Source organism: Pezoporus flaviventris, unplaced genomic scaffold (assembly GCF_033815535.1).
Source record: "Pezoporus flaviventris isolate CSIRO_AGI_PZ_B2104156 unplaced genomic scaffold, CSIRO_AGI_Pfla_v1 ptg000143l, whole genome shotgun sequence".
Classification (NCBI taxonomy): domain Eukaryota; kingdom Metazoa; phylum Chordata; class Aves; order Psittaciformes; family Psittacidae; genus Pezoporus; species Pezoporus flaviventris.
This window is the reverse complement of record NW_026892691.1, coordinates 1314-145492: the sequence shown is the minus strand read 5'-3', so window position 1 is coordinate 145492 and position 144179 is coordinate 1314. Positions and strand designations below refer to the sequence as shown.

Sequence of the window (144179 nt, the reverse complement as noted above, 5' to 3'; positions counted from 1 at the left end):
TCTGTGCTTCTAAATAAATGTAACTTGAAACATGGCAAAGCATTTTGAGATCATAGGATCCCATATCCTATCCATGTGTAATATTGTAAAGAGCCAAACATTATAATTTCCTTGAAAGTGCTAGCAGTGGTGAACAATAATTTGCATAAACAAATAGAAGAAACTGGCTTGAATATCAGAATAGAAATGCAAATTTTGATCCAGAAATCCATTTCTTCTTTGTTTGTATTCATATGAAACATATCAAAAGTAGAAAGGTGCCCAATACCAGTTGCAAATAGAAAAAAGTTGATAGCAAATTTAGTCTTAATGTGTAGCAGTGAGCTGTGAGACATTGAGGTTACGCTATTCTGTCAGTGTTTAGAAATGCCATCTGGAGTTGGAACCTGCATTCACATTGACTTTTCAGAGGACTTGCACTCAAAAGATGTTGTTAATAGGTTTTATTATTATGCCATCTCCCTGTGTTCCTTGCCTAACTGAGGAGACCCACATTTCTCCAGCCGACCTCATCTGGCATTGGGCTGATGTGATAGTGGTACATTAGAAACACAGAACTCAAACTTGAGTGAATAAGAAAACCCCCAAGGATATGAAATGTTGCAGGAGGTAGTGGTGTTAGTAGCAAAGTATCCCCATCTTCAACACTGTTACTGTTCCTCCAAGCATATGCTGTAGTGCTTGTGGTACTAAGGTTGGGGATGAAAATTTCATGTCCATGCAGTATGATGAAGGAAGCTATTGGGATGGTCCTACCTTCCTGGAAGCCACTAAATAATATGTGTAGCATTACATAGGTGTTAATGAGGTAATTACCTACCTCCAGTTATTTGCTTTAATCTCTTCATTTCACAAATAAAGATTTAGAAAATGAATAAAACCATGGAAATCATTTGCAAGTGAGAAGACAGTTGTTGAAGATGTAAATGGAGTTATAAAGTTTTCCTGTAGCTTTTGATTTCCAGGAAGGACAAAAAAAATTAGTTCATTGAAATTTCCCCTACTTCTGTGTACTAAAACTCTGTGGGAATTTTGATTTCTACATGGCTTCATTTGATGTTTTGTGTGATAGATATATCTGAATATTAAGATCATGTGTTGAAAGACAAGTGAAGCATACTACTGCTGTACTACCAGCAAGGGACCCTCGTTATTGTTTAATCAGGTTTCAATATGTTGTATGTGAGTTACTTTAACTTGGCTCTTCATAACTATGTTAATTTAAACGTTAAAGAAATGGCCTCCCTTTCAAATAGTGCAGTCTGCAGATAACTGGGGGATTTCAGTTTCTTCTCTTCAAAAAACCATTAGTGGCAAAACAACCTTGCTATGTTGTCATAAGCATATCCCATTATCAGCTATATGTTTAGATATTTAAAACTGGTAATAGCTTGCAATATGATCATTATGGCTAATGCTCACGAACAGTATCCATCTGATCTTTCACTGCCTTTTTCATAAGCTCTAACAACCACTCAACCAACTATCAGCCCCTGTAGTAGAAGTACATGAATTACATTAAAATTTACATTTCCTAGTATTTTTGTTTCAAGGTGCTTGCTCTCCAAACTATCCTACATTCATTAGAACTGGAGTGTACTTCAAACAGCCTGTAAGCAGCTCTTATTCCCAAGGAGTCTGAATGGCTGAGTAATCTAACTGGACAGTTAAGGATTTTCTGTCTAAATTGACTGATGTTAATTTTAACAATCTTGGACTTTTTTCCCTTATTGTTTCAGAGAGTCATTAGCAGAGTTCAGCTTTGGTTTTTTCCCCTCCATTAAGAATAACTCTACCTGCTGACCCTCTGGGCAAGGAGCTGCCTTGCTTGAAAAAAGATATGATTATGGTAATATAAATGTAGAGGGATGATTTCACATAAGAACATTTGCTTTTAATGGTGTATCTTCAGGACTGTATTAGCTGTGTCCCAGGTGATGAAAACTATTCTTCAAATTCCCAAAGTTAAAAAAAAAGAAAAAAGAAAAGGAAAAATAAACAAATTCTATGCTACAGTTTATATGCAAGATGAATTGGGAAGCTTTTATAAACTGGTCGCTGCTGTGAAACTCAAGATTCAGAACCAACATATTAAGGACATGAAGTACATTCATTTGTAGCCACTCTAAGTTTACATTCATCTGCCTAAGAAAGGTAGTTTAATTTTCTTCAGTTTAAGTAAGGTACACAAGTACTTCTGGTATTAGTTAATTCTAAGATTAATATTCCTTGGGATATTTTTAGGATGAAATTAACTTCTTCAGATTCCAGATTATTTTTTTTTTAAACATAAGCCTATGCTTGCAATGGAAAGAGAGATTATACAAAAATAGCATATCCCTAACAGTATGTGCATTCAGGGTAATTCTCTGATTCTGAATCATATTTGGACTGTTCATTTAATAATGACTTTATAATATTTTTCTTTATGTACACGTTACTATTGGATTAATTCATTTAGCCAGTCAACCTTCAAACACAGAAATACCTGATTTTGAAAGACCAAATCAGTTTGTAGATTGGCTCATGCATCAAAATTGCTAGTTGGATTTAGATTGCAGAATCTTCTATATTATTTATTCACGTTTTCAGAAAGTACCCAACAGGACTCTAGGCCCTGAGTGTGTAAACTTATAAAATGGCTTAACTTGATTTAAGACATGAAGAGAAAAATAAAGTAGAAATTGTCATATCACGCATAATAAATTTTGCTTCAAGTAGAAACCTAAATGTACTGTGGAGGGACCTGACCTGCACATAAATATTGCCAGCTTTCATGCTACAATATATTATCATTTATGTCATGAGGATCTAAGAGTTTGTGCTTAACAGTATATATCCTCATGATGTTATTTTTTGACATTCATTTTACATTCCTCTTAGGTTGGTTCCAAGCCTGAAATTATGTTTTTATGAAGATATCCTCAGTATTTACACAGAAGTCATGAACAAGAGCTGTACGTGATCCAGGTTTAGAATTGTGAGCTTTGGTAGAACTAAGGATCACAAGTATTAGGAGCAAAAAGTTTTCTCCACAGTTTTTTAACTTTGACATTCAGTAAGTGCAAATGAGGGTAATGTGCCACACAGTCTTCTTCAACCTTGTGTCTTTTTTAAACACAGGGTTGAAATTACACTTTTTTTCCATATCAATTTGTTCTACTACAAATGGAACTAATTTGATTGTGATTTGTAATTTACTTTGTAGAAGGAGGTTGCCCTACTTAATCCCATATAGTAAAAACTCATTAGCTAAGAATGAGCTTTTAGCTAAGGATGAGTTAGCTAAGAATCCCCTTTATTCTGTTATTGAGAAGGAGCATGTTCTTGATGTCTCTCACACCTGTAAGTGCATTTTCTAACTTCTCATTTCTAAATAATTAGGTCTTTATTGTGGGGTAAATTCTCTAAGCTTCATTGGAAGGAAAATCATTGTCTTTTTATCCTCCCTGGGAGGAATTCATTCCACTTGTTTACTGGTGTGTGTGGCAGACTGAATAAAATGGTTCCTAATTAGCATATATGAAATAATCATTGGTCTATCTGGAGTCATAATTAATGCATTAGGAAGAATTTACTGAGTGTCAAGGAGAAAGACATTAGCATAAACGAGCTGATTTTAGATGGGCTGCAATTGAGACACTACTTTCTGGTAAGAATGTTTACCAAAATTAAGCAATAATAACATATCAATTTACTAAGAGCCATTAATGTGCATGATCTGAACTATTAACTTCTGCAGTGGTGCTCCAGCCCTGCTTCAGCACCTTGCTAACAGAGAGATTTTGCTGGCATCCTAATAAAGAAAGTCACAGCAGCACCAAATAGTGTGGGTATGAGAAGTAAAGAAGAATGTGGGCTGCACAGAGGCTCCTAGACCTTGAGAGAAGCAGCTGCTGCAGAATCTTATCATCATCCTACCTCATAACTCCCAGGCTTTATTGATTAAAGCATGTTCCTCCTGAGAGTGTAACCTGTAGAGGATAGTGAAACAAAGATTATCTTTACACAGGTTAAAGTGTTTAAATAACTTTAATTTCTGTATTGATACTCTGTGAGTGGGGAAGTGACAAACTGTGATACAAATTTTTGTCCTTAGTCACCAGGCATCTGATAATCTGAAAGTAGATTTTAATCTTCAGAGAACTCTCTACATTGAATAATGAATGCTCTATGCAGGGAAGAAGTGAGATTCAGGAGACTTAAAAATAGCCTTACGCTTGTAGGACTTAAGTTTATAGGACTTTTCTCTAATATCTTTTAATATAGTCATCATTATACTTACTACTGAAAGAATGTGACTTCAGCTAGAGCCTGGCAGCGGGTCTGTAAACCACTGGGTTTGGTCTAACTTCAGACATGAGGAACTGACTAAAAACTGTTAACATATGTGACTCCAAGAGTCACTTTAGTAAAACTAGTGGCAAGTTAGTAGAAGGAGACTCCAGTACTGCACTTCCTTCAAGAAATGGCAATCCATTGCAGCATTATAAATTTACAGTAATCCACAAAATTTGTGTCAAATACTTTAAGAACTACCATAACCACTGTCTTTAGTTTACGTGGGGAAAGCAACAGCCAGGTTGTTATCTCCTTCGTTGTCTCCAGCTTCTGAAGCTTTTCCCTGTGTATTCCAGTAAGACAAATCACCGATCTGTACTTTAACTGTGCAGCAGTTTTTTGCTTCATATCCTGTGCTGTTGACTTTTAAGTGAAACACCCCACGTCTGCAGTATTTCAGCAAGGCTACTAATGATAACAAACCCACATAAGGCAACCTAACTATATATATAGTTAGCATAGTCTTTTTACAGCTAGATTAGAAGAGATAAGTGTTTTGTCAGTTATAATAATATTTATACCTCATTGCATGGTATGTGAGATGACTGCTAATGTGGGAAAATGCCTCTGTTGGTTGGTGAGGTCTTTGTTGTTACAGTCAGAACAACCAGGGTATTGATTCCTTGTGTTACTGACTTCGGAAAGTGAATTGAGAAGTGGTATCATTAAAGGGGACTCCAGAAAGGAAGAAGGCAGTCTTAGTAATGCACCACGGGTCAGATGAATGCAGCCATTCAGATAGTTGAACAGATCGGTATAACGTGTAAGAAAAAGCAGAAGGCAGGGAAAAAGTCAGAGTTACAGGACTGGTAAAGAAAACCTCTTTAGGTTTTCTTGTTGCTATCTTTATTGCCTTCGTAGGCATAATGTATTGGGCAATAACAATCTTCCCTGACCTTTTTTTCTAATCAAGTTGTAAGTCCTTATACTGAGGAGAAGTGATTGTGATATCCCATTTTGTTTGCGCCCCTTCCGGAGAAGATCCCTTACCTACCAGCATGTCACCAGCTCCACTTCCAGAATTACATGCAAAACAATGTTACAAGTGCTGTTGAAACCCACCATCTACAGTGCTGGCATTTTGTCCTGGTGATAAATGTTGTAGCAAAATAAGACTGTTTCCTCCAGAAAGGTCAAAGCCAAGGAAATCGATTAACATAGCACCTGCTTAAGGAGGAAAGTTGGTGTGTTGTAATAAAGAATTGCCTTCATTTTTCTTTTTTCCTTCCGTATATGAGTTTATGCTTCCACAAAGTAAACTAAGAAGGAAGAAAGGAAAGAAAACCTTAGGCTTCATCCTACCTGTCTCTGTAACTTTTAAGTCACAGAAACATCATGGGCTATATTCCTCCATATCAGTTGGTCTTAGTCCTGTTCTGCAACGGGGCCAGCATGCCTGTTCGTTTCCAGCGTCTACATAACTGCTTCCTTAAAATATATTTAAGAGATTAATATATACAGAAGGATTAGAGAGAAACTTAATTACTGAAAGAAGGGAAATGGCCCTTAGAAAAGGATTTATTTGTTCTTCCTCTCCTGTGTCTTATTCTCATTTTGACCAAACCGCTCTCCTCTGCCACTGTTCTCACTTGGGAAGGATGTGCTTGTATTATGATAGGGAGGGACCTCTTCTACCTCACTTTGCCACTGAAAATTCAGGAATTCATCCTCTGGTTTTGCACACCTTGAATTACGTAATTTGGTGAGTAACTGCCAAGTGATGGATTTTTAGGTAAGTTTTATTCCCCATAGGTGTACACAACCTGGCTCCAGGTACTTTATATGAGAATCAAGAAGCATCATTGTAAGTTTCTGTTTCTCACTGACTTTCTTTTTAATTGCAGTTTTCAGACACTGATATTACTGGGCATTTTCTTAATATTATTCCTTCCTTTGATGTGTTCTGAGGTATTATTCCAAGAATATTTGGCTTTGCTGCCAGCAGCAAGGAGAGAGGGGTGGAGAATTATCCTCAGAATATAGAAGACTTTTACAATAACACAAATTAAGCATTTTATTCAGAGTAGTGAAGATGTCACGCCTCACTTGTGGGAGACCGTTAGGGATTCTCTGTATCAGATTTTGCTGTCCCAAGGGGAGCTTTAATAGAGCTTGTCATTGCTGCTGTTCTGCATTCAGAATGATACCCTTGTCTCCTCTGCACTGCTTCTCTGAGGACTGGAATGAGAGCCCCCTCCTCCTAGTGACAAGAACATCTCTTTGGTAATTCTGCTCACTCCTCATCTCAGCTACCTCCTCAACCCTGTTGATCAGAAGCAGATGTCATGGAAAAAGCAGCAAACTTTTTAGTTTAGGAGAGAACCAGGGCATGATTGTGTTTGGTCTGTGCATGAAAGTGAGAGTGAATGAAGGATTCTTGGTGGTGTGAGCAAGAAAGCAGCCATACAGGCAGTCTTAAACCTTTGTCTATCAGGTACAAAGCAACTAAATACCTTTTCAAACAGGGTCTGAATTTACCACTGGCATTAAGTCAACTCCAAGGAGCTGCACCGTCTTGCAGCTTGCGGCCCTGGTGACAGTATCTTTCTTAAAGGTAGTATTTGTGCTAATCTGACTTCAAACCCCACCATTCTCATTTGATTTCACTTTTGCTGTGTAATTGCAATATAAGAATGAAAATGCTTTTTATAATGTAATTCATAAAGCAGCTTACGGCCTTGCGTAATTAAAATGACTAAATGGAAACAGCTCACTGCACTTTGAAATGCATACTAAGCCAAACAGAAATTTATCAGCGTAGCTTCTGTGAGACTGAGGAAACTTTGGGAATGTTTAATAATGGTGCAACCAAAATTACTCCAGGAGGCACATCAAATCAGCAGTAATTAGTACGAGAGCTGTATCACTGTATCATCATAAATGGCATATTAGATTTGGCAAAAAGCCTTCCGATTTAAAAGTAAACTGTATTGGTTCTGCATTAAGTTCCCTAGCTCACAACTGCTTTTAATTGGATGCATGTGACCCTGCACTTCCAGGCTTGTTTGTAAAAGCAATTCAACACTGATTGGGCTCAGACATGATTTTGAACTGAGGCCTATCCATATATGCAAGTGAGGGGAGAAAACCTGTATGATTGACCACAGCTTCATCCAGTCCATCAAATTCTCCTCTCTCCTGCCCAGCTAGAAAGGCAGAGCAGACACAAAAGCTCTGTGGCTGTGACTAATAAATTAGGATCCATGTAGAATTCTGTGAACTGAAACTTCACTGCATACTTATCCTGAGTCAGTCACTCTTGCCTTGAAGTGTCAGCCTTTGGAGCACATATTCAGTTATTACATAATTAAATGTGTAATTAATCACTTAATTATTTTTCCTGCTCTCAGTAAGAAATTGGAGAAGCCGGGGATTGGCTTAGTCAAATTACAGTGTACCCAGAAATCAAGACTGCTGTTTCTCAGCCTGGTTTTCCCGAGAGGTTATATGCCCTCTGCTCCTTCCTCTTCCCAACAGGACACCACATGGCATCTCCTGTAGCTCTAAAAGGTCACTCTGAGGTTCAATAGCACCAGGGAATACAGTTATCCATGGTCTGCCACAACCTCAGGGCTCTCCATGAGGTTAGCCAGCCTGCAGAGAGGCTGTCAGCAACATGTTCCCATCTGTGGGTCGCCACTCCAGTTTTTACAGGCATTAGTCTTCTGAGACATGAAGATTCAGAGCAGCTGTACTATTAAATCCTGAACAGTGGGATTCTGAACGTACAGATTGAAAAAAAAAAATAAATCTCATTTTCATGGAAATGGGAGGGTTTGTTCTTGGAAAACAAATAAATACTGGCATGGTAATATTCAGCCTCAGCTCACCCTGCCAGGAGCAGATTCTCCTGGAAGGCATGCTAAGGCACATGAAAATCAACAAGGTGCTTGGTGACAGCCAGCATGGCTTCACTAAGGGGAAATCCTGCCTGACCAATTTGGTGGCCTTCTATGATGGGGCTACAGAACTGATGGACAGGGGTAGAGCAGTTGATGTCATCAACCTGGACTTGTGCAAAGCGTTCGACACTGTCCCACATGACATCCTTGTCTCTAAATTGGAGAGACATCAATTTGATGGATGGACCACTCGGTGGATAAAGAACTGGCTGGATGGCCGCACACAAAGACTTGCGGTCAGTGGCTCAATGTCCGGCTGGAGACCAGTAACGAGTGGTGTCCCTCAGGGATCCATGCTGGGACCGGTCTTGTTCAACATCTTGGTCGCTGACATGGACAGTGGGATTGAGTGTGCCCTTAGCAAGTTTGCCGATGACACCAAGCTGTGCGGTTCGGTTGATACCCTGGAGGGAAGGAATGCCATCCAGAGGGACCTTGACACGCTTGTGAGGTGGGCTGATGCCAACCTCATGAAGTTTAACCATGCCAAGAGCAAGGTCCTACACCTGGGTTGGAGCAATCCCAGGCACAGCTACAGGTTGGGCAGAGAAGAGATTCAGAGCAGCCCTGTGGAGAAGGACTTGGGGGTGTTGGTTGATGAGAAAATGAACATGAGCCGGCTTCAGTGTGCACTTACAGCCCAGAAAGCCAACCGTATCCTTGGCTGCATCAATAGGAGTGTGACCAGCAGTTCGAAGGAGGTGATCCTGCCCCTCTACTCTGCTCTTGTGAGACCTCACCTGCAGTATTGTGTGCAGTTCTGGTGTCCTCAACATAAAAAGGACATGGAACTGTTGGAACAAGTCCAGAGAAGGACCATGAGGATGATCAGGGGACTGGAGCACCTCCTGTATGAAGACAGGCTGAGAAAGTTGGGGCTGTTCAGCCTGGAGAAGAGAAGGCTGCATGGAGACCTCATAGCAGCCTTCCAGTATCTGAAGGGGGCCTACAGGGATGCTGGGGAGGGACTCTTCATTAGAGACTGTAGTGACAGGACAAGGGGTAACAGGTTAAAACTTAAACAGGGGAAGTTTAGATTGGATATAAGGAGGAAATTCTTTCCTGTGAGGGTGGTGAGGTACTGGAATGGGTTGCCCAGGGAGGTTGTGAATGCTTCATCCCTGGCAGTGTTCAAGACCAGATTGGATGAGGCCTTGGGTGATATGATTTAGCATAAGGTGTCCTGCCCATGGCAGGGGGGTTGGAACTAGATGATCTTAAGGTCCTTTCCAACCCTAAGTATTCTATGATTCTATGATTCTAAATGGTGTATTCTTCACTCCCCCAGGGTGCTGTCACAATTCATGAAAATTCTTTTTCTGTCCCCCTCCCAGCTAATGGACTCTAATTCTCATGCGTATGAACTTCCAGCATAACTGGGGTGGATACTGCAAGAAGCCTACACTGCTTTCAGGGAATGCTGTGTATGTGTCACCTCCCCACATCATTCATTTGTAGGCATTGAGAGTGTAGTAATTCTGCTTATAAGTGGCATGTTGATGTGTTGATTGCTCTGAAGTTGAGGTCAGGGCTGTTTCTCATATCTTTTTGCAGTACTCATCACCACCTCAGTGGCTACAGACTAACAAAGCTGAGGCCCTATCTAAGACTCCAAAAAGCCAATGCCTAGAGAATTGTTGATACCACTTGCTGTTCCAACCATCTTTCTCTGTCACAAATTACAGCAGTACTCACAGTCTTTCAGACCTCAATATGAGGGCTGTATGAATTTGAGCTTTTGTATGGATTATTCTGTTCCAAACAGTGATTCCAGACTATGTTTTAATTGCACGTTCTTTGGGAAATGGTACATTTGTATCCCTGACTGAGCGCTCCAGGAGTTCTCGTAAATGTGATGGAGAAGATACCGATCCTAAAAACAGTGCAGTGAGGCACACACAAGAGGGATTATCCCATCTCCCTTGTAACCTGTCACTGGTTTGCCAATGATGTGATGCATCATCTGTGTTCATTTCCCAGTTAGCATTAGCCACTTTTGAGCAGCGTGGGTTCTGTGCAGGCCTTGGGTGTGCAGGACTTTGTAATTGCTGCAATGCTCCATTGCCTTCTGCTGAAGTCTTTCTGTGCAGAGATCTCTCTGCTGGCATTGGCAGAAGAACCTGGCCTAGCTCCATTACTACCATATGGCTAACGGATGATACACAGATTGCCTCTTAGTCCATGCTGCAATAGGATGCTGGACTCCTCTGTCAGTCCTCCACACTGAAAATCTGCTTAAAAACATGATCTCAGAAGTGCTCTGAAGTCCAAACTGTTGTTTGAGAGCCAGTAACCCTCTACACCAGAGCCCCTCTAGTACCAGACTCTCTGTGGATAGCAGTGGGGTCCATGCCCCTGGCAGACAAGGCAGGCACTTGCCTCTGCCATCAGAGCAGGTCAAGTGAAGGCTGTTTTCCAGACACCCATCTGGATGGGCATCGGGCAGATCACGGAGCATGCTGTGCCTGTGAACAGACCTTGAGCTTGTGCTGGATGCAGCCATTGATTTCCAAGGTGATGGATTAACCCTGCACTTCCTTGTTAGTGATCAGAACAAAAGAGCTGAGGTCTGCGGCTGAGAAATCTGACAGGAAACCTAAGCAGCACATTACATTTTAGCAGAAACTTCATGCTGTGGCTTTCATTGGAATTTTATTGGATTTTGAATTGCTAAGAAAGGAAGAATGACAGGATGGCAAGTGAAATCAGGCGCTGGAGCTGGATTACAGTTCTCACAAAGAAATTTTATTGCTGGATACTCAAACAGGGCTGATCAGAAGTACCAGAAGATCACTGCCATTCACAGACTGTTGAGAGCGTTTAGGGATTAGGATTCTTCCTGAGCTATCCTTTCCCAGTAAATTGCACAGAACTTACTTTACTGCTCCAGAAGGCTAAAGAATGGAGGCATCTCTGCCAGGACATGAAGCTGAATTTTGCAGGGCCTCAGGGCTATGCCAGTGAAGCCATAACAGCATTCTTCACTACTGTCACCTCTCATGAATAACTCTGTGTCTGGTAGTTTTAGGGGGACAAAGCTATTTCAGTGTAACACATAGGATTTCCAAGGGGGCTCTTTGAAAACAGTATCTCCCATCTCAATGTTGCCAATTTAAGATTTCCAGATGTAATAGGCAATATTAAAAATGTTTACTGTTTTCACCTATTATGATTACACATTCCCATTTCCAGAATCCTCTATATACACAAATGGAAAATTATTGCATCCTCAATTTAAAAAGCTTAAAATAAAAATACAACAGTCTTGGATCACTTTGTAAACCAAATTATATAATTTGAATACATGAGCAAACACCTTTACAATACAGAAAAATCCCTTTGAAAGAACAAAATGCCATGATGTTGCTATGACTGGCCTGTAAAATGTAAATTCTACAATTCTGGCAGTCCTGTACTCGGAGTGCTACTCCAGTATTATCTCACAACACCTGAAATGAACTCAGGAGTCTATAAAACTATTTAGCATGCAGTGTTTGCCTTGAGTATGAAGACGGGAGGTGGTGGTTAACACTGGACAAGTCTGGTATTTGTTATGGTTGTGTACCAGTTATTCCCACTCAATTAATGACAGTCAGGTGGTGCTTAGCAGGTCTGAAAATTAGTTTTCATGTGCAATTTTTTTTCCAATTAGAACGAACATATTTCTGGGGTTCCTGGGAAAGCAGGATTTTAAAATGAGACGCAGCAAAGAACCAGTACCTTCTTGTGACTCCAGAAACCAGTAAACTTCTGTACCTCGTTCTAGGACTCAATAACTGAGTTATTTTGCAATCTTTATGTAATGGTCAGAAAACTTTCACCTTTACTTATGAATAACAGACAAATTATTGAAGAGGTCTTGAGGTGCTTGAATAAATCACACTGTTTTGTAGCTTTTGGGAACCAAGAGCGGAAAAGAGTTTTGCGACTGTCCTCTTCTCTCAAACAGGCTCTGCACTTTCCCACCTCCCCCCTTGTCCCCAGCGCCACGAGGTTCAGGAAGAGGAAGGCTTGTGGCTTTGTAAATACCCCTGGCATCATCCTAAAGTTAGTGTTATTGGATATCTTACTGTGTACAAGAAGTATCACCCCACATCTACCTTCATAGCCTTGATCTACCACAATGCAAATGTTCTCCTTACATTTCACACAATATCAGGAGCAAGGACAGAGTAAAAAGTCTGAGTCTTACTTTCTTTCTGTCTTCCCTCTCAAAGAACCAGAGAGCATTCAGATATAAAATATTACTTCTCTACAGTTATGATACCCATGCCCAAACTCTGCAAATGAGCTTTGCAAAGCCAAATCACAGTGCTGTTGGCCCAGCTTTAGTTAGTACCGCATGTCTCTGTAAAGAAAAAATTGCACTTCTTGTTCATCCTCCTACAGAACTCCTGATGAACATTTCAAATGGCAGTGGTGTCATTATCTTTGATTAGTGACTGTGCTAACTTTAAAATTAAAAAAGTAAAGTAGATCTTGATTACCAAGCACTAATGTGGTGCTTTCATGCACAGCTATAATTCTACTCATGAATATACATTAATCTTATGCATCAGTTGTTATCTTTATCTACAATCAAAAGACACCAGCCAAGGCAGCTTCATTCTGGTTTATGAAATGTAAAGGAAGCACAGCAATGACCACAGTGCAGGATATTTCTAGATGATAAAAATTCCTTAAATGTATTTTGAGCTTTGCTGTTTGAAATAAACCTGCTATTTTATTTTCACAATCAAAGTGTTTCAGAACAAACTCTTGCAGAGAAGGTAGCAACCAGAATAACACTGAGAGGGAGAGGAGAGTGCAAGTGAGTGTGGAAACAGAGGCTAGAAACAGCAGGGCTAGGAAATGATGTACGATGGGGGAACCAAGTAGCGCATTCCTGTATATGCTTAGTAGCAAAAACAATCTCATAGAGTAACGTGGGAAGGGAGAAGAAAGTGACCTGTAGATGAAAAAGTATGGAAATAAAGTGCTTGGGTTAGAATTTATATCATGTAATGCTGATATAGCTATTATTGTCAGTATCTGAACTAATTGTCTGAATTTCTTTACCAGTCAGAGGAAAGAAAAAGCTGTTTATAGCACATGGTTCATTTGTTCATGGTGTGAATATATAAATGCAAACAAATAAGTTGTGCTCCAGAAATGCTCATTGCTTTCCAATGGCTCTCATGTGAGTTTACTTGATTAGCAAATATGTAGATGGCTACAAGTGGGGACATCTAAGATGAAATGAGTCTCATCAGGGTCCTCCCCAGCTCCAACACTGTTATTATGGTTGTTCTAAAGTTAAAAACGAGCCCTGAAAAGCTGCAGTTGAGATCAACGAGTTTCAAATAAAACCTGAATGACAGCAGGTTCTAGAGAGCTGCTTCTCTGCTGCTGTTTGTCAGTCTTTTACTTAGCACCCTGCAGGCTGAATCACTGGGCTTGACACCGCACGTGCTGCTCCTGCTGATTTCCAGATCAGATCTAATTGCTTCATCCACCATGGTGGGGGCTCCCGAGGGACACGAGTGCTGCAGGGCTCAGAAACCCAGAAGAGCTTGTTGCCATAGTAGCCTCCCATGGAGCATTTGCTCCTTTGGTTGCTTCTCTAATACCTCTCAATCTCGTGCTGTTTCAAATTTAGTCTTCAGTCTGTACTAGGCTGTACCACATGTGATTAAAGCTGTCAGATCTTCCTGATCAATTTTTTAAATATCAGTTTTCTTATGCAGTGTGCTGGGGCTCTCTAAATGTTTCTAATTGGAAAGGTGCTTTTTGGTTTTTTTTTTCACTTTGCCCTTCAGACAGCCATAGAAGGTAAGAAGAAGAGCTTGGTGAAAACCAGTCTGGGAAGAGTATAGTCAGCAGATGAACGGGTCTATTCTGAGTCTGCATTTTCCATTCTCATTACTCTGACTGATCTTTGGTAAAGTCAGGCAGGCTGCAGGCTGTGTTTCCAACCCACATTTTCTCAATAGCTGTACAGCAGACTCTGAGACAGCAATTGGTTGTAGCACTGCACAACTTCAACATGTCAGTGAATGTCAGGACCTGTGCAACTGCTCCTCTGGGCTTTCTAGAACACATCTCCAAGTTTCTTATACACATTCTGTTTTCCTGCGAAACTGAATCTGACAAAATGCTCCCTCTGGAGTGACAGTGCTCATAGTGCCCATTGTCAAAGTAGGGACAAAGACACAGGGGATCTCTCCTTCAAAGAGCAATGCAGAAAGATGCTTGCATTTCACATTAGGTTGCTTCACTGCACAATTCAGTCCCATCAAGTTGGTGTATACATGAAATGATCATTTCCATCACTGAAGGAGTAAAGACAGCTGCCTAATCTTTCCATACAGGTGTTCCTTGTACCTATCACATTGAAGTGCAAAACGCCATGCTACTGCTTCCCCAAAATGGACTCTGAGTAATTCTTACTGAAACTAGAGGGAGGGGAAAATACAGTTTCAAAGCAAGTTATGCTCCCCGTTCTGTGACAATGTAGGTAAAAAGGTATTCACAAGAAGAGCAGCATGATTTCCTCTACTGGGGTGATTTGCCACTGTGATTTTAAGCAGACTCGGTGTTTTGTAAGGAGAAATAAAATTGCTTTGTACTTGTCTTTAAAAAGGATTAGACCAGGAGAATTATCAGGTGGAACTGGGAAGCACAGTGGCGCAAGGTTGCTGGCTGCATATGTTTAATCTGTCGGGATAAGCCCAGAAAGCACTTGGTTCTGTTTTTTCTTTTGGTAATTTCACACCTATGTGATAACTCTGAATGCAATAGTGTTGCATCCCAACCAGAAGGAAGTGCAGCAGGAGGGCCAGGAGACCTCCTTGGATGGATAAGGAGCTCCTGAGGAAAATTCAAATGAAAAAAGAGGCTTATAATAAGTGGAAGCAAGGACAGGTGGCATGGGAAGAGTACAGGGATGTTGTCTGGGAAGCTAGGGACCAGGTTAGGAAAGCTAAGGCCCAGTTAGAATTAAACTTAGCTAGAGAAATTAAAGATAACAGGAAGGGATTCTACAGGTACATAGCAAATAAAAAACAGACTAGGGACAATGTAGGCCCCCTCAGGAAGCTCTCAGGAGAACTGGCTACACGGGATTTGAAGAAGGCTGAGGTTCTGAAGGACTTCTTTGCCTCAGTCTTCACTGGCAAAGGCTCTGACCAAACCACCCAAGTCTTGGAAGGCAGATGCAGGGACTGTGAGAATGAAGACCTTGCGCCCACTGGAGGAGAGGAGCTGGTTCGAGACCATCTTAAGAACCTGAACATGCACAAGTCCATGGGTCCTGATGCAATCCATCCGTGGGTCCTGAAGGAGCTGGCAAATGAAGTTGCTAAGCCACTGGCCATCATATTTGAGAAATCATGGCAGTCAGGTGAAGTTCCCGATGACTGGAAAAAGGGAAATATAACCCCCATTTTCAAGAAAGGGAAAATGGATGACCGGGGAATTACAGACCAGTCAGTCTCACCTCTGTGCCTGGCAAAATCTTGGAGCAGGTTCTCCTGGAAGGCATGCTAAGGCACATGAAAATCAACAAGGTGCTTGGTGCATGGCTTCACTAAGGGGAAATCCTGCCTGACCAATTTGGTGGTCTTCTATGATGGGGCTACAGAACTGATGGACAGGGGTAGAGCAGCTGACGTCATCTACCTGGACTTGTGCAAAGCATTTGACACTGTCCCACTCAACATCCTTGTCTCTAAATTGGAGAGACATCAATTTGATGGATGGACCACTCGGTGGATAAAGAACTGGCTGGATGGCCACACACAGAGACTTGTGGTCAGTGGCTCAATGTCCGGCTGGAGACCAGTAACGAGTGGTGTCCCTCAGGGATCGGTGTTGGGACCGGTCTTGTTCAACATCTTTGTTGGTGACATGGACAGTGGGATTGAGTGTGCCCTCAGCAAGTCTGCCGATGACACCAAGCTGTGTGGTTCAGTTGATAGGCTGGAGGGAAGGAATGCCATCCAGAGGGACCTTGACACACTTGTGAGGTGGGCTGATGCCAACCTCATGAAGTTTAACCATGCCAAGTGCAAGGTCCTACGCCTGGGTCAGAGCAATCCCAGGCACAGCTACAGGTTGGGCAGAGAAGAGATTCAGAGCAGCCCTGTGGAGAAGGACTTGGGGGTGTTGGTTGATGAGAAGATGAACATGAGCCGGCTTCCGTGTGTGCTCACAGCCCAGAAAGCCAACCGTATCCTGGGCTGCATCAAAAGGAGCATGAGCAGCGTTCGAGACCAGGTTGGACGAGGCCTTGGGTAATATGATTTAGCATAAGGTGTCCCTGCCCACTGTAGGGGGGTTGGAACTAGATGATCTTAAGGTCCTTTCCAACCCTAAGTATTCTATGATTCTATAAGTCCTACTTTAAATGTATATGAGATGAGTTTCAGGTCTTATTCACAACTCTGATTTCAAAGCTCAGGCCTGTCACTACTAAAAGAATTAAAAAATGTACAAGAATGATTAATTCCCAGAAATAGAAAACCCACAATGAAAACCCAAACCAGCACATCTGTAGGATCAGCCTTACTCAGCACCCCAGGTTATCTCTGAACTTGGCAAAATTGCCTTTTTTTCCGGGTGACATCCAGGACAGAGCTTCTCAAGGTCAGTGAACATCCAGCTACTCTCTTTTTAAAACATTTTGGGAGATGGGAGGGAGCAAAGGAAAGTGACTGCCTTTGTGACATTCTCAGTTTGTTAAATTACATTTGCCATTGTATCTGGCCCCCTTTATAGACTTCTTTATTCTTCCCAGGCTTCCAATTTAAAGCAAGTGAGTGAAAGCAGCAAAATGCTGGTTTTACAGCAATGACAAGAGAGCTGAGTTCAGCCAGTTTTTCATTTAAAGTCATCCTACAACCCCCCAGCCAGATTTATATTGGGCCTGAATGCAGTCTGAATGAGAGTTTTGTCCTTTCTGAGATTATCATGTTATAGCTTCTAGGATTACCATGGGATGGAAAGTTTTCCCCAAATTTATTGCATTATATATGTAAAAAGTATAAGGTACAGATGGTTTGTTGGGGCTACCGTTTCTGGGAATGTTATTTTAAACTACTCCTAATTTTATTTTCCTGATTTAATATTCATGTAGACAACATACAGAATTTTTCTTCTTCCTTCTCTTTAACTATATTTGATATGTAATTGTTGGTATTTTCTACATGGTGGCAAGATGCCTGCAATGATGGGGTAATGACAGTAGATCAGTTGGATTTAATATAATGCTTTACAGTCAATGGCTTTGAAATGAGGAACACGGTGAAATTAAAGAAGATTAAGCACAATAAGACTTACTTTTTTTCCCAACTGCCATAATAAAGCCTTATACGCACATTGCAGGTACTGACATAGAGCTCTTCAAAGCCTGACCCTTCGGCTTCACTTCTGTATGTATAGAGGACTTTTGGATCCAAGAAAATGATGCATTTGCTGCACTATGCAGAAGAGAGTTTGCTATCCCATGGGGCTCTACAGAAAAACCTGAAACAGAACAGAATTAATGTGTCTTCTAGTATATGGGATGGCAAGTTTTCTCGCATAACAGTAAGAAGTGCAAACAAAGGGATGAAAATGAAAAAGCTAAGGTTACAGGTTCATAAATTGGTGTTTTAAAGTGTATCAGTCAATCATATATTCAGTGTTAGTTCAAGAGTATAGATAGGAATGCAGTTGTAACATTGAAGAAAGCCTGGTTATTCATAAGCCAGAGGCAAAACTCGGCATAATTGCACTTGTAAAACATATGTGCTGTTATTTGACGTTCATTTAGAGCAACTCTTCTTGAATAAGCAAGTAGAATATTTACACATTCAAGTCTCTGTGTCTAATTGTGTTTGTGTGTGTAGTTACATACTGCAATTACTGTTCATTGACACTATGCATGCATTTTTTACAATCTGACTTCATAAATTTATAAGCCTAATTTTATTGTCTCCCACAGATGTGTCTGAGGCTTGTGTGTGTATATATAGAGATAAATGACTTCTAACTAAAGGTGGCAGAGTCAGACCTTCCACTTTTATGTACAAGTTTCTCTTCAAGAAAGGTTCATTTTGTAAATTAATAAACCAAGAATTAAGTCAGGTTAAGGGCTGACCATTACACAGCAGAGACATAAAGAATATTCACATGAAGAATGAGAAAGAGACCAAGCCTTAAAGTTTCATCTGGGTTTTGGTAACAGCTGGGACTTTTCCTTGGCTAGTTGCAATTCCTTAAGCTCTGAGCTTCAGACACCCTGAGTCTCACCACAAAAACATACATGCTCAATCCTTTCATGTGAGGGTAAAAAAATATAAGCCATTTCCCCTTTAAAATTTAGGGTGGGTTTTTTGACTTATCTATAACAGAGTTGTATGTAGTACATAACTCATCTTCATGCTAAAAATTTACCTGTTTCCCCCAAATGAATAGGGTTGGATTTTGATTTAAGAGTCACTTTAGCGTTACAGTTTGGTGACTGTACAGGACAATATTTGGAGTAAAGCAGAACACTCTTTAAACCAGCATTAGTCAAGGTAAGTTAAATTGTTGAAAATATACTTTAATCCCAGTACTTTAAAAAGTAGTCACATCTGTAAATTAAAGGTGAAGGAGGAGACAAGTGATTTGAAATGTGAAATACTGCAAAGTCACCAGCAACCAGACCAAGTCATGGAATTCTTAACTAAAAATGAGCTATTAACACTTAGGAAGTGCGACCTCTGTACAGGGCAGAAAAATAAATGAAAAGTCTTTATGCCAAGTTGTAGCAGATGAAAATGATGTAACCAAAAGTCTTCAAGTTTCCTTCTCTACTTCTTTTCCTAAAGTATGTATGGCTATAGTAACCTATGTAAGTACCGAAGGAATGTGTCTGTGAATTCTTTTGAAAGTTATCAGCCCTCAAGTAACATCACACAGATCTGTGTGAGCAAAAATCTGAATTTCTGTTCACATTGGTTTTAAGGTTAGGGAAAGAAAATTTCAAGGAGGGGAGGAAGTTAAGTTCTTGTCACCTACTGACTTCCCCTTTTGTGACTGAAAATCTTGAATTCAGGCTTGGAAATCTCTATTCACTCATATTATGCTTCTGGAAAGACATAAATCTTCATGAGCATGCCACTGGGGCTGTTTGGATCACAATGTGAAAATTCCTTGATGTCTTTTCAGAATCAAGTTGCAAAGAATAATCAAAAAGATAATCAGGAGAGCTAGTTAGGGAAAGAGTTTCTGTGATGTGCTTCATCAGAACTAAGGTGAAACCAGACAGCATTATAAAATTACTGAAAAAACATCATCAAGTAACCTTTTTGATCCCTTTATGTCAGGATATGTGCAATCCAGACTTCTACAGCCACCTATATTCATCTTCCTAAGGCATCTGTTACCATAATACTGCAGTATACATTATAGTATTTATGAAAACACGATATGTGAGACATTTCAGGAATGCATCTCATTGGACAGGACTCCAAGTCACTCTACACAATCACGTTAAATGAGTCTAGAAATACCAAGAAAGCCTCTGCTGGTGTGTGGGGAACCACCTTATCAGCATTCAGCAACACACAGATTCCCATTCTGAGAGAAACCCCTATTGACTCCTTTTGACATATGCATGCACAGAAAGCTGCAGTACAACAGAAATCACTCTCTGTGTTTGTGGCCACTGGATTTTCTTATAACTGTGGAATGCACAAAGCTCAACTGATATTTTTAACTGGCTAAATCCAAAATACAGATTCTCCAAAGCCTTCCCACTGGCTACGCCTGCAGAGGCCTACTTGTCCACCAACTAGGGTACCTCCGTAGCTGTCCACTGAGCCAACACATAAGTCTCTTCCTTGATGAGCAGCATGGTGTTTCATCTCCAGCAGGATTTAGAAATGAAATTTTCCCTTCCCCATAACACCTGTAAAACTGATCTAATGAATACTCTTAGAACAGAAAGTCAGATATTTCATACTGAACACCAGGGAAAGGAAGAGGAAACATGCTGTGTATTTCCTTTCTCTTTTACTTACAACCTGGTGTTTATAGCTTCCACGCAGAGGATGAGAAACTGAGCTTCAAATCCTCCTATTATTTGTTTAAAGCAGGACTTTGTTCCTAGAAACATGCACTGGCAGAGCCTGAGACAAAGTTCTGCTATATAAGCCTTCTTTCAGCCCTTTCCTTCTTAGGAGATGAAACTTAAGCCCATCTCCTTAGAATTCCCTGCCAAGAGTTTAGATAATTGAGAGTGCCAGCTCCTCTGGATTAATACAGTTTTAGCACTGGTATTGGGAGGATTATGGCATGGACAATAGCAGGCACTTAGGGTTAGGTGTGCTGAAGCTGCGCCCACCTCTTTTACATGGGCTTAGTCACTGAGATTGCTTTAGCCCCCCATTGGTAAAAATTCAGTTGGTGTCTCAAAGATTTTAACTTATGCAACAGTTTTTAGTGGAAACTACAGAAAAATGTTTCCTATATGAACTAGAGAATGAAAGGGAGGGAATGAATGCAAAATTAGACTGCTCAGGACACAGTGGTGAACGCACCTATTCATGCACAATTTTTCTATCTGGACGATTGTGACAATTAAAATGTCTCCAGCATGTGATCTCTTCTAAAAAGGAGCTGTCACAGTTACCCAAGACCTGGTTCTCCCCTGTTTAGGATGGGGAACGCAGTCAGCTCCTACATGGCCCACTTCTGCTTAACTCTGGGTTTTGAACATCTTCAGAGAATAGCAATACCATAAAGATATATCTAGATTGTGTGCTTCTTGACTTTCTCAGTTGGAAAGAAAATTAAGCCTTTAAAGGCAATCTATAATGAAGCCTAAGATAGCAATCAAAAGTGTGTAATATATACATATATATTAAGTAAAATATATTAGCTCATTACTTAGTGGATCCAATAAACCAAACGTATTCCTTGTATAAAAGTCAACTGTACCCAAAAATTGTGCTACAGATGTTTCATGCTACTGTGGTACTCACGGTACTCAATTCATGTTTTATGGTCCTCAATAGGAGAGAATATTTGGCTTCTATGCATGGTTGGGAAAGTGAATCAAGTCCTACCTGGCTGTCATGTTAACTTTTTGCTCAGGACTCAAATCAGATGTTTGAATGAGCCTCTATTTTAGCAAGGTTATTTGTCTGTTACAAATGCTTCCTTCTTCCTCTTTCTTTATAATAGGTCTCAGAAGTTCCATAAGCAGAAGACAAAATTGTTTCCACAGACTCCATGAACACCTGTCCTGGTGGACATCAGATAGTATATCCAACAACAGATAAGGTTTAATTTTATTCATCCAAGAAATTTTTGTGCTGTTTTTAGTAGGAAAATATCAGTTGTCACCCAGATAATGTGTTTCTAATGGTCACAAAAATATGTTCATAACTTCCTTTCCATCCACATCTATTTACATTCAAGATACTATAATATGCCTTAAATAAGTCATACCCCTTTTAACTTTAGAGCTCATGGTAAGCTTTGTACAGTTTCTTTTGTGTAAGTAGATTTTATTGGTTTAAAAACTTAGGAGGAGAGATGTTTCCTGCTTTGTTTAGGGCAAGACAGCTTGTTCAATGTTGAAGAAATGGTCTACAATCTGGATATAACTGTCCAGTTGTGGTCTGAACAGCAAAAAGAAATATCACTCTCTTTCTGCACCTAAATGTCTGCAGCAGCTCTGTGTGTACACCCAGTTGCTCTGCAAATTAAGCCCTGGCAATGGAACAGACTCTCAATAATTTAGCCATGGAAATTTAGCCCTTCCACTTATCCCTGTCTAATTTAGGGTTTATAGTACTTGTCTAGTTCACATAACTAACAAAATCCCTGGTTCATTAGTTAATCCATCCTGCGAGCTCTATCACAGAAGCCTGTGATAATGTTTATTATTATTGTAAATATATTTGTATTCTGCTGCAGGGGACTGAAGTGTCCTTATATATTTTGGTCATCTTCTCTGATAAACTCAAGAGAACTATGGAATTTGTTCCTGGAGCTTGTTTGCTCTGAGACTCAGCAGTTAGGACTATGCAGAGATGTCTCTAATTTCACGGGATGAGTGAAACGCCCTGTAGGGTAATGTGGGATGGTTTGATTTACAGTCCAAAAGAAGAAACTCATAACTCCGCTGCTGTTTTCAAACAGGTCTAAACAGCATTGAGTCTCATTTCCCGAGTTCCCAAGCAAAAATGTTGTCAGGCTCCAACTGGAGAAAATCCCAGTGTCAAGCCCATTTCCTTCGTGATTGCAAGAGTAAAATTGAGATGAAAACTAGGTCAAGTACTGTAATTGATCAGTTGGCTTATTACAAAAACACAATTACTATAAAAAGGGAAATTATTGTATAAGAGGGGATAGCGATAGGACAGATCAGAAAAAGGACAGACGTGAAGCAAGAATTTGGGGTGCAGAGAGAGAGCGCTAGTCACCACCGTGGATCCAGTGGTATCCTAGGGATCCATCATCATCGTCAAAGGTGGTGGGAGCCCTCCAGGGTCCATACTCAGTATTGGAGCAGAGTGCCCCCCAAGAGCCCATAGTAGTCATCAGAGGTGGGTGGGTGTCCTTGTGGAGGGTGTCCACGTGGAGGTGTCCTCCTGGAGTTGTCTCCTTGAAGGTGTGCCTTTTCTCCCTTTTATAATGAGCTAGGGGGAGTACCTCTCCTCTTGGTGGTCTTGCAGCTGGCTCTTCAACTGCACATGTCTGCAGCAATTCTTGGGATAATGGACAGCAATTCCTCATACCAATCCTCAAGATAATGTATGGAAGAGTCTTATCTCACCTCTTTCCACCCATCTCTCAGGCAATGGACATTGGAGTCTTAACTCCTCCCACGCATCTCTAAGACAATGGATTGGTGGAATCCCATCTCAGCTTGTCGTACCAAACTTTGAAACAATGGACAGTGGAGTCCACTATCCACTAGTTTCAAATCAGTCACTCACAGATGTAAAGAGAGCTATAGAAAAGGTTACATGAATTAAAATGCAGTCTTTTTTATTTTTCCCATAAAAATGTTGTCACAGTGAAAACTCTGCCACAGAATGTTGCTCCGGTTCCCGTCACCAAATGGAACAACTATTCTGTTGATGCCTATTATACTTGTTAATTATTGTACTCTAGAAATGGGCTGAAGTCAAACAGAGAAAGGGCCCTTCCAATCCTTTCTTTCTATAACCTAGAAATATCTCTGCACTGCAGTCAAACTAAAATCTAGTGATGGAAAATAATAGTTTTTTGGTTACCAGCATCCCTGTCTGAATTCAAAGTAAAATCCTAAAGATGAGACACTTTGTCTCCTACTACCGATCAGCTCATTGTCTCAAAGGAAATCTTTGTGTGAAGGAATAAAGACAGAGATAATAGCAGACTTCATTGCTCTGGTCTTACTATGCCAAGAAAATGAGGTTGTCAAGAATGTTTAAAGAGGAGAATTTCTTTTGCTGCAGTATTGTTGGGGGAAATTGCACCATCAGCAACTGATTAACTGTTGAATATTGACAGTTCAGTAAGTGTGACTACTGTATGACCCATAGATACCATTTTGCAAAGCTGCCTTTGCAAGCAAAGTGAGATAGAGGTTAATACATTGGCAGTGAAACAAAGAAAAAGATACAAACAGGAAAATCCTCTTGGGCTTCTTCATGGCAACTCATTTTGAGTTTTTACAAGGGCCTGAAAGAGGAGCTGCTTTAGAGAAGAAAGTGTTTCAATGCGCATAGATGTTGATTCTGCCATACAACAGCTTCCTTAGTACAAAAGGGCTGAGATCTACTTGCACTGGTGCTTTGATGTTAATTCTTCTAAAAACCATAACCCCAGAAAGAGAATGAGCATTATTTTGAGCACGGTGAGATATTAGTTCTCCTTTTTTATTTTTTTCTTTTATAATATTGGAAAAGGCCAGGAGAATATTTCACAGTATCCCCTTTGAGGCATTTTGTATTACAGTTGTTTTCCTCAATAGTGGATTTTATGATCCAGACTCTTAAAAACTTAGCCATGGAAATTCAGCCCTTCCACTTGTCCCTCTCTAATTTAGGGTTTATAGTACTTGTCTAGTTCACATAAGTGACAAAATGACTAATTCATTCATTAATCCATCCTGTGATCTCTAGGGCAGACAAGGAGAGAGATTCAGGAACAGTGGGGAGAATGTGAAAAGATAATGGTGCTCTCAGACATCATTTATATACTTCATACTCTATCTAGTGCTCATCACAAACATCACATAATCTAAAAACTACTGTGGTCTACTCAAAGAATTTGTAGTATCAGAAAAGGAAAATTTTCCCAGTTTAGGTCTGTATTCCTCACCGGAAAGCAGATGTATGGCTTGCCCTAGGCAGGAAATGTGCCCTGACTGAAACTGTGCATATTTGCTTGCCTTTAAAATTGTAAGGTGGAGCAGATGGTGACAACTTAGTTGAATGTGAACAGTCCATTGAAATAGCCTAAATTGTCAAGCTATTCTCCTACAGAAAGCTGTCTGTGCACCATTCGAACAAATTGAAAGTAGCCTTCATGTTATTGAATCAGCTGGAATTGCCTCATGTTGTGAGATATGCTGGGTCTACAGAGTTTTACAGAGTGTAAGCTCTTTCATTTTGGGAGCTGTGAATGCTCCAAAACTGGGGGAAAAGTTAACAAAAACTCCATATCCACTCTACTCTCTGACTCATTTTGCTGTAGAAAAACTTCTGGGCAGATATCTAATGAGATTAACAGGATTAACAAAAATGGCATGTCTTCAGTTTTAAGCCCAAGGACAGACTGCTCTTATCAATAGGCTCCAGATCTGCAAGACAAGGCAGTAGCCCACATCAAAACAAGCTCCATCAAAAATACTGTTTTCTACTTTGTTACTGTGATGTATTGACAATCAGCAGTTTAAAAGCAGGAGGCAGAATGTCTTTGTGTGGGCATGGTGCGCAGAATAAGAACAGGCTGCTTCATTTTGGTGGGACAAATCACACTTTCAGTCTCCATTCACCATTTCAGAGGTGTGGAAGGCACTGCCAGCTGCTCACAAAGGCCCTGCTTTATGAGCACACATCTGTAAAAAGGACGCAGGCTCCCCTTGTGAAAAGCAAGAAGAACATTGCATTGCAAGGACCAGTGTGCATGATAAAGACCTAAATTACATTGAGCAGAGAGCGATCTGAGATAAAATCTAAAGATCTTAAGGGGAGGCTGTGGCTTAAATCCTATCCAGGAAAGTAAGGGGTGCTTTGAGATATAAGGAGTTACTGGGGGGTAGTTTGCTGCCATGTACTAAAGCAGCTGGTTTTGTGATAAACCTTGTGGAAGCAGTGTTCTCACAGGAGAATGGATAATTAGTACATAAACTCTGAATAATCCTGAAAGATACAGCAAGGCCATGAGAGGCCCGAGGAAGCTTAAGCAAGCAAGATAAAAAGAAGCTGGAATTCACTGAGGTAATGAGAACTGTGGACTGTTGGCAAGCTTTCGAGGTCAAGTTCCCACACCTGTGCTTAACCAATTACATCTTAGTCACTAAGGGTCTTCAAGACATGTATCCAATCATAATATGCCAAATCACTGTAAGTTCATGTAAGAAATAGTATATAAGGAGTTAAGGCTTTGTAATAAATTTGGCAATCGCTTGATCACATTGATCGTCTCTGCGTTGTCCGTGACTCCCGCGTCAACAAGTGGCGCCCGAACAGGGACCCTCCGATCCGTAACTCGACAAAGATGAGTTTGAAGGTCCGACGAAAAGGAGGGGGCGGAGAGCCGGCCGAAATTCAGCTCTGCCCCGGCGCTGGGAAGTCAGATGTCTGCAAAGCTTCGGGAATCTCGCCCTGATCAGGTGAGTGGCCGGGGAGGAGATGGGGCACTTGCTGTCCAAAGAGGAACAGGCGGTGGTGAAGCTCCTCCAACACATTCCCTCTAAGAGAGGACTGCAGTATGATAGTGCTGCCTTACAGAGGCTGTTAAAGTGGTCCCGTGATCGCAAGGTTAGTAAAGGGACCAAAGGTGCACAGAAACACTCTACACAAAGGAGATTGGTGTTCGAGACTTTGAAAGAGATGAAATTGGAAAGGGCGGCGGTAGCGTCTGTATTTGCCGCCACAGCTCCAGAAGGGGCTGTCTCCCCTAACCCACATCATAGTGCTGCGGCTATGACTTTTGCACCTCCTGTGGTACCTGGAACGGCCCCGAAAAAATCAACGCCCCGAGCCGATGAAAGCAAGGGCCAGGTCGCAGATGGCCACATACCGAACGAGAGACACCTGACAAGAAAGACATAGCTGCGAACAACGGAGACCCTGAGTTCGACCCAGTATCAGACTCCGAGTCCCCTGAATCTTAGCCAGATTTATATCCTCTGCTTCCAGAAAGTGAAGGAAGCAATCTTTTTTACATTAAAGTAAAAAAAAAACACAAAAAAAAACCCACAACCCCCCCACCCCTGAACCTCCAGGGAAGCGAGATCAGCACAGGATACAGACTTATTGAGTTATTTTCCGGTGGTGGGAAGGTCTCCCTTATGATCTTATCAGGGGTATTGGGCATACTGTGACGGACCGTGGACTTGGGACCCCATATTACAACTCATTTAACACAGTCTCTCTGTGATACTCATGTACTAGAAGTTGGTAAATATAAGTACGTCCAGGTTTCTATCAACCTTTGGAGACCTTTATAGATATTGCTGGCCACTTCTTCCAACATAGGCGGGCCACCTGTGTCGGAATGCGTGTGCATTTTGGTCAGTATAAAAGCCCAAGCCTCATGCGATGTGGGGGAGGCAGAGCCTCTGCAGGGACGCCTGCTAAGGTTGAGCCTGCCACCTCGCACTGCAGTGATGCTTCTCGGAGCTGGTTTGCTGTTAGTCTCCACAGGGACCTTGTGCCACGGTCTGTAAGTGGGACTGTAGTGGGAGTAATGATTATCTGGATTTTGTGCTTCAAATATTGTAGTTGTGTGGAGTGTGCTTGTGGGATCCCATACGTGTGTGTGTGTGTGTGTGTGTGTGTGTGTGCGCGCGTGTGTGTTGAGGGCAGACGGTGTTCTGTGTATTTTTTGTTGTTGGGTTCATGTAAAAGTTTTTAACCGGTAGCAGTTTAACATTTCGGGCAAGAAAGGGTTAATGCAAAAGTGCGGTTGCCGGCAGGTATTTATGGTTGCTGCTGAAGCAGGCAGGCAGCTGTAGCTGCTGCCGAGCAGGCAGGCTTTTATAGCTGCTGCCGAGCAGGCCGGCAGCTGTAGCTGTGCAAAGCAGGGTGAGCGACTCTGGGGGGAAAAAAACAAATAATAAAGAAATGCTGACCTCCGATTCAGCTCCCGGTGCTCCACTGGCGGAACGGCCAGGATGGAAGCCAGAGCCGAGGAGTGAAGGGGAAAAAAAAACAAACAAAAACAAAAACAACAAAACAAACAAACAAACCAAAAAAAAAACCAAAACCCAACCTCTCAATCTATTGAGGCAGTTTGTGGAGACACCACAGTCAAAGGTTAAAGAGCACCTGCAACACAGTGGGTGCATGGTAGGAGCCTTGCTTAGTATGGTTAAGGTAACCTGGGGGGGAATCCAAGACTCGGAGGAAGACAGATCGGTTGAAGTAAGAACCGCTAACTGAAAAAGCGAGAGGGGTAGTGCAACCACAAGCTTTATGAGCCGTCACATCAGCAGCATCAGGGTGGCAGGAAAAAAAAAAAAAGAGGCAATGATTCAGCAAACTCCGTCACTGTTAACAATGTGCAGTTTAACCTGTCTGCTGCTCAGGAACTGATAACCTGGAGGAGGGGCTATATTTGTGTCCTCCTGCCTACAGGTCCATGGCGACTGCCTGCCAAGTTTGTCAAGCCTTGCCATGAGCTGGACAGACGAATGGAAAAACCTGATGCCTCAGCTACAGGAGCTGACCGTGAATACCCCAAGCAGAATGAGATAGAGGAAGAGAAAAACTAATGATTGCAAAACATCTCTTGGGGGCAACTGAAAAGTAACATCCTGAATATGTGTGCTTGTAAAGTAGCTATTATTAGGGGCTGTGATTTTGTGTATAAAACCACCTGTATTTACTAGCCAGTTGCTAATGAGGAACTACACCTTGTATTGTATAGATTTGTCACTTGTAAAAGAGACGTTAGAGTATGGAAATTTGCAGCAGCTGCTAGAAAATGCTAAGGCAAAAGCTAGAAAGATTTTAATACAATGGTAGTGTTATAAAGCAGGTGATGGAACAAATTAAGAGGGTGGGAGAATTCCCCTGGTAAGAAATTTCTCTGGCTAGTCCCTCGCTGCCATCAGCATCTTGAACATGCTGCTGCACCCTGTAATAGTTACTCTGCTAATGTAAATGTGTGTGCCTTGCTGTAGTAGCCACTTGTTACTGGATGAAGCAGGTGAAACTCTGCATTGACAACAAGGTGCAAGGACTGAGGCTGACAAAATGCCTGCTACCACAATCAAGGGCAAGACTGGGTTGGCCTCTGTGTTTGCCACCAAGAAGAACCTTTAGCTCCGCTGTTGGCTGCAACCCGGCAGGTGTGGAGTGGTGGGGACACATGCCATGCCAGACCTTGATGGGAAGGATGGCCTCCCCTGTTATCAGAGAGCCATACAGCAGAAAAAAGGGGCAGGCCCAGCAGGCTGTAGTTGGCATATGTTGGAGATATGATCTAGCCCAAATCCCCTGCTCAAGTAGGGTCACCCAAAACATATATAAAACAAAAAGGGGGAGATGTGGAGATAGTGTTCTCACAGGAGAATGGATAATTGGTACATAAACTCTGAATAATCCTGAAAGATACAGCAAGGCCATGAGAAGCCCGAGGAAGCTTAAGCAAGCAAGATAAGAAGAAGCTGGAATTCACTGAGGTAATGAGAACTGTGGACTGTTGGCAAGCTTTCGAGGTCAAGTTCTCACACCTGTGCTTAACCTATTATATGTTAGTCACTAAGGGTCTTCAAGACATGTATCCAATCATAATATGCCAAATCACTGTAAGTTCATGTAAGAAATAGTATATAAGGAGTTAAGGCTTTGTAATAAATTTGGCAATCGCTTGATCACATTGATCGTCTCTGCGTTGTCCGTGACTCCCTTGTCAACAAAACCTCTGTGTGCATGCTCTGTTTCTGTGATAAATTTTGTGAATGCAAGCTACTTTATTTCTTTTTCATGCTGTTCTGCCTTTCTCCGATCAGGGATAGGAACACTAATTTTTCTGTTATCCCACAAGTAGCTGTTTCTGTGCCTATACCACTTCACTGTCTTGTATTCCTCTCCTGCATGCAGTTATGTGTATAAATGGCTCCCATCCATACTCAAAAATGAGAGAGAAGCAAGTGATGGCACAAAACTCATCTGATACGTTGACATTCCTTAACTGCCCAGTCAGAAGCAGAGATTTGAACCCAGTGCTCCAAACAAATGTCTCAACCACGACATTTCACACAGTTTTGAGAAGAGGTCCTTTTGAATAGCAACTTTAGAAGTTATTCTATTATTTAACCAAGTAGCCACTGGCAGCTTATTGCAACGTCCAGAGCCAGTGAAGTAACTTCTGTTTTCACCTGCAAATTGCACGTGAACAGAGGGAAAATCTCAAATATTTATTTCATCCCTCTGTAGGAGTTGTGCATGTTTCTTACATGTGATACTGATAATGTATAAGATGAAAAGGGGATGAGTTGGAGATAGAAACCTGTTTTTTCAGTCTTAATCCATCTATATGTTAGAGCTTTTTCTTTCCCGTATTTGTATGGGGCTGCTAAGTACCTGCAAAAATACGCTCAGGTTTCAAAATTAAAACTTGTCCTAAATTACTGCTCAAAAAGAGTGAACAAGTATGTTGGCATATCAGCTATTTTCTAGTCTCAGATAATTAATCCTTCATTCTGAATGGCTGTCAAAGGTCTAACATTACTATTCTTTAAAGCATGTATAACATATTCTTAAAGAACTGTAAGGACATATAAATTTTGCATGCTGCATTCGTTCAGCCTTAAATTGCAGTTAGCAGTGGTCAACAGCTGAAGTATGTAACACCTTGCACATTTTTTAAAGAATATAGGGCATCTAATATTGTTCTCGACACTTTTTACTCTGAGTTTAAATGGAAGGAGGAGCAACCCCCAGATAAGCAGTCGTTTGTTAGTACTGTGTGCTTAGAAGAGGATGAAATTCATTCCACTATTGGCTTTCATAGCTGGTCTACCCCTGCCATGAAGACTGTTAGCAACCTTGTCTGAGCCTAAATTAGTATAAAAGATAACACTCCTATATTTTGCATATATATGTGTGTGTAAATAAGATTATCTTCAGGCTTTTTCTTTTCTCTTGCATACGAAAATGACTGTGTTGCTCACCTGATAAGGTAAAATGCTCTTCTATTATTCACATGCAGTGTTTTCAGTAAGTATATCTCCCAAGAATAAACATACTTCTGTGGCCATTGGATTCAGTAAACATAGGGAAAACATCAGTTTGCTAGCCTGGAGCACATTCTAAGGCTGCAAAAGAAGCTTAACTTATTGTCATAATTGCATTTTCTTGACTTAAAAAAAAATACCGTGAATGTAACACAAGGGCTTGTTATGAGGACTTTCTTCTTTCAGGAGAAAAAGAAGCCCTACTGACTGCTAGGATTTGCTCTAAATGCTTGTTTGTCATATGAAGGGCTCTTCTGTTTCAGCCATAGGTTCCTCTTCCTCTGAAAACTCACCAAGTTGTGTTTTTTAAAGACATGCAGTATGTGCTTTCAGGCTACTTCTTTTTTGTTTGGCGCTATTACACACACAGCTCTGTGTGCAACAGTAGGGGAAGAATGTTAACGTGAATGAGAACAGGAATAGAAATGCAATAAAAATGGAAATTAAATAAAGCCAAGATTAGATCTATTTAATAAATGCAAAGCCTGGGTCCCTTCAATCCTGGGAGCCAGAGTAAGGACGGAGAAAGGCAAGTCCTTCAATTATTCATGGATACACAGCAGCAGTAAGCAATTATTGCCTTTGGTTATAAGGATTCAGTTGGCATTGAGCACTTAAACCAGATGTCTTTTTCAAAAAGAATCTGTATAACTATGACAAGATATTAGCACCTACTCCCAATTATCTTCTTATTGGATCCAAGCTGTCATCCAGGAGAACATTCGTATTATAGTTGTGATCAAAATAAAATACAGTGAGTTATAATTGTGTTTATGACGAACAGCGGTCCCTATACACATCCACCCCCTCCTTGCTATGGTTTAATCATAATAGCATTGCAACAGCCTTCAACAAGGTATCATTTTAGGAGAAAACTCCATTTGTCCCTCCTTTCCGTGGAGGTCTGATTCAATCTTTTCTCTCATAAACTGGATAATTTGAAACGGGCCAATGATTCAGACTTTTCAGAAGAACATACAAGTGTCTTTAAATTGCCACAAAGAGCATTCCGTAAATACATGAAGGGAGAGAAAAATAAACCCCCCTCTCTCCTTACTGAGAGTGATAACAAAAGAAATTAGGTTCAGTTCATCATTTAAATTCTCCAGTATATTTTCCTTTCCAATGTGTTCGCAGGAGATTTGCATTTCTTCCTATCTTAGAGCAGCTTATCTGTCTCTCTAAGGTTTTGTTTTCACCCTCTGTTTTCTTTATAGCCAATTTTAGTGTGCTTTGACACTCCTTTTCAAATAAAAGTGTAAACCATTGAATTAATGAGTTAGATTAAGTGTTCAGCTTACTATCTGCTCCTGTATGTTGTGAGTTAAAACTTTATTGGGAATGCAGAATTAAATAGAGGTATCGGTGAAGTTTATACAGAACCATCCTTCCTTCTTCCAGAAGCTGCTCTGTAAAGTCCAGTGGGTAAAGCCTGCCATGGGACATGAGAAAGGTGCTCCGAAAGGCAGGTTCATTTGAGACTGCAGAAATGACAGATGTGCATCTTCCTGTACCTTAACTGCACAGACTTTGTAGACAAATGTGCAGATGCAAACTTTCTAGACCAATGTGATCTGGGGCCACACACAGCATAGAAAAGCAACCTTGTTTGTGAGACTTGCAGGGTGCAGCTTCAGCAAATAAAATCTTTCATGGCTACAGTGACAGTCACTGGTCCATCTAGGTAAGGAAGGCCCCTCAGCAGAAGTCATGAAGGAGCTTATGTTGTGTTGCATATGTTTTACTGCCTCTAGAGACAAATTTTACTCAATTTGGCTTTCTTTACTTCGCTATTTCCAAGTCAGGCCTCTTCCAGAGGACAGAAAAGGACATTTTAATGTATTCTGACCAGGGCCATGAGTATCCCAGAGTAGTTGCACTCTTTTCTCTTCCTTCAGTGCTACTGAAATAGTACAGGTAGAATGTTGAGCTTATAGTAAAGTTATTGCTTTGTAGAAGAATACACCTCTCTCAGACCAAAGGATTGCATATTTTCAGGCACATAAGTATTACCTCTGTTATCCAAAATCACAAGGTTATAGACAAGTGCTAAAGATTGCACTTATAAAACTGCTGAAAAATCAATCTCAGCTCATTAGATAGCCTATTTGCTATAAGTGATTTTCTTTTACTCTTGCTTAGGACCACAAGGAATACAGTATCTGGCAGCCGCAGCAGCCAAGCACCTTTAGAGAAGCTGATGGTTTGTGTCATGCTGAGTGAAATGGAAAATTGCTACTGCTGAACTAGAGGTCTGTAATTCTGTCTAAAGCTTCAAGCCAAGAATACTGAGTTTTTAGATTGACTAATGAAATGTATGACAGTCACAAATAGCTTGTACTGTCAGTTAAATGACACGGAAAATTGGCCAGGTATGTCAGAGGGATGTTATTCCTGGTTCCCGTGTAATCTGTGTGGATTTTTCATGGAATTTTAATTAATACCCCTGATAAACACAGGGCATGGCAAAAGTCATTTGAAACTGTTATTTTTGTTAGCAACTCTATTGCAAGGGAGGTATGTTCAATATATTCTGCCTAAACTGCTTCAGACAAACGCCATTTGGGCTTTGGGAATAGACAGTGGCCTCATTAAAGTTAGTGAAAGGACAGGTTTGGTTCTCCTGGAGACTTCAGTCCAAAACAGCAGACCTTTAAACTACAAGAATTCTGAACCTACTGAATTAACAGGCTTACTCCTGGAATTTGGTTAACAATCTCTTATAAAAAAAAACAACAAACCAACAAACAAACAAACCAACACAAAGCATCTTAAACAACAAATCAAGAGCAGTTAAATAAACAATACAGATCAAAACTTATTCCAGGTATCAAAATCTACACATGTAATTGAGAGCACTGTGGCGCGGTGCTACGGTAACACACACTTGAGGATCCCAAAGCATTGGTGACACTGACACCTCATTGACTCACAGCAACTGTGAGACGCAAAGGTTAGAATATGGCTCCCTGAGAGAAAGGTGCAGGGAACATCTGGAGTCCCACTGCTCAGGGAATGTAAATCTACTCTACTAACAAATTCAAACCAGGGAATGCAATAGTATCATACCTGCCTCAGGAAGTCTGTACGCCCAGATAACGACTGCTCAAACAACCACAGCCCATAGCCCATAGTCTTTCTGCCTTGAGCCTTAATTGTTACCGTGGAGAGATTCAGCACAAAGATTTCTTCCTTCTGTGCAGAATTCCCAAGTACATCCTCTCTGCAACTTGTTTTTGCCTCTCTGCTCTAGCACAGCAAAGGTAAAAGCACTTTTTTTTTCTGTTTCTTTTTTTTCTTTTGGAGCAGACCCTTTCAAGCTGTAACTGAGCATCCAAGAAAGCAACACTTTGCATTTGAACTGTAAATCTGCAGGGGAAAAAACAGGCAACAATTTAAATTCTCCTCTTCTCTAGCAAAGAATACTGCTTTTGTCTTAGTGAACATCCTTTATCATTCAGATATGCTGCTGCAGCACTCAGCTATGCCAAACATCTATTCAAAGGGAATTCCTTTTCATTTTCCTTTTATTCCATACCTCCTACAATGTTCCAAGACAGCAGTCATGATCTAACTGATTATTCAGCTGGCTAGTCTCAGCATTGTCTTAATTGTTCATCCAACCTTGCTGCAATCCTTGCAACTACCACGATTTATTTCCAAACTCCATTTTCAGCTACTGGGTGGAAGTAAAAAGCTTTAACCTTGGGATAGAAACAGAGAAGGAAAAATCTTATATTAAAGATTTAAGGGTTATTTAAAAGAATGGAGAGAAGAGGGAGGAGCAAATGATGTAGTTATTAGTAACCATCTTCAATCCGTTTTAATACTGAATGAACAAATACTGTAAGATGCTGATACATATGAATATTGTCAAGCTAAAGGTTTGAAATCTTTTATCAGAGGTCCTCCCTAACTTTGTAGGAAAGAGTATTTCTGTTATATATATATTTTAAACACTCATGGGCATTGCTGATGGTTTTAAATGTGTCTTTTATAAAATGATCATTTATTTAAAAGAGTATAGTGCTCCTGACAACTTTTTAGTTGTGAATTAAGAGCATGTATTGATGAAAAATCCTTTTGTAAGCACACCTGCACCAGCTCATAGAAAATGCAATTTGGAGCAAAGGAAAAATCTAAGCAAAGACTGGACAATCTGCAGAAAAGTGGGACCAGAGGGAACAGCTGATTAAAAGAAGATTCCTGCTGTAACTGTGTCTTATGAGGAGGTTGGGTGTGATGTTTGTCATCATTCACAATGTGCCAACACTACTGCATTCTTCTAAGCATTGTCCTCCATGTTCTTCCAATTTATAGATTGCTTCTGTGAGGGGCACAAGGCAGGCAAAAGCAGGGTGGTCGGTTTTTTTCCTTCTCTGATACACCTGGCAACAGCTTCATCAGAACAGGATCTGTGGAAGTTTACCTGATTGATTCTGCTGCAGTTGGAGCCTCTGGTATCTTCTCTGGCATGCACGTACATACAGCTCCTAGCAGGACTCATGTAGTTAGTGTACCTTTCCCGAGTGAGCGTAAGGTGGTAGGTACAGGACAGAGCTACAGCTCTAGGCCACTTCATTCTTACTGGTGAAGGGTACCCAGAAACAGAGGCGCCTGGACCATCTATCTACCAAGTGAAGCAGCACCTTAGGAAGCAAAGAACAGGGAATCTCTGAACCTGTTTTCTCTCATAGCAGAAGATGATTTTTAGGAATGATTTTTAGATGATTAAGGAATGCCTATAGAGAGAAAGAAGTCACCTTTGCATCCCACTTAGATCATAGGCTGGATTAAGCTGAGCCAGGCATCAGGGCTATGGCCAATGACTTTATTGTCACATGAGACTACAGCCAAGCCCCCTTACAAATAATGCTTACCCAGTTTTGAAATCAGTGTGAACTGTCTGCAAAATGGCTGCAGAATGCAGAGCAATATTTTGCTTATTTGATTCTGTTTCTGTTACCCAGTTTCTTTTAAGGATTTAGCTGGCTGAAAGATTGAGATGCAATCAGCAAAACAGTCGTGATGACAGAACAAATGAAACCCACAGGTCTCAGTAACAAGCTTAGAGATCTTGTCCCAGAGGTGGTGACAGAGCGAATTAAACCCACAGGTCCCAGTAACAAGCTTAGAGATCTTGTGCCAGAGGTGAGCTCTTACTTTCTTACGAATTTGTCCAGGAAAAAATATATATATATATATATATATATATATATATTTAGTGTTGTCTCCATTTCTTCTGAGTTTTGGGCAACTGATTTGAGACATGGTTTCAACTGAGGATTGCAGAGAAATACCATGGCCTATATCCAGATCAGCTGGTCCATTGAGCTGCACCTATAAAATGGTCGGATTTTGGCTGCAAAATCTGCACGTCGTTCACTTACCCACTTGTTGCCAGCTTGAATTGCTCTGCACTGGTGCACAGAGCAGTGCCTGGAGGTGCATGAAGCATTGGTGATGTTCAGGCACAGGTCTCGGGCACACACCGCTGTGCCTGTGCTGCTGCTGTCCATATTCTGACAGATGAAGAAACAGAACAGTGACAATAATACTTTGTGCCCCCCAGCACTGCAGGAAACCATTAATCCAGAGACCATTTGCTCTTCATTAAAGGAAGATTGCCCTTGCAGTGGTGCAGTCTCATTTCATCATCTCCTTTTCCAACTTGTTCCTGACTTTCTGAACAACTGCATAGAAAATGATGACTTGAAAGAGGGTGGCATCTCTGCATAACATTTTGTCATTTCCTCTAATTTTCTGTCTCTGTTTTTCTAATCACTGTCAAGGCTGTCTTCAAGTCTCAATTGCTCTATTTTTTATCTAGGCCTCCACAAGCTATTACTATGGTAGTCTTTCTGTTCATTTTCCCATTATTTCTTAGATAAAACTTTCCAATTATTTTGTCTTTAGTTGAAAGACTTCACTGTTTCGAATTCACCCTGGGCAACTTCATTATTTTCTTTTCCAGCTCTCTCCTGTGTCAAATATGGGACCACTTTTCACCATGTCTCTCCAGTGCAGTTTTCTAACACAGTGATACGCTGTTTGATTTACATTTATTTCAATTGCTCATGGATTCCAATTAATTTGTGAAATTCATTTGTATTTTAAATGTGATGAACTGGAAATGTGGTGACCTTTTAAATGAGCAGAGGACATGGATAAGGCATCATTGTCACCCTGCCAACTTTGACCCCACGTTGCGTGCTGACAGAGCTATGTACTGTGAAAAGGCCTTGACAGAAATGCCTGATTTTTATTGATAAATGGGGCTAGTTAGAGGCAATTCTAATGAACTTGACACCACTGAATCAAAGAGCTGACCTTGATATCAGAATATTGTACTTCATTACAGAGAGAATACTGAAAATAAACACCTATTTTATAGGTGCTTATTTCTCCTATTATTCTCTAATCCTTTACGTTTCCAATGCATAAGTTATTATTAGAAGTATACCTGAATCAAAATAACAGCTTCAGATATTTTGGAAATACTTAGGTCTGGAGCTGAAAACAATATTTGCGTGTAATAATTGCCTCACTGGTTGATACAAACTAAATTTCAGGCTTAATTTTCTTGAAATTTCATTCATTCTTTTAACTTGGAGCCAAAACTGTTGCTTCTCAGATTCCTCTTGCAGTTTTCACTGTGAGGTGAGTGCTGCAGTGGGATGAACGATGCTGATTCACATTCCTTGGCCTGTGTGATGCCTGGTAATCAAATTCACATTCTTTCTGCAGGAGCCAGTTCTGGCAGGTATCAGGGGAGAGCAAAGCAGCATTTCTGGAGAAGGGAAAATGGGAGAGACCCAGCCTGTGTTTCCTGGGGTCCTGAAGCCTTCCTATGAGAGGCAGAGGTACCTCAGTCCTGGAGGATGTGGCTCCTGTGGGTAGACACAGCTCCCACCTGCCCATATGTAGACATGGGTTCTGAACTACCAGGAGCTTAAGGACTTGGAAGTCTGTAAGAACTGAATATTTAAAACATTGGGGATTTTATGTAGAAATTCAGAGATTTCCTAAAAATGCTGCTAAAGCCTAATGCAAGGGCTGGACATTTTTCAATATATATGCTTGCTCTTTCCACCTTTAGAAGGATCTATCACTTCTCCTACAAATTCCAGACTACAAATACTATGCTAAAATAGGATGAAGGTGCTGCAGGTGACTGGCCTCTTTTCAGTTTGCTTGAGAGATCCTTTTTAGAACAAATGATGTTCAGAAGGGGCCTCATCCCATGGCAAAAGGAAACACAATTAAGGGAAAAGAACTGCATTTTGGTCCTTGTGACCCTGTAGTGTTGGCAAATGCCCACAGCAGAAGTGTGGCTTCAGCTTTCCTTGATGGCCCCAGCAGGGCTGACAAGGCCTATTCCTCTCTGTCAGAAACTTCATAGCCTGCTTTGAAAGTCCAAAAACTTTCTCTGCTGCCACTAAAGCCACATTTTAAGCTGTGAGAGGCTTGGATCTCTCCAGAAAACACAAATAGGTGTATGTCCTACCATGGTGCATGCTGTCTGGGACTTGTACCAGGCACACTGCTGCTACCCAGTATGTGTCTGGTTTCAGGTCATTAAAAGACATCAACCAATCTGTTACTTAGATTCCAATGGGTATGAATCAGAACACAGCCTCACCTGCTTCACATGCTGCTGTTCCCTCTGCAGTAGCTCTCTGTGAGATGGTACATGTCAGGAGTCTGCCAAATTTCAGTGGTGTTAAACTTCATGAGCTCATCAGATGACTCTGTTTCAAGGACATAAGAGACAGGTTGGTTTTCTTTCCCCGCCTCGTTACCTTACTCCTAGCCATTCTGTGCATCTTACAGGGTCTTTTGTAGCTTAATGCAATAAATGCTTTGCTAGCATGTTTCGTGGTAACACACATGCACAGGTTTTGTGCTTCCTACCACCCGCCACTGTTCATTTACACCAGGAAACAACTTTGCTTCACAAATATATAAGAGAAAGTCATTGCTCAACGTCACTGTCTCCTGAGTAGTTATATTAAGAAACGTCTAATAGTGACCTGGAAAACAGGGAATTTGTTTTAAGTAAGTATTATTATCCTTCTGATGCAAGTGGCTAATGGAAGAATGGTGCTAGAGTCAGACATCCTGGATGAATTGTGTTCAGTCACATGTGCTGTTTCAAATGTGTTTTTTTTTAAATGACCAGCAGGAGATAAAAAGCTCACACTAGAATAATCTCTCACTGAGAAACTTGGAATAATTCAGGAGAGAGCTGAAGACTCTGTAGTTTCTGATATTTGGGGCATTTGTATTTGAATAATGCCAATTAAAAGTGGCCTTAGAAACAGCTGAAACAGGAAGAATTTCTGAGACCTGTGTTTCTAATCAGAGCTTGCTCAGAGCTCGCAGTCCCACAGCACCAAGAACTAACATGTTAAAAATGGCATGCACCTCTTTGATGACTTTTATTGAGTATTTTTTCTGTCTTGCATTGAATTTTTAGCTGTTCTGTAAGTGTGAACAGAATCAAGCAATGCTGCACAAGAAGCCCAAGAAGAAGGGTGCTACAAGGAGAGGTGATGGACTGGATGAAATTGGAGTCCTTCAGGGACCAAGACTCTGTAAAAGCTTTACAGACTCTGCACGATGTGACAAGGTCGAGCAGATGGAAGGTGCTTCCAGTGCTTCCTAACAAGCCTCTTCTCCTCTCTGCTGAAATAAAGAAGGGCTGATGCCTGTTCTCTGTTTGTGACACTACCCTTGTGTTAAACTGTTTTGTGTTGGGAGAAGGAGAGGGGAAGATCCATGGCATCGCCCTTCTTTCTCCTCCTGTGCTCTCTAAAGGTCTTGCCTGAAAGCTGCCCTTGGGGAGACGGTGAAACTCAGGTAGATCATTGAGTTGTTTCATTCCAGGGCAATTCCTTTCCACTGACACCGGAGCCAGAGAGCAGCTGAGGTTCCACTTCAGCAGGAATTGACCTCAGGTCTCCCCAGGGAACACAACAAAGATCTTAGTGACCTCAAGTAATTGCAGTGAGACATGTCAGGATGCCAGGGGACCCTAGGGCCTAGCTCCTGAGCCCTGGGGGAGCCCCCCAGCTGTCATTTTGGGAACAAAGATGACCTCAGTGGAGGTCCTGATGCACTTTTGGTCCCCAACGGACCCTGGGGGCTCGCCCGGACAGCTCAGGGTCCCTCTGAGCAGCAAGGACAGGAAGGGCTGGCCCTGACCTGCCCTGTAGAGGAGTTTGGTGTCTGGGTGACTGGAAAGGATCTCAAGGAGCAAATATGGAGAAACAAATCACACACATGGAGGTTGAGGGCTAGGGCACAAAGTCAGCACTTACTTAGAGCCCAGGCACATACTGGGCCCTCACTGGTCATATAGGGTTACTTGAGGTCAATTTTACCCCAAAAATCTCAGCTGAGGGGTTACTTGAAGTCACCAATTAGCATTTGGAGTTACTAAAGGTCAACTTTACCCTATTTGTGTACACAAATTGTCTGAGGTCACCAATTATCATTTGTGGTTACTTGAGGTCACACATTAGTATATGAGGTTATTAAAGGTCAGCTCCTCCCCCTTCCCCATTTCTCCTCATTTCACCCAAATTCTCTCCTAAGCCCTGTGGTCTCCTGCACTCCAGCACCATCAGCCTGTGTTGGGGTCACCCATCCCTTTGGGCTCCTTTGCCAACGCCTTTAGGCTGGTGAGTCCTGCACAGGGGCTCTGAGGTCACCACTTGGACCATGGCCCTGCCCCATGCTGCTCCACCATCTCCTGCGTGTGTTGTCCCAGCACAGCCCCTCTCATGATCCCTTTGGGCCTCAGTTGTGCTTTGAGGCATGCTGGGGGTGATGGAGCTGCAGCTGGGATTACATCCCACAGCTGGGTTCACACCCTGCATTTTTTTATTTCAACATTTCATCCATTGTTATTCATGTCAATATTCACAAGCATGTTCATTTTGCTTCTAGCTGCTGCCATCCATGACTGGTGTAAGGCCTTCCCTTCACCCAACGCTATTTAACAATCCGTGTGTATTTCCAATTGCATTGGGAGGTGAAAGCAAATGCCTGACCTTTCCTTAAAATGCTGGGAGTGAGGGCAGGAAGAGCAGATGGGACTTAATTAGCACTAATGACCTTAGGAAGGATGATTTTCTCCAACCATCAAACTCCTGAGCCATGCTCTGTTTAACCAACTCAGACTTTCTAGACTTCATGGTCTGCTGTACAAATAAGAACACAAATACTCATGCAGGTGTCATAGATGTTTTTGTTCTAAACAGGGGAGATCACGGTGGATATTTGTAATTTGTGTAATAGTACGTACATAGACTCTGAAAAATTCAATTTAAAATGCACTTTCAACAGTGTAGGAACCTACGCAAAGCCAACAGAACATCAGGAGTGTTACAGACTATGGATAATTCCTCTGACTACAACACTCTCTGTTATGTAACTGAATTGTGTTGAAGTGGCAGCTGCCATCACAGCTCACAGACACACACTGCAGTGCCATATCTTCTCTGTAGCACAGAATCCAAACCATATTTTCACTCATAGAGAGAAAACCAAACCCTGCTGTGCCAAGATCTCCTTGTCTTCAGGTGGATTCAGCAGGTACAGTCTGCAGGCGACTCTGCTCTGGTGAAGCCGTGTGGCAGTGCTGAGATGCAGAACAAGCAGAACTCCTCTTCTACTGCCTCAAGGCAGTGATGGCTGCAGCACTGAGGATAAAGGTCTGTCTGGAAGGATAAAAATCACTCCATCAGTTCAGAAACATTTTTGTCAGGAGCCTAAAACCCAGAAGCTGGGGAGCAAAAATACTTTATTTGCTTTAAATCAGCCCAAACGTCCTGAGCCTGGCCTGGGTTGTTAAAGCAATGAGTAAGCTGTCAATACTGAGTCAGCTCAGTCCTGCAACCCAGACACCAGGTCTGATTCTTCCCACTTCCATTAGCCGCAGCATGTTCATTAGTGTCACTGTGACACAGCTGGGCCTTCACCCTACAAACAAAAAGCGGTTCCCATGAGGAACTGCTGCTGAAGTGAGCTTAGTTCTGCACTAATTTGTTGTAGGTGGTAAATAACCAGTGAAGTAATGCAGTGATTTACATCCCACTTCAAACCACAGCAATCCCAACACCTCTGGTCATAGCGGTCAGATCAGAGTGTGCACAGATTTGCTGGACCTGGGTTTGGGATCTGTTGGCATCCACAGTCGCTGGGACAACTTGACTATTTAGATGATGATTTTCTACTTGCCCCCGCCACCCCCTTAGATGAAACCTTTCTGCACAAAGGCAATGCCTGACACCCCAATTAGAATGCAACAAATAACTCCTACCTGCTGCTTGCCCCACTATTTCACCCACAGCTTCCTCCTTACTGCACTCTTTTTCTCTCTGCAATTCCAGCTTCTCCACCTCCCTTCCACTCTGGGCTGGTGCATGTGCTGTGGTGGGACCAGGACAGTGCACTAAGCCTGCACTGGAGCACACCAGCTCTGCAACTTCCTAAAACATGAAGAAAACAGCCCCCCAAAGGAGGGAGCCATCCCCTGGTGCTGGGCTAATGAAGGGCCCAGCTGGTGTCATCAAAATGCTTAATTAGAGCAGGAAAAGTGCAACCATGTGCCTAAGGGAACAGAGCTACTTTAGAGAAATAAAAGGAGGAGATGAATAGGTGAGACAGTTTTCATTACCAGATATGACTTCACCTACAGGCCTTCCTCTTGCCTCCCAGCAATGACACTGCCTTTCTTTCACTGCAATTCATGCATTTCAAAGGGCCAACAGCATAAAGGGAATCTAAAAATAGGTTAAAGCCTGAAACCAAAGAGCAGCTCTTTCATTAGCAACAAGAGAAGCAGAAGGAGAAAGATTTGTAGGACAGAGCTCCTCAAGTGTGTCAAATGACTTGTAGTATTTGTATTTTATGCCACCTTACAGAAATTCTTGTAGTACTTGGACACATTTCAGATGTGCAGTAACTGATGTAGCTGGGACCTGCCATGTGCATGCTCTTTTCTTCTTTGCTGAGGAAGATCACTATGAATCGATGTCTTGGGTCACATATCAGCACTCCACAGTAACATACATCCAACAGGATCACCACACACTGGAGCAGGAGGCTGGCAGAAGCTCAGGTGTGGCAGGAGATCACCTGCAGAGGAAAGATCCCAGTGAGAGAGGCAGAGATGCTGGGGGCTGCATCCTTGCTGTGCTCCAACACAGCAGCTGGACACACGCCCTGAGCTCAGGTTGATAAAGTGTTAAACACAGGTGGATTCTCTGCATCCTACGTCTGCACTTCTCTAGAGAAGAAATTCTTTCCATGCAGATCAGTGCTCACCCTTCATCCAAAGACTGCAACCCATCTAAACACTGATCCCTACCTTGTACAGACCAAGTTCTTCAGTTATCTTGGAATGACGGGCTGAAAACAGAATGCAAATGGTGAGCAGAAGAAAGTGGATTCAATGTTCTCAGTCCAGCCAGGATTCACTGTGTTAGCTGGGAAGACAGCAAGTGGAAACCCATCTTGTGTGTGCAAGTATACAGATATTTGAGCAGTTTAGTGCAGGTATTGGATTCAGTCAGACTGAGTTTAGGGATGACAGCCCCCAGGCTCATGGATATTCCATCATTAGACAGCAGAGATGGACACATGGGCCAGGAATGAGACAAAAAAAAAATATCAAGCAGAGTTTTAGGCCACTGACAACTGTGTGGAGTAAGAAGGGATTAAACAAGTCAATGCGAAGTCCTGAAGGTTACAGTGCAAGGGAAGGAAGAGACACACTGACATTCAGGCTACAAGCAAGACCTGGAAACAAGAAGTTCAGCCCCAATTCTATTAGACACCAAATTTCTCAAGAATGGCTCATTCCTCAGCTTTGGCACAACACTGCGTGGCCTGTAGAGCCAGCACTGAGACCTTCATACTGAACTACAAATATTGCTAATAAGCAAAACCCAGAGACAAATAAAATTGAAATAATAAAAATAATAAAATCAATAAAATAAAACAAAACAAAATTAAACAAAATAAAATAATTTATTTCAATGGAGCCAGGATTCTGTTTTTAAAATTCACATACTCCTTTCCTGGAGTATGTTCAAGACCAGGTTGGATGGGGCTTGAAGCAACGTGGTCTAGTGGAAGGTGTCCCTGCCCATGGCAGGGGGTTGGAACTTTAAGGTCCTTTTCAATCCAAACCAGCCTGGGATTCTATGATTCTATGAACTGGATGGATGTTGTACAGGTGAAGACTGCATGGATACTAGATGAGGATGAACAGCAATTTTGAAGGTACAAAATGACCGCAAATTCAAGCTTGGCTGCCAAAATCACACCTGAAGAGATGCTGCTACCTGGGAAAAGCAAAGCCAAGGGCAGCTTCCTGCACTGCCTCTCTTTTGCTGTTTGCCTTAGCTTTAGCCATGGAAGGTACCCAGTGCTTTAAAGACCTTGGCAGACAGGGGTAGAACCGATCCGAATAAAGCAGTTAAGAAGTCCACATCTGAGCTACTTGGATTAGACTGTCCTTAAAGTTAATGGACATCATACAATTCATCAGGCACTAAAACAGAGAGCTAAAACAAGGCAGGTGAATCTTGCCTAAAAATACCTGATCACCTCCATAGACTGAGGGAAGCCCAGAGTGCCCAGTTCAGTGGCGCATGGATGTACATTGAGCAGTTAGAAGTGAATCCCACACAGGTTCTAGTCACTCTCAGCAGCAGGAATAATCCCTTCTTTCCCAGTGCTGCCTGGAGAAACACTGGCGCTTTGCTGCCTTTCTCTGCTGCCTTCCCCCACCAGACGCTTGAGTGCAAACCTCAGGAACATGCCAGTTAAGGCTGGATCCACAGCACACCTCCTTTCTCTGTCAAAGTCTGTTTGAGGCACGTGCCACTCCTCAAATCAGAGGCACTGAACACCGAGGCTCTCAGCTGTAGCTCTGTACCCACCACACTGCACGAGAGCCAAATGCCATATGTCAGATGAGTGGGATCAGTCCCTGCCTGGCCATGGCACACAGTGCTGCTGCTGCACCTGCAGCCTCTTCCTGCCCTCAGTCACAAGTCAGCCCCGTGACAGCCCCGGGACTAAAGGCTTCAGCATGACCTGGTGAAGCAGGGGAGAGGAGCGGCAGCCAGAGAGAAGGTGCCTTGTGGTTATCTTAAGGGAGATGGGAAGAAGCCTGAGGGGGGCGGTGTGCCGGGCCAGGAGGGTTTAAAGACAAAACTGCCTGGCTGTGGTCTTCAGGGATTATTACTGGCAGGAAAGTCACCTCTGGGGCTGAGAATCACACAGTGCTCTTGGGAAGAAAAGCTCTTATAGCGGATTAGAAAAGACTTTCCCTCACAGGCCTGATGAAGTCAGTGGGAAGACTTGCACGTATTCAAAAGCTTCACTTATTCACATTATCAGCATCACCTCCAGAGAGGCGATGGCAGGGAACACAGCTGCCAGGAAAGGATGGGAAAATGGTTTAGGCAGCTCAGCCCAACCCAGAAAACAAACCTGACTGCTGCATCAATTGCAAACATAAGGGGTGTGAGGGAGGGGAGCGTGTGTGGGGTGTGGGTTTATCAAATCTTTCCACATCTCTCTAATATCACAGCCTACTTTTCACAATCAGTGATCCTATGAGTACACTGGTACCTAAGATCCATCTTCACCACAGAAGACCGTGACTTCCCAGATGAGGGGACAGTGAGTGCGACTGGAAAAGCCCTCTGCTCACGCTCTGGGTTAACCAACCCAAATCCTTTTCCTCAGGGATGTGGAAATCCATGCTGTGCGTTGATTTGTATCTTGAGTTACTCTGAGCAGTTACATTTCTTTCTCAACACTCCTAGAAAGCTGGCTCTGAGGAACACATGGCTACTGGCTGTTTGCTTCCTTCCTGCCAATGTTTCCCTGTTCCCAGCCTCCAGACCATTCCTATTACCCGAGATATCCCTCTGGAGAGCATCTCCCAGCACAGTGCTGAACTCACTGCAGTAAATCCTGATGCTGGCCAGCAGTCCTCTGCTAGCATGCAGGAACGAAGGCTCAATGCTCACCATTTATACTTCCAAGGTAACCGTGAGCATATGGTCACAGATATTTCCACTTCTAAGTATGAAGATACTTATTATTATAAGATTATACTATTATAAGATATTTCCACTTCTTTGTATTAAGTGCTTAGACTCAATACAATGAAATTAGTCAAACCTACTTTGGAGTTACCAATAACTTCCTGTTACAAAAATGGATGCCTTTTTGGTGACTCTCCCAATGAATGCCATGGAGATTCCTGCTAATTAGCCCTACAATACCATCATTAAACTTTAAGCTGATAAAATGTGCAACTGAACGTGCTAATAATAGCACCAGCCAGTTTCTTACACTGAACATCTCCATAAAGATACTCTTTATAACACCTTTGGCACAACTGGGGCCTTGCATAATTAAATTTGATTTCACTTTCTTACCACTCTCGGCATAACTGGAGATTCCTAATTAGTTACACTTATTCTTTCAGAAATGTGTTCTGTTTAGTATAAACTTGTATTCCTCCGGCCAAATGTCACATGTATTTATTATTATTATCTCCTACTGATAGCTTTTTAACTGAGACATTTTGACCGAGATAAATAACTCCATGCCTCCCAGCCACAGCTCTTTGTGTGGCATCTGCTTTGGGTGGCAAAATAATTTATGAAGTGAAAAAAACAGCAGTTTATGGAGATAAGATGATTTTCCATTTTATTATTTTAAGTAGAGATAAAAATGCAGAGATAGTATCTACTAAATCTAATATTTCCACACCCTACCCCACCAAAAGCAGTAATAAAGTAAACTGAAGAGAACTTCTGTTCTCATTAATGAAGCTTCCTCACCTAATGGTGTTTCCCTTCTGACGGAAGGCAGCAGACATGTGGGCTGCAATTTCCCTTCCATGGCTACAACCTGGCTGGCTGCCCATGAGCACTCTTCATGCCTCTCAGTGACAGCTTCGAGTACTGCAAGGGCAGTCACATCCATGCCCAAGAAGCCCACCCCTGGTATCAGTAAAAGATGTACTTTGGCCTGTGTCGGTGCAATGCTCGGCAAAGTTCTCCCAGACACAACCCACACCCATATGTGACCTGTGCTCCTGAAGCTGTGTGTTGCCAATTACAAGAGCAAGCAGCAAAATCCCTTCTGTTCTTTGCACAGTTGTGCCCCAAGCTGGAAAAGCCCAGATGTGGTCTCCCACAGAGCTCACTCCTGCAAGAGGCAGAGGCTGAATTACCAGATGAAGTGGAAACAGGCAACGAGTGACAAATCCAAGAGCAAAACATCAGAACTTAGTTACTTCTCAAGTAATTAATGAACATCAGGAGCTCACAGGTTGCCAAGCAAGTTAAATAAACCTTTTTCCCTTTTGAAATCTGGGCAGCTACAGCAAGTGGGATTGACTTAATGTTTGTCTTCCCTCCAATGCACTATAGGTACCAATCTGGTGAAATACAGAAGGGAAATGGCAAGACAAACCTATATTAAAATGAAACCAACATTAAAGGAAGGAGCTGGAACTTATCAGGGAGCAGTGCACAACTTATGGCAGCCATTTTGTTGTAGAGATGCTTACCATTACTTCAGTGCTTTATATTCACAGACGTAGGACACAGTATGCCTTTGGAGGAGATTCTATCACCCACAAGGCTTCAAAAAGATCCACCAGCAAGTTAAAAGTAATTGAATTTAGAAAAGCCCTTCCCCAGCACTTTTACGTCAATGATAGAATCACAGCAATTGACAATTATGTGAAAATTACCAATTCAGTAGGTTTTTGTAGGCTGTCTCAGACTCAATTTCCTCCGTCAAGAGATACACTTGACAAAATTGATTTGAACAATACAGAACGTTGAAATATTGAAATTTACTATCTACCATGACACTTCTGGGTGCATCCATTTGAAAGACAAGCTCCTGACTGTATGAAAATTATTCTGGTACCAAAATGTACCGGTTTATGGAATAGAGCAAAAATCCAGCCCACAGTTTTTAGTATCCAACGTCAATGATGCTGGATCAAACAAGAGGTTTCATGTTTGGCATATAAAACTCTATTCTAGGTCACTGAAAGTAACCCTTCATTGAAAGGCAGAAATAAGCTTTACAGTTTCATTAAAATATTACTTCTCCTTTTGTGTATTAAGGATGATTTCTTACCCTGTTCTCTTTCTCCGTTTGCATTTGGTGCAGATATCTCATTAGTGATGTAAAGAAGCAACTCAAAATTTAATGATTCATTTTTATGTAAACCTTTCTTGTCTAAATAATTGATGGGAAAGATGAGCACAGGCATTTGGAGTCAGTGGCTGTTATTCCTTCTGCCTTTTCCCATCTCTGTAGCAGTGTTCTTTGTCAAGCTCAAGCCCCTTAGCGAACACACCCTTCGGGGGAGATGTCTTGAATTCCTCAGCCTTGTATCACTCCAGATGGGGAATTATCTGGATACAAACCTCCGCTCTGTCCTCCAAAACCTATACATTCATCCTGCCTGTACCTGATTTTTCATGAAGTCTTTAATCTTCTGCATTATGAGAAGCCTGGAAGGCAGCAGGCAGCTGATCCTGTGGGTGGCCTGTTTGTCCAAATGCCTATCTAAAAATGCTCAAATTGAGTAAACTAGGCAAAAGGCCAGGCAGCAAAATGCTATTGCCCCACAGCATCATCTGTGCTGACAGTCACGATCCAGTTGTGCTCTGCTTCTCTGCAAGGATCTTCCTCTGCTGGGTTCATGGACATTGTTTCTGGAGAGCCCAAATTACTCCCATAGTGTTGAAACTACTCCCTTTTCATCTAAACTCTTCCAGCCCTGCTGTTCATTACTCAGTAATTCATATTCATGAATATGTGCTGCAGGGCTGTAAATAAAATCTCTGATGGTCCCTTAAACCTCAAGCAAGAAACTATCTGGATCTTCCAGGGCATCTCCTAGGAAAGAAACATAGTCTCTTCCACAGTCTTGATAGAGCTTGCATGATGTGATTTTCACAGCATTTAACACATTTAATAAACTCATAGAATGACCTGCTTTCATAATGTTTAAGTTCAAAATTTCATTAGAACCTGAAGAAAATACTCTGGACTAGAAAATAGATTATTCTGAGGAAGATAAGTTAGCGGCTTCCTCCTACTCTGCCTTGTTAACATTTTAATAGATAAGTATTTGCTTTAAAAGTTAAATAGAATAGTAAGCTGTTACAGGGAATAAATGTTATAAAGATAGAAATCTCTACTGCCATTTACTTGATAAGTTAAAGAAAGTAACCATCTTCTCATGCTTGCGGGTATTTTCCCTTCAGAAGTCATTTTTTTTAATCTGATTTAAATCCAATTAAGTCTGAACATCTAAAATGAAGAACAAGTCTTTGAATTTACGTACAACTGATTTAAGTAATCACTGTCTCATTGCAGAGCTACTAAGCAAACAAACTATGAAAAATAAATGTGAAATTGGATCCAACTCACAGCCTTGATTTTGTTTTGAAAATAAATAAATAATCATTCTGCACAAAGCACGGCCTCTGTCTGCCACCAGCCAGTCAAAGCTGCAGCTACTGATTTAGAAACTAGTGGTTAAAAAAGATTCTATAGTTCAAAACAAAAGACACTGCAGTTTTTACCTTCACATTTACACAGAAAGCACTTGTGCGCCTTGACAAAGCCTCCTCCAGACAGACTGGGGACGCTGCAAACACTGGGAGCACCCCTGATTCAGCAGCTCTACCCTGATTTTGGCAGGATGCAGGGTTAGCACTTGGCTTCTTCAACTTCATGGAATCAGAGAATCATGAATGGTTTGGGCTAGAAGGGACCTTAAAGCTCATCCAGTTCCAACCCCCTGCCATGGGCAGGGACACCTTCCACTAGACCAGGTTGCTCCAAGCCCCATCCAACCTGGCCTTGAACACTGCCGGGGATGGGGCAGCCACAGCTTCTCTGGGCAACCTGTGCCAGTGCCTCACCACCCTCACAGGGGAGAACTTCTGCCTAAGATCTCATCTCAGTCTCCCCTCTGTCAGGTTAAAGCCATTCCCCCTTGTCCTGTCCCTACAGGCCCTTGTCCAAAGCTTTCTTGTAGCCCCTTTCGGTATTTCTCATACCACCTCTAACGGTATCTAATGGGTCTTCCTGGCTGGCTGCTCTCAGCAGGATGCCAGGCTGGGGGGGAGTGTCCCACCATCTTTTGTCCTCTTCTTACCTCCAATGAAGGAGTGTCTGGGTGTCAGAGCCTGGCTTTGACCTGATGGCATCCACATGCCCCACGGGGTCCCAACCCACAGGCTGCTATCACCTGGTATACCTCTGGTCACTGCGTTGCTCCTGAGTGGCTGCCAGTGCTGCAGAGGGGTCATGAGGGAGGAGAGGCTGAAGGACAGGTAGGAAGCAGCACCCTTTCATCTGTCTGTTGCTCTGTGAGCTTCTGTTCTCCCTCATTTGCCAGTGCTGACACTGAATGCTGATCAGATCGTGCTTTACCACCCTCAGGCCACCATTAGTCCAGGTACCTCACACTTTACTCTGACTTCCTCATATATCGAGCAACTCAGGTAATCCAGGGACATTTCAGAAGCATCTCTGAGATCTGGAAAGCTCAGTTACTGTCACATCTTATCTGTACGTTGAAGAAACAGTGCTTTACTGTCACCACAACTGTAGCATGCTGCATGTTACAGGATATCATACTTGTATAACTACAGGATAATGGAATAACTTCAAAACTCCCTGTGATAAAATACCTTCCATTAAAGCTGCTGCCTGCTGCATATGTGGAAATCCCTATCTCAACAGTGGGATGACACTTGAATGCTGCCAGGCACCATGTGGCTCAACGCCTGATAGAGCAGCTTCTCACTGTAGGTGACAAGTCCCATGGCTGCAGGCAGAGCACCTCCCAAACTGGTTAGTACAAATCAGTGTGGGCATCCAGCTTCCGCCAAGCAATCCCACTGACATCTTCCCTTCCCCTCTCACACTCATGCTCCTATATACTGAAACCAGGCTTCCGGAGACTGCGCCTGGAAAAGCACTGTGCAGCAGCAACTCATTCCTGACATACCAGTCCCTCTCTATCAGAGTTCATATCCACTGTCAATGCTGCTTGCAACAGTTTGGAAACCTGCAGCTCTTCAGCCTGGCCAGTAAGAGCAAAGATGGCAAGCCCCGGATTACAGCTCTGAACTCACTGCCTCACCCCTTTCCATGAAATCAAGTTTTTCCTCCTCCTCTTTTGAACAATGGAACAGATTACAATGCTCTTGAGAGGACAAGGAATGGGAAATCTCACAGATGTGCCCCGGCGATATATTTTAGGTTTGCAGACAGGGAAAGGCACTTACTCAGATTATTTCTTAAACCCAGCACAATTCTTTACACCCATCTCAGTGCTGGATCAAAGGGAGCTGTCAGCTCGTGCTGTCATAAGCTAGGGATTTTTTTCAGAGGTTTGAGTGAAAAGGTTACTCAGCTAGAAGTCACCTTAATTTCTTTTTTTTTTTAAATGATACTTGTTTTGACAATCCAAAACTTACCAGAGGTTAGAAAAAAACCCTCAAACAACTTCAGTAATTTTTAAGACACTTGAAGATTCTCCCATTCAAGTAACATCTCAATGTTCCAATTTCTCATCTTGCTCACAATCCCTACCTAATAACCCTTGGCACCTGTCCTGGTTTGGGCTGGGACAGCATTAATTTTCTTCCTAGTAGTACAGTGCTGTGGTTTGGCCTTAGTCTGATAATAATGCTGATAACACACTGATGTTTTGGTGCTTAGTTGCTGGCTGTGGTTAAACCATGACAACACTGAAGAGGATTAAGCAGGAGAATGATTTTTACACATCATGTCATACTTGCCAAGGATTACCTGGATGCCATCAAAGGTCCAAGCATTTGGGTAGGAATCACAGGTATTTCTCTTCCTCCATAACCAGCACTGAAGAGCCCACAGGCAACAGCAGAAAAGCAAACAAAGCCCAGGTTAGCTGCCAGTGCTTCTCAGGGCTGTTTTTCAGTCCTGGACCTCCCCACCACAGCAATCAGCAGCCATGTAAAGTTGGTTTCCTACATTGCCACAGTGCTCTGTAAGATGCTCTGGTATTGTCATCTTACCTGGTATCTTTAGGTATATTATAGTCCAGTCAGCCCAGGTGCCATAGGGAACACATTTCTGTTCTTTCCTTTAATGTTCATACACAGCAGATCTTTTTCTGGGTAATCTTTTCCCCTAAACATTGACAACCAGGAAAACTGAAAGAAAAACATTTAGAGATTTAAACCATTTCTTCTCTGTTCTGTAAAAAAGGTGAGTTAGTTAAAATGTAATAAAGAGTGATGGATTTGGACGATAGCAAAATTACCTATGATGTATTTTAAAGCACTTTTGATGTATTTATTAAAAGTCAAGATGCACTTCAAAAGAAATCCCAGTGCACTTCCAAAAAAATTACATGGCTCAAAGAAGATGCACTTAAGAAATCGAGGTCTTTGGGTCTGGGAACTACAGACCAGTCAGTCTTACCTCTGTGCCTGGCAAAATCTTGGAGCAGATTCTCCTGGAAGGCATGCTAAAACACATGAAAAACAACAAGGTGCTTGGTAACAGCCAGCATGGCTTCACTAAGGGGAAATCCTGCCTGACCAATTTGGTGGTCTTCTATGATGGGGCTACAGAACTGATGGACAGGGGTAGAGCCATTGATGTCATCTACCTGGACTTGTGTAGAGCATTCGACACTGTCCCACACGACATCCTTGCCTCTAAATTGGAGAGACATCAATTTGATGGATGGACCACTCGGTGGATAAAGAACTGGCTGGATGGCTGCACACAAAGAGTTGTGGTCAATGGCTCAAGGTCCAGCTGGAGACCAGCAACGAGTGGCATCCCTCAGGGATGAGTGCTGGGACCAGTCTTGTTCAACATCTTTGTTGTTGACATGGACAGTGGGATTGAGTGCGCCCTCAGCAAGTTTGCCGATGACACCAAGCTGTGTGGTTCAGTTGATAGGCTGGAGGGAAGGAATGCCATCCAGAGGGACCTTGACACACTTGTGAGGTGGGCTGATGCCAACCTCATGAAGTTTAACCATGCCAAGTGCAAGGTCCTACACCTGGGTCAGAGCAATCCCAGGCACAGCTACAGGTTGGGCAGAAAAGAGATTCAGAGCAGCCCTGTGGAGAAGGACTTGAGGGTGTTGGTTGATGAGAAAATTAACATGAGCTGGCTTCAGTGTGTGCTTGCAGCCCAGAAAGCCAACCGTATCCTCGGCTGCATCAATAGGAGCGTGACCAGCAGGTCGAAGGAGGTGATCCTGCCCCTCTACTCTGCTCTTGTGAGACCTTATCTGCAGTATTGTGTGCAGTTCTGGTGTCCTCAACATAAAATGGACATGGAACTGTTGGAACAAGTCCAGAGAAGGGCCATGAGGATGATCAGGGGACTGGAGCACCTCCCATATGAAGACAGGCTGAGGAAGTTGGTGCTGTTCAGCCTGGAGAAGAGAAGGCTGCGTGGAGACCTCATAGCAGCCTTCCAGTATCTGAAGGGGGGTTATAACTGTGCTGGGGAGGGACTCTTCATTAGGGACTGTAGTGATAGGACAAGGGGTAACAGGTTCAAACTTAAACAGGGGAAGTTTTGATTGGATATAAGGAAGAAATTCTTCCCCGTTAGGGTGTTGAGGCACTGGAATGGGTTGCCCAGGGAGGTTGTGAATGCTCCATCCCTGGTTGTTTTCAAGGTCAGGTTGGACAGAGCCTTGGGCGAGATGGTTTAGTGTGAGGTGTCCCTGCCCATGGCAGGGGGGTTGGAACTAGATGATCGTAAGGTCCTTTCCAACCCTAACTATTCTGTGATTCTATGATTCTAAATGAATCAACACTTGTTTTAAAAGTTGCATTGGGGTTTATCAGTGTGGTACCAGTAGCAGGGAAGGTTTTTCTGCAGCACTCTGATTAGCACAACCAACTAACACTATAAACACTAGCACACCAAATTCACAACAATAGAGAGAGATGGATTTATGCACAAAGCATTTTTCAAGTATTTATTATGGAATAGTTTTCCCCTTCCTTGCCTATACTGCACTCACTGTAGGAAAGGCAACAACAGGAAAATAGGATGGACGTTGCTGATGGTGATGGACATTGCTGATGGTAATGCACCTTACTAATGAGGTGGCATTCATTATCTTCCACTGCAGAAATGGATTTAGGTATGCCACCGTTTCAAATACAGCAGAAGCAGTCAATTGAGTTCTATTTCCCACTTATAAGCCCATAGGCAAAATCAAGGAAGGCAAGGCAGAGGGAGAAGGTGGCAGAGGAGTGAGGCAGGGAAGAGGAAGCCACAATTTAGAATTTCTTGAGACTGCATTTGATTCAGAAAAACAAGGTATGTTAATTCATACACACACAAACAGGCTCCTATAAGTCAAGGCTCAGCCAGTCTCCCAGGAGACAGTTTAATGGTCACTACCTACCTTGACTAGATGAAATCCCTTAATCCCCAATCCTCCTGAACTTTAATCCATTGCTATCAAATCTGCCATAATATCTTTTATTACTTGCTTTGCTGTGTTATTACCTTATCAGTAAGTATATTATATACTAGTAACTTGTATGTGCTCACTTTGGCATACAGCAGATGGGTTATTCTGCCTTCCTGAGCTAGCTGTAAATAAAAACACCCTAGTTGAAAGCCAGAGAAGAATTCATAGAGCAAGATCAAAAGACCCTGCTCCTCATCTTACATTACAATTGTGAAAAGACAGATCCTTCCTTATTGGAATACCTTTTATTTTTCTCTTCTCCTCACCATTTCCTCAGTGCTACATCACCCCTCTGGTGCCTGCAGTAGGCAGAACAAGCTGTTCACCTATCAGACCTGGATCTGCACCTGGGCATTCCTTATGGGGGCTTCACAGGCTGGGAAGGAGGGAAGAGGTGGGGAGAGACACCCACAGAGCCAGTGCTCTGGCCACCGACCCATCACCATCTACCAGACTGTGCTGCTCCCTGGACCATACCACAGACCCAGGAACATACACTGAGATAACCCCATGCAACAAGTCAACTCACAGATTGGACAAGCACCAGCCAGTCTGAAAGTCTGACCTGTGGAAAAGGCAGTGATCAAAAACTCAATTAAACTGACAGTGAAAACCTTATTGATGTTCCCACGTTCCCAGGCTGGTGTGTAACTCATGGCAGGGGATGACACTGACTTGCAAGAAGTCTGTTTTCTTAGAAGAACAGCAGCTTGAGTGAAAACAACCTTGTCAGGAAATAATGGTCTCCATTCCCCCAGCCTGCACTAAGCAGCTATTAAAAGCTACCAGAATACAAGAGCCAAAACATTTACTGCATGTTTATTTAAACATACTACACAGTCACCTTGAATTATAATACCACTCCTGCTTCTAGCTGCAATTTTAACCTTCTAGCATTTTTTTTCCTTCAGGCCAAGAGAATAAATTAGGCAGGGAAACAACATTGAAGCGAGTACTTCACTACGTGCTCAGTGTGTGCTAAAATTCCTGTGACCTCTTGAGTTGTGCTAAAATAGAACATATTTAGTATTACACTAAATTAACTGGATGTATTGAAAGTCAATGGTAAAGCAACAGGGCTCTGACTATGTCTGGGACTGGGAAAACTGTGAACTTCTGATTTGGAGTTTTTGACAGTGGCAGAAGTTAGAAATACCAGCAAGTGCTCTGCAGCACTTCACTGATGCTCCCTCTGTGCAATTTGTTTACTGCTTCAAGATATTAGACAGACAGATTTTACTTTCCCTGCTAGTAGCCAATATGCAAGAAAGCAAGTCATATAAAAATAGCTATTTACTCTGTAACAAGCAGTACAGTACATTATCACTCGGCACTGATGTTGTTAGAGGATTGCAAGTCAATAATCAGTTCTGATTCAGTAAGTTTGTAAACCATCTGCTTCTATCACTGCAGAGCATGCTCTGCTGCAGCAAAGCCTTCTCTGCCATGCTAACCAACAATTCCCGTTAGGAAATCTAAGACTATGTTCTGTCAAAAGCTTTCTCATTGCCTCACCACTTAAATAAGCGACATGGCTCGGTTGTACAGAAATTCTGCAGAAAGGGCTAAATTGTAACCACCCTCAGTAGAAAATACCTACCACTCGTCACTGATCATCTCAGGACCTCCATACTTGTTTTAAGGTGCTGTTTGGTTTAGTATCTAAGGTCTGAGAACAACTTGGGCAGAACTGTGCACTGGCTGTAAAACCTCAGGCAACCCATAGAGTATCTAAGAGATGTTCTACCAGGGATGGATTTGGAGATGTGGGATGGGGAGGGCAGGACTGCACACAGAACTTAACTGGGACATTTACACAACTTCAAGCCTCCAGTAATCACTTTTAAGCTGCCAATAGTTATTGGTTTCCTCAGCGAGTCGACTGCCCATTCAAAAAAAATGAGCAATGCAGAAACTCAGGATCCCAGCCCTGCTCTATTTTATTCACAGCCCTTTGCTTCCACAGCACATCTTGACTTTACAGCTCCAGCAGGCAGCTGGGAAATTACACTCTGCTCTACCTGCCCGTCCCCCTGCACCAGCACCAGCCCAGCTCTCACCATACTTATCCCAGGCAATGAAACCTCTGATTCCGTTCATTTCACCACCAAAAGAGCTTTTGCCCCTTATCTCCTGTAACTAATCCTGCACACACATCTCCATTATAGCACACCAGCACCCTGCTCCAGACCCTGCTCCCACTGCGCACAGTGCAGCCGTCAAGAGCAGAGAATTCTGATGCCAGCACAACCTCCTGCACTGGGAAGCCACAACTCCACACCCACCTCCTGCTCCTGGGGCTTCTCTCCATGGCCTGGTCAGCAGCTGATCACCACAGCCCAGCTCACAGGAGCTGTTGGGATTTGGTTCTAAACACAACCACAGCACAGAAGGCTGAAGTGTTTCAAACTGTGCGTACTCACGTTCTAAAGACAAAGAAAAAATATCTAATGATCTTTTAGTGTATTGACTCCTTTGCTCTCCTTTTTTGGGTTGCCTTGGCTTAGGAGTCTTTCCTATAAATCACTTTCACAGTTGGTGTCACCAGCTTCATGAATTCATTTGTCTTTGCTCAAAGCATCATTGCCTGTGTTTATTTCACCAGGCTCTTCAACACACACGTTTCTCCTGCACACTCCTCTGGTAACTTAAACTGCCCAGTGACATCAGATTTCCATCACTAAGGAACATCAGTTTTATTTGACTTCAGCTCCACTTTTCTCTTATGCAGAAAGCCAAAAGAATGTCTGTAGCCTACGATATTCAGTGACGTCCTATTACATATTTGATAATGGCTTTCCAGTCTGTGAACTGTTACCTCTTCTTTGCATCTGGTGCTAGCCTGAGCTTAATAAACCAGTTATTTTTTGCTATAGGTAGTACTTTCATATCATAAAAAAATACAGAAAGCTCATTCTGGAGTTACTGCTTACTTTGACATAATGCTTTGTTTTCCTTTTGGTTCTCTCTCTCCCATTGCAAGTTTGACATGATTTCTTCTGCTTCAATTACTGAACATCACCCCATATAGAGAGAACATTCCATTAACCAGGATCATTTTTTACTACACTAACTCTGCAGTTCTTTTGTCCATCTCTGAACTCCCTGATCAGCTTCATTCAAGCTCCTTACCCTGTTCTTACTTTAAGCTATCACAAATCATTTATCTTTTTAAAATAAAGATCTGATAATCACACAGGCCAATCGCACATCACAGTTTTACATTTACGGCTTTGCTGATCCCTTTATTACACTTTGATTACACTTGTTGAAAGATACCTTTGAGGATGGGATGGATTTTCTGACTTGAAAATGTTTCTGCATTGCACTTTCATGATATGCTGTGGTGCACAGTTATACCACACGACTTATTTGGCATGGTGATAGATGGCTAGTTTCTCTGCCTTATAGCAAGCACTATGAATTTGGCTCTGCTACTTTACTATGGCATTCCCTAATGGAAACTAGAATTGCTAAATGTATACACTTGTATTTGGCTTGACAAAGGAAAGAGCCTAAAGATTTTCTTTAGGCTCTTTCCTATTTTCTGGGGCTATGTGGGGAGGGTCTGCCCTCACTTGTTTTGTTTCTGTTTACACTTAGGAACAAGATCTTTTTGGTATAAATTCAGAGCAAAACTATTAAAAGAAAAGCAGGTCAGCACAAACACCACGTTTCACTCCTTTCCAAACACAGACCTGTCTCCAGCATCAGCTGCCTCCCAAAAGCTCTCATTCCCATAAAGGGAATTAGATATCTCCAGCTCATTATTCTCAATGAAGTCTCATTCAGTCTTGGCACACAGAGCTTGGCCTGGACCAGGCATATCCACCTTTTAGACCAGCAACTGCACTGTGGCCCCTCCTGAAGTTGCCCCAGTGCTGCCTTCCTTGGAGGGCAGCTGGGCTCATGGTCCCAGCTCAGCCTGAAGCCTACACTACAGACACATAGGAAAAGCACACATCATAGATCAGCTGCTTCTTCTGCCTAAACCCTCTCTACAGAGATTTTAGCTACATGGGCATGTGCCTTTCTAGTGGCTTCTGTGGCACAGGGCAAGTGTAGTTGTACCGGCAGCAAAAACACAAGTTTAGCACTGAAAAAACAGGATCACTGAAAAATGTCCATTTTCAGAACCACACGTTTTCCTAAAGCTTAACTCTTAATTTTAGCACAGCTGGGGTGTAATTTTTGAACATGTGGGACTGACATTTCTCATTGCCACCCTTGTAGTAGATCAGCTCACCTGAAATAGATGGCATACATTTACTTTCACTTGAAATAGTTTTACTCACACTAGAAAAGCTTGCTCTGTAAATAATATCTCAAACATTCACAAGTGATACAGGATGAGGTGGCTACCCAGAGGTGAAAAGGTCACCAGGGATAAGGTCTTTTTTCCCCAATTGTAGAGAATGTAGATGTGCACATTGTAATCCCTTATAGCTTACAAAAATGCTTTAATTCAGGAAGAGAAGTAGCTTTGAACTTTCACACTGAGCAACACTTAGACAATGAAAACCTTCAGCTTAATTCCTCTGAACTTTGCAGGCATATAGAACTGCAGCCAGCATTTGGGATTCACACCATCCTGCACGTCCCTCAATACTTCCTGGTGATGCCTTAAGCTTTGCTAAGGATTGATGCAAGACTGCTACTGATTATAGTCTCACTGTTCTTCCCCTCTTATGGGTCTGTCAACTTGCCTGCAGACATAACTGTGTTTCTGGTTTACCAAATTCATTTCCAGACACTGCTGAGGCAGCTCTGAGAACTCCAGGCAGAAAGGATATGGCATGGCCCATGCTCAGGGACAGTCTGGAGTCATTCTGTCCAGTGGCAGAGATACAGCTTCCATGTTCCCTAACAGAGTAAATACTTCAGTGAGAGGTCACTTAAAAGCAGGAGCTGACTCCTGCAACCCTCCACCACAGCCACCACCGGGGCACATCCCATCATGGCCACCCTCAGCACATCACCCACAGTACCTACCTCCTCCCACCACTGCTGTGGCTCTTGTGCAGGAGAAAGAAGCCAAAGCAGCAGTTGAACAGTATCTTATCTCAGCTCTCCAAAGCCTTGTTGTGCTGTGCCAGAAGGAAAAGTGTGAAATATGGCCAAAGTGCATTGCCTAGGACCACACAAGAGATACTTGCTTCTGATTTTGGGAAAGTCCTGAGGGCAATCCCATGGGAGTTTCTAACAAATACCAGGTTTGTACAAAAATCTGCTCAACAGGATGACTTCATGCAGCAGTTATAGCTCATTCTCAAAGCTGTCCTCTACCCTGCAAATCACAGAATAAATGTGTTTGAGCAAGGAGTGAACTCATCAGCTAGTGATTTAATACAAATGTGAGTAAATGGACAAACCTGTGGTCAGGCTGAAAAATCACCTCTACAGCTACACATGTACTTTTAAAATACATATTCAGTTTTCCTTAACCCTTATTTTAACATGTAAGAGTTTACCCTTGGAGTCAGTGTTTACCTGCACACACCTCAGTGATTCTCTGAGCCTAACTCCAGAGACATTGAGCCAAGAAATGCCTAGTTAGAGTGTAAAGGCACAACAGTGGCAAAGCCCATACATTCTAGCACCCGCATGGGAACTGTGCTTAGTGTTCAGGTAGGAAAACAAATCTGCATATTTAATACTGAAGTGTGCAAAATGGGATCTGTCAAAACTACGATAAAGCAGCACGACACAAAATCAAATACATTTGTAATTCTTGTGACAGGAAAAGTCAATTTAGAATTAATCAAACAGCAATCAATCAACTGCGTTATCACAAAACAGGATTTTTCAACCCTGGTTTAATTTCAGGATAAGCTCCTGGTTTCTGCTTTGCGTTTGAACGATGGTGTGAACTGCTGCAGAACCCCTAAGCCTCTCTTCACTGAAATGCCTGGCGGATCTACATGTATAGAGACGTATATAACCACAAGGCATTTAACAACAAAGAGCTTTGGGATAGGTAAATATTTTCTGGTGTACAGATGACATGACTAGTCTTTTGAAAGCAACCACAAAACAGAGAATGGCAACCAAAAGCCATTGCAAAACCAAAACTCAGAGAGCTTGTGTATCTATTGCTGTATTACAACTTGTAAAACCACTGGCTGTAGCCCGAGTCCATCCAAACACAATCAAGCTGTCTCGGAAACTTCAGGCCTTTCCCAAGGTGGCTTCCCCGCACCACAGCAGACGCACAGACAAAAACAAAGATGGAATTGCTCCTGATCCTGTTGTAGCTACTTCAGTCTCAAAGAGAACTTGATGAGGCTTGCTTCCAAACACGCTCAATCCCAAACAAACACTTAAATAAAACAATCTCAGGTACAAATTTAGGAAATAAAAACAATTCCAGTGTGAGGCACTGCTGAAGAAATTATGTGGCCCCAACCAGAACCCACTTGTCAGAAGTTAGTGCATCCCTCACCCTGCTCAGCTGAAGCGGCAGGAAAGAAAGCAAAGAATTTAAAGGACACAGGCATGAGCTGAGGACCTTTCTTTTGTTTTTGACCGGCCACCATGATTTTTGACTTCATGTGCACATACTGTGAATTTCCCGGTGATGGCTGCATTAAACCCCCTGAATTTGACTCTTTTTATCAGCATTTGACTATACACCCTCCTCAGGTATACCTGACCGTGCATAAGCAGGGCTGTTGGCTGGCATCAAGTAACAAGAAATACCCCCGTTAACACCTGCAACTAGTTATGTGCAGATTACAAGCAATACCAGCACTTTACTAACAACTCTGAGGTCGATGACCATCTGAAACACAATTATTGATGATTTTCTACCAGAACTGACTATGAAGCATGAATATGAATTTATACCCCATAAATGCTCCTGACACCAGTTTAAATTTAGGTGAGCGCCAAAGATCTACCTTGAGAAAAACAGCAGCTTGTTGGCAGGTAGGTATTTCTGATGGCAAAATATGCTCCTCAAACAATTCTGTCTTCTCACAGCACTCACTTCAAATTTGACAACAAACTGTATCATGGGGCCCTTTGAAAATCACTTCATTAATGATGACTATGTAAGTACTACGAGGTGTGAGACATTCCCATACTGCTCGTAGGAGTTACCTTTTAATTCTATTACAATCTACTCCACCATAGTGTAATCACTCCTGACACTTCACCTTTTGCTTTGTAAAACATTATTGTCTGCCACAGGAAAACACCCCAAACAAACCCACAGATGATATTTTGTTTGTCATGGGGATCTGATTGAAAAGATGTTATTAATTAACTGTTGTGCACAGTTACACTTGGAAACTCATGACAGCTCTTGGGATTACTGGCAGACAGTTGTTACTTAGGTCTCTGAGACAACACAGAGACATAAATCTCCCACATGTTCCTGTGAATTAAGTAGATATTATTCAGCATTTGTGAGGAATAGTTTGGATTTTCTTTGGCCCTGAATAGAGACTAGTGTGGCTCAGTGTGGTCCAGGAGTCCCTATAAAGGAACAGTTGCACTTATTTGTCTCAGGAGGTGGATTTGCAACCACACAGGGGGAAGAACTGAGAAGCGGCTTCCCCCACAAGACCCAGTACAATGCTCTGGTTTACTGCCTAGGCTGAGCTTTTCGCCAAAAGGAAGAGGCAAAGACATTTTCCTAGAGGTGGAATTCTCATTTTCTGTTTCTCACTTATACATTTTTTTTGTCATCAGAAGTGTTAGATGCAGGGAAAATATTCCTTTATAGGTTAAAGAAGTAGAAACAGGTACAAAATTCCAACTGCTTACAGTGAAAGTTTTGACCAAGTCCCTTAACTAAGAGCAAGCTTCCTTTCACACAGTGATACTGGTAGTTCCCCCTCACATTACTATTATTGTTGTTCTCTTCTGAGCAGAGAGAAGGTCTGTGTCACAAACTGGAAATCTTTCAGAAATTATTATAATAAACTGGATTATTATCTTTTTTCCCCAGCATTTTACCTGCAGTGCCCATAGGTTTATATGGAATAGGGAATTTCTTCAAGAAAGAGGTCTTCAAAGTTCTTACCTTGATCACAGAGGAACACATTTTTCCTCAATGCGCTCTTTAAGCTGGGCTGTGGCTCCTGAGTACTCTGGAGGTAAATGTGATGTGATTAGTGATCAAACTGCTTCCTAAGGAAAAGTTGTTCACAGTCAGGGAAACTGCTTAAAATGCAACAGAAACAAACAGGTCTGTGTCAATATTTGCACTTTGTGTAAACAATTCAAGCTGTATCACTCCAGAGATAATGACACATAATGCTCTATAAAATGTTCTGAAAGGGGTTTAGTGAATTAATCTGCATTTGAGTTCGGAAAGAAAATTGGTCTGTGTGGTGGAAAAATGTGAACTTCTGTGCTCCTGCTGAGCATGATCCTAACAACAGCTGGAGCTTCCAGAAAGTGTCCTGGGAAAGGGCTTTGCTGCTACAAAGTACATGGGATAAGAACAATTTTCAGCCCCTGAACTGTCTTTCATCCCATTTACAGAGCTTCAGGAATTGGTGTGACACACTGGAATATATCATTTTGTCTGAGTAAGTATAAATGAAGCATTTCTTGCAACTCTGGTGCTACATCTCTGGCGAACACTCTTTCTCCTTTTAGCAACACCCGGAGTTCAAGCCTGGAAAGGACAGGGATTAGTGTCTGAAAACTCAGCTAATAACACTGAGGGAAAGCAATCTGTACACAGGAGTTTATTTAGATGCCCACAAGTTTTATATCATTCCCCTTTATATCTCAGCCCACTGAATCTCTCATCCAACTGAATTACCATTGGGTTTTACAATGTGATATACAAAATGAGCTGACATTATGATTTACAAACATCCTTTGAGTATCATATAAAACACAACTCTTTCCCTTATTATACAATCATTAGGGCAATGCAAATATAGTCAATACATGAGTAACTGAAATTGATGGGGCATTTTAAGAAAATAAATTTACCTTCACCACACAAACCTGTTGGATAAAACAAATCCTGTTTAAAGAATGGGAATGAAGTTGTCCAAATGATTGAAAGGAGTGTTTATATTCTTTTGTCACTGTCCCCTGATAAGAAACATAATAATACTTCATTCAAAAGATGACTAATGTCACTGTATAGTCACACTTCATTCTTGTTAATCAGTTTCACATTTTCCACATGGAAAACTCACAAATGTACTTCCCAAACTGTAGCCACTATACTCATTTCTGTACTTTTCCATATACTCAGTGTGTTTAATTAAATAAATAAAAAGCAAAAAACACTACATGAAAGAGCAGAACAAAACACAAGAGCACATTAAAAAGGTGACATTTAAGCTGCAGATGCCATCATCGGAGAAATATATTCTTGTTCTAACGCCACAAACTTTCTAGCCTCATGGCAAAAATAGGCATTAGCTGAAGAGAATCTAAACTAATCTCAATACAGGGCTAAGAGTTTTAATTTGTATTGCTGTCTAAACTTCGGTACTCCCCAGCACTGCAGGTAAATTTAAAACTAAGTATTTCTGAATGTCAACATGTAACCAGAGAAAACCTGTTTCTGAGCTGTGAATAGGGTAATAAAAGTTATCGAGTGTTAAGGTCTCCTGTCCTGCATGCTGCTGGTGCAGGTGTTTCTGCACTTTTTCATTAGGGCAGCAGTACCTGAGAATGGCAGACATCATTATTACAGTGAACACAAGAGAGGAAAAACAATGAACTCATCAATGATGTTACGACTCAAAGCAAATTTTAACCTACTCAATTTGAATTAGATGACCTTAAGGGTCTCTGCCTGTTTTATCACTGCATAATCTGCAACTCCTCACCCTCTTCTAGCACTTGCAGTTTCTCTTGCAAAAGAGAACACTGACAATGACTGGTGATTCTTTCCTGAACATGTGTTGAATTGGCAGTGGAATCTGGTTTTAGTTCCATTTCTTGTAGGAGTCTTGCTGCTGCTCTGCACATTTGGGAGAAGAAAGTGCCTTTTTTGCCATGAAGTTCATGGCATTGAATTTTATAATTTTTTAAGACAGACTTATTTTGATTACTTCCATTCTGTCCAATCAAATATACCTTTGACTGCTTTAAAAGGTTGGACAGCTGTGAAATATAAGGACTATGCAATCTGACTGTACATACATACATATTTTCATAAATACATCTAACAGGGACCTTGTAACTAAGTATATGATATCATGGGACAAAATCACAACAGGCTGTCTTATTCGTAAAATCTAGATGCAAAGTAAGAAGAGTTGAATTCTAGCATGTTGTCAATATACAAATTAAACCAAAAATACAGCAGTAGTTTAACCATGAAATAATTTAAACATATTTGCAAATTTCTTGACAGAAGAAGTGTGTCATTTACAACACTGAAAACTCTGTAACAACCACTGACTTGTATGCGCTGTACTGTAATCCACCCAGACAAGGGTGGTGAGGATGAGCATAGTGGTGGGTCCCAAAGGCAACTCCCAAACATCTTCCTCATGTGGAGACTTTGGTAACTGTCTGTTGTACAAAACACCAACGCACACAACTTCATTTCGGGTGGTCATCTTCCTCGGTCCCCCTCTTGGCAAAGTCCCATCTGACTATGTCAGTTATTGCTGAGACACTCTAAATCCACAGAGCAGCAGATGTTCCCATTCTGCAAAGACGAACAAGCAGCTGTCAACCACCTTACAGAACAAGTCACAGAGAGCAAAGGGTTGGTGGCACACAGGGATAGATACATCTTGGACACATCCACCACTGAAGCCAATATCCCAAGGTTTTCCTCATTGGTTCCAACAGGGGTGGCTTTTGGAGGAGGCTGACTTTTCTAAATAGCACTGAACTGGTCTGAACTACACATGAACTAGAAACCTGGGTGTGAAAGACTCACTGGTCTCCATAATAAAATACAGCACCACAAAGGCAAGAGATGATTGGATTTTTCTCCCATGTAAGAATGTTAATGGAGAGAGAGAGTTTTCACACAATCCATGGGAAGCTCTCTGCTTGTCTGAAATAAGCAGATCGTTCAGTTCTTCATTTATGGCAGATATGTACAGAGGGAAAAACACCATACAGCTTTGGAGTTTAATCCACTGTTAAATATCTTTCTGCAACATCTAGTAATTTACAAAACTATCTTGTATAATAAGAAAAACACTCCATCAAGCAGCAAGACCCAAATGGGCAAATGTTTTTCTTTTTTCTTTTCTTTTTCTTAAATCCAACAGAAACCAATAGGAAGAACACAGATGAATTGCAGAAAAGCTGCCTTCAATTAATTTAAAGCCCTGAAGAAACAGCTTGATTTCCCACAGGGATCACAAGAACATTTTAGATAACCCAAACCAAAATTTTAATCATTCTGATATTAGCACAGTAGGGTCATCACTGCAGGGAGCAAGGGAGGCAACCTGCACTTCTGCACTAGTCATGGGATTAAATACACCTGCATGAGATCAGGGAGCAGAAACTATGACATCCCCTTCCCACTGCTGCTGGGGGAGAGCCTCCATCTCTGAGCTGCAACGTGATTCTACTTGTGTCCTTCCTGGGGAAACATTAGTTAGTGCTTTTGCCTCTGCTCACCCACTCTGTAATACACATTGTCATAAACATCCACATTAGGTAGGTATTAAAATATTCACCTAGCTTGACACTGGGAATGCCTAAAGGGCTCTCCAACAGAATGTCTGGAAGCTGCACTAGGATATTACACATCAGCGCTCAGTGTTTCCAACAAGCACAGAACTGTTTTGTTTCCACCCTGCACAACACTAAAGGTGTGGAGTTTTCAGTAGGCTTCTGCCCTCGTTTCTCATTTACTTCCCTGAGAGCTGAACGGGAACTTCCAACGGCAGAAAGTGACCCTGATTTGACACAGCAACATACATTTCCATTCCCTTTCTACTTTGCCCATCATACCTTGCATTTGCAGGTCGTACAAGGAGATCCCACCATTGTCCATACAGCACCACTAAGCCTTGTGATCCCATAGTCATCCAGACAGGTTTTCCTGATGTCGTAGGTGATGTTGTCAGCCAGACAGGGGTCACTGACGCAGTGGGGACAGCACTCTCCTTCTGAGATGGCTGTGTATTCGCAGTTGAGCTTTGGGCACAGGAGAGGCCAACAATCCACCTCTCCTTCCTGTAAAAATCGAAGCAAAGCTCATTCAGGTTGTTGCCATTTGTTAGCAACCACAAATTTTTGCATTCCATTTAACAGAAAAGTTTTATTTTCCTGAAACTGGAATAAACTTAATGTATCAGCTCTCAGTTTGGTAGATCAGAGAAATGCCTGTTTGAATACTGAGCTGGAGTTTCCGAAGTGTAGTGACCATCATTTGAGTGGTCTAAACTAAACATCACCACCATCTTCAATGTAGCAGGAAAAACTGAGTTCTTTGGAGTTTTTAAAGGCAGCATTAAATACTGGGTTCCAATATTGCCTGTAAACTATAATTTTTGCAGTGATTGCCTTGTGGACTCATGCACTCTCTCTAACCCTGGCCACATGAGCATCTCTGCAGGATCACAGCAACTGTTTAAACACAAAAGTGGCACTGTAGATAGATGGAGGTTGGTACATTTGAGAAGCACTAAACATCCATCTAACTAGCAACAGCTGAAATTGATTTTACTGTCAACTCCTAAAGGAATAGTTAAAGCCATACCAGTTCTGTTCCACTGAGTATGTTATTATTTAGCTTTGTAAAAAAACAATCAACCCAAACTGTTTAGTAGGTAGAAACCTGGAGAAGAGACAGTCATCAGGTCACTTGTGTGGAGAATTGCTCTGTCTAAAATTAACCTGCAAAGGCCTGTAATAACTTGCATTATGCTTCAGATGCATTCAGTGCATCAGCAAGTGCTTCATAAAGCACGTCAGCTACTGGTAAGATCACATACAGAACCTTACATGTAGGTAAGGGCATTTAGGGCATTGTTGTCTTTTAGTTCTGTATGTTAACCCAATCATAAAATGAAGCAAAGAACTGCTAGCCACAAACTCAGTATCCCATGTCAATTGAGTATTTGCCATTGCTGCTGGCTGCAAATGTTTCTTCGCTGTTCTGCAAACATAAATAAAAATCTTAGGTGAATACAACGCTTACTGCTGTACATCACAGATAATTATCTCTTCACAGTAACTTAGCTTTGAAAGTAATTTGTTTCCTGATGCTCAGACACCTCTTGATTAATATCATATATAAAGATTATGTTATATAGACAGATATAAATGGAAAACTTGATAATTTTAATGAAGTTCACTGCTGCACTAATTAGTATATCTGTGCAAAACTTCAAGCTTTACGGAAATAATCTCCAGCGCCTAATGAGAAAATAGATGTTCTTTATTTTGCATGTTTGTCTAGGAATTCCAGTTTTCTTTACCCTTCTACATTTGGTTAATTTTTGCTAATTCATCACATGGTACTGGTTGGCACTCCATTCTTCCAACATTTGCTGATACAAAAAAGAACTGCACTGTGCATTTTGCTGTCACCAGCTGATGCAATTCAAACTGAAACTCCTCCAGCCAAATCCATCACGTGTGGAAAAAAAATATTTTAAAAGCCATTTGAAGATCAGACACCCTTATAGAAGCTCTCAAAAGCAGACTAATGCTTTAATACAGTGTCAGGGTGTCCAACCTTTTGTCAAGCTTGTATTTTGGTCATTAGAGCTACTTATTCAGCAGTAGAAGGAAAACTGATTGTTCAGCTTTCATTTCTCTCGAAGTGCATCATCATCATTCCCAGTCTTAAAAGCAGGTGAAGAGGACCCCTGAACCTGCTTCCAGGTTCGCTTCACTAAACATCATAACCTCTGTTACTGTTGCCCCCTTTGGAAATGCTTCGCTCGTACCAGGCATCGGCACTGCTGGCAGCTGTAGGTCCAGTTGTCCCCACTGCGGTAGAGCTTGTGCCCCGTCTGGTCGAGGCACTGGCTGGTGACGCGGGTGTCACACTCTGGGCAGCAGAAGAGATCAGCGCTGGGGTTCCTGCAGTCACAGGCTGTCCGCCGGCAGAAAATCCTCCCGTCCTGCAAGGACACATTGCCCTGAGGTCAGCCACACACTGCAGACAGCAAGCTGGGTACAGTACATGTATGTGCATCAAAGGGCCAAGCAGCAAACTGGGTAAGGTACAGATATGTGCATCGAGAGACACTAAGTTCTTAATGTATTTGATGTTGCCACCACTAATGGTGGATCCTGCCAATTATGAGTAATACCTCAGATACCAGTATTGTTCCAGTGTCTACTGGATCCACCCCTGTCTGAGAATACTGTGTTCCTGTCTCCAGCTAATGAATTTAAAAGAAAACAGTATCTCAGAAGAAATACAGTGAAACGATTTACATCTATGAACTCTTAAAATAGTTGCCACTCTTAATACATATAGTATTTGTTTAGCAGCATTTTGACTGAAAGTATCAGTGTGAAGAAAATAACTTAATTACTCAAGTCCTGAAAGTGGTCCCTTTACCTTCACAGGAGCACAGTATAGCAAAATCACAGTAGCATTAATCATAGAATTATAGAATAGTTAGGGTTGGTGTCCTGGGTTCAGCAGCAGCAGTCATGTTTTTTCCTTTGTGGTAGCTGGTGCAGTGCTGTGTTTTGACTTCCAGCCTGAGAACAGTGTTGGTGAAGCCGATGTTTTCAGTTGTTGCTAAGTGATGTTTACCCTGACCAAGGACTTTGTGAGGCTCATGCTCTGCCAGGGAGGAAGCAGAGATGGGGCGCCTGACCCGGGCTAGCCAGGGAGGTATTCCATACCACAGCATGTCATGCCCGGGGTGGGGGGTGACTGGGAGTTACCCGGAAGGACACGGGCTTCCGGGTGGGACTCGTTTCTTGGCCAGTGGTATCGTATTCTCTTCCCTTGTTATTTTCCCTTATCATTGTTGTAGTTGATAGTAACAGTGGTGATTTGTGTTGTACGTTGGTTGCTGGACTGTTCTTGTCTCAACCCGTAGGAGTTGCACTCTCTCGATCCTCCTTCCCGTTCCTTCGGGAGCGGGGAAGGGGAGAGCCCCGGTGGGGGGGGGGGACACGGACCTCGATTGTTGTCAGCTCAGCCCCACTCACTGGGAGTGAGTGAACAAGTTACCTGACTGGGTTTAAACCACGACAGTTGGAAAGGACCTTAAGATCATCTAGTTCCAACCCCCCTGCCCTTCATTGCTCTGAATTTACCACTGGTTCTGCTCTAAATCTGGATCTACACTATACCAGCTTAAAGCTAAATAGTCTTATCATCCATACAATTCAGTTCATGTATTAAAAAAGGCCTGTATTCCACAGGCTCTCCAAAATACGATTTTGCTAAATATTTGCTTACGGTATTGGATGGCCCATTTGGTTAAAGACCATTAAATGGAACTGTTTGAGAAAAACAGAAGAATTGTCCTGGGTTCAGCAGTAGCAGTCATGTTTTTTCCTTTGTGTTAACTGGTGCAGTGCTGTGTTTTGACTTCTAGTTTGAGAACAGTGTTGGTGAAGCCGATGTTGTCGGTTGTTGCTAAGTGATGTTTACCCTGACCAAGGACTCTGTGAGGCTCATGCTCTGCCAGGGAGGAGGGGAGGCTGTGAGGAAGCAGAGACGGGGCGCCTGACCCGGGCTAGCCGGGGAGGTATTCCATACCACAGCACGTCATGCCCGGGGTGGGGGGTAACTGGGAGTTACCCGGAAGGACATGGGCTTCCGGGTGGAACTCGTTTTCTTGGCCGGTGGTATCGTATTCTCTTCCCTTGTTATTTTCCCTTATCACTGTTTTAGCTGATAGTAGCGGTGGTGATTTGTTGCTGGACTGTTCTTGTCTCAACCCGTAGGAGTTGCACTCTCTCGATCCTCCTCCCCGTTCCTCCGGGAGCGGGGAAGGGGAGAGCCCCGGTGCGGGTGGGGGAGACGGACACGGACCTTGATTGTTGTCAGCTCGGCACCACTCACTGGAAGTGAGCGAACGAGTTACCTGACTGGGTTTAAACCACGACAGCACATAAAGAGAAAATGATATATTTTCTTTGCATCACAGAAAAACAAATTGATTCTAATTCTAGTTATGAAAATTGGATGGACTATTGTGTTTGAAATTACACCTCTTACTGTAAGTGAGCCAACAGACTAAAGTGCCACACATAGGCTGGGAACTGAAATCACACTTCGTTAGGAGATTACTGAACAGTTGTGACATGAGCTTCTTTTGCATTCAGTGCTTGGTACTGGATTAGTCCTTACTCAAGCAAAGCATCCCCTGCAGCCAATTGGAAGGGAGAGCTGTAAAAGAAATGAAGCTATATTCTGCTCTGGATCCCAACTGTACAATTCCTAAAGCAACTTCACAACATTGCAGTTTTTCCACATTCTCATCCAAACCTTGTCCTGAATCTGAACTAAGAAGGAAAAAAGTTTTCCATTCCACGAAATAAAGAGGTATCTATTAAAGGGGAATTTACTTCCCCTGTTCCTTTCAAAAAGTGATTACTAAAAAGAGTGACAGCAGCCCAGGATGTCTTTTCCACAGGCAGATAAAATAATCATAACCACAGCATGCAGCAGGTGTGACTGTTTTGGTTATGGTTTCATGTAGGAATCTGCATTTGGCTCTTGGATTTCAGGAAAGTCAGTCTTCGTCACAATGCAACATATATAAAACCAGCAACAGGGAATCACAACACCCATGTCAGTCAGTGCCACTGCTGCATTTACTCATAGTTTTGAATTGATTAGAATATTAATTTCTGTTGTAAGAATAAATAAAGTTATTTTTATAATTTCTTGCTTCTTATAGCAGGGAAAGCTGAAGAGAACACAGAATTATGGAAATGTAGAAAACATGCGGGGTTAACATGGATCTGAACTGTTTTGCCAACCACAGAGCATAGGACTAGGTTGCCCTATAGTCTTTTTTCTGTTCTGTATCAAATTAAGATATCTAAGGATTCTGTACTTGTGGCTAGTTAGCTACTTTAGCAAAGGAATAAACCAGCTTTAATTTCTTGCTCAGCAGCATGAGTGAACCATAAGGAAAACCAGAAGTGGCCTGTTTCACCAAACACAGGTCCAGATGCAATGCTGTGAATAAACCTTCCCACAAAAGCCAAGGAAAGAATCACCCTCCCCTTTCAGCAAGTGGCCAAAGAAGAGAGCCCAAAGCTTTCCCTGATAGAGAGTGATGACTAAACCTCCATTCCTGAAGGTGGGAAAGCGCAAGCATCTTCACCCTGTCCTGAGGGTGGGCATCAAACAGAAGCTCAGCACGCAGCCTTGCTGCCAGGATAACCAGCTCCAGGCGTGTGGGGCTGTGCCAGGCATCTAGGCAACCCTGTGCCCTCAACAATGGCAGTCCCTCTTGTCTCCACAATGGAGTGCTGATTAACAACAGCTAACAACAACCTGTGTGCTTTGCTCCAATTCTGTTTCCAAGCTTTCAGAGTTTTCAAATTCCCCTTTCAGCTGGTGACAGCATTGGTAGTTCTGTGCTTCTCTGAGCTCCTGTGCCCTTACCTCCTGGGAGCAGCTAACCTTTTATGTTGCCTTTACTCTCTGTATTTCAGAACACTGACAAAGCCCAGTGATTTTGCCAGAAACCTTTTGGTAATCATAATACACTGCTACTCTCTTTATTCTTTAAGCATCTGTGTTTTATCTACAACCCCATTAGTTCCATGCCTTTAAAAAACATTTTTATCTCTATACCACACTGACACAAAGACTCTTAAGCTATGTCTCATCTTTGCAGCTCCATAGTAGCATTGAGAAATATAGAGAAAATTGAGAAATATATAGAAAGCAACTTTCTTTTGGTGGGTAATAACATGAAGCATCTTACTAGCACCTCTCTTTCCCCACCTTCCTCACTGAATCAGTTCTACATGTGTCATAAGCATCAGCGGCATGATCACAAAATTATTCTTACCAAAGGAAAAACTGACACACAGGCAATTGCTGTAAAATGTGACTAGAATTTCTATGGAGCCTCAAGGCCAGTCCAGACAGAAATCAGACCCTGTAGAAACCAAATCCCCAAACTCTTCTTGCCCTTGGGAATATACATCTCCTTGGCACATCTTCCCATTCCCAGCTGTCTGCTTTTCCCCAGGCTCAATTTTTATGAATCTTAAATTTGACTGTGTATTGAATCTACAGGAGTTCAGGCAGATGCCTGTAGAAGAGACATCAAATATATTTAAGGTACAATATTAATTCATAGTTTTTAGAACTTATGGTTTTGTAATATTCATAATCACTCAGATGAACAAGGATGGTTTGAAGAGACTGGGTCTGATATAAACTGAAATAATCTCCTGTTCAGCAATGAAACTGCTTCATTATAAAATTTACCACATTCCATGGTATACTACTCCACAAATAACTTTAATGAACTTCACAGTTAAGTAAGGTATTTAATTATCTTTGCACCAGAGTCCAAGTTAAAACATTTTCAAGATGGGATCTATACGTTTCAGCCAATGCCCAAAATATATCTATCTGACTTCTCCAAAAATAACCATACCAAAAGAAGAGACAAAAGAAAACACATCATGTTAAATCTAAAATGTTGGTTTGTCTCCTAGATAAAACAAGTGAGTAGAATCATTTAAAATTTTGAGTCAGAAGTATAATGAATGATCAGGGCTGGAGGACATGCTGAGAGAGCCTGGAGCAGAGAAGGCTCCAGGGACACCTTAGAGCAGCTTCCAGTGCCTAAAGGGGTCAACAAGAAAGCTGGAGGGGGCTTTGGACAACGGCCAGCAGGGACAGGATAAGGCTTTAACTTGACAGAGGGGAGACTGAGATGAGATCTTAGGCAGAAGTTCTTCCCTGTGAGGGTGCTGAGGCACTGGCACAGGTTGCCCAGAGAAGCTGTGGCTGCCCCATCCCTGGCAGTGCTCAAGGACAGGTTGGATGGGGCTTGGAGCAACCTGGTCTAGTGGAAGGTGTCCCTGCCCATGACAGGGGCTTGGAACTGGATGAGCTTTAAGGCCCCTTCCAGCCCAAAGGGATGGAAGTCTGGGAGACAATGATTCTATGACTTCAGCTTCTGAAGGGAGGAATTTTAGGATCTGGAGGCTACTTGAAGTAAAAAATATAATAACTAACAAGAACATGTTCCCTTTGGAGCCCAGTGTACTTTCAGGTTCTATCCACCCTAAAGTCTTAACTTTCCCTTCTGACATACTATTGCAATACAGAAATGATAAAGCCTTCAGTTTCTCGCACCTTCAAAACAACTCGTCTCCCTTGTTCCCCTCAAACTCTCTAACGCTTCTGTGGCTCATCAGCATGTAGACATAGTGACTGATAAGCCAGTTCTCATGCTCTGTGTTCAGCTTCTCACAGTGGCCAAAATCTCATTTTATTTACACTTATGAACAGGCCAGTAGAGCTCTGCTGTGGCTAAGGACAGCTTTACCAGTGCTATGAATGTGCTAGATCAAAGTGGTCATAAATGACCAACTACTTCTCAGATCGGTACATTCCTAAAATCCTTCTAATTTCAATGAGACCATTGCTCTTTTAACTAGTGAGAATGAGGAAAGCAGAGACAAATGTTCTTTTAACTTTGTTATTCAGAAAAAGCCTGGTAATTTCCAGTGGGAAAAACAAGAAACCTGATCTCAGCGTTAACTCTAAGGTAGATCTACACATACTATGCCTGACTTCTCCAAAAATGCAGAGAGCTGCACTGATGAAGTGGGAGAGCCAAGCTGGGATGAAGAGGAGGAAGCTGCCTTCACCCTTCTTCCCTTCAGAAAATTAAGTGCCTGCTGCTAGGTCCTCTAAGCTTTGGCTCATACTCAGGCCCTGCTTCTCACCCAGTTAATTCACATGCACTCCAAGTAAAGGAAAACACCACCAACAGGAAGATGGCTTGTCCTGAGAGATGCATGCTCATGTGAAAGAGAAACTGAAAACAGTTTCCAACATCTCCAGTAAGCATGCTGATCACCTGCACGTCATGCTAAAGGGTAATGCAAGAGCCTCATCAAGACATGGCCCACTGAGTGCCATGGTAGAAGCTCAGCAGGGTTAGCCATTATTCAGATGGGTCTGTGGTTGTGCAAAATAAAAGATGACTTCCCAGGAGAATTGCACCAGTGCCACAGCAGAGCTCACCATTTCCCTCAGTGCCTTGGCTTTAGGCTAGTGTTTTGCCAACACCATTAGCGCTGCACTATTGGGTTTCTGACAGGAGCACAGAGAATTAAAGGCTTCCTGAACCCTAGACCATCTGGATCTCACCTTGCAGGAGCAAACGGAGCATCTGTCCTCCCGCAGCGTCCACACTTGCCCATTCCGCTTGAAGCCGCCTTCATGGGGACAGTCTCCAGTGCAGGATGGTCCGGTCGGACAAAGGCAATCAAAGCCTCCTGCCAGGTTCACACAGGCCGAGTCGTTCCAGCATGTGTGGGTCTTTAAGGCACACTCATCGATATCTGCAAAACAGCACATTTACAGTGCTTTGGGCATGTTTTTCAAAGGGCAGATTTCATTTCCATATTAAGTAATTACAGCTCATCTGCCTTGCTGCTGGAAGACGGTGCCTTCCTTCTCATTCCTTCCATATTTACTTGCTCGACATTAAACACTGGGTTTGTTTGGGTGGTTTTTAAGTTTATTTGTCAGTGTTTGTTTTGATTCCACCAAGAATTCTTAACCTGTCTCCAGCAGCTTAACTTTAAATGCTGAGTCTGACGTACCCAGTGGAACCGCGTATCAAAGATGAATTTGAACCTTCAGACAAGGGTGTACAATGATTTCCCAGTGACTAGAAACTAAAGAACAATCAGAGTGACTTTCTGTCAACTAGAACTCTCTCTGTTCTGGATTTCACATCAAAATACAAGTGCACTATTCTATTCTTCATAAATTCCTAGCATGATTAACATTTCCCATACTAAAAGCAGTCAATTGCATCCTTTTCTCCTTGCTGGAAGGTATGTGAATTAAAAAAATACATTAATAAATAAACAAAAATAAAAAAAAAAGGAAATAAAACAGAGGCATCTTATACAGGAAAAGGTCTTAGAACAAAGCAAACCAGGAAAAGTATGATTTAGCAATGACATAAAGAAGTAAGAAAAGAATATCATTATACACTAGAGAAAAGTGAATTACAGTACCCATTAAAACTTCTTTTGGAGGGTAAAATATAATTATTCAATGTGAATTTACCTAGGGAGCTAAGGCAGCGCTCTTTTTCTAGCAGTGAAAGGCATGCGATTGTTAAGCACATTGTTAAAATCAGGTGTTTATTTCAGAAAATAACTTTGAACAGTTCGTGAACAATATATTGACAGATTGCCCAGTAAACTGGTGGGTGTCTTTTGTTCCAACACCAACAGTTAAAACTGTACCAATAGCAGCAGGAAGGCTGAAGAGGAAAATCTTTTAGAAGTAGGTGATGGTTTCTACCATGAAAATTGCAGAATTCTATTCTATGAATTCAGAAATTACAAGGAAAAGCCACCACACTTACCATTTAAAATGAATTTATTGCTAGTGTGAAATTTATAAATGGTCAATAATATCCAGAAATACTTATAATTCCTCTCTAAAAAAGCAAATTTAAAAATTCAATAGAATTTACAAAGAAAAATGTCCTCAAGTCCAATTTAGGTGGGATGTGATGATCAGTTGCCCTACTTTTTTGGGTAAGTAAGTGCTGTGAGCTCATGAGTCATCTCCTCAGAAAGCCAGAACTTAAAAAAGACATTAACAGTTCACTCCATCTGCTGAAGGAAACTCTCTACAACAATCAAACCACAAAATTACCTCTGACCTTTTTAGCAGAATCCCTGATTTCAATTTGTAAATAGTCAAGGAACAAGTGGCAATATGGTAGTGCCCTTGCATTTGATAGGATAAAAACTCAGCCTCCACAGAGCTTCACTCCTGAGCTAACCAAAGGGCCAGTCCTTTGCCTTAATGTTGCCAGTGGCCTGACAGCATCATTCAATTGCTTCTTCTCTCAGACTTCCTTGAAAATGGTGTACTTTGCTGCCCTGACAGTCTTAATTGCCAAAAAAGATCATTGCTACTCTAATGCCTGGCTTAGCACTACCGAGTATTTGAAAGGTCCACTATCTGTGGTGTAAAAGGTGCTACACTAGCAGAAATTAAAACTTGCAGCTCATTGTTTAACAAGTGCCAGAGTATCACAGGAGGTAAAAACCATGAAGAGTGAAATGAAGAGAGCTATGAATGAACTGGTATGAAATTAATTATATGCAAACAGCTACTGAAAGGCTTGAAATATTCTTTAAAATATCCCATTTTCCTTTCAATAAACTTTGAATAGTATTTTACATTGAAGACAAAAGTATAAATGAAGCATTCACTTTGGTGATTTCTACAAGCATCATCATTCCCACCATATTAAATGCTGCTTGAACAGAGTGTGTATATATATATATGTATGTATGTATATATATATATACACACATAGGATGTAGTAGGATCACAGTGCACATTAGAAGGGTAGCTTTCACATTTCAAAACTAAAAAGGATTTCACAGATGAATACAAAGCCATATTGCCTACAGAGTTCTATGTAATTGCTCTACTTATGACGCAGAAATCTAATTCTGCTTTCATGTAATTTAACAGATTTATGGAAAGCCAGATGTTAGCAATTACAGAAACTAACATTATTCATATTCTCAGTACTACAGAGCTGTTCACATTGGACAAAGCCAACTTAATTTGTTCTACATATCCAAAAGGGAAGAACACCCTGTTCTCTGTTTAGCATGCACAAAAAGGATGCCTCATGAAGAGTGGCCCAAACAGGTAAGTAGGACATTCTTGACAAAGAAGCCAATCAAGCAAAGCCAAGTAACAGTGTGAACATCAATTTCTAGTTGCTGCTCAGTTTGTTCCTTTTTTTTTTTTTTTAATGTTCTTGATGCAAATGATGGTTTCTTATTATTTTATGGCATTTATTATTTAAGTTTCGGTCATCAAATATAAAAGTCTGAGACACTGTATTCATTTCCCGCTGAACTTTTAATAGAGCTCATTTCTGAGAACATCCCTTTGGCAGTTTCTTCTTGTCACTGATTCCATTTCTAAAAGTCATAACAAACAGCCAATATTCCCAGTCATGAGGAAATGAAGTTCCAAGTGTAATATGTTCTTGTTCCTTTCAGTCTTTCAGCCTCAAATCAGATTGGGTGGAAGGAGGAGGAAGTGGGGAAGGAAAAAACCCAGACAAATTCTCCTCTATTGTTAGCTCCCAGTTAGCTTACGATAGTATTTCAGTTTAATGGAGATCAAATGGATTTGCTCAGATCAACATGAGATCAGCACGGAGACAGCTGTGCAAAACATGGAAGAAAACACTCCTATTTAATTTGAAATTTCTCTTAACGACCAGAATCAATATGTCTGCTCAGCTGTTGAAAAACTAGTCTAGTTGAAAACTCTGAAAATGTCCAAACCAATGTATTCTAATTAATATGAAAACTCAATGACAATACTCTTGCATATAGATTATTTTTCTACTATTCAAATCCTTGCTCAGCTCAAGTTCCTCACTTTCCCCTCAGGTTTCATTTGCTTTTCCACAACTGCTCTCAGAAGATGCGGGCCCAAAACTGAAACATTTAATAATGGGCAAGGCAAAATTGTACACAAATCTTGTTTCCCAATATAACAACACTAGGTAGGAAGATGAAATATTCATTTATAAATCAAGCAACTTCAAAGAACAATGGTCAAGTGTATACGTGAAATAGCAGGGGACTACATAGTCTTTCCCTATATACAGCACAAAACAACATATCTTCTCTTGAGTTTGGGGGGTATATGTAAATTCTTTCATCAAAACAATCTCATCTTCACAGGTAGAATAGGACTTTGCACTCTTATTCATTATATTGAGATAATCTATGGCAAAAGCTATTAATTAACTGAAGGAAAGGTGGCAAAGCTTTACTTTCCCACTCCATATAGTTCCTTTTCTAGGAAAAGTGAGGATATACTGGAAATTACCATAATCAGAAACTTGCTTGCATGCCAGCTCTATGCTATTTTCTATCAACAACGCATAGCCAACAGCAAAGCGATCGTCGGTGAGAGATGCCACCTCAAACGTTGCACAGGGCTATCATAAAACCTCATTCTTTTACATTCCCAACCTGTGCTGCTTCAAACAAATGTATGGCAACATGTAACTGGCCATATGTATTTTAGCCCCAGTGCAACTAGTCTCATTTTGTGTATGGGAAAAGAAAGAAAACAAACCACCTGAGATGTGCTCTTTTCTCAATATACTCTCAAAGCACATTAAGACAGCCTGGTAACACAGGCAGACAAGAAGTCAGGATCAAAATGGAATCCCCAGAGATAATCCCCAGAGATGCAATTTCCTTTTCCACTCTTTTTGGCTGTAACAAGAAGTAATTTGCCTCAGATACCATGAGGGGTCCCATGGCCACTGTGTGTGAATGGGGTAGGAGACAAGCATGACTGTACATATCAACACAAGTTCATTAACTCAGTTTCACTGGAATTTCAAACAAATCACTACCTTCACTGCTTAGTTTTCAAGGCTATTCAGGTTTTAATGGTATTATTTTTCTACAGCACCTTAATAAATGTGTGCAAGCAAGTCATGCACTGTGGTGCTCTGTAATACTCTGATAAGCTGTTGCAGAAGAAAGAATCCTACTAATGTGCTAATTTTAACTGTTCTGGTATATTAAACCATTACAGTATAATGTTAATGTGAAAAATGTATGCTGGGCTCCCAAGTCAATGTATATACAAGTTCACTAAATGCTGTTTTGATAAATCATTTTTCACAGGCAACTTGGCACTTAATGTATTTACCTTGTTTCTAAATTGAAGTTATTTGGAGTCATCATGAAGAAAAGGAAAATTTCTAAACAGACTCACTTTTACTTAGAAAATATTTTATGATAGTACTTCCATGCTACAGAGGCATAATGGTCTATTAAAGAGCACTGCGCAGTAAATTAGATTCTGAATATAGGATTTACCGATGCTTTCTAGAAATATAGGAATGACTAAACAGAATTACCTGGAAGACATGTAATGCACTTTTCTCTAAGAAGACAAGAATCAGAATTTACCAAATAAAATAAGAAAGAGAATTTTACTGTGCAGGATAAAACCCACAGACACAGACTCTCATATTAGGAGCTTTAAGAAATTCTATGAGCAGAACAGAACCAAGTCATAAACCAGCAGGTGCTAGAGTTGGTCTGGGGATACTCTGATGCAAACAACAGAAAAGCATTTTTCAGGCACATAGGAAGATTTTCGAAGAATGGGTCTAGCTTTTTGATTTACATAGAAAAGGGGCACAATAAACTAAGAACAAGCCTCCTTTTCTTGTACTTTCTAATCTAGGTAACAGTCAATATTGCAGCATACTATGGAATATATGAAAGCTTCAGGAGTTGATTTTAAATCCATTCAGACTTGAGCCTCAAGCACGGCTGCTTTTCTTTCACAGGCTACTGAGTCACACCATCATCCAGGCTCTCTCTTCCCCGCAAGAGCTACTCTAACAGTGAGATCTGGCTACAACCTTGCAGGACAAAATACACGGTGTATTTTGTCTCTCCCACAAACACCTCCACGGGAGCTCAGAACCAAGGCATATTTATGATTGTATTGCTGTTGCTTTATGCTGTACCTTGTGATACTGAAATCTGTATTGTTTCTCATTTATATATGGATCCTGTAATTATTCAGCCTTTGTCTAGTATTGAAAAACTTCCTGATGACCTCTTTCCTGAAATAGAGCGATTGATCACACTGAAGTTGTCTTGACTCCGTTTCTTAATAATGATTCAAGAAACACTCATGTGCTTTGGGGGATCATTATTTAGATTTAATAAAGGGGTTTTGGGGAACAACTATTGCCTTGAATCAGACATTGATCACTGCTAGGCAATTAGATGCTTCTCAAACAACTTCTCCTGCCAAACCTAGTGACTATTACAATCCCCAGGAAGACTGGAAACCCCTTTTTGCAAAGATTCAGGAAGCTATTTCTAACGTTGACCCAAATTTTCCTATTCCAGGAAGAACAGCAGCTGTAACTTACGAATTGCATAATATTCAGGAGGACAATATCCAGAAAGCCAAAGGATTGCTTTGGTGGCATGCTTTGACTTGGGGTGAATCTGTCGAGGCAGAATACATTGCTAAATTGCAAACGTGGCTGTTGGCTCTGCCAGCATATTGTGGTAAAGATGCCCCAACCATTGAAGCAATCACTAGGAGCATTAGGGTGGCACCTGCAAGCAGAGCAGGTCTTTCAAGACCTAGAAGGGAGGCTCAAAAAGAGGGAACAAATAAACCATCTTATAGAAGAAAGATCGCTAGAACTAAAACAACGTGTTAATTCTAAGAAAAGGTGTATCTTGGCTGTGGGTTTCGGTGGGAGGAGCTAAATTTCCTTACAAAACTGGCACTGATTCTTAACAGAAAAGAAAAAGACAACAACTGACAGGGACTGCTGCCTTGGGTGTTTTTCCTTCTGTGCCTTCAAGTCACAATGCAGAGACTCAGAAACATGGAACATAATGAAAAATATGGAATTGGGAATTCCGCACTCCAGGGTTTGGACAGCTCTGTACAGACTGGAAGTGTTTCACTTAAAGACAGGGAGAAATTACGAAGCATAATTTAATTTGCTTTTATTTTTCTGCTGTAGGTAGAAGTGAGCTTTGTGGGACATTATTAACTTCCCAGAATACAGCGTTTCTTTGCCAGTTTTTCCCTTCTTTTGGTCCTGATAATCTTAAAGGTTATCACTGAAAATTCAGTGGTGAGGGTTTATTCAATGATTATCTTACGGGGCAGCAATATTTGGCAACACGTACTTAGTGCTGGGAAAAAACAGTGTATGCCAGCTGCTTCAGTATGGTATCAGTAGAGAGCAGTTAATGCTGGGATACATACCATATAACAACTCCTAGTTGTCTATAAAGTATTTCTGTTTGTTTACCTTCAAGTGTAGCAAGGCTCCTCTTAAAAAAGAAAAAACAGCAAAAAAAAAAGCCAACCCAGCAACTCCAGCTCCATGTTTTAGTTGCCAAGCAAGCTTTGCTAGCACCTTAGTACAGCAATTGTCTTTTGTCTGCAAGCAATGTTCTTTAAAAGATACTGTGAAAGGCCAGTGCTTCATAAATGCTACTGATGAAAATTAGACACTGCCTTAATTTGAGCCTGATCACCATCACCTTATGAAGATAACATCTTTTATAAAAGTATGGACAGCTGTCCTGGATTCAGCAGTAGCAGTCGTTTTTCTCCTTCTTGGTAGCTGGTGCAGTGCAGTGTTTTGACTTTTGGACTGGGAACAGAGCTGGTAACAATGATGTTTTGGTCTGGCCAAGGACTTTGTGAGCCTCATGCTCTGCCAGGGAGGAGGGGAAGACGGGAGGAAGCAGAGACAGGACACCTGACCCAAACTGACCAAAGAAGTATTCCATACCACAGCACGTCATGCCCAGGAGATAACGGAGAGTTACCCGGAAGGGCTAGAGGACAGCAGGGTTGGAGGAGGTATGGGTTGGTGCTTGGTCGGGCTGGGGGGGGGCGAGTTACCGGTCGGCTGGTGCTGAGGTGTTGTATTCTCTTCCCTTGTTATTTCCTTTATCATTGTTATTATTGGTGATAGCAGTAGTGATTTGTGTTATACCTTAGTTACTAAACTGTTCTTATCTCAACATGTGGGAGTTGCATTCTTTTCGATTCTCCTTCCCATCCCTCCAGGAGCAGGGGGAGGGCAAAAAAGGGGGGGGGGGGGGGGGGGGAGTGAGATAGCGACTGCTTGATTTGTGGCTGACTTTGTTTAAACCACGACAGTTCTTTTTGGCGCCCAACGTGGGGCACGAAGGGTTGAAATAACGACAGATCTGACCAGATTAATAGTCACTCGTCACAATGACGATTTATTGGCTCTCAGAGTTGTTCTTGTTGATCTCACAGCTTCAGACCGTTGTAACTTACGTAGAGCCGGTATTTGCTGTGTTAGTGTTTATCAAGTGTGGGGCTTGGGCTAAGGTTCTTGTCTCACTGTGCTTTATGGCAATGGCTTGTAATGCGGGCGGGCTCCAGCAGCAGGGCGGGACGGACGTGGCCGTGGACTTGTACCTGGCCGTCCGGCTGCTCTTCACCGCCCTGGCCCTCACCCTACTCTCCATCTTTGTGAGGCTGCGGGGAGCCGAGGGCGAGCGGCTCTGGGAGCCGGCGGCTGCTGAAGCGGCCCGGGAGAGCGGCCCCGGGGACCAGGCGGCGGCGGGAGCGGGGCCGGAGGCCGAGAGGGGACGGCTGCCGGTGAAGGAGGTCGGGGCGGTCGAGGAGAGGAAGGAGGCGGCTGCAGAGCAGCGGGAGAAGGCGGCGAAGGAGCCGAGCCCCGCGGAGGAGCCGAGCCCTGCGATGGCCGAGAGCATGCCCCGGAAGCCGCCCGCCGAGCCCCAGGAGGATGCAGGAGACCACGCAGCATTTCCCAGCAAGGCAGAGGAGGAAGAGCTGGACTCAGGAAAAGAGAAGCTGTTGGTGGGAGAGCCGGGAAGCACAGCAGCTACACCAGCCCCAGTGACAAGTACAGCAGCATCGTGTGAGAGTGCTGAAGGTTTTGAATGGCCTTTGGGTACACTTGGGACCTGCCTGCTGATTGTGATGGGGATCAGCATGTTGGCACACACACAGACTGTGTTCTACCCACAACCATTTTGTCTGATCCCAAAATTTAAGCAGAGTCAGGTTTGGGTCTTGTCTGGGGTTAGACGACAATACAGGGGGACCAAGAGGTTTTCCCCAAGGCTGGACAGTCATGAGTGGCAGGGTGTGTGGGACAGTATGGGCAAGTATCTAGTCCACTGGGCCCCTCCAGTGCTTTGGAAGCACCGGAGATGGAAGGCAGCTGTATGGAGTCCCCAGCAACAAGCTGCAGAATCTGATGAAGGGGACAGTGAATTATTTTGAGCCTGGTGGGCCCATGGCACTTCAGGCCATCAGAGCAGAGATGCAACACAGAGATGGACTCATGATCGAGGGGTGGACTTAGCAATGGACACTATTGCCCAGGTGATTCATGAGTGTGAACACTGCACACAGTCTCTCCTGCTCTGAAAGACTGTTACAAGAGATGGAGCCTGACATCATGGACCAGATGGACTCAGCAGCTTTATAGGGACTGGTCCATGCACTAAGATAAGAGTGCACTGAGACAAGAGTGATGGTATATTGAAAATGTGGGATCTGAGCATGATGTGAATGGTACGGAATAAGGGGTGGATAATGTCCTGGGTTCAGCAGTAGCAGTCATTTTTCTCCTTCTTGGTAGCTGGTGCAGTGCAGTGTTTTGACTTTCGGCCTGGGAACAGAGCGGATAACAAGGATGTTTTGGTTTGGCCAAGGACTTTGTGAGCCTCATGCTCTGCCAGGGAGGAGGGGAAGCCAGGAGGAAGCAGAGACAGGACACCTGACCCAAACTGACCAAAGAGGTATTCCATACCACAGCACGTCATGCCCAGGATGTAACGGAGAGTTACCTGGGGGTAAGGCTAGAGGATGGTGGGGTTGGAGGAGGTATCGGTCGGTGCTTGGTCGGGCTGGGGGGGGGGGGGGGGGGGGCGAGTTACCAGTTGGCTGGTGCTGAGGTGTTGTATTCTCTTCCCTTGTTATTTCCTTTATCATTACTATTATTGGTGGTAGCAGTAGTGATTTGTGTTATACCTTAGTTACTAAACTGTTCTTATCTCAACCCGTGGGAGTTGAATTCTGTGGCTGACTTTGTTTAAACCACAACACCTGAGAAGTGTATTTCCTTTTCACAGCTGCCTTTGGTTGATACTGTGAACAATAAAAGCATTTTCCCAAGCTTGAAGTGCCCTGGCTAAGTCATACATCCTTATGACCTAAACTCTGGTGCAATATATTGTGACCTTCCCCCCACATCTGTTGATTTACACATTTGTTCCTTGCCAGGTGACAAACACCTCTGTTTTCTCCTAGTCAATGAGCATAAAGCTTTGAGAAGCACTGAGGTATTCCAACACTTCCCAAATGTCATTTTTAAAGGTTGTGGAAGCACTGCAGAGGCACTGCAAGCAATGACTCAGCTCCAAGACACCTATACATAAACAGAGAGAAAGGGGGTAACCAATGGATACATAAATGCACCCAGCAGAAGAACCCAGCTGCTGTGGCTTTGGGCAATCTGTGAGAGCCGAGTGCTCCCTCCCACTGCCTTACAATTGTCATATGTTGTTGTTGTTCTTATAATTTTATATTGTTATTATTATTATTTGGGGAAGGGTTTAATATTTTTTCTTTTTCGCCTACTTATTATTCTCCAATAATATTGTATACCTATTTAATATTCTCCTGTTTCAGGGAGGAAGAAGCAGCATTTCAAAACACACCAAAGAGCAGTGGCCCAAATTCACCTCTAGGATTTCAATATAAAGTCTGTAAAACATACCAGGACAAAATGCTGTTGCTAAGCAGATGAACCCTCCTCTATCCGAAATTGAGTGAATGACACTAGCCCTGACTCTAAATGATCTGCATGCAAATGAGCTCTATAACATGATGGAAGCCAGTGTTCAAGAACCAGAGCTTTAGCTAGAATGTGTAGTGTTATCTGTCTGTCACTTTAACCAATTCTTTGTTCTACTTTACACTAAACATCAGGGTTTGAAATTTATTTGTCAGTATGGTTAGCAGTGGGTCCTCATGGAACATCCTTCCTCCTCCTACAAAAACAACCGACAAACTCTTCTGCACCCTTTACAAACTTCTCTCCCTTCATGCTCTTAGGGCCTTATTCTGCAAATCTGAAGCATAAAGAGCTTGATACCATTTGCATAACTCAGAAGAAAATGATGAAGATGCTAAACCATGGAAAACAAACAAATCAAAGCAACTCAGACACACCCCAAATGTGTTCTCATATTGCTCTGCTGAACTCGGAAAATGGAAAACCAGCTCTTCCCCTCTTGTGGCCTATGATGCTCCCCAGAAAGCCTACTTTTACTTCAGGTTTTACAGCAACTCATGATGATAAATGGTGAAGTGCAGTTAAGTCACACTTTTGCTCTCCAACTGTCTCCTTCCTGTAATAACCACTCAAGGCTGTGATGCAGCTTGAATGACGACCCCCACTACATGGCCAGGGGTGCTGACAAACACAGACACGCTTGCTTGCATTCTCATTTCAGCCCTAAACAGAGGAAAACTGCTCATGACAGTGTCTCAATAGTCACTCTGTAACACCATGCAGAAAGAGGCAAGAAAGAAAGCGCTCTGCTGATCATTGCTTACCAACACAGGACTCCCCAGATAGAGAGTAGCTTCCATTGTCATGGAAACCGCTTCTGCACTCACAGTGGTACCACCCTGGGAGGTTAACACAGCGTGAATGGTTGTGACACTCAATGATCCCCTCTGCACACTCATCAATATCTGCCTCAGAGAAAAACACAAGCCAGCCAGGAAATTAATTGCCTTTGACACCAATGCTTTAGGTTTGGTTTTTATTTTACTTTACTTTACTTTGTACTTGCTGTTTTTTTCTTTTTAAGTCTTTCTTTAATAGATGGATCAACGTTTATTACGGTTTCAAACAACAGGCATGTAAAACATAACTCACATAATAACAACAATACAAAAGAACAACAATACATCGTGGAATCTGATACTCACAAGACACTTGTTTACACCACAATTTGTTTAAAATACAAAGCAAACAGGCAGGGTTTTTTTGTTCTCTGTTTGTTTGGGGTTTTTTAAATCCAGAAGTTACATTTATCTCTGCATATACAGCATTGCAGAGCAGGTTTGCCACTGAAAAGGCAGTTTCAGCAATATTCCTGCCTTACAAACTGCCTGTCCCAGGACACCTGGGAAAGAAAAAACATTTTTTTCAGGATTTATGTTTCTGATTCTGATACTGGCAGCTCTCCGGTGCTTCAGGTGCTTAGAGCACTTTGCAAACACGACTTAATCTCTTTTGTTTATGTGATCAAAATAAGCACCTCATACATGTAGAACAGCATGGGGCAAACAGAAAAAGCAGCCCACATTCCAGCTGCAACAGGTCATGGAGCTGGAAAAGAGTGAGGCAAATAACAGCAGTTCTGCAACAAGGGAAAGGTGCAGCAAGACAAGAACCTGCTGAGTTTCAGCATGTGCTGGGTTTATAAAGGATGTTGTTAAATGTCTCTAACACAATTAAGAGACCTCATAATTACCAGTAACCCTGGCTAATCCCTGCTGGCACCTGCCTGCTTCTCCCCTTTGAGCATTTTTCAGGCCATTTGTAGGTTTGTAATTAAATTAGCAAACTAATTATATATTAACCTTGTGGTAATTTAAGAAGCCATTATATTTTCATTCCTCTGTTTAGCTCACGCTATATTTTGCTAATATTTATTTACTCTAAATCTTGGACAGTGTTCAGCTGGGTACCTTATCAATGAAAATGAATCTCACGTTAGTCACAAATATTAGCCCTTTTTCAGCCATTGAGATTTTGTTCTTGGCAATTAGCACATTTAAAATATGCCTGAAACTGTTCACCAAACACATAAACTTGGGCGAAATAGATTTCTAAACTGCACCGAGTTCTGCAAGTATCAAACATTTCATGCAAGATGCAAGACTGAGTTCAGGTTAAGTAACTCCAGAGCACAGCTTTTATCTCAATTTACAAAATACACCAATGTGGTTTCATGGACAGCAGTGGAGTCACGTTGATGTATGTTGAAATTGATTCCAGTGAAGTCTCCTTCAATTCCATTTTCTTACATATTAAAAGCAACACCACAGAAAAGCTCGATTTTTCCTCATTTATGTAACAATATTTATTCTTGTTGAAATATGGTTGAGAAACCTAAAGAAATGCTGTTTTCCAGTTTTGTGCTCACCCTCACTCAGGAATGAGGCAAGTTATCTACATAACAGGGCTATAACCACTATTTATTTCTAGCTGTACTCAGCTTCCATCTAACAATAAAGTTTTTTAATGCTTTTAAGTCTGTCACTGCTGCCACCTTTTCTGTACTTTTTGTTTAGTAGAAGCTAATTTTAGTGTTAAAACCCTCCTCAAATCTAGCTGTCTGTCAACAACGAGTGCTGCTCACAAACTCAGACACTTTCAATTCATTACAGCAAACAGATTTTATAACCATGATCTTTTCACATGTCATGGCTGAAGGAACAAGTTTAATCCTATTTGGAAAGTGAATGACTTTGCTATTGCAGGTCAACAGAAAATGAATCCTTCTTCTTGTTTTCTTTACTTCCCCAGTGTTGAATCAGAGAATATTCCTGTTTAAAGATTGCTTCCTTGGGTCAGTTCTGTACTGGACCTCTATTCAATTCTGCATTTTTCATTTACAAAATCAATAGTGTTTTCTTACAGTTCATTTCTAAACTTAAGCCCTTTGGAAAGTGTATTTGATTTAGGCTCCTGGTATAGGATGCTAATTGACTGGTAATTACTTTTCAGACAGCCTGTCTGCCAGGATACCAAAACTAAGAACTAGTTTACACAGTGGAAGAAGAGCAGCAAAAGCTAAAGCCTCTTGCAATTATATCAGAAGAATAAAATAACACACAGTACTATTTCAAGGCTAGATGACTTGATTGTGACAGTACTGTATCCATCTATAGCTTTTGTCCAGTGATGTTTAAGGAAACACAAACCAACTTCTTAAACCAGCAGAGCTGTAAAAATGGGACTCGCTTTCAGTTGCAGAGGTTCTTCCTTTACTTCCCTGACCTCCTCAAGCTAATGGAGTTACACCAGCACTGCACTGCCCATGCCAGGCAGAGGGCAAAGGAAAAACAGGGCTGTGCAGGCTGCTTTGGGAAGATCTGCCATGGGAGACACTACTGATACAGAAGCAACTAGCAAAAACCACTTCAAGCTTCTCCCTGCTACCTGCTCTCCTCCCCCAGAGACATTCCCAGCTTAGAGGAGGTGCCCTGCTCCTCTCCAGGTTAAAACCAGAGCACCTTCGGGCTCCACAGCCCAGCCTTCTCCTGAATCCATGTGTGTGTGTGCATGTGCTGGTCTGATGGTGCAGGGAAGAGAAGGCGGAAGCAACACTCACTGCTTCTGCATCAAGTTAGTATTTCTTTGGCAACAAGTCTTTAGGAGCACCATGTAATACAATATGCATGAAGAGCATGAAACAGGGAAAACCATTACTGCTTCCCTACTTGTCTAATACCTCACAGTTTCTTATTCCTGTGTTTAAAATGATGTACATAAACACTAAAAGGGAGAAAATGATATGACTAGGTCTGTCAGCTTCTGTGATGCTGTGCATTATTTGCAGCATATGTATAAATGTATCTCTGCAAGTACAGGAAAACATTATGGATTTGTTTTAGAAATTCAGAAACATTTAAGGTGCTTGTAATACCAAGAGGGAACTGCAAATAAGAGCTTTATAAAATAGTTTGTCAGACATTGCAACATTACTTAGTACACTTAATACATCATTTCCATCTGGACATACCATGGCTTTTGAAAACATCTTTTTGAGGATTTTTTTTTGCATAGGAAGATGTTGCTATATATAACGGAATCAATTAATCTTTCTTCATCTTGGCTTTTCCACCTTGAGATCCTAGCACTATATTTGCATACATGCCTCAGGATTAATATCTTCCTGTCTATTTGAGGTTTTGCTATGGAATTTGAGCTATATATGTACTATTTGTGTGTTTTATGGGTGCAGGTGCTTACCAGAACACACTATATATACTTTCTCCATAAAGTTATGTTAAGCTGAAATGAAAGCATATATCTCTGACACGAGAGTGAAAGCAGCATAAAAATCATCATCATTCTTCAAAGGAGCACAGAAAAAACTGTTCAGAAAGTTTGCAATGGCACAGGCAAGAGGAAACAATGGGTGCTCATTTTCTGGCTGTGTCCCCATGTTTTAGGTCTTGTTCCCCCTCAATGCTCAAGCAAGCACATGGCTGTCAGGGCTCCAGGCTCTGCCCTCTCACAGCATCTTGCCATGGATGGAGGAGCCTTGGTCTGTACATGTACATCATCTTCACCTTGTTCTCCCACATGTCTTAAGCCCTGCTCGCAGTCAGTGAAAACACATTACCAATTGCCAAATGTGTGTAGGTTTTCTGTATACCGGCATTAATAGCTAGACAGTCTAAAGTGGAACAGGCAGGTTAGTATTTCCTTAGGAACTGACAATTTTCCATAATCTTAATGTGCCTCTGTAGTCTTCAGGTAAACATCTGCACTATCTTTGCATTAAGTGTAATATCTGTCACTTCTAGCTGTAATTCAACATAAGGCATTGCTGCTCTTACCCCCGTGGACCTATTTTAGCAGATTTTTCCCGTTCAAGCATTCTTACAAGGACCATGCAAAAGGAAATCCAGTACAGACCGTTCCCATTGTCTGCTTTTACCCCACTCAGCTATGTGACTGTCATTAGTACAGAACTATTAATGGATCTGGCAAAGCTCCACTACTATGGCTTTGCAAAAGCCCAAAAAGGGCATATTTTGTGTTGTAAAGGCACCAGTTGTTTTTGAATAAATTATTACAGGACGTTAATCCTGTCCTTCAAGGACAGGTCTGTAATTTTTACTTTTAGCATCCCAGCTTCTTGCATTATTCATAAAGGTATTTATGCAGACAAGAAAAATAGGATAATTTACCTCAAAATAAAACATAATGGCTTCAGAATCCAGTGAAAAAAGGAAAATTAAAATAATTCAATCTTTTCTAATGCCTCATCACATTTAAGTTAATGTGTGATAATAGTAAAAGAAAAACAGTTCAGTGTCACGTAATTGCTGGCAATTGACAGCTTCAGTGAGACAGAGTTTTATTATAAAAGTGTCTGTTCATCAAACCCTCACTGTGCTCTTTTTCATGAGAAAAAATATTAGATCCTTATCTTTAGCTCTCTGTTGATCAGGAGACCTATAAGCAGGAAAAGCTTGTACTAACAAGAAAGGAGCACCCAGTCTTAAGCTTCCTGGATTAAAATCATACCTGACAGTTAACTCTAGTAGTTCCAGAGTATCACAGCTTTGGTTTCCACACTGGAGGTTTTCTTCAATATAAAACCACCAGAAAAATTCAGCCAGCCAACCGAGGCATAAGTTACACATAAAGTACAACCTCTTCCCATCTCCTCTTCTTGCGTGAGCCTCACTTCCATGAGACAGAGATAGCAAGAAAGGGTTGTCACTGACAGCACTGTGCAACAGCTTCCCTGCTGCAAAGGAGTCATTCAACTACTTCAAATAAACTCTGAAAGCAAAGACAACTACTCTGGATGAGCAGAGATGAAAAATTCTCTCTCTAAAAGAAAAACCTTCCCCTTCCTCTCTTTATGCCAAATTCAGTTCATGTGAGTGAATAATAATTCTACTGTTTTACATAAACTGATATAAAGGCTGAATGTGATCCTTTATTATTAATTCTCCTACTGGCTATACAAGCAGATCTCTACATTAGCTTTGACAGCTGGCTATGATTATCAAGAAGGGCCTGCATTTATTTGTGAACATACAGAATAAAAGCACAAATCCATAGACACTGGCTGCCTGCATGACCTGCCAGGTTTGCCCAGTGCGAAGTAGAAGAGGCTACAACACTCTGGGTCTACAACCCAGCAAGCCTGGAATACCAGTGGTATGACAACAGTACAGCCACTGAGCTATGAAACAAATGGTGACTTAGAAGAACACAGATAAGCATATAATTTAGTTACCTATGAATAATGACTCACAACTCTTGCTTGTGGGGCCAGTTCATTCTTAAGACTACAGAGATACTAAAACCAGAAAAGACAGGAAAGCCATCTGCCTAAACCCTATCTAGTGACATTTCTAATCATCCTTTCCTTGTCTCAGAGCTGTAACTGTGATACGGATTTCCCCTCTCTCTGACTGAACCCAATAACAGGCTTTGGAATACTTGCTCAGGAAATTTTCCCTTGACATTTGGCCTCTTTTTAATTACTTCCATTTTAACTCATTAGGAGATTTTGGGCAAACAATCAGCACCAAATAACATATTCCTCTCTCCTCAGCAGTCATGGCTGTTATCACAGACAGATTTTAATCGCATTATATTTATACTGGCCTTTGCAATTCCTTCTCAGGCAGGAAGAGTTTGGCTTGAAAAAATGCTACAGGCTTAGGTCCATTTTTCTACTTTGAGGACACAGCAGTAAACCATGAAACTTTAAATGTTTTGAGATAGTGAATGCAACTTAAATTAATGAATAATCAAACCCACACAACATTTTTAATGGTACTAAATGGCTTTTGGGGATGAAAGGTGTGCCCACCACACATTATAATTAAAGAACAGCTGTAACATGCTTTATTGTGTAATTCTGGTTGGTGTTACCAAGATTTTTAATCATCTGAAACTCGTGCAAATTTAGAATTATGAGTTTAACAAGAATAAATGGAACTAAATTACTATCAGAATAATAACACAGCCTAGTTGTACCAGCAATTTTTAAGATTAATTCTTTTAATTTATAACACCCGATTTACTGAATGAAATTCATTTTTAATACACAGTCCAAGATGATGTCTTTGTCAGTTTAGTGTCTCTCTCACACCCTCATATTCATGTATTTATATGCTAAATACACAGCACACTTGGAGTATGCAGCCTAAAGGTCCTGGATGGTTCCAATAAATGTCACTTCACAACTGAAGCTGAAACAAGTTATTTTCATATTTAAAGCTTGATGGGAAATCAGAACTGCAGCCAGACTCCTCAGTGAGAAACATGGCAGGAATAAACTACACAGGGTGAAGAACTATGTCATATTTAGTGCTGCATTTCAGTTTCCATTGCAAAGAGGATTTTAATTATGACTCCACCAGTCACAATTAGTAGGTTAAGTTTCAAATTCAGACAGAGACTTTCTGCCAATTTGAGGCTTACAGTCTGTATGTCTCTCGTATCACTTCACCCTGACACTTTATTTTGACTCTTCCCATGCTTTGAAGAATACTGCCGTCATGCTTGATGGAGCTGACTTGGAGGGAGGTTTTGGTTGGCCAGCTCCTGCCGTTGCTGGACTGATGACTTACAATTCAAGACAAAAGTTCAGCTCATTGGCTACTAGTACCTTGTACCTGCTGGCAATATCTCCCCAGTTCTTCAGCAATGCTCCTCTCATACTCTTTTGACATTATGTTCTTCCTAAATGTACCAGAGTGCTTTGTCAGAACCCTGAATTGACTATTTTCCAACCTATTTAGGTATAAATAGTCTCTATGCTGAAGGTGACACATGTAAATCGCTCTGGTAGCATTTCTATACAGAAAGTCAACAGCAGACCACTGGTAAGGTGGTGTTTGTTTATATTGTTTTCTACAGCAGATTAGAGAGATATCACGTGCAACTTACAGGTAAGATAACTAAGGCGGACACGTGCAGCCAAATGTCCAAAGTCGCCCAAAGCCAGTGTGTGAAAAGCTCCTCAATTCTGAAATTCCAGCCCACCATCCTATCATTTAGGCCACCATTTTTCTACTTCCTATATAGATGTTCTTACATAACCGGGTATGGGCAAGGCCAGCCTTCACTCCTCTCAAGACCTACGAACATGGGTTTTATTTTTGAAGTATCTTCAGTATCTTCACCCCTGATTACAAATTGAATTAAATTGTGATACTGGAGTTTTATCTGCATATATTATACATAAGAAGCCATTCAGAATATTAGATACTCAGAATAGAATAAAATGAGAGAACAAGATCAACAGGAGAGGTCTCTCATGTCAATAGGCTGGAATCAGTGAAGCCCTCAGAACACAGAGGTACACTTCTACACAGCAAGGATTATGTAGATTCAAAGGAAAATAAAAAAGTTCAAATATATCCCAAGCAGAACAGGATTTTTATGCATAAAGCTACTTTAAGCCAGTTCAAAGCATAACTGCTGTAAATTCAGATTCATTTAATTTACAATGTCTGGTAAGACCATACTAAAAGCATATTACAGATTGCAGAATTACATTTCAGGAAATCTGTGTGGAAAAATACATTAAATATCTGATAAACAGATTAATATATCAATGAGAATAGAAAACAATTATTTTGACAATTGATTTTGGCACGCTGCAATTACAAGTTTGCACATTCCAATATCACAGCATTTAAGAAGAACTACCTAATAGCAATTTATGCTAAAACAAAAGAGTTGATGGAGGGCAGACAGCTAGAAAGCAGCTTGGCAAAAAAGGAGCTGGGGGTGCTGGTGGACACCAAATTGAACATGAACCAGCAAGATGGCCCTACTGCGAAGGTGGTGAATGGTATCTTCAGCTTCATGGGACAAACTATTGACAGCAGGTCGAGGGAAGTGATCCTTCCCCTCTGCTAAGCACTGGTCAGGCCACATGTGGAATGCTGGGTTCAGTTCTGGCCTTCCCAGTACAAGAGAGACGTGGTCATACTGAAAAGACTTCAGTGAAGGGCGCAAGGATGATTAAGAATCTGGAGCATGTCACATGAAGAAAAGCTGAAAGATCTGGGACTGTTCAGCCTGGAGAGGCAAAGGCTCAGGGAGCTCTTACCAGTGCACATAAATATGTGCAGGGAGGGTACAAAGAGGACGGAGCAAGGCTCTTTTCAGTGGAGCCCAGTGACAGGACCAGAGGCAATGAGCACAGACTGAAACACAGGGGGGGTTCAGTTTGAACATCAGGAAGCACTTTTATTGCAAGAGTGACCAAGTGCACAGGTTGCCCAGAGAAGTGGTGGAATCTCCATCCTTGGAGATATTCAAAAACCATCTGAACATGGTCCTGGGCAACTGGCTCTGGGTGGCCCTGCCTTAGCAGCAGGGTTGGACTATATGGCTTCTCAGTGGTCCCTTCCAGCCTCAGCTGTTATGATGCTCTCTGATTCTGTCTTGGAAGGAATGCTCACTCCAAAGAAAACTGCTGAAGTAAACTGGATGCAAGCTGAAAATTGGTTCATCAGAGCTACAAAAGATCAATGTAACCTCTTATAAAACTGGACACCGACAAACAGCATTTTCTACCCAACATCCTAACTGTCTGCAATTCAGTGCACTGCACAGAATCATTCTGGTGACACTGGCTCTAGGTATAAAAGCTTTGCTGATGAGCCTTATCATTATTATCCAAAGTTAGTAGGCTACTTCAAGCACAATCTTTAGGTACAGTGCATAACCAATATATCACTCTACCTAGCACCTGAAATGCTCAAATTCAACATCAAAGAGTCATAGAAATAGCCTATTACTTTTATCTAGCACATCCTGTGACACAGAATAAATGCTCCCTACCATACACTGTTCGGTGATTTGCCTCAACCAATTTCAAACTAGTTCACATGATGAGTCCCCTTCCACTTTATTGGGAAGATTATACTGCAGCCCAAGAGTTCACAACATAGGAAGTTCTTTTGATTAGTTTGTGCCCTTCCATAATCAAATATGGTTCAGACAAAATAACACTTGTCAAAACAATCTCACTGCTAACAGGAGGCAGCAGCTAATGACAAAACGATAAAAAGCACATTTTCTTCCCTGTAGCTGGGGTGGGGGAATGTTGGCCATTCTCCTTAAAATTCACGTGTGTACCACTGAGCCAAAGGGCACAAGAAACAAAGGCAAATTGCAGGTTTTGATTATGAGATTGTGCATGGCCCTATGGTACCCCTGAGAGTTTAATAATAATGAGAAATATTCTCAATTAGTCTTTTAAATCCTGCAATGATTAACAGCTTCAGAAAACCATTTTCATTCATACAGTAATAAACCCTCCCAAGGAAGCAAATCCTGAAACAAGCAGTGGAAAAAGAGCTCTTGAGATCGCAAGCAGAATGATGCAAAGCTCTCTGCAGCCTTCATCAGGGATGAAAATGGTTCAGGAAGTGCTGATCAACACCGTGCAAATGGTAAAAATTAATTCTTTTGGAGACTGTATGAAGGGTTTCACAAAGAGGATGAAATCTGTGGTGGGTCTTCCACACAGCATGCTGGATTGCAACTGCTCTCATTCAATTGAAGATCCTCATATCCCTGGGAATATATATATTTATTTCTGATAATGAGACGGGTACACAAAAAGACCCAACACAAAAAGATATCAACTAAACAGAAAAATGGTTGTTTAAGAAGAAAAAATAACACTCCTGCATCACTTGGTCTATCTCCTTTGTTCATAACGCAAGTAAAAGCCATCTCTGTTTTGGTCTGCTTGAACTACCTCCGGACCCAGTATCTTCCATCTGTCACTCGACCCTCCAGTGTAGTTATATTCACCCAGGTTCCTAACACCATCACGTCATGTGCACAGCCATAAAAAGCAGTTTGCTCCTGTGATTTCCCACGCACAACCCAGTATGTCTGAGAAATGTGAACAAAGCGTGCTTTCCCAGATAACTTGGGCAGCACCATATTCCACTGCACAAAATTACAAGTCAGAATGTTGTAAAAGATCTATGAGAATTTGCTAAACAAACAGCAGCCCAAACATCCCACTGACACGTTCAGAATGAAGGTAAGGATTCATCCCACCTGACTACAGATGCTCCACAACTGTCCTGTGCATCCTCAGACATCAATGAGCTGAGATATGGACTTTCAGAAGGTGATACTCACTCAGATCAGAATTAGTTTAAATATTAAACCTATTGTTCTAAAGAACACATTTCAAAATTGCAACATTGACCTGTGCTTTCAGTCAAGCTAAAGAAACTAGCCCCTCGAAGATTCAAAATACTTGGTTTCGATTACAAGAAATGAAATATTCACAAATACCGAAGCCCATCTGAAAATGAAATCCCTTTTCTACATGCAGCTTATATAACTAAGCAGAATAAAGTACACCAGCAGGTATAAAAGAACAGCGCTGCAGGTGAAAAACTCAACAGATTCTCAGGATTGCAAGCTTCAGTCATTACTGTTACCCTTCTTTTTAAATACTGTAATAAGTTTTTCTGAATAAATAAGAAGTGACTGTTTCCTTAGCAGAAAACAAGCACTTTGAAAGCCACGCTCCCTCTTCCATTTTTTAATTAGAGACTGAATTCTTAACTTCACTAAACCATTACTTGCAGGCTTTGATCACAGCCCGTTTTTCCCAGCCTGGGTGCTGCTTCAGACATCAATAATTCCAATTAAACCAACTCTGAGATATGACTACATCATTTCACTAAGCAATTAAAAATGTGCAACTGAAATAAGAAGAAAATCCTGAAAGAAAAGCCAGGGAACTCATCAACTGTTAATAATACTAATAAATGCATTGCACTTTCATACCATCTGTCATCCTGTGATCTCAAAATACTTCCCAAGTATTAGGTCATATTACAACACTTTGAGAAAAAGTAAATACATAACCCCCCCTGATTTTAGTTGATTATATGAAAGGGGTTTGCAAATTCAGGATGAAAATACCGTCATAACTGCTTATTGCATGAATAATATCTCCACTCATTAAAAACACATACTTATCCAAATTGGTTTTGCGCCCCCCTTTTCTTTGAATTAACCAAGTTTTATTATACCCAAGTTGAATGTAATTGATTTTCAACAGCATTTCCAAAGGTAGGAGTTTCTCATAATAGTTGCTTTTGCTATTTGAATACCACAACATAATTTACTCCCTTAAAATGCACCTATGTAACTGTTCTGCAAAAGCTGGCATCCAAAACTAGCTTTTATTGTACTACAAGGACCATTTTGAGCTTTGTAGAATCTCAGACAGCTACATGAGCTAAATATTAGTTCTTGGAGGGTTTGAGTGGTTCCTAGGACTCAGTGAATCTGGCTAGAAGAGTAAAATTGAGGATTACAAGCAAGAGCTACCTGAGGTTTAACACTGGTGCTACTACTGCCTCTGTGTTTGATCTTGAAAAGTTGCACTGCACTTCTGTTTATTTATAAGCAGACTCTACAGAAATCTTTAATAGCTCATCAGGGTATACTTCAGATGGTATGCAGATTAATGAATGAACATACACAATGTCAGTTTACAGAGAGTTTTTATATGTGCATACATGTGTATGCAGTCTCTGCTTCAGAGCTTCATTATCAGTGAAATGAGTTTAGTATGTGGCACACAGGACATCACAACAGTAAGTATTCAAGAAAGTGGGCACCTCTCGAAAAAAACTGTCCTATGTGTATTTATGCATGTAGGAGGAAGACTACTTTTGAGGAATAAAAGCACATCACTGCAAACATTTATACTGTTCCCTTTAGATTTTTTCCCTTAATTGCACCGGGCATGTTCCTTTTTACACAAGGACCATGTAATCTTTCTATGAAGACTACATTCTCCATCATGCACATTAGATCCAGATCAAAGACTGGGTGAGCTGCACCAGACAATACGATGACTGTGACATGTCATATAGAAGGACAACAGCAGTGCTGGTGGTATAGCCCTGAACATCAGAGGATATGAGCAAGAAAAGGGTTGGAGAGGAAGCTTTTCCACAATAGGAAGCATGACCTAACACACATTGGAAAGTGGAAATTGTTCGTAGGGCCATACAAAAGCACCAAACATATCTTACTCTGTAAATTTTAAATCACTTGAGAGTCAGTAAGAAAAGATGCTTGACAGTGGCTTAGGCAAATGGCCACTTTAAAATAGATGACTACTCAATAGTAGTAAAGCAAAGAGCATGCCACTACCCAGGAACTTGGGACCCCCAAACTGCATATAAAATATCTACTTTCCAAAAAGTAGATACTACTTTACACATACACTGATTATGAAATACAGCAGAGAAAAGGCAACTGGCAAGATGTGTGTTTCATATGGTTTTTAATATGTACCCACTTAGAAATTTTACAGAATGCCTTTTAATTTATTAAATACGGGAAAAAGATGCCTTCATTACTTAGCCTTCAGTTACATCACATACCACCGCCAAATTCACCAGTCTTTTTGATGCAAATCTGATTTTCTTTAAGTCAAAATACCTACTTTTCCTTTTTTTTATTTTTTTTTTCTCAAGAAGAGAAGAGGTCATTTATCATGTCCCTCCTCGGGACATTTTCTTGGCAAAACTAACTCAATTTTTCGGTAACTAAAATTTGGCCTCTGACTTCATGAATTTCCAGTCATCAAAATAATTTGAGTTCAAACCACATCACAGCTTGCTCATAGCTGTTTCAGAAATGCATCCATACGCACATTTCAATTATAATTTGATCTAATATTGTCACTTCAGCTGCTGATAAAAAGTTAATGCATTAAGCTGTTGCCTTCATTTGGTTTAAACCAGTAATGTACATCATATTTAAAGCAGCAGCTCCTCCAGAATCATCCTGTTGGATTGATAAACACTGGGTACCAAGAAAGGTGAAAGGGGGGCAGACAAGAAGGAATTGGAATAATAAGGGAGTATTTACAGTCCTCCTCCACTATGGCCAGCTCTGCCTTTTTGAAGCGTAGGTAAGAAAGAACCAGCACTACTGAGCAAACACAGGAATGTTAGGAGCTCACAGGGACATACTTAGTCAAATCCACAATCCTCCCTTTTTCTTCAGTTACTTTGATTTTGACCTCAAAATAAAACACTTGCATTCCTAGTACACTGCTACCTACCTTTCAATGACATTTCCTTCCTATGGAAAGGTGAACATTAAACTAAGAGTTATCTATTTTATTACAGTGCCATTGGCTAGCAGTCAGATACCAAATGGTTATGTGCAGCCCCTTTTGCCTTTGAAAAAGAAAAACAGAAATGAAAAAAGGGGAGCAGGATGACATTATCCTACTGTCCTCTAGTTAAAGCAAAGACAAATCTGTTCCTGAGTTTTAAAATAATTCCTGAAGGTCCGAATTTCCAACTGATGACAATCACCTGTTGCTCATCCTATTCAACTCAAGTAAGCCACAGAGAATTAATTGTAACCTATATTCCCACAACAATCTTGATTTCCACAAAAGACATTAAAACCCCTTCAAGCAAAAATAGCAAGAGAGTGAGATACATCTCACCCAGCTTCAGATGTCTTCAATGTCATCTAAATGTACATCCCAGACAGTCATCTGGTCCCCATTTATCATCAATGAGAGTTGGGTGCTTTCAGGCTGCAATTCATTGAACATCTACTTCAAATACCTCCTTAGGAGAAGATGCATTATGCATTAGAAATACCTATTTCTTGCCACTGACCATAACAAGTAGTTTAGCTGAGTACCTCAAAAGCAAACAGCCAGAATCTCTCCCATTAAAATAGGGTAAGACTTTCATGCGATGATGGGACCATCTACATGAAGAGGAACCAGTGACAACTGTGCTGAAGGGGGCTGTAAATGTAAATCATTCATCAGAATCCCAAACTAACTCGGGCTGGCTGGGGTGTCAGAAGGTCTCTGGTCTGAGCTGCTGCATCCAGCAGGGCCTGCCATGAGGGCAAACCAGTCTGCTCAGAGCTGCATCCAGGCAGATCTCGAACACCTCCAAGGACAGAAACCACAGAACCTCCCTGGGCTTTTCCCATGGGGAAAAGTTGGAACCTCTCTTCTTCCAATTTGTCTGTTGTCTTTTGCACCCCCACCACCTCCCTGCACTCCTGTAAAAAGCCCAGCTCCTTCTCCTCAGTAACTTCCCGAAGGTGCTGGGGAGCTGCTGTCAAGTCCTCTTGAAGCTGTGCCTTCTCCAGGCTGAACAAGGCCCTTACTTCAGCCTCCCTCACAGAGCAAGTGCTCCAGTGCTGATCATCCTGAAGGCTTTCTGCTGATCAACCTGCAAGTTACTGATGGTTTTGGGATGACAAAATAATATCCCAGATGTAGCCTCATGAGTACTGAGTAAAGGGATAATCCCTGTTTTCAGTCTCCTGGCTGTACTCCTGTTAATATAGCCCCAGGCAGAAAAATTCCTTCTCTTTTTATGTGCTGCAGTTGCCACAGAGCAGCTGTCTCCCCCGGCCTGGTTTTCTCCAGGCAGCTGTCTCCTCCTCCCTGGCCACCAGAGGTATTTTAAAGGCCTATTTCATGTTCCTTCACTTTCCCCTTCGCTTGTAGCTCAGTTGTCACTGGCCTCCTCTTCAGATGCATCCTCTTGAGATGGGATGTTTTCAGCTGTAGCATTTTTGCCCTAGAAGCAATAACAACTGTAACAAGAGCACATCAGCTACGAGGAAGGGCTCCACAGGACCCTTGTGAGGCCGTTTGCTCAGCAAATGGAAGCTGAATTAGATCCTCTCCAGGGCAGTGTTGTTTGGCTGCCACGGAGGCAAGTAAGCTACTGGGGCTCTTCTGGTCTCTTTAATGGTCCAGCAGCAGACACTGGATGGAGGAAAACAGTTTGAAAGATATGAAAACAATGCTTCTAACAATACTTTAAGGGAGATATATTTTACAATAAGCCCCTGCCTGCTTTTTATTTTATCTTTAGCCATTTTTATACCTTTCTGTTTCCTTTTTCCTTACCCCCCATCCCATCTTTTTTTTTTTTTTCTTCTGGTATGGAATATAAAGTTCAGGTCCAAAGTAGAGCTCAAAAAGCTACAGTCTAGGGACAAGGAGGTATTCAGTACCTTTTGTTGGACACTCTGAGGTTTTGTCACAGGTAGGCTGATTTTTGGTTGCTCAGATTATCCCACTTTTCCCAGGTGGGAAAATTATTGCCACCCTTCCAAAGCCAAACGACCCAAACTTGCTCTGCTGGCAAATCACGAGCAAGCTCTCTGCCTTCTTGCTGGTGGCAGTGATCGTTCATCCCTCATTAGAATTCTTCTTTTAAAAAGACCTCTGCAACAGAGTTTTTGGCCTAAGCACTCCTTTTCTAAGGTTAGGCTAGAATCTTCTGAACTGCTTTAATAGCTTTGATATTTCATAACCTTTCTCAAAGTTTAAATTTTTACTTTCGTTTATATTGCTTTTAGTTAGAAGTGCCTCTTTTGATATTGTTAAAATTATGCCATAGACACAAGGCAAGAACTGGGCTTCCTGGGAAGAACTGAATATTTTTGCATTTATTTTTCAGGGTAACTATGACTCTTAATTAAAAAAAGTTATTTTTTTTTAATTGCTTCCTCCATTAAGAGCCATTAAAATAGTGGACAGGATTTAAAGAAATCCCTTTACCAGTCACTGCCAGCCCTGGAACTATCTACAGCAGCTATTTCATGGCATATAGTTATGCAGACAAGGACAAAGAGAAAGTGTCCTTGACCACAGATTTACTTTGTAAAAGGGGTAATTACCCAGTGAAAAAATTTTTAAGACCCCAACCCTGGCAATACATGTGAATACCACAGACCACACTGTGGGGCAAAAAAGTTCACCTTCCTATCTCAAATTTGCTGAGCTTTCACCTCAGCCTAACAATTGTAAAGGTACCGTGGCCCCTAATGCGATTCCCACCCTGATGTGGATAGATATGGCCATACTTGAGTTTCCTGGACTGTACATTCAGGAAGGAGATGCAATCCCATAGATACAGGACTACCTCCCAAGTATCTTATGTCATAAAAAATAGTTTGAAAAAGCCAGGTTGGAAAATTTAATTCTGAATTAAACTTCCATCTTTTCTTCTTTACTTCATTAAAGTGTGTCCAGTTAGTTACACAGGAGCAACTTGGTGCTTAGATCAAAGCATCTCCTGGCTGTGTCGTACTGAAATTGAAGTGTCAAACTGTTTCCCTGCAACACTAATACAAATGCTTTGATGCACATGTGTGTGTAAAGCACTTCAGTCATAACTTAGTAGGATATTTTAGAACTAGATTACCTAAACTGTAATTTCACATTACGATATCACTGGAAGTCACCCATATGATTATGTTACTGTTAGTGATGTGTTATTAAGACAGAAATTAACACTAAAGCATACTTTTGAAACACAGACATGTCCTGTTGAAGGGTACTTGGTGTGTCCATCAAAAAACACTGTACAAAGGAACAATGGCAGTGCTGAAGAATAGCACTCAGGCACCCTCTGATTAAATTTGAGTCAAGGGACATGCACATCCTGAGCCAAATATCAGTGAACAAGGGAAAGCACATAAAGATTAGGCCTGGAGCCTGTCCTCAGATATGACCACGGCAACAACCCAACAGTACTACCAAACCCTTGGTAAATAGTGTCTCTGCAGGTCTTGTTCCAAAATATGTACTTACAACAGCTTTCTAAGTGAACGTGGATCTCAACTCACTGCAGTAAATAGCAGAGCCCTGCCTCTTGGCAGAGCTCTACTGCCCAGCACAGAGAGCTGCTCCTGCTCCTGTGAGAGAACACATCCCTCCCAGAACGCCAGGATTCTTTCCAGTGCTTCCGAGCGTCAGGAGGCAATTAGCTTTTCCCATCAGCACTCAGGGACAGCATACATCTAACTGTAGCAGGACAGAATCATAGAATGGCTTGGGTCAGCAGAAGCCTTCAGAGGTCACCTAGTCCAACCTCCTTGCCATAAGCAGGAGTATCTTCAACTAGACCAGGTTGTCCAGAACCACATCCAGCCTCACCTTGAATGTCTCCAGAGATGGCACATCCATCACTTCTCTGGGCAACCTGTGCCAGTATTTTACCACCCTCATTGTAAAGAAATTCTTCCTTACACCCAGCCTGAATTTTCCCTCTTTTAGTTTAAACCATAGCTTTTAGTTTAAAACACCAGAATGTAGAAAGGGAAATCAAAACATTCACCTGAGCATGAGCCAGCCTTGGATCTCAGGACAGCAATTACCAAACATATTCAAAGATCTTTGCAACTTCATTATTCTGGTGTGCAAAATACTAGAAAGTCTATTTCAGCTGCACATTAACACTCTTGAAAATTTAATTAAAAATAACTCCAATGTAATAATATTTCTCCCAATTTCTTACTACTGCTTCACAGTTCCAGTACAGTGACTATAAGCGAGGCAGAGCAGAACGCATTATTGTTGTAGCTCTGCAGAGAAGCCAGCTCTGGAACTGCTGAGAAACACAACTCATGCTGCCAGTGGCTTCTTTTAACTTGAAGCAGTTTCTGTCATTTCCAAGAAAACAGAAAAAACTTTCATGTGCAATTAACCAGCTGGATTGCTCAGATCCACATTAATTATCCTTCTGAGCATTCACCATCTTCTTATTTGTCTATCACTCCTTTTTGCACAACACCATTTAGTTCTTCTTTTGATTTTAAAAGTCCCCTTCAGCTCTATAGATAATAAAATTCTGCCTGTTAAACAGCATAGTGTTATCATTTTGCCTTTTTCCTTACCATTGCATGGCTTATCTCACCAGTTTGTGGTCTTTGTTGATTTATAATTGCCTGCCAATGACTATATTGATAATTAGAGGTGATTTACTGATATGCATTAGCAAGTTGTCTATTTCAATAGCTTGTTGGAAATATATCTGAAGAGTATCAGAAAGTATCTGATCCATATTCTGTAATATTGATTGTCAATGCTGTTTCACACCAAAAAAAAAACCTTTAATAAGTCATTTATTCTATTATTGTCTTTTGAAAAGACATTTGAAATTTTTTAATGACGATTCCATATTTTTCTTATTTTATATTACTTCATAACACATTATGCAGTCCTACTGCTGACACAGAATCACAGAATGGTTTGGGTTGGAAGAGACCTGAAAGGCTATCTTGTTCCAACCCCCTGCCACGGTCAGACCTGGATGCACACAGTATGTTAAATTATTTGGGGGATTTTTAAGAGAATTTGGGCTGTTGATACTTGTTCCTGTTTCTCCAATCCTTACTATAATTAAATGGATTAACACTAATATAGGCCTTAGTATCACTGGCAAGCCATGAAAACCCCACAGGAAAAGATAGGCATAATCTCCAAAAAGCAACACTGAAAATGACATTTTAATATTCCTACTTCTGAAGTTTCTGTAAACATTTTTGGGTTCACAGGACAAACTACTTCAAAACATATTAAAACTTATGTTTTGGCTACTTTAACAGTTTCTCTAAAAGCAAGCCCCAACTTAGCTGCATCAACAACTTAAGCCATTCACCCCACATGTTATGGGTACTTACCATGATAAATGTTCCATAGTCAGAGAAAAATGAACCTGCAGAAATGAGAGAAGTGCCTTCACTCCCTTCAGCTAGTGGCGTAGTCAGGACTAAAATCTATAGTCTATGAATTTATCCCTGACAGTAGACATTAAATTACACCCCTGCATCCAGCAACACTTTGTAAATGTGACAGTTTGGATCCCACTTAATATTTAATAGAGAACTTTAAACTGTATTAAGCAAGCCTGAACAAAATTTGCAATCCAGCAAAGACTGAATAATTTCATAGATAGAAAATAGAGTCACTTTCATTCCTGCTATTTGCTACTAAAAGAAATGTCTTGTCTAGATATAAATCACGTGCTATTTGCATTATAATTAAACTACGTGACACTTCCTGTGAATAATGAAAGAACTTCAGGGTGCAGCATTTGGGCCCTTTTGAGAAGCAGGTGGAAGCAAGGTGCTCAGAGAAAGAAAACTGAAGGAACTTAGAACAAATGGTGAAGTTACAGAAAGTAAGTGTGAAATTACAATAACAGCTCTGATCAGCCCCAAATAGCCTATATCATTACAAAGATATGTTTCCATGTATTAATACTTCTAATAAAACAGAAATTTCTATCCTGAAATGAGCCTAAGCATAAACCTTTGTTTAAAGACTGTTCCATCTTTGCCTCACTCCTTCAGCTTCAATAGCAGCAAGCTAATCAACCTACAAACAAAGGATGCTTTGGAATAACAAGCAACATCCTTGCACTCCTTCCCCAGCCCAATGAAATTAAAAACAAGCAAGAAAGAAAGCGCTGCAGTGCTCAAGTCCTGCTTCTGGCTGTACCACTGATCTGCTGGGTAACAATGAACATACTGAGTTATTGCCATTTATATCCCTGAAGATATTTGGAAATGGGGAGAGGCAGAGACAGGCTGCAAATGGAAGCATCACCCTCAGTCCTCAGGTAGCACATGAGAGACAGGGAGAGACAAGCAGTGAGAGAATGGATGTGTAACCATCCCTGGATTAAGCAGCTGTTGCTCCTGGAGGCCATCAGCATCACTTAACCACTCTCCTAGGAAAGTATGTCCATGTTATTACCCTGGACAAAACAATCATCACCGGTTTCTGCAGGGTGGAACACCAACATCAGAAGACCTTACAAGAGACTCTCCTGCAGACCCCTCCCTGGGACGAGAGAGATGTACAACGCTTCAAGCACATCCAAAATTTTAGGCTAACACCACTATCAGCCATTCTGCAAGCCATGTGTACCCATGACCAGAAATAGTTGTCCTAATGTCTCCCACCAAAACCAGCAGCTACTCTTGGATCAAGGGTGTGTTTTGCCAAGAGTCCAGATCCACAGGGGGATTCTTGGAGCACTCTGGGTTAGTGTGGTGGTTCTCAATAAAAAACTTATTTTGGGGTCTTAATTACAATAGCTTTGGCAAGAAGTCAGTGCAGGGCTAGGCATCCCAAGGCAGATAAATCAGATACATACAGAAGCAGAACTTGCAGTCTCCAGGATATTTCACCCATGAAACAGGGGTGTTAGCAGAGATCTAATTACAGAATTTAATGAGGGACTGCACAGTAGGACATCCAACTTTTACTTTGTCAAAGCTCCACTACAAGTGACTACACTGCCTTGGAGACCCAGAGTTTTCCAACTACAGCATCTCAGGATACTCATCCATGAGAATGGAATAACTGTATCCCTAAAGTTCCTGGAAGTCTATTGATTAAAAATAAAAAGGACACAAAAGCAGTACAACTGGTACAACTTTGGAAAGCACCGCCAATCCCTGGGAATGTTTGAATCTCATTCTGAAGGAAGGGAAAGGCCAAAAAGACTTGTTTAATAGAAACAGAATGAAAACTAATAATATGAAGTGCCACACGATTCTGCTTGAGAGCCCAGTAATAAGCATTTCTGCTGTAAGATGGGAAGTTATCAGTGAGAAATGACTGGGGATGATAAAGACCATATTAATCAACCAGATCACAGGATAAGAAGGATTAGGTTTGTGGAAAATGGCAAAAGATATCTAGGATTTATCAACAGAAGCATTTGTAATGGAAACACAAAAGTATTAATGCCATAAAACAAGGCATAGTGAAACTTAACTCGGAAGACTGTGTTTTCAACTCTGCTCACAAACCCCAAACAAAATAACCCTAAACAGAGCCCCTAGTACATACAAGTGAATCGATAATCTATCTTCTGAAATGTAGTGTTCCTCAATTGTTTCACCCGCACATTCAAAGCCAACAGGAGCAATTACTCTTTTGTGTGAGCTTATTAGGAGCAAATAATAAAAACATATTTTTTTATTTAAGACAAATTATGACAAGTGGCAGACCACCAATGCAAGTGAGTATTAACTGTCAGGAGTGAGTCTAGGCTGGAAATACTGAAAGTTTCCTAGCCAGAGGACATGCAATGCCTGCAATATCTTTGGAATATCCTTGAAGGCTGAGTGGCAAGTTATTTACCTTCTTTTTTTCTTTTCTTAAAAAATAATTAATTTTAGGGCAAATCCATAAAGAGGATTATGTAACAGCCAACCATGGTAAGCGGGACCTAAGTTAGATTATCTGAAGCCCCCTTTATGTCGTATAAAATGCTAGAGACCATTATTTTTTTAATAATAATTATAATCTATGATAAAATTCTGAAGAAGACGGCACTGTTTCTTCTTCATAATACCAGATACCACAGGGCAAACCCTGTGATCCATATTCCCTTCTCTCTGTGAACAAAACTTTCCCCACCTCCATTATAATTTTGTTCTGGAAGCTGCCCAGAGCCAGCCATCACACACTGAGAACACTTGTTGATTCCTAGACCAGCCTAAGAGCATTCTGATACAAACCATGGGTTTCTTTGAGACAGGAAAAGACAGGAGGGACTGAGGAAAGGAAAGCTATTGATGCTTCCTATGTACTTTTCCAAAATATTTGGTACATTTGCAAGTGCCACAACATACCTGGCAATTGGCCAGGTCTGTCTATATCTAAACCACAGAGCTTACAAGTAACCAGCTTCTCCTGCACATCAGACCCAATAGATTGCAAAAGGTAATTTAAAAACATTACAATTTCCTGTTCAAATGTGCAATTAAGAAGAGAAATGAAGACTGAGATTAGCAATGGCAGAAGATCTCTAAACTTTATCTTACACAATTAACATGTTAAGTAGAGTGGGTCAAAACAACGAGATTTTTTCTTGCTTGCGATACTGGGAAGTGGTGCTTCAGGTCAAATAAAGCCTCTTTTAGTTTTTAGCCTTACTTTAGTGTTTTCAAGGGTTTGTAAAAGCTATTTCACACTTAAAATTGGAAACATTTACAAGGGTTTTCAATGCTGCTCTTAAGCTTACAAACAGATACAAAAGTATATTGGACTTTTACACCTGAAATAGCCATACATGAAATCGTGCTATGTTGTTAAGTATGTTTTATACGTGTGCAGAGAAAATAAAGATAATTCTGGAAAATCTGAACAGCTCATTTAACCAAACACAGTCCCTCTGACTATAGAAATAAATGGAAGTTAAAGGTTCAGGGTTCCGAGTTACCATCTCGCAGTGTTCATTACGAGTACTGCTAAGCAGTAATGTCATACAGGAATGTTCTGATTTACTTAGCAGAAATTGGTAAATAATGCAGCCAATTTTCAGGAAATTAATAGAGATGACACAGACGTGAGTCATCATGCTCAGGCTGTTCTACCTTGAACACTGATGCTCTCCCAACTTCTTTTCCCCAAGCACCCTTGCAAGGAGAGTTATACAGCAGAGCAAGACTTGGAGCAGATCACAACCTGAATACTATGTGACACCAAAATGAAATCAAAGCCTTCACCACCTTGGAAGGAACAGACAGAAGTACTGTGTATCCCTCCCTTCTGTTCAGCACCACTGACAGGGTCTGAGTTGCAGGAATATGTCCACCAAAGAGCAGGCACAGGCCCAACGGCACCTCGAAGCAGAATCGGGGCAGGCTCAGGCACAAAGCTCAGGTTAGTCAGTGGCTCTGCACAAAGTGACATTTCTGTTGAATTTTCAAGTTAAAAATATGCAGATAACATACTAAACAGTGACAAAATGTACTTGCCAAGTCTCTACTATTATTAGTACACTTCATATCCTATCATTCAGCTAAGCTTCCTGTGTTGACCGTGATTTTCCAAGGCAGTGTTTGTGCCAGTTCTCCAGCACTGGAGTGGATAAGTTTTGAACTGAGCTATTACCAATTCACCCACTCCAAATGTGACGCTCCGGGCTGTCTCTTCTGCAGCTTGTCCACCCTGAGCTGCTCCCACTGATCTGTCTTTCAAAATTGCAGGTCAGATAGAAAAACATACTGAATGTAAAACTGCACACCTCATGTAAGGCAGCACATTTTATACCATTTCTTTAACTCTCCTGGTGCTCAAGTGGTTTGTTTAGATTTCACCAGACTGAAAGGTCTCCCAAAAATAGAAAAAAATCAGAGTTTCAGAGCAAAGGTTGAATCAGCCCGTGTTCTGTGCTTCTGGGTGAGAAAACTATGCAAAAACAACTCCGTCCATGCCTTCCATTAACAAGTACAATAGTAATAACTTAATAATAACATTTTAGCTTCAAAAATACTCTAATTCAAAGGACTAGGAGAAATTATTTCATATTCTGGAGATGACATCTGGCTCTCGATTAGCACAGCCAACACTTCTGCTCCGTATCCTTACTAGAAACACCAAATAATCTGATGGGACACATACATAAGCCTGTGGGGGTTTGTAGAGAGAGATTCAAGTTTAAGTCTTCCATAAATCTGAGATTATTCTCCTTCCTACAGATATATATATAACTGATGCTGATACAGTAATTTGGCATGGTAAAATACAGCCTTTTTTTTCTTTGGAAGAAAGGAATCCATCTGGAATGCTAATCAACAAGGAAGACAGTGCTTTCTGATACTCAGGAAATCTGCAGATCTCTTTGATATGGCCATTCTTTTTTGTTACCTCCCCATGCCATGGTCTCAGAACCAGATGAGGAAAGATCAACAGACAACCTGGGGCAGCCAGGGAAAGAGACCATCATCTTGTTTTCAGCAAAGGATCAAAACAAGCTTTGAGAAAACTAACTCTGGCTTTTATTTTCTCATAGAAGAAATACATTTGTTTCCCAGTATGCTTGAGCAGCAGGAGATCTATGAACAACCAAAATAATATGTACCTCAAGCTCAAAGGATCCATCATTTATTTTAGTCACAGAGCACAAGAATCTGCCTTCATAAAGTGGCCTCTTCCCACCCTTCCCCAGACAGGCTACTCGCTGCATTTTAAGAACAGACACAAAAACCCACAGGAAGGATCATACCTAATTACTGTTTGTTGAAGTGAATGCAGCATTCCCTGAGCATTACATGGATCTGAATCAATCTAAGCCTCTAGTTCAGCTGTTAAAGTTAAAAATATTTAAGATAAGGTCTCCTTCCCTTTTTCCCTTTCTCCTATGCTGATTCTGTAAAATGACACAAATGCCAAATAAATCTACTGTTTGCAGAGTTTAGCAAGTCAAGGGCAGAGGAGATGGGTAGAAAAATCAAAAATAACTCTTATGCCCTGGCTCACCAAGAATGAAGCACACACAGAAGCAAGCAAAAAGATCAGTAAATAAGTCATCATTGTAACATGTTTAATCCAGACTCAAGTAGGCTCCACTACAGTTGAAAGCTGTCAATCAGAGAGTGCTTAAAACTGATGAGGCTGCCTCCTGTTATGAGTTACACACCAACACATTCAATCCCCTTTTCTGTACCTGGAGAAAACATCTCTCTCCTTTATGCTTTTGCAAATCAGTCTTTTCACACCAAGGCAACAGCCTGCAGGACAGTGAGCCACAATGAAGATAGAGCCACAATGTTCTCATCAGCATCATGAAGAGCCATGTCCCACTCTACTAACAATCTCCTTTCAGCAAAAAAAACAATTTCAAGGAGCAGCCATGAAATTCACTATTTCCAGTGGCACAAACACCATGCTCTCTTGTAGAAGCTGATTTATGAGATGCTCTATTACAAGATATGCCCTGCAAAATCTAACATAAAGTCTGCAGTAGGAAGACACAGGATAGAGGCTCAGAGACCTCTGTTGCCAAAGCAAATCCCACAGTCGCTTTTCAATTATGGGACCATTTTTCATCTTCTACACCCAGAAGAAAGAAGGAGGAGGAAAAACAACAGGAAAAGAAACATCCCATATGGAATACAACAGTTCTTAATTTTGCATTGCTTTTGTAACAGATAAATGGTGATTTCTGAGGAGAAGCTGCCCTAGTCCTCACACGGAGCTGAACAACGAATTTTCAAAGAATTGAAACCGTGAGAACAGGTTCAAATGGTTCTTGCTCAGGCTTCCAGCAGTCAAACCACTGATGCATCTCCTGTACTTTCTTTCTCAAAGTATCCCACTGTAAGTTAAGATACTAAGATCTACATTTCACACAATAAAACAGGGGTTAGAAAGCAGTGTACATTGTTGGAGAAATATGTCCCACAGTTCCAATTCCCAGAAAACACTCCAGCACTTGCACTGCTATTCTGTACAAGGAGGCTTCTCTGGTTTTATTTCCATTATATCTCGCTCATACACAGAAAACACAGACCAGATAATAAGAAGCCTCAGCAAACGTAAGGGGCAACAAAGAACATGTCTGAATTTTACTGTCCTTAAAACAGTATTACTCACCTACCTGTTACATCAGACTAACTGAACAACCCATGAAGACACTTCCCTACCAGTATGGTGAAAACAAGAGGTTACAAAATCATCACAACAGTTTTCTTTTGCAGAGAAGTTAAAGATCGTTATGTTCCTGCAGCAGTTTGCTCCATTCTGTTTGTGGACTGGAGATTTAAATTCCTCCCTTTTTGATCAGATATATAATATTGAAGCCTTGCTTCAGACAGGTCATACTAAGCAGTGTATGGGAGAGCTGCAACCAGCCTTTGTCCCCAGTGGACAAGAAAAACCAGTATAAAAGGTGGCATGAAGGAGTGTGTTAGAAAGCCAATGCTCAAGTAACAAGAACCACACGCAGGATGTTTGCCTGCCACTTGCGTGCATTATCTTGTGTCCTAACCATTTCTTGTGTGTACTCTGCTGTCAGAAACTTCACATCTACTCAAAGTGTGAAAGCAAAAATCTGCAGAATGCTGAAGAAGAAAGAAAATAAACCTAGGCAACTGTCTGCATTCTCTGAAATAAGAGATATAAAACAAAGTTGGGTTGCAAGACTGCATTGTTTTCTGTGCAAAAACCTTCTTTTCCAAAGTCCTGAAAGTCAATTATACAATATAGTTTAATACTAGAAACAATATATAGCATTTGAAAGCATGACTTAATGCTACTATGTGTCAAAAGCAAATTATGCTGAGTAAGAAAGTCTGCCAAAACAGCTTGAAGCTAATGAAAAGGCTTATCACAGGAAATACACAGCTTTTCATTTTCAAACCTTGAACATGCATTGCAGAAATGTTTTCAGCATCATATTCCTCCCTTGGTTTCAGTGCAATGAGTAATGTGGGTAGTGGAATACATGGGCCTAAAGTCACACAAAGACATATATGCAGGAAACTGGTTGCTTTCATTCTGAGATTATTTCCTACGACATGGCATTCTTGCCACCTTCATTATTTATATACTTGTGATCTAAGCAGATTTCAGTAATAAAGACACCACAAAAGAAGACAAGTTGCAGACAAGGATTAGATCTACCTCTCAGGGACCCATGAAAATCACATTCAATAACAGGAATTGCATTACAGTGTAAACAATATTTAACTCAGGTGAAATGAATACAGCAGAAAATGACTGCATTAAATGAAGATGACAGGGTGGAAATGGTTCTATACATTTATAGCTCTATAATATATTCAGAGCCAGCAGCATTAGGGCAATTCCACACCAGTGGATAATTTCTCATTTTTAAACTTCTTTGCTAAACCAAATAATTACATCTACTCCTTGATTTTTAGAAAAAAAAAACTCTCTTTTTAAATATTAAGAAGCTGTGGCTTATCCCAAATTCTAAATTACAGTAAGAAGGCAAATATAGGGTGGTTTGGGTTTTTTTAAAATACAAATTATTTTCACAGTATTATTCACTTGATAATTCTTACATGGTTGCAATGCACATTTACAGCCTGAAGCCAAATTTGCAGTACATAATTTCTAAAGTTTTTAATCCTCACATCTAAAAATGAGTGCTCTCAGCATCACTGCTCCAAGCAAAGAAACAATGAAATCAAAAGCTTGACCTAGGAAGCACCACAATGACAGCATTATCTGCTACATTATCTACCTACATGACCATGTAACCTAACAAAAGAGACAACAATAAAAAATAATAATTTTTAGAACCTCACAATTCAAGAGCATCTTCTTATTACCACTCAGTTACTGTGTTTCAAGCATTCCAGACACCCTCCCCCAGCTACAAAGAAAAGAAACATAAACATACCAAATGTGTAGTTAGCCATTCATACAATCAACTAAAGGGATTTTATATTCTCATTATCCATATCTGGCTAAAATAACAAATCATAGAATCTTAGAACAGTTTGCGTTGGAAGGGACCTTAAAGCTCATCCAGTTCCAAGCCCCTGCCACATGCAGGGACACCTTCCACTAGGCCAGGTTGCTCCAAGCCCCATTCAACTTGGCCTTGAACACTGCAAGGAATGGGGCAGCCACAGCTTCTCTGGGCAACCTGTGCCAGTGCCTCACTACCCTCACAGGGAAGAACTTCTACCTAAAATCTAATCTCAATCTCCCCTTGTCGAGGTTTAAGCCCAGCCGGCAACCCAGAACCATGCAGCCACTTGCTCACTCTCCCCCCTTCCTCCCCCTGCTCCTGGTGGGATGCGGAGGAGAACTGAAAGAATGTAACTCTCATGGGTTGAGATAAGAACAGTCCAGTAACTAAGGTATAACACTAATCACTACTGCTACCACCAATAATAATAACAAGAAGGGAAATAACAAGGGGAGAGAATACAACTGCTCACCACCCGCCGACCGATACCCAGCCTGACCTGAGCAGTGATCTAGCCCTTCTGGGCAACTGCCCCCAGTTTATATACTGGGCATGACGTGCTGTGGTATGGAATACCTCTTTCATCAGTTTGGGTCAGGTGTCCTGTCTCTGCTTCCTCCCAGCTTCCCCTCCTCCCTGGCAGAGCATGAGGCTCAGGAAGTCCTTGGTCAGAGTAAACAACTTGGTCAGAGCAACAACTAAAAACATCGGTGTCATCAGCGTTGTTCCCAGGCTGAAAGCCAAAAACACAGCACTGAACCAGTTACTAAGATTGAGAAAAGTGACTGCTACTGCTGAACCCAGGACACCCCTCTTTCAGTTTAAAATCATTCACCCTTGTCCTGTCACTAAAATCATGAAAATCATGAAAAGAAGGTTAAGTGCAAAACTAGAAACCGTTATGCACCATATCAGCATGTTATTTTCCTGTGGAGATGACTTTACAGCTATGGAGGTGCTGTTAGAGAAATAACATTTTGGCAAAGTGCCACAGGGCTTGGGAAAATCATGGCACCAACATGGCAACTAAGGGTGCTGCATCTGGCACTGACAGATGCAGAATGGCCAGATGAAAAACACCATGAGCTCTCCTTTACTCACTTACTTTACTTAATGGTGCAGCCCTTACGTCCTTTGCCAGCCATCCTCTCCCACCTCCATCACTCTAAACATCTAGACATACACAAAGCTACACTGCAGATAAAATCCAGAACTAGAATAATGAAAACAAGATTTGTACTCCACTTCTTCATTACTGTATAAGAATCCCTCCCTATGAAGGCTACTCAGACTCACCTGCATAATTCTGCAGAACTAGGATATGTTGTTTCAGCACAAAACACAAAAGAAAAGACACATCAGAAGTGGTTAACTCCATGGTATTTTGTTTCTACTGATCTCCATAAAGCAAACATATGCAAAAATCACAAATTATGGTTTAGAATTAGTAAAGTACAACTTAGACACAGAAATCCTTGTTTTCTGAAAACAAGCAATGACCTACACCCCACAGTACACATATAATCCTACATTAGTCTTCAAAGCATATTTTAGCAGTATTTATATTTACACTGAATTTAGATTAGATTATCTCACTTTCAAATTAATTTCTGGAAGTAACAGAATGCTCATAACAACACGGTATTTCTGAAAGCAAAGTAGAAGAAAAATAAATGAGAATTCATGAAAACTGTGATTATGTGCCAACATTTACAAGCAATTTTTGCACTCCTTTCTCAGGAGTTCTTAAAAGACACATCACTTCTGTCAAATACAAGCTGTATTAGACATATATTACATAGCCACGAAATATATAGGTGCAGTTAAAGGGGTTGCTTGTGTTTCTCCTTCTGAAAGCAGAAGGAACCATGTACAGCCAAGTCAGCCCTTAATAATAGACTAATCAATTCATCTTTCCAGCACAAACTTGTTCTTTATAGAGGCTTTATCTTGGCTTTTAACAACACAAAGAAACAGAAAATCTTCTGCCTGCCTGTCATAAGACATCTGTGTCCTTGAAGATGCCCTTGCCACATTCTCAGCATCTTTACTCACGGAAAGGAACCCAAGATTTGGGATGACTTTATAAGAGGAGGTGTTTGTTCATCCCTTACCTTTAAATGAGTGTGCCTGGTGTCTTAGGGGAACAGCTGCAGGAAATTTCAGAATATAGCTGATTATTAAACTCAATAAACTGTCATATCCACCCTTTTTATACAACAAATTCATTAACAGTTGTTTCCAAAGAGGAAATAATCCGTATGTCCGTAAACTGTCATGGTCCTTCATAGCAGTGGTATTTTATATAGTACCACAAAAAAGATGCTGTTGAAATGAACAACATGACAATTGAGTTACATCATTATGGCTGAGCTGCTCAAAATTGTAATCTGTGGGTATACTGCTTGAAATTTACTACTTGTCAATGTAATTTTCCTGTTTATAGTCCTTAAATGGGATTATAAACAGACTATATAGTCAGATGCAATAGACTTCATAAAATATGTTTTATGCTAACTCCTCAATCAACTTTCACCAATATCAAGGGTGTGTTCCTCCCCACCCCATGCTGTAGAAATAAACTAACAACATTCCAAACATATTTAAAATAGGTATTGCTTTTCTATGTAATCTAGTAAAAAGATGCTCTGTGCTAAGTAAGCTTCTGCCACCTTACTTGTGGCAGCATTTCCAAAGAGTACAAATATTAACATAATCTGCCAATATATATGATATACACAAGACAGAGGCTGGAATTAGACCCTCCATTCTTACATTTACATTGTGCTTACTTTCCTCAAGAAGCATTGCTCATGTACTCTGTGCGTGTGATCTGGTATGTCAGAACACCAACATGATAGGGCGTTCATTCTCTCTTTACATTTACATGTGAAACACTTTACAAGACTCTACACAACTTTTTTCCAGAGAAGTTTAAAATTCATCCAGCCAAAATCTTCAGAGCCATTAAGAGAAGGTATTCAGTGCCTCCTAGGTCCATGTATTCATTCATCCTAACAACTGGAACTATGAAGATCAAACAATAGCTTCGTCCTGAGTCCAGAAATTTAGAATCATCTACTAACCCAGGAAGGCATCAAACATAATTCTTAAGTGTTCACCAAATTTAACAGGTCAAGATTCTCAGCCTGATCCAGTACAACTCACAGTATAAACACAAAAGTTATGGAAAGCAGTAAGCCTGTAAGACTACATCCTCACAAAATATTTGGGGTTTTACATTACGGTTCAGACATGGTCAGCCCCTCAGCTGAGGTATCTTGTTTGATATATATTCAAATGTGATGTATTCTAATAGTCAAAAGAAGAAAAATTAAGGAGTTGCCTCCTGGTTTGGTTGGACCCTTTTCTTCATGTCTCAAAAATACTATTTTTCCCTCAGTGGAAAACTGGCATCTGCTGTTGCTATGCAGACAGTTTACGAAATCTGATCGTTTTAGCTTTTACTGACACAAAATTCTTCCCTTAATTCTTTCCTAATTTTATTTCTCTATTTGGCTTAGAAAAAGCTGTCCATGCCCTTTAAATCTGGTGTTAATATACAGTAATGCAAAGAGTAAAACATGAAATCTAGAAATGTGAATAAACCATACATAACCTTCTTCAGCTAGATTGGATTTAGCATTCATGAAGAATCACATTAAATGCAATGAAGTGAGGTGTCTTCTACAAGAGCCAACAGAGTAGCAATGTCAGCTGCATTAGTTTTCCAATTTTCAATGTTCCTTATCCCTGGAATAATTTCCTCCAGAGGAGCTACTGTAATTTCTTTTTACAGTGAATCAGTTCACTGTTGGAACTATTCAGCAAATGGACAAAGAGACCAATTTCATTTTACTGATTGTAGCAAGAAGATATAATAATGGATTTAACACAGCAGTTAATTTATTTAACACCCAAGTAAGGAGACTATTTCTGGTAACGTAAGAACCTACAACTTTGACAGAGATATCTCTTTCTGTAGTGGCTGGACAAGTGAGTAGTGGACTACCTCCTTCTTGTGTAATTTTGTATTTAATTCTTTTTACATCTGTAAACTATGTATCACAGGGGATCTGAAAAAATCCCCCACGGTCAAATCAAATGAGGCAGACATTAGATATCAGGAAATTATGGTCATTATTGATCAGATTCTGCATCCCCAGTGTCCATCTACACATGCAACTTACTTTCATCTTCTTCAGTAATGAATCCACCTAATAAAGCCTGCTGAGAAAATATGGGGGGAGGAGATATAGAAAGAATAAAGCAAAGCTCTCTTCAAAAAGAAACATATGACTCAGTCATCTCAAAGGGCGGACTTAGGAACAGCTAGACGTTATCACATGTATCTGACTCCCTAGCCTATAAATGATTCATGGCACTGCTGAGGGAGTTGGCTATCAGCACACACACCTCACAAACTGCATCAGCTGTGAACTCTCAGAGTTAGAGGAGAAACAAGATTTCAGATGAGAAAATGGACGAAAATTTCCAAGGTATGAATTAAATCGCTACTTTCTCTATGCAGTTAATGGAAAGAACTGAAAAATTCTGTGCTGGACATCCCAAGGGTGAGAAACAAAACAACTAAAGGTGGGGGCAGAAAGACAGAACATTCAAGCCTATCCCAAAAAGGAGCTTCCATTATAACTGTAGGATTCACAGTCTGCCTTTGTTGTAACAGATACAAAAAAAAAAAAATCCTGTGTGGTATGCAGAGGGGTTTTCCCTGTTTTTAATTCATACTGAAAAGACCAATGGGGTCTCCAGAGACAGGGCTATCCCCAGAGGTGGAGAGGACAGCTCTTAGAGAAAGGGACAGAATGAGTATTTGGCAGAAAAAAAATAAACTGTCCTGTTGGTTATTCCTGCAGGGCCTGACACAGCTCATGAGACATTCTTTACTCGGTCCATGGTAAAGAGAAAAAAACCTCAAAATAAACCAAAACCAGAGAAACCACTCAGTCTCCTTCTATGAAACTGTCCTGGGTTCAGCAGTAGCAGTCATGTTTCTCCTTCGTGGTAGCTGGTGCAGTGCAGTGTTTTGACTTTCGGCCTGGGAACAGAGCTGATAGCGATGTTTTGGTTTGGCCAAGGACTTTGTGAGCCTCATGCTCTGCCAGGGAGGAGGGGAAGCCAGGAGGAAGCAGAGACAGGACACCTGACCCAAACTGACCAAAGAGGTATTCCATACCACAGCACGTCATGCCCAGGAGGTAACTGGGAGCTACCCAGAAGGGCTGGGAGACTGCAGGGTTGGAGGAGGTATCGGTCGGAGCTTGGTCGGGCTGGGGGGGCGAGTTATCGGTCAGCTGGTGCTGAGGTGTTGTATTCTATTCCCTTGCTATTTCCTTTATCATTGTTATTATTGGTGGTAGCAGTAGTGATCTGTGTTATACCTTAGTTACTAAACTGTTCTTATCTCAACCCGTGGGAGTTGCATTCTTTTCGATTCTCCTCTCCATCCCTCCGGGAGCAGGGGGAGGGAAAGAACTGGGGGAAGTGAGTGAACAAATTGTCTGACTGGGTTTAAACCACGACAGAAACGTAATCACAAAGAATTGCCAGAGACCATATTTTCCTTACATAAACCATTACTGATAGTGAAACATCTCTGAAATACTGCAGTACCTACCCCCAGTGCTTCAAACCATCAAATGGGAATCTATCAGGTCTTTGCTGGAATTCAGCCTGCATAAGTGTTCATTAAGCAAGTTAAATACATGTCCTGGCAAGTCAAATACATACATGCTGTTCTGACTGATGAACAGCAGACCAGTTTCAAGAGTTTTGTGACAGTGAACAGAAGAACCAACCTTCTCCTCATGCCTACAAATCTATTTCACTTCTGAGACTGAAAAACTTCATTGGTTTTCAAGTTCAGTTGCTCAACTACAAAAGGATGGACAAACCCATCCTGGCTCTTGTTAAAATACTAACTTGGAGATTGTTGTGGTTTAAGCCCAGCTGGCAACCCAGAACCATGCAGCCACTCACTCACTCTCCCTCTTCCTCCCCCTGCTCCTGGTGGGATGGGGAGGAGAATCGAAAGACTGTAACTCCCACGGGTTGAGATAAGAACAGTCCAGTAACTAAGGTATAACACAAACCACTGCTGCTGCCACCAATGATAATAATAATAAGGGAAATAACAAGGGAAGAGAATACAACTGCTCACCACCTGCCGACCGATACCCAGCCTGACCCAAGCAGCGACTTAGTGCTTCTGGGTAACTGCCCCCAGTTTATATAGTGGACATGACATGCTGTGGTATAGAATACTCCTTTGGTTAGTTTGGGTCAGGTGTCCTGTCTCTGCTTCCTCCCATCTTCCCCTCCTCCCTGGCAGAGAATCAGACTCATAAAGTCCTTGGTCAGAGTAAATATTACTGAGCAATAACTAAAAACATTGGTGTCATCAGCGTTGTTCCCAGGCTGAAAGTCGAAAGCACACCACTGCACCAGCTGTTAAGAAGGAGAAAGATGACTGCTACTGCTGAAGCCAGGACAGAGATGAGAACAACCTATCTAACCTTCCTTAAACTGAGGAGCACTTACAACCCGAGTCAGCAATAAACCAGTAGGTTATTATAAGGAAATCGGGCAGCTGCAGCACATGCGAGGACGATGCATGGGATTCTAATCAGAGTTCAAATGACCCTGAGTGCCCCTTCACTTAGCTTACAGAGCCTCACTGCCTACCGGTGTACAAGAAGACATGGTAAGTGTGCAAGAACCTGTAGCTGGCCTTGGTGAACAGCGCCATCCAGATCAGAGATATCACTACTTCCAAACAGTGCAATGAGAAGGACAGTGGATGAGTTGAGCTCACCCTCACACACCTCCATGCTTGTACTCCACCTGAGCGTCATTCCTATTTAAAATCATGCAATTGCCAACAAAAGCTGTAAAGATCTGTAACCTATCACACAAACGTGGCCATCTATGAAGTTAAGACATTCTACGCTGGCCAGACAGCTATTTCACATGAGCAATTGCTCTGACTAACACTGCTAAAGAAGGCAGAATGTAATTACCTGAGCTGAAACAGATACAGGTTCAACTGGACCTTTGATGACAAGTGTTTAAGGCTTTCATTTCATGTCTCATTCAAAAGATAAATGAGTACTATTCCAAAGATTAGACTGCCAGCGTACAGATTACCTCTTAAGAAAAAAAATCAAATAAGAAAGAGGGTTCTACCCATTCTCCACCATTTATGTTTGTCTCTGAAATGACTGATCTACTCAGTAGATAATACATTTTGAAAGAAATAATTCAGATGTTATATAGCTTAAGTAATAGAAAATTCCAGCTACTGAACTGCCTGAGTTGCTAAATCATAAGTTCTCATTTTAAAAGCAAAAAAAAAAAAAAAGATTGATTCATTTAGGAAGAAATCTATTTCTGCAAATGTAAAGGACTGAAGAGATTTTTATCATAACATAAAATGTTTGAAAATAATTTTGACACACAGTTCCTTTAGGTTGAGCATAATTGTTATTTTAAAGCTACTTCAATCATAAGGGAACCAGCAAAGAAAACATTCAGCCAGAACAACCGAAGTTATTTTAATGCCTCTTATGTACCTTAAGTTAAGCACAATGTAATTTTAACATCTTGCATATTCTTTCCCTGAAACTACAAGAACAAAAGCTTAAGAAAAGCAAAAGGAATCTGCACTGCGAGTTAACGAGCCCTGAATTTGGAATAGGCTTTCTATTTCCTAGGAGATAGATTCAGAGGTATTGTTCACACCCAAAAGGTATTACTCTATTGATTTTTGGGGATTTTCCCAAGCATGATATGCTGGATTATCCAGGAAAAAGTCCACTGTGAAGGGGAGTCTTTGGGTACATCATATACTTTCTGCAAGTAGAACAGGTATATTATCAAACAGACTACGGGCAATAAAAATGTTTCATCTGATAAAGAAAAAGCCTTGCAAGGGGAAAAGAAAGTTTATAAGCTTCCATACCAGCAAAACTTGCTATTTAATTTCTTCTCTGTACATGCACCTGAGTACAATCCTGTCATGGTTTAAGCCCAGCCAGTAACTCAGAACCACGCAGCTGCTTGCTCACTCCCCTCACCCCCTTCTTCCCCCCTCTGCTCCCGGAGGGATAGGGAGAAGAATCGAAAGAATGTAACTCCCACGGGTTGAGATAAGAACAGTCCAGTAACTAAGGTATAACACAAACCACTGCTGCTACCACCAATAACAATAATGGTAAGGGAAATAACAAGGGAAGAAAATACAACTGCTCACCACCCGCCAAATGATACCCAGCCTGACCCAAGCAGCAACCTACCCCTTCCAGGTAACTGCCCCCAGTTTATATACTAGGTATGACGTGCTGTGGTATGGAATACCCCTTTGGTTAGTTTGGGTCAGGTGTCCTGTCTCTGCTTCCTCCTGGCTTCTCCTGCCCCCTGGCAGAACATAAGACTCAAAGTCCTTGTTTGGAGTAAACATTACTGAGCAACAACTAAAAACATTGGTGTTATCAGTGTTGTTCCCAGGATGAAAGTTCAAAACACAGCACTGCACCAGCTACTAAGATTGAGAAAAACGACTGCTACTGCTGAACCCAGGACAGTATCCACCCCTTATTCCATACCATTCACATCATGCTCAGATCCTACATTTTTCCATATACCATCGCTTTTGTCTCATATATATATAAGACATATATGTATATATACATATATATGAGACATATATATGTGAGTGTATATATATGTATCTATATCTATATACACACACCTCCACACCCACAGAAAGAGAGAGATATCATTCCTTAGTGCGTAGACCAATCCCTATAAAGCTGCTGAGTTCATTCGGTCCATGTCAGGCTCCTTCCTGGCTTTCAGCAGGATTTGGATTATTTTTCTCCCTTTCTCAAAAACTTCTTCCCCTGTATCACTCCACACGATAATGTCATCGATGTATTTCAGGTGTTCTGGAGCCTGCCCCTGTTCCAGTGCAGTCTGGATCAGTTCATGGCAGATGGTAAGGCTGTGTTTTCACCCCTGGGGCAGTTGTTTCCAAGTGAACTGGACACCCCTCCAAGTAAAAGCAAACTGTGGCCTACACTCTGCTGCCAAAAGAATTGAGAAAAATGCATTGGCAATATCAGTGGTGGCATACCACTTGGCTGCCTTTGACTCTAGTTCATACTGAAGTTCTAGCATGTCCGGTACGGCAGCACTCAATGGTGGTGTGACTTCATTCAGGCCACGATAGTCTACTGTTAGTCTCCTTTCTCCATTAGACTTTCGCACTGGCCATATGGGACTATTAAAGGGTGAGCGGGTCCTGCTGATCACTCCCTGACTCTCCAGTCTACGGATCAGCTGATGGATGGGAATCAGGGAGTCTCGGTTGGTGCGATATTGCTGCCAGTGCACTGCTGTGGATGCGATTGGCACCTGTTGTTCTTTGATCTCCAGCAACCCCACAACAGAAGGATCTTCTGAGAGACCAGGCAAGGTGGACAGCTGCTCAATTTCCTCTGTCTCCAAAGCAGCAATACTTAAAGCCCATCAGTACCCTTTGGGTCTTTGAAGTACCCTCTCCTGAGGTAGTCTATGCCAAGGATGCATGGAGCTTCTGGACCAGACACAACGGGGTGCTTTTGCCATTTCTTCCCAGTCAGGCTGATTTCAGCCTCCAGCACAGTCAACTCTTGGGATCCTCCTGCCACTCCAGAAATATAGATGGGTTCCACCCCTTGACAGCTTGATGGCATCAGGGTACACTGTGCACTGGTATCTACTAGAGCCTTATACTTCTGTGGGACTGATGTGCCAGGCCATCTCATCCACACAGTCCAGTAAATCTGATTGTCCCCTACCTCCACCTGACTGGAGGCAGGGCCCTTTTAATAGTGATCAAATATTGGTAAGTTACGTCTTGTATAAAGGGATTAGTCTTCTTTATCACAGGAGCTGGAGTAAAATCAGCTCTTCCACTCCATCTGGGAACCTACTCACCAGAGACTGAAGGCACAGCTTTCACGGGATGATCAACCTTGACCTTTGTTCTCCTCTCCAATTCACATATCCGTTCCCCCAGAACTGAGGTAGGTTTTCCATCCCACTTCCTCATGTCTTCTCTGAGATCCCACAGGTAAAACCATAGGGTGGCCCATGGCGTGTACCTCCTATATCTTCTCTGTCAAGCAGTAGGGCACCCTTTGTTAATAGCTGAGACGTGTGTTGGTACACGTGAGGAGCTAGATAGATCAGGTAGATCGTCCCTCAATTGTTTGAACTCCTGAGACAGTTTTTCCACATCTGAAATGATGCAAGGGGTGAGATTGTCTTCCAACTCTCGGAGTTGATGAATCACTTCATCCACTGTTGGTTGTGCTACGTCATGCCAGGTCATTGATGCCAATGAGTGGGCATATGATGATGATGCACTCTGTGTGAATTTCTGCCACATGGGTCAGGTACATTTGACTTCATCTGGATCTACGAATGCATTCCCAGCATCCGGCCTGTGATAGATCATCCCTACAATGGCCGATTCCCTGAGACTGGATGCCTTTCTCCAGAGGAGTCCACTTGGCTGAACGACTCCTAACATCATCCTTGCATGGAAACCTTTCTTTCACAGCTGCCAAGAGCTGCCTCCAAAGACTGAGGTACCGTTTCTCTTTTGCAATTGCTTTGTCAATTCCCCCTTCCCTAGCAAGTGATCCCATCTGCTTGGCTTCCCCACCTTCTAGTTTGTGACCATCAGCCCCATTGTCCCAGCATTGGAGCAACCAGGTGATGATGTGCTCCCCTGGATGACAGGTAAAATCTTTTCACATATTCCATAGCTCTGTCGAGATCCCGGGTCAAGAAGTCACTTCTTCTTCCTCTGATTCACATAATAATAACTCTTGTTCAGATGCTGTCCCATGTAGTAAATGCATTGGTTCCTCATCTTTCTTCACTGTACGGGTTGCTTTTTGTGCCTCTTGTTTGCTTTTCCCCTCATGTACAGGGGCAACTGATATTGGCACGAATTGGTCATTTGGTTTATCTGCAGTAATTATCACTGTGGTTGGAGTGGCTGCAGTATCTGTTGTCATGGTTGGTGCAGCCACTGTCCTTGGGGGTTGAGTAGCACCAGCAGCTGTGCTGTCTGTTGCCGTGGGGGCTTGAATAGCTGCTGTACTTGTCACTGGGGTTGGTGTAGCTGCGTTTTCTGTTGTAGTCAGTTTGACTAGCTGCTGTACTTATCACTGGGGCTGGTGTAGTTGCTGTGCTTGGAGTTGGAGTAGCTGCATTGTCTGTTGTAGTCAGAGTTTGACTAGCTGCTGCACTTGTCACTGGGGCTGGTGTGGCTGCTGTACTTGGAGTTGGAGTAGCTGCGCTGTCTGCTGCTTTGCCATCAGATCCAGAGACATATATTTTCCCTTTAAAGGTGCTGGATAGTGTTGAACAGGGCTCTGTAAGCATAGGCCAAGACCCAGCACGTTGCCATGATTTGTCCCTCTCTGGTATGACCAGAATAACACCACACCTCATTTACGTGTTTTACTAATTTTTCTGGATTTTGTACTTATTCAGTGGTGAAGTTCCAAAGCACTGGAGGGGCCCACTGGCCTAGATACTTGTCCATACTATCCCATACACCCTGCCACTCATGGCTGTCTAGCCTGGGGAAAATCTCTTGGTCCTCCTATATTGTCATCTAACACTAGACAAGACCCAAACCCAACTCTACTTAACTTTCAAGATCAGACAAAATGGTCGTGGGTAAAACACACTCTATATGTGTGCCAACATGGTGATCCCCATCACAATCAGGAGGCAGGTCTCAAGGGTATCCAAAGGCCATTCAAAACCTTCAGAACTCTCAAATGATGCTGTAAATAGTTTGGTGGGGGAGCTGCGAATGTAAGGGAATGTCTCCTTCATAGGCTGACCACCCAAGGAGGAAAAAAAGATGTGTAATTGATAAACACTTCCATTATATACCTCCCATAGTATAGAGGTGATGACCACATGTGGGAACGCAAGCCAGATCAGTTTCATGATCAATAAGTCTATTGTATTACAAGTCATTACCATGAAGTACAATGAACCAAGAAACTTAGCCCAAGCCCCCCAGCCGATAAACACTAGAACAGCAAATACCGGCTGCAGGTAAGGTACGACATGCTGAAACTCTGAGATCAAGAGCAACAACCTTGAGAGCAAATAAATCAGCATTGTGATGAGTGACAATTAATCCAAAACAATAAATGCTTATCACAAATACGATTAGACACAATCTGGTCAGATCTGTCTATCTCAACCGTTCATGCCCAACGCTGGGCACCACAAAGAACTGTCGTGGTTTAAGCCCAGTCAGTAACCCAGAGCCATGCAGCCACTCGCTCACTCCCCCTCTTCCTCCCCCCGCTCCCAGAGGGATGGGGAGGAAAATCAAAAGAATGTAACTCCCACGGGTTGAGATAAGAACGGGCCAGTAACTAAGGTATAACACAAATCACTACTGCTGCCACCAATAATAATAATGATAAGCGAAATAACAAGGGAAGAGAATACAACACCTCACCACCCACCGACCGATACCCAGCCTGACCCAAGCAGCAATCTACCCCTTCCGGGTAACTGCCCCCGTTTCTATACTGGGAATGACGTGCTGTGGTATGGAATACCCCTTTGGTTAGTTTGGGTCAGGTGTCCTGTCTCTGCTTCCTCCCAGCTTCCCCTCCTCCCTGGCAGAGCATCAGATTCGTAAAGTCCTTGTTTGGAGTAAACATTACTGAGCAACAACAAAAAACGTCGGTGTTATCAGCGCTGTTCCCAAGCTGAAAGTCAAAAACACAGCACTGCACCAGCTACTAAGATTGAGAAAAATGACTGCTACTGCTGAACCCAGGACAAATCCTAAAGAAAAACTTGTTTTCTGGAGTCCACACACTGATTTTAGTTCAGCAGATCTTGCAAAGAGCCACCTCCTTCTGTTGTAGCTTTTTCTTCACTGTTGTATTGCACAACAACCTAACTCTGCAGTCTTCCTGGAGCAGACTGTTGAGAACCATGGGTGCTACTTTTACAAAAACAGATCCTCAAAAGGACTGGAATTCAACACTATCACAGATGTCACAGAGGTTGCGTCAGCTAATAAAGGATGAGACTCCTTTCAACAGAGGTTTAACTCACATTTTCACACTGACTCCTAAAGCAAAATAATGGGATTAGTTATCTCCATTGTATGTAAGCTGCAATCTAAATTAAGCACATAAGAAAGTGATTTATGCCATTTTAGTTGCTTTCCAAGGATTATATGAATGGGGACTGACCTCTTCCTGTGAATGTCAGTCCAATGAAAGCCAGCAGAGCCATCTCATGCTTTTGTGGTGCTCAATTCCTGTCAACATGGGAAAAGATCTGACTGGTTACACTTACTTTTCTTTCCTCTTGTGTCACTTTCAGCAGCTTAACGCATTCTTTTCATACCATAATTTTTCAGAGGGAAAATACTCTAATCTTAAATTAAAAAGAAAAAATGCAGGAAATCTGAATTTCTGTCCCAATTAAATACATAATAACCTCTACAACATCATTGTTTTGTTTCATTCCTATCACATGTCATGTTATTTCTTAAATAAATACTTTTTTTATGCTGGTTCTGATGACTGAGGCACATTTTTTTCTCCCTACACCTTGATTAACTTCAGTGAGACCACTCATGACATTTGTTAGCATTCACTGCATTGAATTTCAGCAGAAACGTGGCTTTATATAGTAAAATTCTCAGCTGTGCACATTTTCTAAAGAGACTGAATTCTCTACCTAGTTTGAATAGATTCTTACATTCCTACATCAGCTAGATAGATCTGTACCATAGATCAACAGTTAAACATGGCATATTTATCATTGGCAACTGCATCTAACACAGCTTGTTCCACATAAACCCCCAGCTCTAAATGCTCTTTTTATCTCACTAGAGCCATTTATTTTTCATTTCACCTCATTCAAATTGCACCAGATCCTGAGGCTTCCACTCAGGTGAAATTCCCACTGAGGCCAAGAGAACTTCTGTCCTTAAAAAAATCTAAGTACGTTTCTGTGCCTGTTCTGCACATCTCAAGTTTTATTTCTAGCATAGCTGCAGATTTAACTATTCATGGCAGATTCGCCCATCCAGAGCAGGCTATTAATAAGAAAAAGTAAGGTGGCAAAGAGCTCATGAAACTCAGTATTGTCCCCTCAGTACTGCCTGTAGTTGGACAGACTAAGGTAATTTTCATTTAATATTTAGCTAGGTCACTTTCTATTCTGGTATTTCTCTGAATTATTCTGGTTTTCACTGCCTGGAAGAACCAGAAAAGGGAGTTGGAATGTCCCGACAAACTAGGTTATAAAATCAGTATTATCACACTACACTCAAAGCAGAATTGTTGTGGTCTTTTAATTAATCACAGTGAAATGAGATGTGGCTTGTAGTTAATTTATCATGAAGTAGGTATTTGAAAGCAACTGTATTTCTGTACAGCTCACATCAGAAAAAACACTTCATATATGGAAACTTCTTAGTTGCAAATGGAAATTCCATTTATGCATCAATAGATAGATTTGATCAAACATAAACATTTGTTCACATTTTGAGTGCTTTGTAGTTCTGCATTTTTTTTAACATATTCATTAAAGAAAGTGATTCTGCCACTTGAAACAAGGTGAAATCCCACTGCCTGGCTCCTTAGGATCCAAGAGAAAACTGAAGCAGACAGGACTGCACAGGTCTGGGAGATGTTCCTGGATGAATGCTACATCAGGGACCTAGCACTTCCAGAAAGAGCCAAAGTGGTGCAACCCCCCATTGGGAAAGAATTCCAGCCCCACAGTGTGACCTGTCTCTCTCTAAACCTGATGTTCCTCCTATAGTACATCATTAGAACTTATGGATGAATAAACATATAAACACATGCTTTGTGTGCAGCAGCAGCCAAAACAACCAGGAACAAACCAACCTCCCTTTTCCACGGTGGTTTCTGGGTGCTAAGCAGAGAGCAGAGATGCCCTAACATGTTTTTCCCTGTTTAACCAGCACAGCTTATCCTCCTCCCAGCTGGGGAACCTGTCTTAAAAAATAAAGGGAAACAGAACTCAAAGTAAAGCAGAAAAAGAGCTGTTTCACATATTCTCACTCCTCTTTCCAGCTGCAATTACATCGTGGTTTAAGCCCAGTCAGTAACTCAGAACCACGCAGCTGCTTGCTCACTTCTCTCCTTCTTCCCCCTGCCCCTGGAGAGATGGGGAGGAGAATCAAAAGAACGTAACTCCCACGGGTTAAGATAAGAACAGTCCAGTAACTAAGGTATAACACAAACCACTGCTGCTACCACCAACAATAACAATGATAAGGGAAATAACAAGGGGAGAGCATACAACTGCTCACTACCTGCCAACCAATATCCAGCCGGAACCAGGCAGTGGTCTGTGTCTTCTGGGTAACTGCCCCCAGTTTCTATACTGGGCATGATGTGCTGTGGTATGGAATACCTCTTTGGTTAGTTTGGGTCAGGTGTCCTGTCTCTGCTTCCTCCTGGCTTCCTGCGCCCCTCTGCCCCTCATCACTGGCAGAGCATGGGACTGAAAAGTCCTTGATCAGGATAAGCATTACTTAGCAACAACTAAAACGTTGGTGTGTTATCAACATTGCTCTCAGATTACAGTTGAAAACACAGCACTGCACCAGCTACTAAAAAGGAGAAAAATGGCTGCTACTGCTGAACCCAGGACGAATTGCTGTTGTCCAAGTTTTTCTCCTTAAATATGCCATTCCAGAGGTGCTACCACCATTGCTGATGGGCTCAGTCTCTGCTAATGGCAGGTCCATCTCAGAGCTGGTGGCATTGGCTCAATCTGACACAGGGGAAGCTTCTGGCAGCTTGTCACAGAAGCCACCCCTGTAGCCTCCCCTGCCACCAAAACCTTGCCAGGCAAACCCAATAGATATGACCACAAGTCATACAAATAATAAAACATTAGACTATTAGAACCATTTGTTATCCAGGATGACAAGATGTCACTCAGCTAAGACGACAGATTAATATAGTAGGTGTTCCTCTCATTGCAAACAAAAATACATAGATCCAGACACCTGAACATAACAAATAAACTATACATAAAAATATCCCTTGGGGAAAAAAAATAAGCTAAATAAAAACAAAAAAAAATCAGTGCCTCTCAGTGTTTTTCCTGGCTTTTAAACCTAAACTTTTATAGTACATGAGGCAGTCTAGGCACCACAAGAATGAGTCCAGTCTCTTCATGCAATGGTCAGCTGGGAGTGAATGGTGCTCCCAGTCTGGGAGACTTCACTTCTCTTTGGCTTGGCAGTGTGATAGAACATGTTTTTCTTCCACTGAGTTACTTGTGATTTCCAGACAGATGTCCCCTTAATCTTGAGACAATCTTCATCAGATGTTTCTAGTAGATATCCTTTGATCTATTCCCCGATATCTTTACCAATGACAGCTTTGTTTCTTCTATCCCATTAAGATATCACCCCTTGCCATGTTGTGATAAGCACCACTGGGGCAAATGCTGCAGATAGCTTGGCAGCAAACGGAGCAGGGTGACCTCAGTCCTTCAGAGCATCTGCCTTCCCTGGAGCTGTCACTCCCTCAGGAGTGTCACATCAGCCACAACCAGTGTTTTCTGCAATAAGCTGAGCATAATTTACTTCACCCCTCTTATCTCACACTGTGCTGGCTTTGCTCACCTTGAAATGAGAGGCTTTAGAAAGGATCTCATGCAAAGCCTTGTGCCCACAGCTGGTTGTTTCCCAAAATAAACCTCGCTTTGCATTTTACAGATGATCTTGGATAGAGACAGGTAGGGAGCTTTGACATTTAGCTTCCCAGACTCAGTGAAACACCTCTTGTTCTGCTTTGCTTTTTGTCTGTTGATTTAAGCCAGGTTCCTCAACTGAAATGTCTTCGATAGCTACACACCTAAAGATTGATCCAGATCAGGAATCAAAGAAATAGCACACAAAAATGCAATTCTCACTTCTTGTTTTTTCTATCGCTAGGGTCCAAAGGAATACACACTGTAGGGAGTTTTACTCAAAGGACTGCAGGAAAAAAATGTATTCCAGAAGAAGCAATTTAAGAGACAAGGACACAGAGAAGTGTGCAGCTTCTGAGACAACAACTGCAGGTATTGCCAACAGCTATGAAACAAATCAGCTAAAGACCTCCTCATTTTCATGACATACACAACATGTCCAACTGCAAGATATAAGCACAGTAACATTTCATTCCACACATGGGGAATCAATGCCTGTACTGAAGAATCCCCACGTCACTAACAGAATACTGCAAGTGTTGACAGACTGGTAATTCATTTCCCCACTCACTGTATCATTATTGGGATTCAAAGCACATTTCTCAGCCATGGTACCTACTGCAAAATGACCTCTCGTCCCTATGTCAAATAATCTTTTGCACACACAGTCCAAACCAACACAAAAACATAACCCCAGGATTTATCACATCCTGATGCTTTGCTGCCATGTCTTACCCCTGCTTCTGTTTGCAGTCAGCAGGTAACTTTGACAGCATTCCATCACTCAGTGAGAAAACTTCATCACTCAGTGAGCAAACCTCATCACTCAGTGAGCTCTGCCCTACACAGTGTCCTTCTAATCTACCAGAAAAGTATCTCCCATTCACTGTGTACCAACTCAGAGTAGCTGTCAGGAGGCAGGGGAGAAACAATGTGGTGTGACTGTTCTGAACCCCTTTTGGAGGTGATGCCCCACCGCTGCCAAAAGCACTCCTGTAGCTTCTGGAACAATACTGCACTTCCTTTTATTTGCCCCTTGTTGGGAACTCTCTGTTTAAAACCCTTCTGCCATTTCCTGCTGATTGCCCAAGTTACCATTTGTACAGACACTGTGACTGACTCTCTTAGCTGCTATCTCTGCCACCACTGGTCAACATCCCAGAGCTGCAGAGAAGCTGGTCTGTATTTCCTAGGCCCAGCACAGGACTCCACCACATGCAGGCACGTGTTCAAGGAACGCCAAGATATTGCTAGGCACTCAATCATCTGCTTAGCCCTGCTTTTGATATCATAGACTGTCCTGCCTGTCTCATCCTCCCCACTTCATCAGTGGTTGTAGTAACTAACAGCCCACAAATACAGAATAATGGTGATTCCTGTCTACAAAACCAGCATGAGAACTCCACTCACGAGATGTGAACTCACTCACGAGATGTGCTGCTCATCCACACAGAGGGAAAAAGCAGCTCAAGGAATAATGGGATTTATTTTTTACTCATGTTGTAAAAAGATGAATTGGAAAAAACATCACTGGACAGAAAATTAGGGCATTTGAGTCTAGACTGCCAACAACTCTCACAGAGTAGCGGGTCTGCATTCCTCTCTGCACAACAAACTTTGCCTCAGAAGCCTTTAACAGGGATCCCTGCCAAGGATGCACCTGGGCTTAAGCCAACAGTGTTCCATAGAGTTAAGGATGCACATCTCCAGCTCAGCTGTTAAGCACATACGTGCTTGGAACCATACAGAAATGTCAGCAAAAACTCTAACACAAAAACTTTCCAGCACAGGTACCACAACTGTGTCAAATATCAGCTATCAAATTGTGTCAAATGGTAATGATCCTAGAGATCACTGAAGCCCTGGCCAGCTAAACACAACACAAATAAACAAAAAACTGATTCCAAGAAGGAATTGGATCCTCAATAGAAAAATTACAACAATTCTATAAGAAGCATCAACCACATACTTAAAAAGACAGCATTACAGGGACTGAATGGAAGAAGGAATTATTTGCCAGTATCTCTGGATATCAGTTTCCAATTCACCTGCAAAAAGAAAAGGCAACCCCACAACTGTTACAGTGCATTCTCATTTCAGGCAAAGCAAGTGGCAAGAGGTAATTCTTAGCAGCACATTGAATTCTGTATTTATTTTCTGTACATTAGCCTTAAATGTGTATTTTAATTTCACCTGAGAAAATTACCAACATAAATACTGCCCTTCCCAAATCCCTCTGAATTTTGAATTAACCTGATATCATCATTTCAACCAGACAGAAACGACGAGTAACAGATGATTCATATTCAGTAGTAAACTCACCTGCTTTTCAACATTCTAATTACTAGGCCATTTTACCCTTTCCATGATGCTGAAGCCAATTTGGGTCATACTGTTTTGAGCCACTGACAAGTCCTTTCAGCTCACACAAATAATGCATAAGGAATTGTTGTGTTGTCAGTCTGAAGGGCATTTTTAAATACACTGTGGCGAATAGAATACATTACCAAAACACATCATTTTCCTTCTGATACGCAACAGTTCACCATGAGCTTTCATCAGGCAAGACTTTACAGTAACATATAAGTTTTGATTTAAAGTGATCCACCCACCATTTCACTGGCTTCAGTCTATGTCATAATGATCAACGGGGTGCTACCAAATGTTAAATATAACAAAGTGCTTATTTCTAACATTACAGACAACAGCAAACAAACAAACAAGCAAACATGGGATTTGAATACTTCAGATGCCTTCCAAAAGCTGCAGTGAGGCTATGAAGGAAGTCTTTACTGAACTGTCTCCTCCTCTTCCTGACAGCACTACATCCTGGAGGAGTGAGCAGGGAAGCAAAGGGAAGCCCATTTCAAAGGTGGTTCATCACCTTCCTACTCTGAACATTTAGTTTTTCCAGGACATGCACCTTCAGAAAAGCTGAAGCTGTCCTCACATAGATCTGATATGCACTTAGAGACTGAAATATGCATACAACATAAGGTCTATCTGCTGAGTTTTCAAACCCTCCAACACAACTAAAGCATGGTAATTTCTCATATGCAAAGCCTTCTTCATTCTCAAGCCAGTTTGCACAGCAGATTTCTCAAAGTTACCAGCATTAGTCTAACTTGTAGCAACACTGGTAAATCCTGTACATCTTCAAAGGAAAAAAAAAAACCAAACTGGTTTCTGTTGTATAGATTTTATACACAGAAGCTGGTGCCTTCTGACAGCTACCTGTAAATTTCTTGATATACTGAGTACCACACCTGCCAGGTTTCCTTTACTTGGTGTGCTAACTCATATTTTAGATCAAACCAATACAAAAGACATGAAAACATCACAGTCAACATATATGAAAAACACAGGAGTCAACAATGGTTAGGTCATCCATTTATCAATTTTAAACCATCGCCTCAACAGTGTAATCTCTCTGTGTTCTAGTTATGAAAGTCCCTTTATAGCCACAAGAAAAAAAAAAGGATAATTCTAAGATCCTTAGTGAACAGGGAGTTTTGCTGAGAGCTGGCTTAAAGCTGGGCACCTTTAGGCAGCGCAGGACTGGTTTGGCAATACTTACTGCTGCATGTCAGGAGGCTTGAGAGCTTTTTTGCTATTTTAAAAAATATAACTCAAAGGCTATAGGCAAAAAAAACAACCAAACAAAAAACAACTCCCAAAAGCAGTACTTGAATTCATTCACGATAACATGAAGATATAAATAATAACAAGGAACAATGCTGACAACTAGAAAATATGGGATTTTAGTGTGCAGTGATTTGAGTGCACCCACAAAATGTGTTATCAGTTTTCAGAAACTACTCGAAGATTGCTGTCAACTGGGCTGAAGTTACTTTGCATTAGAGTCAAATAGCCATGTATTGAACAGACACTGCTACACAAGTTACTGAATAATCTCTGGATGACAAATGGTTCCAGTGTTTTAACTGATCCTTTTAACAGTTATTTCTTGGTTTCTTTTTTTAAATTCCTTTAAAACCCTCATCAATTATAATTTCATCCATACAGCATCACACAACCTGCATTAACAATCCACTTGACCTCCACCAGTAAAGGCAAGTGCAAAAGCTTTACTAACTAATAGGCAATGCAAAAAAACTCTGTAATTGTGTTATTCAGGTGAAATACAACCTCAATAAATACCAACAAAAATGAAATCCCAAATCTGCTAGACAAAAGAATCTAATGAGAGTTCTACACGGAAGTCTGGTAGATCCCTTCCTTCTCATCTAAGGTAGACAAGGAACCACGACTCCGTGAAGCAAACAAAACAGTGGGGCTGGGAAGCTGTCAGAAGCAAATCTTGAAACAGGAAAAATCTGGGAGAAGACAGAACCAAATCCTTGCTAGTGAGATATACTGGAACAGCCTGAGTGACTCTATGAAAATTGGTGGCCTCAGTGAGTTAGAAACAAATCAAACCTCAAGAATTCCATAACTTCAGGTGAAAAAAGCATCCAAATTCGGCTCTGGTTTGCATAACAGATTCAGAAAAAGCACAAGTTAACCTTGATGATGCACCACAGGAAATACATGGAAAACCAGATATTTTTCATTTGCCATCTTCTCTAATTAACTGAAAGTGTCAACTAGAAACGAAAGCAGATACATCCCTGGTTATCTAAAACTTTCCATGTTTAAGACTAGCTTTCACTTAGAAAAAGGCAGCTATGGAACAGTCATGTCTTAAACAAAGACAAACTATCCAGCAGAATGAAGGAATGGAAAGCAATTATTTCTTAATTCAGCAGAATCATATTTCTCATTAAGAAAAAAATACGTTCCATTAAAGCTTTACCTTTCTCACAATGACTTCCTGTGAATCCAGGAGGGCAGAGACATTTGTTAGGGGCTACACAAGTTCCACCATATCTGCATCCTTCTTCACAGAAAGCTGAAAAATAAAAGGAGTATGTGGGTACTACTTAATTTTTTTTTTAATTCATTCTACATTTGCAAGGTACTAAGAAAAACAGCTAAGTTCTGAGCAATTAACAGAACTCAACACATTAAAATTCAGTCCACCTGCAAACACAAAGAGAAGTAACCCATTTAAATGACATGAGAAAAAATCTCAGATTAGACCATAGGCAAACCTCCTCACCAATAAAAGATTAATGACCGTCTGGAAGGAGAAGAGAGGGAAAAAGACAACATACGACTTTAATAGGGCTCATCTTCTTTTAATTATACCCAGTGTGAGTCTTACAATTAAAATGCTCTGTGATCCGCAAAAAACAGGCTGGTCAGATGGCGTGAACTACTTTGTTCCTTGATTCTATCAAATATACTTCACTGAAATGTCTGTAAACACATAATATTTTCCTGGTTTTTCTACTTTTTAAGTGTAAAGTATATTTTGTAGAATCAAGAAATGAGATAGGGTTAGGCTCACAACTGAAAGCAGAGGAGATGGGCTCAACCACAAGATAATGCCTTTACTGAGGTGTGATCCTTGACAGAGCAATACAGAAGTACTTCAGAAGTGTATTTGTCCAATAACTGGGATTTGAAACAACCGATGGGTCTTGTGTCTTTTCTTGCGAGCACTGTGTGGTTTTCCTTTCACCGACAGAGGCATTGGCAGAAGCCCACTAACCGTGCAAGAAGTGTGCTTGCAGCTTAACAGGATTCTGTTTTCTTCCCTTTTGTTGTGTGTGTACAAGTAGCAGAACTGAGGTAAGAGGACGAAAGGAGACAGCAAGCGCCAGGACATAATCCATTTTGTACTGTTAACTCACCTAACGCCTTCATTAAGACCAAGAGCAGGCCCACAACACACTTCCCACCCCCTCCTAGGTATTTATTGAACTCCACAAGTTACTCAGTGGGTTTGACTGCACTCATGAGGGAAGTTACAATTAATATTTAAACAGCAGCTCTTTGCATCTAAGCTAATAACAGAATTGCAAAGTGTTTCCTGCAAGCTAAAATCACAGATGGAGTGTTGGCAAAGAGATGTTACAAATGCTATGAAAAGCCTTGAAGTGCTAGATAACAGAAGAAATGTTTAAGATTTATTTTCCAGTGCACTAAAAAGAAAAATAAAGTGAATAAAGTGCTAAGCATTAAAAACGAATCTTTTGCAATTGTTAACTACTTAGAGGCAAAACAGCACATCTTTGTACCATTTGTCTGAGCCAACAGACGGATCTCCCTTACTGTAAATATGGAATTCATAGGATATCATACTGCTTTATGAAGGATAACACAGGGAGAAGAATGCTAAAGTGGTTTACAGAAGATGGCAGAAGAACACCATATGCACTCCTGCGACTGGCGCAAGGCAGTTGTGTGGTTCTTGCTCACTAACACTTCCCACTCATCAGTGCACATACTCCATATGGGAACCTTCTGAAATCTATCCAGTGTGAAACCAGCTGGTTTCTACTACATAGGAAAAAGAGAAATATGGTTTAAAAGTAGCATTTTTTGATATTTTTGCATATAAATATTTGTAGAAAACTATAGCTGCGTGAAAAGCTGAAAGTAGCAGTAAGAAGTACAACTGGAAAATATAAGAAAAAACATGAAAGATTCCCTCTGGAACTATTGAAAGAATGTCTGCTCATTTCTAGCCATTCTCACACAAGGTGCAAGTTAAAATTCTTCCTCTACATTTCTTCTGGTTTGAGAATAATCAGAGACTCTCATGAAGCAGTAATACATTTCTGCATGACATCAAAAGCACTAATATTTGTGACTACGTAGATATAAAGGGGGGGGGAAAGGAAAATACTGACAAAAGAATATTTCATCCACAATATATGCCACATTGCACCGGGAAAGTACTACACAGGGCTCTTGAAATAAATAAGTCCTAAAGGGCATAAAAAAAAGATGTTTATTGTCTGTAGCAATCATGTGTGCTCACTAGAAGTTGTTGGAGCTGATAGGGATAGGTAAGAGGGCTGCAGCTGGAACTCACACACCTTCTTTGCCACCTTAATATCACCACCTTAATACCACCACCTTACAAATGTGAAATGTCTGCTGCTTCCATTAAATCCTATTTCTGGGTCTCTGCAGTGAGCTGGTGTTCTTTTCTCCTTACAGATTACTCAGGAGAAACGCTTATAAGACAGGGCTGGTCATGTAAAAGATTTTCCCTTTACTGCAAAAGCTGTGCTATGTCAGTGCAGCAGCCAGATCTTGACATCTCCAGGCACAGCCAAGCATGCCATTCGCATCTGGTGCCTGCCATGGGTTGAAACTCTGTCTTCCTATTCCTTCCTATATACCCAAGTCAAAACGCACCTCCTATATTTGCATTCAAATGTGCTAGCACCTCCTTGCTGACCATTTTGGAATTCCCATCCTTTACGTGTGACATCTCAGCAACTCAAAAAAAAAAACAAAACCACAGAAACCAAACAATATTTTTTGGGACAATTTTGAGGGACACTCTGAGGAATTGCTGTACTGCAGGTTTCTATGAGAAAGGACTTTGTGCTGCCCAGTGCACAAAGAGTCATCCAGGCACTGGTTTGTTACATGGCTGTCAGAGGATGAAGCTGAGCAATGGCTGCATAAGGAAAGAATTCAACTCTCCTTTACAACTGTTGCGGCAGCTGAAAAGTCCTCTGCAATATAGGCTAACTGTGCTTGTCTGTGCTGCTCAGGCTTTGGTGGATTATAGGGAGGTGGTTCAGTCTTATATTTAAATGCAAGAAAAGAAAACCCCAAGGAAGAGTGCCAGAATTCTCCTGCTGTTCCCCAGATGGTTTTCCACAAACCTGCTAATTCCTGCACTGCAGGATGCAGGAAGTAGCAATATCAAACCCACAAATCTCAAAACATAAGTTACGAAATCAGAATGTTTGTCTAAAGGCTACTTAACTGCTGGAAAAAGAGCTCACAGTACTGACAAAATACACTGCTACAGTACTGACAGCACTATTCTGAATTGTAAGAATGCTCAATACATCTAATACAGGGAACTTGGTTTCAATTGCCAGCAATTTTACCAAACTTCACGTATTTGAATTATTTTTAATACTAGTTCTGCCCCTGGCTGAAGCCTTTTCCATTTTATCAGAAGTCATTCATTTCCAACAATGACAGGTTTTCTTTACACCTGTATCAGCAGAGGTTAATTGAGGAATATCTTTACATCCCTTCTGTACCTATGCCTGGTGGAGAAGAGAACCTAACAGGGAGCAGCTCATGGACTGAACAGTGAATCAACTGGAATGCCCAAACCCATGCTTACGCTTTGCTATGTGTCTTGTCTACTGTGGGGTCAAGACTTCCACTGCGGTTCTGATACTTCAAAATCAAGACTATTTTGGGATGGGGAAGGCAACCCACCAATGCCACAGAACTGGCACTTATAAACCCTGACTGCAGACTCCCTCCTACTTAAAGCAAGTTATCACAAGAAAGATAAATCATGGCTGGATCATATTTTGCTAATGCATTCCCATAAATAGCTCCTGTCTCTGCAGTTATTTGCAGGCTGGCAACCTTGTTAAAAAGGAGAATGGTTACTGAATTTGCAATAAAGGTTTTATTGGGGAAACTAAGTGAAGATGCCGTTAGGGTAAAGGCTACAAGGGTAAACCTTCATCCTTAAGAGCCTTATTCAGTATTCCATGCACAAAAGAAACAGAATCTATTCATGTCAGGAGGCTTCTGCCAAAGTGAACTGATCTCTGTAATGCTAACAAATTTCCTCTTCTGAAATACAAGCTTTTTATCATATAAAGACCTTTCATAAATAGACATATTTTCTCTGCAGAGGAGCAGCTTTATTTTTGATGCACATCCTCCTTGATGATGGGACTGTAGAGAATGGAAACAAAATTATAAATCTGCTTGGGACCATGCTCCTGGACATGCATAAGCTGCATACCCACTGCCTATGTCTTTATGCACATTTCCTTTTTCCCTATCCAGCTAATAGAATTACCTCCTCTTACAGTGAGGCTGCTATGGACATCCCCAGGGACAGAAAGCAGAAATGATTTGAGCTAGAGCCTCCTTGAGTGCAAGTTGTGGGATTTGTATGACATTTATGTAGACTTCTTTAGTTCTCCCCAGAATCCAGGCTGCAATGCTGCAGACAGCAAGTGTGAGGGATGCAGGCCCACAGCAGCTTCAAACGTTTCCTACTGTCTGTTACTGGAAACTGGATCTCTTTTTAGCGCTTCTGCTTACAGGACTCAGGGAAAGCTGGATAGTCTGGATTCCAGCCTCTTCTCCTTCAGAATTGAAGGGATTAACTTGATTATTCTCATTTTTGGTACAGTAGCACAGTAAAACAGTGTGCTACTGTAGAAAAGCAGGTACTACAGCGTGGAACATTCCTGTTGAGTAAATCTCCCTTTAATTCCAAGTGTTATACTGTAATTATAACAAAACACAAATATTTATATTTATAAATATATAAAAGCATTTTTATTAAAAGAAAAAATAAAATAAATCAAAGTAATCCTACAAATTCAAAGGAATGTTACTTGAGTGTGCAGATATTTATACACATAAAACCTAAATTTTCTATAAAGCTAAAATAAACTACCAATATATTAATAATTACTGTTGCATTCCTATTTTATAACATTTCATGTACTGAAATGTATTTATTACAAAGCACCTTTTAATAGGCCAATTTCTTAATGTTGTCCTGGTGCAACATAATCCCCATTTTTACATCTACATACATCACCATGACAATGTTAGCACAGGCAGATAAAGTGACCAGCTGTAACAGAACCATAGGGATAATATCATGTGCTCCCTTCTTTTCCCTTTATCCTACCTGTCCATTCAAAGAAAAAGGAAACTCAGTTAAAAAAAGAAGCACCTCATTTATTTGGGGTTCATCATCTCCCATTTGAGAATTAGCAAATTCCCATATTCTGGGAATCTGAGCACATCAGCAACTGGTTAGAACTGTGTTGAATGGATAATCCCCATTTCCTCTTCATCTCAACATCACCAGGAAGTGACAAGCACCAATGTTTTAAGAGTATCTGTACAATTTGTTTACCAAGCAGCTGCTCTCGTCAACTTGGCAGCACAAAGGGATGGAAGAGGTTCAAAAGTGAGTGAATGCAGTGGGTACTTCAAACTTCTTCCACTGCTTTTCTCTCCCTTGCCATTTTCCGCATCCCTTCTTTAGTCAAGAAAAGAAAAAAGAAAAAAGAAAAAAAGTTGAAAAAATAGTTCCATTAGTACCAAAACAAACACCACTAGAGAAAAAGACTAAAATGGACCATAGCTTGCATAGAAGAATATAGCAATACCAGAAATGCAAACTCCTGCCCCTACACCATAGGGAAAATAAGCTCTTAAAGAAAGCAAACACAGTTTTGCTCAACAGGGTGTCTATACTATGAGTCAAACCCATCCCTACTCCTGTTTTACTCTATGTTTATCACAATCCATGAGCTCATTTCCATAAGCAAGGTACTGCACAGCTTGTCAAGGCAGCTGCACAGCAGAGCAGCCATCAGCCCAGTGTGCAGTGGCAATTGCAATGCAGGTCCAGGTGAGACCCTGTCCTTCAGACTCCACACCAGGCAGCAGCTTCTACTGCGGATCAGCAACACAGTAACCTGCAGTTCTCTGCATTTTGGCCCAAAGGACTGGGTGCTCACCTTCACCCCAAACTAGCTGGCTGCTGGTTTCATGTGCATACAGCAGCTTCTGTGGGCATTAAATAACTACGGCAAAGAGCAGAAGTTGTACTTAATGATCTGTGCAGCAGCACCTATACTGCCAGTGCTGCCCGATATTTAAACCTACAGCAGTTTCCTGGAAGACTGGAATTCAAAGGGACTTTAACCTGAAACCGCTACTTTCTCCAAGACTATATACTGCCACAGGGAGCTAGGGAAAATCAAAACAAGGAGGGCAAATGTTCAGTGACAGCCTTGCTGGGGCTTTGAGCAACCTGGTCTAGTGGAAGGTGTCCCTGGCCATGTCAGGGGGTTGGAACTGGATGAGCTTTAAGGTCCCTCCCAAATGAAACCATTTTATGACTCTATGATGATTATAAATCCATCCTTTACAGGTGCTCACTGCACCAGCTTTCCTCTGTGCTATGTTCCCTACCAAAAATGCAAACCACAGCTCCTGTGATCACTGCCTCAGAAACACTATCCTCTCTTGACATCATCATTGCTCACCTTGTACACCAGAAGGCATCTGTGATTGCTGTGTTGGGCAACATAAGAAAGTCATACCAGCTTCTCTTGTACTTTTGGGATGCTTTTTACTGATTCATTTTCAACAAGGTGGTCAGTAAAATGACCAGGAAGTCCACTGGTATTTGGCCAGACTCAAAGTGCATCTGCATGTCAAATGAAAATGTGACATTCAGGAAAGGCAAGGAAGCGGTCAGGCACAGGCTGTTTGGCTAAACAGAAACATGCAGCTCTGGAAAAGGGATGGGCTAGAAGAACTATACCAGCAATTTGATAATCAATTGATGGGAAATGCCACAATTTCATTAGCTGATTGAATTTACTCAGTATACACAGTACAATTTACAAGTACACACAGGGACATGGTTGATAACAATCCAACTATGTAAGCCAAATACCAGAATAATCAGATGATACCAGTTGCTGAGGCAGGTTTAGAGGACAGCTGAGAAAGTCAAGAGGAAGCATACAACAAAGCCAGTGAGCGGCAGAGCTTCTGCTCTTTTTCTCTGTACTGAAACGTGACACCATCATTTATAAAAGTACAAAATTCTTCTCAGTTCAGTGAACTACATCCACTGGATAGAGGGTACAACTTATTTAACACAAAGTCTGACAAATGCCACTGGAGTCATCTTACAGCTGCTGGAGGCAGGGAAGGACAAATCTGGTAGGAATAAACTTTGGGCACAAGAACTGTGCTAGAAAATTTTCATCCCATGTGTGGTGTGGGAGTGGGAAGGGGAGTGGTGGTCAGTCTGGCAATCGGGATGCGAACACATCTGAGACTAGAAGACAAACCCTTAGCTGGGCAGTTCATTACATTTGAGAGTGGCTTCCAACCTAATTTATGCTTCAGATTATATGGTGGCATGTATGATAGTTAGTTCAGTTCAGGAAAAGCCTATACATCTCAGGCCTTCTAAAACTGATTGTACAGTTATTATTCCTGATTCATATTCCTAGAGATTTCACATATAAGACATACTTTACAAATGTAACTAGTATAATGTCTGCCTAGGATAGTCAAAACTCCAAACCCTGGCGGTACAAAACTGCTACTTAGAGCTAAATCTGAACAGAGATCGATGAACACAGAATGGAGATTTGGAGATGGGCTTTTGTCAAAGCACCCAGAAAAGCATGAAGTAATTCTGTCAAATTTGGGAGGCAACACACAGCAACAGGAAAGAAGAAGCAAGGGCAAAACAGAAAAGTACTTGGAAGGTTTGTAAAGAACACTGAATAGATCAGGTAGAAATGGTGGCAAAGGTATCGGATACAGCCATACATAGATACTCTGTGTCTGTATATTTGCATACTATATAATATTTATCAAAGTGAAGAACTAATACTGTAAAGTTTGTCACTAGGCTCTTTTAGCTGATGGAGCAGTGAATCTTTCCAAGTACCCAGTGGTCTGTCACCCAGCATTGGCAAAACTAAGATGAACGTGAATTTGGAAGCTGAGCATCTCTCTCAGCAGGCCCTGAACCCTTCACAGCAGGCCCTTTCTTTGCTGTTATACGATGTTGAATTCTCTTGGTGCTTGGTGCTGTGCTTGACTGATTTGTAATCAAGCTGTGGCCATTTGCACGCAAGGAGCAGCCTTTCATCTGGAGCTTTCAGCGTGGGCTTAAGTGCTGTTTGGCTGGAGATGCTGGATTTGTCTTTGAAAAACGAAACATCAAATTCTTAAAATTAGTCCAGTGAATCACAGTGACAAATGCTAACAATTTTCTTTGTATTACCCCAGTAACGGAACTTACTTTGAATGTGTAAGTTCGCCACTTTGATCGATACATTTTGATGTCAAGCTTATTTTATGGCTATGAGGACAGATATGGGACAATTTTCTAAAACATATGGAAAAGATCAGTAGAAGCAGCAAGAGACAAAAGGAATGTAATAAAATTTGTCCTGTGGTATATTACACTTTTGAAAGCATCTCTTGCGTCTCCAGCTGATTCTGGTGCTAAACAAATATACCTGTTGCCATTTTCCTGTCCTGTTTCCTAAAAGCTCAACTCCTCAATATTTTTAGTGCACCATTTGAAGTCAAGTGCAGTTCTGTATAGTAGCCTAATACTAAGCGCGACAAAACAGGGCATGATACTTCTTCCACAAACCAGCTGAATATCAGCTTTCCAAATTCCAGCCAACAGTCAAAATTGTAAAACCAAACTGAAATCCACTTTGAGAAATGCTGTGACATACATATTGGAGGGTTTCTTTGCACCACATCAGCATGTTTATTATTCTCCCATTTTCTTTTTAACAAATGGATATAAAATAATTTATACCTGACACATCAATTATAGTTTTATACATTTTAATTTAACGTTCAGTGGAGTTATCAAAACAAATGAGACAGGAGAACACTTTACTAAAAGCTGCAATCATTAAAAAGCAAGAGAGGATTTGAAACTTCTGTCCTGCTTCCACTTTGGCTCACAGCTTCTTTAGAAATCCAGTTATGCTTAATCAATCTTCATCTAAGGATAAAGTAGCACGTTCCAGAAGCACAACAGAAGCATCTTCCCTTGCCTGATATATTATTCAAATATAATTCAAATCCCATTGAACTCATTGAAAAATACTGAGTTCAATAAACAGTGGATGCAACCTGAGGTGTGTTTGACCTTAGCACAGTATATGGAATATTCAGACAACATAAAAAGAGTTTTCTAGCTGTGTGGGTTTTACAGTTCCTGATCTCAGCCTTCCAGTCCATACAAACACACCCTGGAGACGCATTCAGCACAGTACTCACTGGATTATACCCCTCATGTAACAGGTATACAGTCTTTGAATTCACTCTTCTTGCACCCTGTAGCACTAACAGGCACCTTCAACAATAAACCCCAAGTCTATTTATTTGTGAGAAGCACTCTGTCTCAATGTGCAAGATTTACTCTATTGCTTAGTGAAAAGCTACCCATTGTCTTCAAATAATCGTGTTATTAGAAAACAGAAAGTTCAATAAACTGAAAAAAAATGCCTAAAAGTCAATAAAACATTGTTTTATGGTAATTCTCTACATGAGGAACACTGTATTTTGAAACAGTAAAGAAACTTTAAGTATTTTCAGTCATAGCTGGGAGTGACCATGATGTCTGGATGCAATCAGAGCCTCTCAAGTACCACATTCAGCAGTATTTCCTTTCAGGTTATTGTCAGCAGAACAATTGAAACAAAAAACAAATGCTTTTTTTGGTGGCTGCACAAAATGTGCAATAGTAAATCAAGGAATTATTGATAGCATTTAGCCACCTGAAGGTGACATTACTTGGAGAGTGAAGAAGAAAACAGGAAATAAAATGTAAAAAGAGCCTGCAGGGACAGGACAAGGGGGAAAGGCTTTAAC

The 144179-nt window shown here is 41.4% G+C and overlaps 1 protein-coding gene and 1 long non-coding RNA gene across 2 annotated transcripts; one reads left to right on the top strand and one right to left on the bottom strand.

Moving 5' to 3' along the window:
* Positions 1-35573: 35573 nt before the first annotated feature.
* LOC133282845 (uncharacterized) lies at positions 35574-38763 on the top strand. Its single transcript, XR_009747725.1, has 3 exons — positions 35574-35716; positions 35780-35814; positions 37411-38763. It is a non-coding gene; the product is annotated as an uncharacterized LOC133282845 (long non-coding RNA).
* A 24174-nt stretch (positions 38764-62937) lies between these two features.
* LOC133282832 (protein kinase C-binding protein NELL1-like) lies at positions 62938-136965 on the bottom strand. Its single transcript, XM_061479160.1, has 7 exons — positions 136920-136965; positions 134461-134556; positions 85566-85706; positions 74493-74686; positions 68107-68283; positions 66161-66385; positions 62938-64889 (listed from the first exon to the last, which is right to left on the bottom strand). The coding sequence occupies exons 1-7, from the start codon at positions 136963-136965 to the stop codon at positions 64839-64841; spliced, it is 930 nt and encodes a 309-aa protein (XP_061335144.1). The 3' UTR covers positions 62938-64838.
* Between the last annotated feature and the right edge of the window lie 7214 nt (positions 136966-144179).

Coding starts and splice junctions, on each gene's coding strand:
- LOC133282832 (XM_061479160.1), bottom strand. CDS start 136,965: ATGGTCAGCAAGGAGGTGCTAGCACATTTGAATGCAAATATAGGAG. Junction 85,707..134,460: donor AGGAAGTCATTGTGAGAAAG/GTAAAGCTTTAA, acceptor TCTCTGAGGCAG/ATATTGATGAGTGTGCAGAG. Junction 66,386..68,106: donor GCCAGCAGTGCCGATGCCTG/GTACGAGCGAAG, acceptor CGATTTTTACAG/GAAGGAGAGGTGGATTGTTG.